The following is a 141,650-nucleotide window of genomic DNA, read 5'->3' as shown; positions in this document are numbered from 1 at the left end:
ATGACCTGCAGCCAGCAGTGCTGTTATCCGGCATCACCCTCCAGCAAAACGACAGGTCTGAGGCTAAACACACTTTTTTTTCTCCACAGCCTCAGTTTTTGGCCTTGTACTTGAGGACCTACTTGCGTAATTTTGCCAGCAGGTCGACAAAATGAGCAACAGAAACACAACCCCTGGGACGTTTTCAATGACTCAAATCTCTTAAGAAGCACGGAAGAGGGAAAGCAGTGTTCCTTTGATGTGCCATTGCCATCTAGCACACATTTGCTAACTCAGATTTGACGTGCAGTTCATAATAATGGGTTCGGCATGGAACTGCAGCTTACTCTATCCCCATCCATCCATCCATCCATCCATCGTTGCCCGCTTATCCGTTGCCGGGTCGCGGGGGCAGCAGCTTCAGGAGGTCACGCCAAACACCCTACTCCCGGGCGACATCCACCAGCTCCGACTGGGAGATCCCGAGACGCTCCCAGGCCAGTGTAGAGATATAATCTCTCCACCTGGTCCTGGGTCGACCCCTCGGTCTCCTCCCAGCTGGACGTGTCTGGAACACCTCCAAAGGGAGGCATCGAGGGGGGCCTGATGAGATGCCCGAACCACCTCAGCTGACTCCTCTCAATGTGGAGAAGCAGCGGCTCTACTCCGAGCCTCTCCCGAGTGACAGAACTTCTCACCCTATCTCTAAGGGAGACGCCTGCCACCCTTCGGAGAAAACCCATTTCAGCTGCTTGTATCTGGGACCTTGCTCTCTCGGTCATGACCCAGACTCTATCCCCAGACTCACAAAATAAATAAAATGGTACATGACAAGTACGACAAGCTTCTTTTGAAACAGACATGTTCTTCCTTTATTTTTATTTTTATTTTTATTTTTATTTTTTTTATTTGCTGACGATGTTCTCAAACTAACGTAAGACTTACAACTGAAGCAAGATTCATTTGTACATCATTTGCACGTCTTCCGTTCAAAAACGGAACTATTCGTGGACCAAAGTTTGACTTCGCTGTACAAGAGTGGTCCAGTGAAGTTCAAGTTGGAAACACATTTTTTGGTGAAAAGAAACACCTTCCCTAATGCATCTCATGAATTTCTGTGTTGTTTTTAAGGGGGCAAAGCCAGAGCGACTGCTATTTGATCTGAGACACTCCTGCATGTGTTTCCCCCTTGTGACGGTTCAACCTCAATTTTCCCGAGTGTCAGTGGTTTTGTGCCCTGCTGTGCTCGCAATTTAATCCACAAAACACACAATTAGAGGAGTGACAGAGAAGTTAATGAACAGTGTTGTGCTTCTGTGAAGGACCCACAAGAGGAGGCTTCCTCATTCTAAAGGCCAATCAAAAAAGTTCAGCTCCTTGTATGCATTCCCCTTTATACTAAGTGAAATCCTGCAAGGTCATTTGCTAATATGTCTTCGACAATTTTAATAGCTTTCCTTATGGCTGATGTTCAGCGCACCTTTTGAGGTCGGCCGTGCTTTTAATCCGTTTATTGGAGGTGGATACCAGAGTTACTGACGATCAAATCTTTCTTCAGTTAGCTGCGTACCTTCTAATTTCAAGTGCCCAGAAAAGTGCTCTTCAAAGTGATGGTTACCCTTAATGTCAATCTTTATGAGTCATGTTGTCTTTGATTGGTTTCACTCTAAATATATTATCAACACACGTAGTGAGGTGAGAGTTTAAATTCCACTCTGGCAAAGTCACTCTGTCCAAGAACACACTTGAACAACTTACCACTGTGTGAGTTCAGTTGCACACTGACCTCACGAGGGCAGTAATACATACATGTTTAAAAGGCTCCTAGGTATTCACTAGTAAATATGGGATTTTTGTTCATAACACAATCATCCCACTACCAAGTAACATGTTTCAGGTGATAGTGATGGATTTTCAGAAAATAAAAATACTTCTTTAATGGACTCCTGTGAAATTCCGGCGTTCAGCGGACTCTCTAATATGGAGTAATAACCAATAACTAACATGGAAACCTGATATGGACCATGGTCCCTGACTGTCTCGATGCAGATCATGCATCTTAATATCATGCCAGCACCACATTGGAATTCACCTTCAACGTCACCTTCTTCTGCCGCTTATCCGGGGTCGGGTCGCGGAGGCAGTATTCGGAGCAGGGAAGCCCAAACTTCCCGGTCCGCACAAACCTCCTCCAGCTCCTCCCGGGGGATCCCGAGGCATTCCCAGGCCAGACCGGAGACATCATCTCTCCAGCGAGTCCTGGGTCTTCCCCAGGGTCTCCTCCTGGTAGGACATGCCCGGAACACCTCCCCAGGGAGGCGTCCAGGGGGCATCAGATGCCCGAGAAACCTCGGCTGGTTCCTCTGGATGTGGAGGAGCAGCGGCTCCACCCCGAGCTCCTCCCGGATGACCGAACTCCTCACCCTATCTCTAAGGGTGCGCCCAGCCACCCTGCCGAGGAAACTCATCTCAGCCACTTGTATCCGCGATCTCATCCTTTCGGTCATTACCCAAAGCTCGTGACCATTGGTGAGGGTGGGAACGTAGATCGATCGGTAAATCGAGAGCTTCATCTTGTGACTCAGCTCCCTCTTCACCACAACGGTCCGATACAGCGACCGCATCACTGCTGCCGCTGCACCAACCCGTCTATCAATCTCACACTCCCCTTTTCCCTCACTCAAGAACAAGACCCCGAGATACTTAAACTCCACCACTTGGGGCAAGAACTCTCCACCGACCTGGAGAGAGCAAACCACCTTATTCTGGGCGAGAACCATTTACATCGGAATTTTAATCCTTAAAATGAACAGCCCATTAAGCTGCCTCTCAGATTTATTAGCTGGTTCACATATGGTGACATGTGATTGCAAAAGTCATGTGGAGTCACGGATAGTTGCGTCCCATATGTCCTCCTGGACTGTATCATGCAACAGTATATAAGTGTTGATGAACAGCCACTTCAAAGGTCGTGTTTGTGAAAGTTGCTGGGCAAATGCCACACTCTGCTTTTTCATTTTTGGTGCCGTACGGACAAACTCTTACAATATACAAACTGAATTATTGCTACTCTACTCAAAGGGCTCCTTTCTCTGTATATATCTCTATTTGAGGTCAAATGGGAGCCGTGTACTGTTAGTGGCAAACAGGTCACTGTTTTTCAAACCAGAAACTAAAGAATAGTCTCAGCAAAGACTTAAGTTTGTTCCATTTATTTTCCGCATTTATACTGTACCCTCCTACGCTGAGAAACTAACAGTATCTGGCTTCACACAACTTTTCTAGATGACTTTATAACACTGTCTTACAAGCCATCAGCCTCTAAACCCGTCTGTAATCCCTCTCTGGTGTCCATGTGCTTCACCGGTGACCCAGCAAATGTGATACAACTAAATTGCTGCCCAGGTGCCAGCGTGCTCCTGAATGAACTTGTGTCCAAAATCACAGCAGAGCACAGCTGAGACTGTTTGCACCCATGCATTATTGATTCGCCAAATTTGAATTTAGTTTGAGTTGAATAGAAAGGATGCTGACATGTGCTGCGGGTATAACAATAGGAGACTCTGTCCCAGGATTATTAGATTCTATATCTAAAAGCATAGTGTTGTGTTGTGTTTGAGGCTGCTTGCTCCATGAAATACTGCCAATAGAGTTATTATCTCTGCCAAGGAGGTCATGTGATCATTTGTCTGTCTGAAGTCTATTATCACGGGAAATATGGTGAAAAGTCGACCATGTTCCTCTGTTCTCCCCCCATGAGTGAAGCCATCAGAATGTAATTTTGTCCAACTAGATGGCAACTTTCTTTTTTCCCTCTGCTCACAACCTCTGTAGACAGTCACACAGAATGTACCACAACCCGGATTATCCCTGTTAACGTTGAAGCATAATGCTTTGGGTAGAATCTGGCCCCTGCTTGCTGGCAGTGGGAGCAAGTGTCCACATCTGGACAGGAAACAGGCCGACCTCAGCACAAATGTCTATTCAAACAGGAATGCTTCATTGAGTGGGGTAAGTTGTGTTATTTTGATTGTGTAATGCAAATGTCAACATGCAGTTCATTTTGCAAAACTGAACCGACGCTTTCTTATTCTTTAGAATTACACATTTAAATCCTGGCTGGTTATCTTCAAGACCATACAGCAAGACTAGCGTCTTCAGTGTTATTTGAGGACCATGAGCTCAATTGAGTGTGCCAGATGTTTTGGATCATCAGTCAATTGTAAGTTTCCAAATGTGAGCGCTGATGATATAAATCATAATCTCACTCTGCAGCTGACTTTGGCTTTGGCTATTTATGACTCCATACATATCATTGCACATGAACACATGTAGCACACATCAATTTGTGATATTTTTCCTTCTTAATTGCCTTTTTTCAAGACTGCATGCCTCATTTAGAATCATGTTATCTTGTTTTTTTTAACTGAATGTCTGTAATTCCCATACAGTCAATTGCCTGCATTGATAAGAGTCATGAGGCATTTGATGGATCCTGATCTGATGCTGCGAACCAAGTGAAACCAATAGGAGTTGAGCTATATTAAAGCGACACCTAGTGGTGATATTGGGAATAACTCGTAGAAACGACTTTATTAAGTCCCACAGTGGGGACATTCAGCATTATTAGTTTTAGTAGCAGGTTATGCTGCTACTGGAAGTTTTACATCTATTTTATAATATTATATATATATATATATATATATATATATATATATATATATATATATATATATATATATAGATAGATAGATAGATAGATAGATAGATAGATTAGTGCTGTCATTTTAACGCGTTAATTCGATTAATTACGCAGCAATTTAACACGTTAAAAATGTAACACAATTAATTGAGTATCAACGGTTCTTCATTTTGCCTCATTTAGAGGCATATTCATTTCTTTATTGCTATATTGAGCTTAAGTGCCTATTTGAGGCAACCTTATTTTATTTCAGAATTTTATGTATTTAACTGAATCGCTGTATTTGTATTACTTTTTTGAAGACAGCGTTGTTTTATTTATTTAACTGTATTGCTGTATTTGTTTTACATTTTTTAAGACAGGTTTATTTTATTTATTTCACTGTATTGCTGTATTTGTTTTACACTTTTGAATAATGCACCTGAGCCTAACTGGTTTGTGGATGTGGTTGACCTTTACTTTTGGATTTCATTTATGAAGCACAGTTCACCAATAAAAAAAATGGATTTCAAATCTTCTCTTCTTACTGTATTCAATTGATTAGTCATGCACTACAAGTTGTATTTTACTTGACGTCTTCATTGAAATAACTTTGCTGTAATGAAACAAAAGAAGCATTTTAAACCCTCACTAAACACTCAAATGGGGGTCGATTCTAACTTTTCATTGAACATTCATCACCTGTTTCTAGGTGTGGTCAGTTGGAACAACGAGAGGAACCAGCTCTAATAAAAGTAAAGCCGCAGCTAACGATATTTTGAAAACATTGTATGCGTTTGTTTTTGAGCAAACAAAGAAAGAAGCGGAAGTCGCGGTGGAGCCTCTGTGCCAACCGTTACGCGCATGCGCGGTAGTGCTGGTCTGTCGGACAGGTGAGATTGTCACAGTCCGCGAGCTGCAGGTATCAACGGATGTTAGCTTGGTGGAACAAAGGAAAACGGTGATATTTTGAACATTTTAAGGAGGAATCTGGTTCCGCAGCGTCGTCAAAAACTCAAACAGAACCACAAACATCCCCTGTTGTGCTTTTATTGTAACCGGAAGACGGACGTGCGTTTGAAATAGTATCGCGACAGGTGTGTTTTTGAACGATTGTTTGTCTACAACATCCTTATCACAATGGCGTGGGTGATGTAGAGCGGGATCGAACATGGAGGAGTATTTTAAATCGGTAGGTGAACGACCCAGCTGTCGTCAAATGCAGAAGTCTAAGGTGTGTTTGCTTAGGTGGGGGACGTGCGGCGCCTCATCGAAACGATCTCCAGTCAGTCAGAGGAAGTGGAGAGAAGACACGCTGTCATCCTGTCTTCCACCAGCCAGAACAAAAGTAAGCTTGCCTTTGTACACACGCACACACACACACACACACACACGCAGGCTCGCACGCACGCACGCACACAGAATCAGAATCGAATTTATTGCCATGGTCAGTGGGAAGCCCACCAACTCGGAAAGTGTTTTGGAATAATGTGCTGACAGAAAATATAAAATAAAATATGAACAGCCTTTTATATATACAAAGGCTATTCACGAATTCAACAGTCTGACGGCCGAGGGGAAGAAGCTGTTCCTGTGACGGGAGGTTCTGGTCTGGATGGACCGTAGCCTCCTGCCAGAGGGCAGAGGAACAAACAGTCCATGACCAGGATGAGAAGGGCCGGCTCTGATTCGACCTGCACGTCTCTGGGTCCTGGACAGTGTATTTAAAGTGGAATAAATGTTACTCTACATCTGAAAAAGTGTCACTCGCCCATCACATTCATGGTTTGTCTCCAGAGCAGAAAGACGAGCTGCAGCGGCTGAATAATGAAACAAATCGGAATGCCAATGCAGTCAGGGCCAAGTTAAAAGGTTGGTTTTCAATGTGCCTTGCTCTCTCTGCACTCTTGCTTTATTTATGACGGTTAAGGTTCATTGAGGTTTGGTGCTGCAACACTTTGTAGTCTGGCATTGAATTTGTTTTGCAAATTAGTGGCAGCAGTCTATGTATAGAACAAAAGGAAAGATTCCATAATGTCGTCCAAGAACTGACAACATTATGGGGCAGCATGGACTTGATCTGCTCTGTGCTTGCCTTCTCAGAAATGCAAGACAAACCACTGGCAGGAGGTCACAACCACACTGAGTCAGTTATTCAGCGGATTCAAAGTAACCAGGTCTGGGATCAAAGCCAGGTGCACATTGTGTGAATGTTTATGAAATCAACTTATCTGAATTCCTGCTGAACAGCACTCCCACCTGACGCGATGGTTTTCCGATGTCATGAGGAACTACCATAAAGCACAGATCGACTTCAGAGATAAATGCAAGGCACAAATTCAGAGGCAGCTGGAGATTGGTAAGTCTCAAAGATGAGGGATAATATCAACTTTGCTTCCCCAGCACTTGCGTTGCTGAGGAGTAACTCTTTCAGGAGTGACTTCTTGATGTGTTGATGCTTTTTTCTGTCACAAATCAGTTCAAGCAAACACATTTTTTGCCACTCAAATGAGCCACAGAAGTCGGCCTGCGTAAAAGTTGATCATGTTTTTATGTGTTAATTCAAGTGTGGTCCATGTGTCTCTCTATCACTGTCAGAAGCCGGCTTATATACTTTGTTTCTTTATGTTCTTAGTTTATTTGTTAAAAGCAAATGTGTGTTTTAGGGCAGCACACGGTGCTGGCTTAGGTTTTAAATATTTTATAGATACTGTTTGAGTTTGTCGTCTGGCGAGGTTTTGTGGAAGTGTGGCTGGAAAATTGAGATGCACAGTTGTTTAACAACGCTACTTGTGAAGATGACATTCAGTTGTGTTGGCAATTGCTGATAAATTCATTCCGGTTTGTTCTGCCAGCTGGCATGTTTTTTTCATTATTTATGTCAGCAAAACACTGATGATAAATCACGGTAACTGTATTTTTAGTATTGTTCTTCAACAGTTGCTTGCATTTGTCTGTTTATTCCAGTGGAGAAAGTGACAACGGATGAGGAGTTGGAGGAAATGCTCAACTGTGAGAAACTCTCCATCTTTATAGCTGACGTGAGTAGATCCTTCCATGCTCTCTTGGAGCTCCTTCACACGAACACAGTTCAGGTTCTTGAACCGGTGTTGTTTGAGACTCTCAGAACCTCAGTGCATTCTATGCAGCCTTCCCAGGTTCAGACTCGCAGAGCCGAAGTGGAAGGGCTCTAAAAAGTGACTCAGTTTAACAATGGCAAGTAACAAAGCAATTTACTATTTTATAACAACCAAAAAGATCCTAATGAAACATATATATGCACCCGCCTATCCTATGCAAGACCGTCACATCATCTACTCTCTTCTCATTTGTAAACTGAGAGTATGATACAGCCACTGATGATGTCACGGTTCACAAATCCAAACCAACTTTTCAGGCTACAGACCACTTCTTTTCTCGGTCCGAGTACGACAGCACGGTTCAAAATTGCGGGAACTGTGTGGAAGGTCACTTATTGTGTCTCTCTGAAAACATGCGTTGCCTTTTATTGAGAAGAGAAGTGACAGACTTGAGTATAAAGTAAGTGCTTCTGTATTCATTAGATCAACTCGGACGCTCACACTTGTCGTCAGGCTCTGAGTGAGATTGAGTCGCGGCACCTGGACATCATCAGTTTGGAGTCCAGCATCAGGGAGCTGCACGAGGTATTTGCAGATACAGCCATGTTGCTGGAGAGTCAGGTGAGTGGCAGAAGCTCTCTAACACCTGAATCAACAAATGAAAATAACATTTAAAATTGACTATGCTTCGGTTTACAATGTATTTTTTTCCTCATGGCTTGGTCAGATGACACAATATCAGCCCGATTTTTGCCCCAAATGTGTCGTGATCGGCACATTTACATCATCTGATCACATTTAGAACAGCCACACGTGACAGTGACGGGGAGAGAGTCTTGTACTGACTTATTGACTTCCTGACCTGCCATTTGTTGATTGAGACCTTCATAACAAGATGAAACGCTGAACAAATTCACTTTCAATCGTGTTGTCTATGGACAGTGACTGGAAACTGTCATCGGCATTGAGTAAATCCAACACTCTTCCAGAGTCACTGTCATTACTTTAAAATCAATTGAGAGTTTAATGCATTAAAAATGTGATCAGTTTGGTAGACACTGTTGTGACACAAAGGACATTCTAAATCATAAACAACAATCGCGAACATGATAAAGATTATGTCATCTGACCAAGCCATTAGATGAACAACAAGGGCAAAGCGTTAAATGTCAATCCTCAAATTATAATGCTCGTATATTTGGGATTGCACTGATGGAGCTGAATGTTTGATGGAGCTCATCATGTGATGTACAAAAAAAGAACCCCAGAGTCAAAAGGTTAATCCATTGTGCTTCATAAAACAGGGATGATAAAGTGGCAACAAAAAGTGCTGGTCGTTTAAAAGCCAGACTTGTCCGAGGTCTAATGATGAATTTGCTGCGGTGGATTTGTCCTCACGGGTGACCGCGTTTATTGAGAGTTTACATCAACAGCTGCTTCACATGAACAAGGGTTGCCGTGCTCAATGTGACTTCTACTACAGCATCCGTTTCTAATGTCTGTAATCCCTCATAACAATGGAGCGGACAGTAGCTGCTGGGCAACGTGCTCACTCAAAAGACTCTCTAATTCCTATTGATTTTTATATATTGGAGGGTGTTGGGGTCAGGGATATTGAAGAATATATGTTTTTAAGTACAAATGTAACAGATGTACATATAAATCTTAGTGTCTAGACTAAAATAAATAAGGTAAATATTATTATATTGTTATTTTTAGAAGGAACATGAAACAAAAACAGTGAGACATAATGTCAATACTAATCATATACAAGAAGATTAATTCAAAATATTATGTTATTACAACAATTAAAAAATGGCAGACTCTAGAATTCAAAAATCCTTCGCAGATTGTGACGATGATCAATGTGCTGTTTCACCCACCAGGGGGAGCTCATCAACAGCATAGAGAAGAACGTCATGAGCGCTGCTGAGTATGTGGATCAGTCCAAATCAGAAACCCAAAAGGCTGTGGACTACAAGAAAAACCGATACAAAATAGCCTCCATGCCTAACTTTTTAAAGTCTTTCAGGAAACCAACTGTTGTTAAAGCTCCGGAAGAGCAATTGACTGCAGACTTGAACCATAACCAGGCGTCTCAGGCTTCTGACAAGTGAGATTCAAGACATCGATGGAGACATTTGTGGTTTTAAAAGTTGCTTTTTATACACACCATGTGACAGGCAACACATTGCAAGACCAGAGGTATTTTATAGCTCTGATGTGACTGGTGTATATTATCAATGTCAAGTCTGAGTGTGAACATTTTCTTCTTTGAGCCAATCAGATCGTACTGTATTTTAAATACTTAAAATTATCTGAATAAACCTCTGTCCAAAAAATGCTCTATTTTGATTCTACAAAACCTGTTTGATGAAGACAGAGAAATTATGTCTTCTTCACTGAAGCCGCCCACCGTCATGGTCAAGCATGTCCAAACATTCCTCGCTGTTATGCTGTTGTAAACAGCTTTCTACATGTGTATAATAAGATTATGTATTATTGCTACAAGTCATTTGCAATGCATGCGACGTTTCCCTCATTGTCCAGAGGGTGGCGCCTCTTCTCCACATTTCTTCCTACTCCCTTCAGCTTGGAGTTTTTCATTCTTTAATCAATGTAAAATGTCATTTCCATGTGGTTTTAATTTCAAACTTATAACTATACTACCTTTGATGGGCATTTCTTTTTCCACGGCTGGTGCCTGTTAGTCACAAAATGCTGGGTTAATATGATGGTGTTTGTGGATGGACGTTGTTCTTATATCCCAGTGGATAAAATCCCCTAAAGCTCAAGTGCAGTTTTATTTTTACATCTGGAGCTCAGAGTAGATTTTAAAAATAAATAGACCCCTGCAAAAACTCTTCATGAAAATATGTGGTGGTTCAAAACATGGTATTAATAGATTCACTACTCATTCTGAGTCTTTGGCCTTTTTGACCAATTGTTTTAGTGAAACCTGACATTCTTTTTACAATAAGAGTGCCACCTTTGGAGCTCTGAAAATGATGACACTGTTTCATGAAGCTTCATCTACCAATCATTTCAAATTATTGCACTTGCTGTTGGCACTGCTATGAAGACCCAATGACGCCGCTCAATGTCAATAGGAACAGAACCCTTATAACCATGAGCACATATGCTGTGTAGCTCCATGTTCACTTCAACACCTTACAAACAATGTTTGTCAGTTGGTTTATTCAGAGTCTCTGTTGGGTGATGTTGCTCTTTGCTCCCCTTCTTTCCTTCTGGACTCACAGCTTGTGGGTGAGAATGAATGCTGACCAGAAAATATATTTTTGCTTCTGGTGGTTATTTCAGAGCCTCCAAAGTCTGTTTGTGAGAGGCTTCGTCTTCTGCATATCCCAAAATTACTTTCTGAAACTCATTCATTTCAGTGAAGATCATGGCTTGTTCTCTGCTTTCCTGCTAGAAATATCTTACCTTTGAAGGGGCTCACTCCTGAGTGGTGCTGTTGGTCGGCTCACTTCCAGAGCAGGGATGATGGGTGGAAATCCTATCGCATATTTCAATGAGTGAAATGCCCCTCAAACAGACTCCCTGCTCCGAAATGTTTTCGAAACCTTAGTTTTGATTGAATCTTGGTTTATTTATCTAGTTCAGATCATGAGCTGCCACTATACTCCAAATATATTCATCCCATGGCTTAGAAAGAATGAACGCAGGAAGCAGGGGTCCTATAAATGGGACGTTATCCTGAGAGATGCACTTTGAAGACCAAATTAGAACTTTCAGTGATATATATTTTCACGTCCACTATCTTGCTGACGGGTGCAAGGAGCTATTATTTTTTAAAAAGGCGTTACAATGACAATGCTGCCTTCTGCAGCCACCCAGACAGACTGACTCTCTTTTCAGCGCGATGGGACAGTTGCCAGGATGAACTCACTGACTCATCTCCGTGACTCTGCACTTATCTGCTTCCTCACCGTCTCCTGGATAAGATTTCGCAGCATCACGTTGTGTTGCTCCGAGCACAGATATTTTTTCCGCTTTGTTTTTCTGTGTTTGAAACAGACTTACTGGACATGGTTTAAATAAAAACATTTATTGGTTGTGGCCTTATATTTGTGTCTGCTCTGACTCTCACTTGTGGTGATAGCTGAAGAATATTCCCAGTTTTGGCTTTCTGCTCAGCTGCTTGTCATTTGAGCAGAAGGCCACTTCGCACAGAATGGCATGTTTCCAAGAGGAGCCATTACATTTTCCACAAATGGAATGGACTGCAAGGACAGACGGAAGGAGGGACAGTCTCTTGTGTTTTTTCACTTCTTTGCTTTGCCCTGGGCAGCAACAGCCTCCATGGCTTTCTTCACCGTTTCCTCGTCTCCCAGGAAGGACATGGGTTTGACCGGCTTCAGGTCTGCATCCAGCTCATAGACAATAGGGATTCCAGTGGGTAGGTTCAGCTCCATAATGGCAGCGTCAGACATACCTGGAAAGACACACATGATTTAAGTGCATTGGCAGAAGTATAATGACAACTGCAAGGAGCCATTTAACAGACTGAAATTAGCATTGCCTCATGTATTACTCCATTATTATGCCCTTGGTGGCAGACATTCTACCCTCCGGTTAGTTAACTGTCTCACATCCTTGGAAACCTTTACAAGAAAGGTCATGACTGTAATAGGAGCCCAACTCGTGACCCACTGTCCCTGAGCTCCACTGCAACTGTCCACTTCAGCTATTTATACCCACTGTAAGGCATAACTCTGTGGGCAAGCATGCATGCATACACGGAGGGATGGAAGTGGAGGGTTAGATGTTCCCAACCAGACCTCCAAAATTCTCATATTTTATGAAGGCCTGCAATATCTTCCTCGATTGCCTCCTCTACATTTAAAATGTAGTCGTGGATCTAAAGCGATCTGCCAATGGTCAAAGCCAATGCAACCCCCCATGCCTTCAGTTTGATAGTCCACTGGTATCTACAAATCCATCCATCATTTTTTTCCCCGTCGCCCCCTTCATGTGTGCTGGCTGCCACTCACCTTCCAAGTGCTTAACAATGCCCCGGAGACTGTTGCCATGCGCGGCAATGATGACGTTCTTCCCAGCTTTGATTTCAGGAGCGATAACATCATTCCAGAAGGGCAAGGCACGAGCGATAGTGTCCTTCAGAGACTCGCACGTGGGAAGCTCACCTGGCTTCAGGTTCTTATAGCGCCGAGACTGAAAGCAGGGAATTTAAATGTCGCGACTGTATAAAGTTATACTTGAAATTTATCGGTGTTACGTTACCTCGCTGATGATTTTGTGGTACGGGTGGTCCTTGTCCATGGGAGGAGGGGGGATGTCGAAGGACCGACGCCAGATCTTCACCTGCTCCTCGCCGTGCTTTTCAGCCGTCTCAGCCTTGTTGAGGCCAGTCAGGCCTCCGTAGTGACGCTCATTCAAACGCCAGGTCCGGTACACAGGCAGCCACATCTGGTCTGTGCCCTCCATGATGGTCCACAAGGTCTTGACAGCTCTTTTCAGCACAGAGGTGTAGCACACATCGAACTTATATCCAGCATCCTTGATGGCCTGAGCTCCGCGCTTGGCCTCTTCCACGCCCTTCTCGCTCAGATCGGCATCAAACCAGCCGCAGAAGCGGTTCTCCTGGTTCCATGCGCTCTCACCGTGGCGAACAATCACCAAACGATGTACGGCAGTCATGTTTCTGGTGACTATAGCCTCAGTCCTTCTCAATGGTGCACACACTCTGGCTGAGCCTCCCACTGCATTCCACTGGCTTTTTATAGACGCTGGGGAGCTCTCGGACCAGAGACGACAGGCCTCTTCAACCGTCCACCTGTGATAGGACTTCACCATGAGACTGACACGGACCCTGGCCTATGGAGCACAGCCTCTGCACTTGCCCCATGTGGAAGGTCAGGGGTCAGACAATGACCCAAAATAGCAACATGACTTTTAAATTGATATAGACGAAACAAAAGTTTAAAGATCAGACCTGGCTGCTGAGAATCACTCTGAAGAGGGAGGATTCGCCCGCCGACAAGAAGTGCAGGACTAGTAACAAGAATGACTCCTAATGTTTAGCAGTAAATATAACATTTGAGTAGTCGTTGTTGTGATGACAAAACTGGTGTCTGTCTTCACCGGTGAGCAGAAGGGTGGAATTAGCATACACTGTGTTCATGTGTTAAAATCCAGGAGTTGCATGTAGTTAAAACAAAATACAATACAAGTGTGTATTTTTCAGTGCCCAGTACTTAGTGTGTCTCACTGCTTTTGCCTTATCAAACTTAGTTTTGACTTTTGTGCTGCACTGGAATGGAGTTAGTGACAGAAAAGCATATATCTGCAAAGAGAAAAAGAAAACATCTTGTGATCACTTCTGAGAGGAAATATTTTCACTTGCTCTGTTTAGTTCAAAATAAAAATACTTCTTAACAGCTAAACCCTGAAATATGTTATATATTTATTTAGTTACATTGTCTGTAGCTGCCTCTGTTGTCTTGTCTTCATCCAAATCTTGCCTGAATATAATTTAAATAACATACCAGTAGCATGTACTGAATGATTTTGCGAAATTCTATGAATCCCAATGAACTCTCGCAAATGACAATTGTGACCAACTAATACTGTAGTTTCCATGTTTGCATTAACTGAACACTAGGTGTCGCTGCTGGCGTGTCGGTGCTCCGATCAGTGTGGAGACATGGGAGATCATGTCAGTGTTAACACAAAGTTGATCTTGAACACTTTTTTTCCCATGTGTATCCACTGGACATGAAGAGATTTGCATGGGTGCATATGGAGTACGGCATTACCTCATCGCTTTTTTTTTTAAATCGTCAATCTTCACCCCAGATTTCTCCCTCATCTCTGAGTCATGTCCTCCTGAAATGATCTAATGACTCCTCTTCATCATGCTGATAAGGAGAAGCACAGCATGAGCGGTGTGGAGTGTCTTGTCTCAACACCAGGAAGAGTTACTATCACTTAGAATGAGATTAAAGAACCATCAAATGAGCCACTAACTGGAATCAATGTGTAGTCATTATATGATGCATTATAATGTCTTCCTGCAGCAGCGATGGATCAGAAAATGCTGGCACTACATTGTCACTGTTCTTCGACTCTCCCTCATCTTCCGCAAACAATGTTCAGCATGCAGACTGTTCAACCACTGTGAGAATGAGAGAAGCGTTCACAGGGGAGTTTGTGAGGGTAGCCGTTTTGATGACTCAGCCTGCAGCAGAGACCGTGTGCCTCCTGTTAATGTCCCCAAACTCCCACCACCCTCCCTTTTTTTTGTCCTGGGTGCGGCACCGTTTTGAAGCACTGCATTACAGAGGTGCTCAGTTACACAGACAAGTTTTTGTTGCATCTGCAATTCATTTGATTTTTTTCTATCAGGCAGAGAAAGGTTCACAAAAACACTCCTGTAAAGAATGTTTGAAAATGAAAAACTTTGTTGGAATAACACGTTCCACAGTAAAATGCAAAAATAATATATGAATCAGAGTCAGGCAACTGATCATCAGAGTGACTTGACCCTATGAATATTCTATTTATATTTAGATTTTATATTTTTCTTGCAAAAGTTGATTGATCAAAGGGACCAACTCTCATGAATAAACACACAGCAAAATTTACCTGGATAAGAAATGGTACAATAGGTCATCATTCATTAAATGTACGCCATATTTTGGGTTTTTTTTGCATTTCAAAGTCAGGTCATGATGAGTGCACTGGGGCACTGTTCTCCTCCTGTCATTGTTCCCTCAACTTAAAATGGAAATATTGTCTCTGTTGGTGTCCTTGCATCCTCTTTCCTTATCAATACAGCAGAAAATTCTATTACAGTAAAAAAAGACAGGAGAGTAGCAGTCAAAACTGTGTCAAGACCAGAGCACACCAAGACTAAGAACAAGAATCGGAGGGCCGGGAAAGAGTCAGGACCATGAGCAATGAGGAGGGTGACGCCAAAACCAAGCTGAATGTAGGATAGAGAAGCAGTTACCTAGACACACGTGTGAAAAACAAGTTTGTCATAGTCTTGGTCTTCAATTTTCATTTTCATTGCGACACTTGCAGCTGATGTTATGATCGGTTTCCAGGCGGAAAGTCATCTTGGAGTCATGGAGTGGAGGAAAAATGGAGGATGAGATGGACAGACTTTCGGAGCGTCCTCAGTCTCCACTCCAATGGTCTGTCGTGATGAGGACCCACCTGAGTCAAATGGCAAACAAGCAGTCAAAAAGTTTTCTCGGTAGGGTGGCTAGACACGACTTTCAAGATCGGGTGCGGTGCTAAGTCATCAGGGAGAGTCTCACAGGTATTGGAACACTCCTCTTCCATGCCAAGAAAACGATGCCCTATGACACAGTCTGGACGCAGACCGAGGACACATCGGAGAGACTATGTCTCCTGAGTTAATGTAATGATATTATGCCACTTTTCTGTTTGAAATAAGTACGTCTTGAATATCATTGTAGGATGTTTGATTTTTTGTGTCATTCACTAATGGTGTCAACAGTCCGCTCAATGGTCTGTCTTAAATATTTATATCGGTTTTCTTGATCTTGTCTTTTCTAAACTTCTCCTTACATTTAGTAGAGATTCATGGCTGCATTACCCTTCTTCAGCAGCAGGAGGGATGCTGTGTCATTGTTGTTAAACAGGACACATCCGCCCCCCTCCTCCTCAGCTGAAAACACAGCTGTGTTATGTTTCAGGTTCTGGCTTTCTTATCACTTGCACGACGTGCAGTCAAATTTCACGTCATTATTTGACCTTTATTCTCCTCCATCCTCTCTCACCTCCTCCCGCACTTCTGAGGTTTCATTTCTTGCGGTTGCAGTGTAAACCAATCAAGCCGCGTGGTCAGAGTTTGGAGGAAAGAGCTTGCGTCACAGATCTGTGTCCTACTATAAAAGCGCTGCCTGCTGCAGCTCCTAGAGCAGTCAGTGCTTAACCTCGGCTCATTACACACACTCTCTTACAAGAAGAAAAAGAAGGAGCACCTGTCCTCACTGAACCATGAGTAGCTTCGGGCATGAGCCTTACTACTCTTCTTCATATCGCCGCAGGTTTGTGGAGTCAACTCCTCGTGTGGTTCTGACCCGAGGTAGGACCTACTCCTCCTTCCATTCCTCCCATGCCTCCCCAGTTTCCTCCTCCCGCCAGCACTACTCTTCTCCTGGTCGTCAGCTCTTTTCTTCCTCCTCCTCCTCCTCGCCATCCTCCTCGGTAGAGTTGGAGCTCAGCCAGGCAGCTCAAATCAGTGCTGAATTCCGTACCATCCGCACTCAGGAGCGCTCCCAGCTGCAGGAGCTCAACGACCGCTTTGCCGGATTCATCGAGAGGGTGCGCGAGCTCGAGCAGCAGAACCGTGCCCTGCAGGCTGAGCTCCAGCTGCTGAGGCAGAGAAACACGGAGCCGTCCCATCTGAGAGCCCTGTACGAGCAGGAGGCCCGCTCTCTGAGGGCAGCTGTCGATGATGCCAGGGCTGAGCAACAGGCAGCTCTTGGGGAGAGGGAGCGCCTGGAACAAACCCTAAGAAACATGCAGGGACAGTTTCAAGAGGAGGTTCTTGCTCGAGAAGAGGCCGAGGGCAGGCTGATGGAGGTCCGGCGTGAAGCTGATCAAGTGACCCTAGCCAAGGCTGAGCTGGAGAAAAGCGTGGAAAGCCTGCTTGAAGAACTGGCCTTCCTCAAGAAGATTCAAGAAAGTGAAATGGTGGAACTGCAGACCCAGATGCAGTTAGGAGTCCAGTTGGCTGTGGAATCTGAAACCGCTGCTCCCGACCTCTCCGGTGCTCTGAGGGATATCCGCGCGCAGTACGAGAGGCTAGCCACTAAGAACATGCAAGCCGCTGAAGAGTGGTTCCGAGGGAAGGTGGGCTCCATGACGGAGGCTGTGGCTGTCCACAGTGATGCAGTGAGGAGCTCCAAGGACGAAGCTGGAGAATACAGGCGTCAACTTCAGGCCCGACTGCTGGAGATCGACGCCTGTAGAGGCCTGAACGAGTCACTCGAGAGGCAGCTGGTGGAGATGGAAGCAAAACAAAGTGCAGAGATCGCTGCCATGCAGGTCTGAAGGGGGGACATACAGGGAAATAGAAGGACTGAATTGTGACTATGGCCTTGTACACATTCATCTTGTTAACAAACTGCAACTGCAAAGATCAGATAGTGGTTCAAAGGATTTGTGTCTTTGTCTGACTTGCTCATCTTTTATTCTAGGACACGATTGCAGATCTGGAGAGAGAGCTTGGGATGACCAAAAAGGAAATGGCCCGCTACCTGAAGGATTATCAAGATCTACTGAACGTCAAGATGGCTTTGGACATTGAGATTGCTGCATACAGGTGAGAGGTCGCACACATGGTAAGTCTGTTACACAGTCAAAGCAATGATTATTACTGTCATGCCTCTACTGCGGCAGTGCATTATGGGACCTGTATGGGACTATACACTTCCATCACATTGCAGGCCGTATGAAATCAAATCATGAGCCATTGCAGGCCCTCAGGCCATGAGTTTGACAGTATGGCCTCAAGTCAGTAAATTCTATGTTTATATTTAAGAAGTTTCAGGAAATCATCTCGGTCTTTTTCTTGTCCGTTTCGGAAACAGGAAGCTCTTGGAAGGGGAGGAGACTCGCCTCAACGTTGGCATGGCCGGTGGTGTTTCTTCTTTGTACGGACACACTTTAGCAGGACCGTCCTTCACTCGGCCCCTCCTCTCCAGCCTGAGCACTGACTTCATGGTGACATCGCGACTTTATAGCTCAAGCGTCAGAACCACCGAGGGTAGTATCATTTCTGCCAGCCACGCCCAACACTCAGAGGCCGTCCCTCCAACTGGAGAGGAGGAAGTTGAGGAAGAGGAAAATAATGAGGAGAAAACTGAGGAGGGAGAGGAGGGAGACACTAAAGAGGATGAGGAAGGTTAGTGCAACTTTTGTTCAGGTCAAATGGCAAAATAGCATGTATGTCACGCAAATATGTACGTCTTCAGCAGGTGGTGATGAAGAGCAGCCGGATGAAGGGACCGTAGCGGACGACAAGGCCGGCGAAGAGGAAGGAGAAAATGTCAATAACAAAGAGGAAGTGCAAGAAGATGGGAAGATGGAGGAGGAAGCAGAAAATAGTGACAGGAAAGACAAAAACGAAGCTGAAAAGAAGGAGGATGATAAATGTGCTAAATCTGAAGTTGCACCTGATCTGACCGCGGGTGACACCAAAAAATAAAACAAGTGTATCAGAGCATAGCTGGTCAGCACTTTATAATGTAGCAACATCTGCTTTGAATAAATCGCTGCAGGTAAAGATGAACTTCTCACGGCCCATGTCTGCAAAGCACAAACACAGAGATCAATGTCTAATAACATCGCAGTCAATACTTGGATCAGTCGTGAGTAAAAGCTCAAGGTTTATGACCCTAGTCAGCATCTTTAATTGGCACCTATAGATTAGTCTGGGAATTTTCACATTATCTGTTTTAATTGATTTACCATGCTGTTCAGTGACACATATGTTTATGTATTCATTTGTATGTATCATTTGGATCTTAAAATATAATTATATATAACAGACCATTGTAACAGTTTTCTTGCACAAATCATCTCTTAAATGTCACAATGTCCTCACCAGCTTGAAAGCTTTAAAGTGTCAACTGTGACTTTGTGTCAAATAAAATGCAAAAATGGAAATGATCAACTATGTTTTGTTTGATTCTTTCAAATAGAACTGGTTCAGTTCGAGTGAGTTTTACACCAGTTCAAGTTGGATTTTATGTTATGATTTGGTCCACTAAAATGAAGCTTAACATAAATTGAATATGAAGCCGACAGCAGGTGACAAATGCAAACTTAAATCTTTAAACATGAAAGATTCTCTGCAGATGCAGTGCATTGTGGTTTATTCTTACATGGCTGGCTACTTAGCTACAAGTGTTTGATTTGGATCAAGTTTTTGCTGGCAGACGGTGCTTGCTGACAGGTGATTTTAGGATCAAGTTTAGTGAAATACTGCACATGAGTTCGTCATTACTTCATGTCCACATGTCAGCAATTTTGAAGTTCAGTCTGGTTGGCAGTCACAAATTCTAGGGATGATCTGAGAAGGATTGCAGGGGCAACTGTCTCAGCAGGGAAGCCAAAAGACTCCTTCCACTGGCCACTTTCATCATTGTCTCAGGTAGGATCATGAGACGTTCCTGGGCCAGCTGGGCCATAAAATTGCTGCAACGTGACCTGGGTCAACCCAAGGCCTCCCCCCTTACAGACAAGACTGAAACACCTCTCCTGGGCGACATCTGCCCGGCATCTAACCTCCCTGACACTAAAACATTGACCATTGAAAAGGCTGTGAGAATGATGTCAAAATAATGAGTTTGCTCAAGTCAGAAATGCCCAGATTAAGTAAAGCTTGTTGTTCAACTGCTTCTATATTTGCATATATTTTATACATTATATATTTGTTTGAGAAATATTTAATCTTTTCTGATGTGATTGTAATTCTATCGTTAAAGATAAATGTCCTAAATTTGTGCCACATTGAGGCGTGTCACAGCTCCCTTCGTGTTATAATGGGGCGATTCAAACTGCATTTAAATCCTATTTTCTCAGCTCCCTCAATTTTGTTATATGATTTTGCCAAATATATGTTTGGGATTTCTGATTACTTATACAGATGCAAGAACAAGTACCATCCATTTCCTGCTTTCAAGCTGAAACGCAGGGCTTTTATGTATATTTGAATTTGAATGGCATGTACTGTAACCACATGGTTTCCCAAAATGCACATCCGGTGGCATGAATTTCCAACTCTAAGTTTGCAGATGTATGTCTATAATAGCACCTGAATCATATAAACAAGACACAAGAGAGTTTGGTGACTTCATGATGTCATTTATTAAGCAAATGCTGCTGGGAAGTTGATGATGATGATGAGCAAAGTCATGGGATTGCAAACAGTAGCACCTCATGTGTTTCTGTTATGAAATTCAAGTCCATCTTTTGCATACAAGAATGCATGTAGCTGCGCATGTGCACTGGTTTTTACTTATTTGCACTCAGATTAACATAACAGGTAAAAAGCATGTTTAAGGCTACGAGTTCCTTCGGGTTTGATTTGAAGCTTTTCTTTGCTTTCCGGTTCTGGATGTGTGTTGCTCTTCTGGTCGTGCCCGGTTTCTTGCGTCACTGCAGGGTTTGTTGATTCTTTAGATGTTTAGAGGTGTTTTTTTTTTTTTGGCTCAGTTGGTGTTTTCACATATTTAGTAAGGCTACTTTAGTTCAGTGTGTGTCTGAGTGGCGGTTTGATCCTCCTTGGTTTCCACTATAAACCATCTATATTGCATTTAGTCCCTTCTCATCGATAAATACTTGATTCTATGAGAGGAAAAGTTTCCCCTCCCCTGAGCTAGCATGCAGAGAACACCCCACTGCCTACTGACTCACCGTTCATCAGCAGAAAGAGAGCATAAATCCCCCCCCACCCACCCACCTTGTCTGACCACACCTTGCAGCAAAGCCCCAATTAAAGCTGTCACTCAAACATGCATTTTTAAGCAGCTTCACTCTACAGTTGGTTTCGTATGTTTCAGAGAGTTTATGTTGATTACGCTCTAGCTGTATGTTATGTTAGTTTTGGGTTTGACTGCTCGTCCTGACTGCTGCTGCTCCACCTCAGTGGTATCCTCAGTTGCCCTGGGTCACCTCCTTGACGGACTGGGTGGAGTGCTTCTCTGTCTTCTTGGTGGAGATCACTGTGTCCTGGAGCACCTCCTCAACCTCTTTGACAGTCTCCGTCACTGTCACTGACTTGGTGACCAGCTTTGATCCGTCCTCTCCAGTTGTGATTGTCTCCACTGTTTTGGTGATCACCACCTTTTGGCCACCGTCGTCTTTCACTGGGCTCTCGTCGACACCGTTGGCTACTACGTCGCTTTCTTTCTCCTCGTCCTTCTTCTCGTCTGGACTGGACTTGTCCATGTCACCATTCATGGCAGCGTCCTTCGTTTCTACCTTGGTATCTTCAGTTTTTTTGTCAGACTTGTCTTCGGCTGGCTTCTGTGGCTCGGATTTGCCAATCTCCGTTTTTGGGGGGTCCTCTTTTGCAGGTTCTGCTTTTACAGATTCTGATTTAGGACTCTCAGATTTGGGGGACTCTGCCTTGGGTGAACTTTCTTTGGGGGACTCAGGTTTCTGAGATGTTGGCTTAGGGGATTCAGACTTAGGGCTTTCGGCTTTAGGTGATTCTGTCTTGGGAGAGGTGGGTTTGGGGGCTTCAGACTTTGGTGAGCTTGGTTTTGGGGAAGTAGGTTTTGGGGATTCAGATTTGGGAGATTCTGCTTTCGGGGATTCAGACTTGGGTGACTGTGGTTTGGGCGATTCAGATTTAGGGGAGCTAGGTTTAGGAGATTCAGACTTAGGGGACTGTGGTTTAGGAGATTCAGACTTAGGGGACTGTGGTTTTGGGGACTCGGATTTTGGAGATGCAGCCTTTGGGGATTCTGACTTGGGTGAGTCTGCCTTGAGGGATTCAGGCTTAGGTGATACTGACTTTGGGGATTCAGGTTTAGGTGACTCTTCCTTTGTTGTTTCGGGCTTGGGCGAGTCAGCCTTAGGTGAACTTGCTTTCTCTTTTTCTTCATTCTGGGTTTCGGCTTTGACTGCATCTACTTTCAGGGCTTCGGTTTTTGTAACGACTTCCTCTTTTATTTTGTCTGTTTCGGCATCATCGGTCTCATCTTCATGTTTGGAGGCTTTGTCACTTCCAGCATCATCTACCTTCTCCTCCTCCTCCTGCTCTTCTTCTCCTTCTCCACTGGCTTCCTTGTCTGTGGTCTGCTCTTTTTCAGGTGAGGCTTTTGACTCTGGAGCTTTAGCGCACAGTACTGTTTCCTCAACTTCCTCTTCATCTCCTGCTTCTTCTCCTTCATCTCCTTCTTCAGCCCCCTTTTCATCCTCTTCCTCCCCCTCTTCTTCATTATCACCCTCCTCGCCTTCATCACCCTCCCCCTCTTCCGCTCCATCCTCTTCTTCCGCCTCCTCCTTTGAAGGAGCACTGGCACTAACTTTAGCGTCTGCAGCAGCTACAATTTCCTCCTCCTCCACTTCATCTGCCTCCTCTTCTCCCTCATCCTCTCCTGCTTCTCCTTCCTCCTGCTCCTCCTCCTCTTCCTCCTCTCCTCCATCTTCCAGTGTGGCTGAGAGTTCCTGCGCAATCTCTGCGAGAGCTTCGTCCAGCTCCGCCTTCTCATCCTCCACCCTGGTCTCTTCGATGATCTCTTCCACAAACTTGTGCTGCACCTTCAGCTTGGGAGGTTCAGATTTGGTCTTAGAGATTTTGGGTGAAGGCATCGACTGTCTGTAGGGGAAGGAGCTGAAGTGGGTTTCTTCTCCTTCCAGAAGTTTCCTGGAGAAATGTAATGATATACTTGAATGAATGCACCATAACAGTGGTATTTAATGCAAGAATCCAGGGGCTGCATTATACCTGTATGCAGCAATTTCAATGTCCAGCGCCATCTTGACATTGAGGAGGTCCTGGTACTCGCGCAGATGTCGAGCCATCTCCCACTTGGTGCTCTTGAGCTCATTGTCCAGCTGATGAATGGTTTCCTAAAAAAAAAAAAAAAAATAGAGAACATTTATTCAGCTTAAACTTAAAAAGGAGCCATGCAATACTTTGCACTGAGGGTTTCATATTTTATTTCCCCAGCAATATGGATCTCTTCAAGGACAGTCAGCAGAACAGCGTGTGATGCAAGGACAGCGCCAATAAAGGCATCGACCAGTGACTCTGACTCAGCAGCATGAGGAGAGATGAGAGGGAGGGGGAGGGGAGGGGGGCTGTGCTGCAGTGTGGGCTGCTTAACTCTTTCCTGACACGCCAAGTGTCTGCTGAATGCACAATGAGCGTCATTACGCAGCAAAAGTCTCAACACGACTAAACTCTCCACCAACGCCGTTTTTAACTTTAAATTCATCCCGATTTTTATGACCAGAAGTAGTTGCCCCAAACACAAGTTTCCGAAACTGAATGAAAGGGTGATTTGTAATTCTAGAAGTGGGGCGTTGATACCTGCAGGCTGGACATGTCGTTGTTGTGACGGTCCTCGATGTCATTGAGCTGCCGCTCCAGAGATTCCCGGGTGCCGCGGACCGACTCCAGCTCCACGGTCTTGGACTGGAGCTGCCTGCGGTAGTCTGCAATCTCGTCCCGAGCGGATTTGATGGCGTCCTTGTTCTGTTCCGCCGCCTCCGTCAGCTTGGAGTAGCGACACATGAACCAGCTCTCCACCTGCTGCAGGTTGTGGTTGGAGTGACCCTCCAGCTCGGAGCGGATCTCCCGCAGCGCCTCGGTGATGTCCGCCTTCTGGACCTCCTTCCTCTCCACGCTCACCTGAGACTCCTGAATCTGCGCGATCAGGTCGCTCACCTCCTCCTCGTGGTTGTTGCGGATGAAGGCGATCTCATCTTGAAGTGACTGAACTTTCTTTTCCAACTCGGACTTGACCAAGTCCGAGTCGTTGGCGTCCTTCTTCAGGACGCGGATGATGGCTTCAGTCTCCTCCCTGATGCGGGCTTCCTCCTCGAAGCGGTCCCGCAGCCTCTGGATGTCCTCCTCGATGTGCTCGGTGTCCAGCTGGATCTGAGCCTTGTCGTGGTGGATCTGCTCCAGGACCGCGCGGAGCTCCTGCAGCTCCTGGTCGTAGAGGTCCCCCAGCTGCGAGCGGGACACCTGCTTCTGCCGCAGAGCCTGGATCTCTGCCTCGATCTGCTTGTTCTGCTGTTCCAAGTAGTGGACCTTGTCGATGTACACGGCAAACCGGTCGTTGAGCCCCTGAAGCTGCTGCTTCTCGTTGGAGCGCTTGAAGTCTCCGTTCAGGAGCCCGGGCTGCTGCAAGTCCGCGCTGTCTGCCGAACTGAAGACCGCGGAGCTGCCGTAAGAGCGGCTCACTGGTGCGTTCAAGCTCCGCTTGTAAGAGGAAGTCAGGGTAGAGCCGGGACCTGTCCTGGACCAGGACTGGCTGCGATAGCCACTGGACATGGTGGCCCCTGGGCCACGACTAAAACTGCTGTATCCTGGTGTCCTAGTATCCATCGTTCTTCTGATCGAATCCACCGGGTAACTCATCCGGTCGGGTAAGTGAGCAGGGATGGAGGTGAGGCGTGTGTATGTGCGTGCGTGTGTGCAGGTGAGGAGTGTGTGGCTCTCACAGCAACTAACACTCCCTCGGTCTGCTCCTTTTATATCTGAGGCTGTGGTGCTCACTCGACAGGTCCGTCACTTCTGTTTGGTCCACAGATGGAAGAGGGAGGGATCAGAACCACAACGCCATCTCAGAGTGGCCCAGGGTTGCCCTCACACCAAACCGCGTCACTCGAGCAGACGGCGTGTACTTCGAGAAACACTAGGGGCCCCTGGCACATTGGATCCAGCTTCCGCAGGTCTGCATCCCTCCTCTCTTTTGAAGAGGATAGAACGGAGTGAAGAGATGTATTAGTGAAAGTTTTCAATAGTTCGTATATTATTATAAAAAAATATAAAGACTCAGAAATATTTCACATTCATGAACTTTGAATGTTTGTTATTATTATATCGTTAATACACTCATAACAATAATACCTTCTTTCCAGAATAACTACAATGGACGTGACTGTTTATAACAATATAGTTAATAATTTAAATCCAGATGACAAGTAAATTATAGTTTGCAGAACTTCCCTTTAATTAACATCCCAATGCTCAAGACTGTCCCAAAAATAAGAAACTACAACTGTGGATAATAACTGTGGCTATATAATCTATCAAATGAGCTTTAAAAGTGAAACCTTATTCTACATATTATATTTTTAATCCCCTGTAGCGTTCAGCCGAATGCGCTGTCCGGGGTCCTGAAAGCAGTTCGCTTCCAGCCGCTATGTTTTGAATGTCAGTAATGACACCTTTCTTATCTTTATTTAAGGACAATACAATATGACCAATAACCGCCCAATTGCTTCACAGAAATTGATAGGAACAAATAAGTTAATGATCATTTGATTGAGACTTCTTTTAGGTTTGCACTAGTAAAACACACCGTTCAATCAACCACCTGCAGAGTAGCGAAATATTTTAATAAAATAAAGTAAAAAAAACAAAAATAAAACATCACATGCACCAGAAACACATTGAAATTTCAATTATTCAGTTTGGAATAGCTGAAAGTCAAATGTGAATCTTCCAAATTTTTCCATCACCGAGCGATGACAACAAGTTCCTGAGTCAGAGTCATAATTTCTATCAACCATTTGTCTTGTTCAGTCACTCTACAGAACAGATGGCAGATCATTATCACTCTTTTATCACAAAATTGTAATTTAACTGATTCAGCTCGAACGGATCTTGGAATTCATTCTTGTACTACAGAGGTAAGAGCTGAAGTTTGCTGGCACATGATCGTCACATCATCTGCAGAGAACTGCGATGAATTTTTAAACAGCCAGGGAAAAAAATCTATTGAAACTCTGCACACAACTCCCACTTAGGGAGCGAAGCTATCCACATAACATGTGTGGAGTGTACTGCAATACTCCCAATCCCAAGCCTTTTACCAAACAGCTGTCTGAATGACTGCCAACATTATATCCACACTGAAACAATAATGGTAGATTGGTAGCGTGCAGACATCCTCACACATCTCCACCAAAGCACCAGGGATTTGTGGGTGATCCCTCTATTTGCTGAGATGCTACCCCCCAACTGCGATGTGTCAGTGTCCTCACCCTCCACCTATTGATCTTCTATCAATCCTGGTTTTCCTCTTTGATCAAAGGTCACCTGGCTTCATTGCAGAACGATTAACAATAGTTGGGGGTGGGGAGCGGTAATGCAGCAGAAAAGTGGCCTCTGTGTTCTTTAAGAATTCATGACCATTCAGTCAAAATTATCACCTCATCTATGTCATCCCTTTTTGTCTCTTCATTTGCTCTCCTGCATGAGCATTACTCAAGTGGAGCTGAGACATCAGGCTGGGCCAATTTTAGATTGCTCCAGAGAACTAGGCATAGAGACAAATAGCCTGAGAGCGAGACGGAGAGGGAGGGAGAGACGGTCAGTATGACTTTCTCCCCTATGTGTACACGTCTGTCTATTTTAAGCTCTATTACACATGATAAGGTGCCACACCCATCTGCTCACACACCACCGTGTCCTTGAGACTGTGAATACAGACCCCCTGCTGGCTGCTGGTTTATGAATGTAAGCATTTATATGGATAAGATTGGCCGCTGAAAGTGCTTTTGGCTGCCCTACAAAGGTGGCAGTGGCGTGATATACGGGGTGGAGTGAGTGAGTGAGTGGGCGGGACAGAAACAGTTGAGTCAGTCAACATCAGTTCTCAGGTCCAGCACGCTGCAGAACACTGTTTTCAAATGGCACTGCAGTAGAGAAAGGCCAGAGCAAGCAATGCACAAATCGGAGAGACCCCTGCTGCCTCGACAACCTGCATTATATGTAGCAATTTCAGAGCCAGATCACAGAAATATGAGTCAATACATGGCAAAAATGTGTTTATCAGCAGAGCTGGCAACTTAACTGTCAATGTCTGAAGACTTTATTGGCCTCAGGGAGGAGGTGTAATCTATCATCTTCTCTCTACCAGAGAGCAGACTTTCATCCTCACTCAGGAGAATTGCTCGGAATGTGTTCAGAATGTCCTTGAAGGTTGCTGGAGGTGTAATGTCAACCCTCATTTGTTTCTTTGACATTCAGAAAACAACACTCCGTGGCATCTTCTGCAGGTACAAACTGAGCTTAGTGCACCACACATCTATAGGCTTTCTCATCTTGGCTATGTTCCTAGAGAAAGTTTAGGTCCCCATAGAATCCAACCCTTGTGTCCGTTCGCACTGGTGGTGAGACCGCAAGAGAACACCTCCTTACCCTGGCTACCCAGTTAGATATTCAAGGCATAGGGAGGCACTGGTGCCGATCCAGGGCACATTGGAACATGTTTGAGAAGCTGGAATAGGTTCCCAGGAAGAGGGTATCCTGGACCTCTTTGCTTTGACTGCTGCCCTAATGACTCCAAGCAGGATACGCAGTGGACAATGGGTGGATGGGGTTTGAATATCAGATTTTTTTCACTACGTTTGAATCACTATGTTTAGGTATTATCTAAGTTACGCTCTACTTTATAAGTTCACATCACTGTGTGTACTGTGTGTATAATAGTCTTTTCTCTTCCAGAAAGTGCCTCATGATGGCTAGAGTTCTTTATTATTTATTTATGCCTCAGCCCTCCAACAAGTGCATGCGTTGAGATCACGAAACTTTAAAGAAAAGCACTTAAAATTGGAAATATAGGATGAAAGCGCACGTGAACAGAAGGCATGATCTCGATAGGTGATGTTGAGACTGAGGGAAAGCTATCGCTCCCACTCTAATTTAGATTTACGTCGCTGACGTGGGGCCCACTGTTGCAGGTTTACTGCGAACATATATGTGCGAGCTGAAGATGAATGGTCCATGTCATGGCTCACGTCGATACTGGGAAAGCTACAAATCTAACAGAGTATCATCGTCCATGCCCACGCACTTTTCTTAGTGCCTTAAATCTCAGCTGAGTTGCGTCTGGGGCCCAATGTTCATGAAGCGCAGGCGCCATAAACACTGGTATTCTTATTTAAATCTAAACTAGTATGATGCTCAATATTTCTGCTGTAAATAATCCCCTCAACATGGGGGTGTGTACCGACTTGCACGTCAACAGCACAAGATTTGGATTATTGCACCTTCAGCACCCAATTAAGGCGTGTTGTATATTGACCAACATTTTTCCCAGAGGATTGTCAGACCTGTGCTGGTGCACATTCAGGCCAATGAAATCTTGCTATTGGGTGAGCATATGAAAGCACAGCTGTTATGTGATGAGCCAATACACACTTGGCTCACCTGTGTTTTAATGTTTGCTAATGTGAACATGTAATCTTGGTACACACCACTTTATCAACATCTTAGGCCACAGAATCTAATGCTTCATTGATCTGCTGACTTAAGCGATTCTGTCCGCCACTTCGCTTGGCAGGGAATCAGTCATGGCAAAAATCAAATCCTTTTTTTCACTAGAATGGTGAGTTGAAGAGGAGAGTGAAGGCAAGAGTTGGAACAGAGACAACTGTCTGTGTGTAGAGGAGCAGCTGAGGGAAGCCTTGTATGACAGTGATGAGACTGGTATTGTATGTGTGTGGTTCGGAGATAGTAGCTCTGACACAGAGGCAAGAAACAGAGCTTGAGGTCAGAGTTGAAGATGCCCGGGGTTTCTTTGGACTGACTAAGAAGGGCAAGATTAGAAACAAGTATATTAGATGAGCAGCTCACATAATATACGTTTGAAGACAAAGTTAAGGAGGCCACACTCAGGTGCTGGGACACATGGAAATGAGAGACACTGAAACATGTCAGATGAAGAAACTGAGTTTCCTATTAAAATGGGAGAAGAACAACCATTGAGGTTCATGGATATACTGAACATGCATATGAAGTGAATAGGTCAGCCAAAGGACAAAGGAAAATATTTGAACTATTTTAGAACTGTAAATTGCATTTACTCAATCAATTTTCCATGTTGTTTCAAGCGGTTTTCAGTGTTTACAAAGCAAATAAAATCTGCCATGGTCACGACTGAGTTTTCTGAGTGAACCTTTCTACAGTCTAGGTATGTACAAACTAAACTGGCAGCCTTTTCTATGTCAAAACAAAAGTAAGCTGAATCAGTCAACATAATGTAACTTGACACTTCTTAACAGTATAGTCAATGAATGCTCATGTGTACACAGTTACTCGGTTTGTTCTGACTTGTATAGATTTTGTTAATTGTAATTCTGCCTCTTGCTCTTTTGTATCACCTGACTTAAATACTGTTTTTCCCCACATGAAGCAGATTAATACTCTTGTTTGTACGGTGAAAGACCAGCCAACAGCCACCTGAAAATCATCGGTCCCTAGGAAAGTCTTGGGTACACTTTATCTCGAGTCTAACTGGTCAGTAGATTATTTACTGTTTGAATCGGCAAACTTCCTACTGCAGCATCCTGTTGGGGGGCAGAAGGTCTGCCTGCTGTTTCAAGATTGATGGAGGAGAGGTGAAAGGCTAAGAGGATGTGATGGTGATGAATGCATGGTGCGGCACCCAAAGGTAGCAGTGGTGGGCCTGTGTTAGTGTGGTAGGTATTGATGATGTCATGGTTAATGGAAGGAGAAAAATGAACCAGGATGAATGAGAACTTGGGGGTGGTATAGGTGAGTAGAAATAGAACGGTTAGACACTGCAGTTTATCTGCAATGCATCAGTAGCTCCCTCTCTCTCTCTCGTCCTCTCCCTTGTTGTGATTTTACTGTATGTAGATTTGGCAGATGCAGCGTCTTTCATCGGTCGATGCTGGATGGAATTCCATCCACAGAAGCTCATACTTTGATTCTACATATCGATAGTTGGAGGCTATCAAATAAAGTGGTCCCACCCAACTTAAGGCACTCTGGGCCCAGATATTCACCTCAACAGATGGACTTTCAAACTATGGAGGTATAGGATTTGACTATCATGTTTTGGGTCATCACAATAAATTATTGGGAAGTTCTGTAATCCTCTCAATCTTCTGCTGTATTTTTAGCACCTTCACTTGGTTTCTGCTCTGCTCGGATCCCTAACTGATAAAAATTAGTGTGTGTTGGGGGTGTCTTGACAAGCCGACATCTTGTGAGGACTTTTTGCATTATGAGGACATTTTGGCCTCACAAGGTTAGGAGGGTTAAAACCTCAGTAAAAGTAGTTCAATATAATTGGGTGTAAGGTTGGTCATTTGTTTTGGATAGTTAAGTTTAGTCTGAGGGGCACAGGAACGCATTTTGGCAATGAGAAGTCCTCACAAAAGCAGCAAAGCAAACATATGAGTCAATGTGTGTGCATCTGGTTCCTCCTCACTTGTGGCGACCGATTCTTGGCAAAACACTCCTCCAACCCAAATCCAACCCAACTCCAACCCAACTCCAACACTCCTCCAACACAACTCCAACACAACTCCAACCCTCCAACCCAACTCAAACCCAACTCCAACCCAACTCCAACACTCCTCCAACCCAACTCCAACCCAACTCGAATCCAACTCCAACACAACTCCAACCCAACTCCAACCCAACTCCAACACAACTCCAACCCAACTCCAACATTCCTCCAACCCAACTCGAATCCAACTCCAACACAACTCCAACCCAACTCCAACCCAACTCCAACATTCCTCCAACCCAACTCCAACCCAACTCCAACACAACTCCAACACAACTCCAACATTCCTCCAACACTACTCCAACACAACTCCAACCCAACTCCAACATTCCTCCAACCCAACTCCAACCCAACTCCAACATTCCTCCAACCCAACTCCAACCCAACTCCAACACAACTCCAACACAACTCCAACACAACTCCAACACAACTCCAACATTCCTCCAACCCAACTCCAACACAACTCCAACTCAACTCTTAACCAACTCCAACCCAACTCCAACATTCCTCCAACCCAACTCTTAACCAACTCCAACCCAACTCCAATCCAACTCAAATCCTTATGGGGACCTTATGCCAATTTGAGGATGAAGACTGCATCATTATAATTAGGTGTGAGTTGGTTCAGACTCCTGGTTAAGGTTTTAGATGGTTAGGTTTGGGGTGAGAGGCTGGGGAAAGGGTTAAGTCAATGAGAAACCTCACAATGTCCCCACAAGACGAAAATAATAGAAATAGAAAATCAAACGTATGTGTAGTGTGTGTGTGTGTGTGTGGATAGAGGGGGATAGAGAGAGATAGCTGCATCCTTGCTAGCGATATTTACAATGACCAATTCTTGGAAACACACCTTAAGCTATTTGTGGGGAGCGGCAAAGGGTCCCCAGGTTATAGTATCAATTTGAAGATTACTGGAGGGAACTTCAAAAGAACTAGGTTATTCTGACTGAATAAAAGTTTGGTTCAGGTCCTGGATGGTTAGGTTCAGAGTGAGAGGCTGGGGAAAGCATTAGGTCAATGAGTGGTCCCCGCAAAACATTCAAACAGACTGTGCGTGTGTATCAGTGTGTGGGATTTCTCCCTGGTTTTATGTCAGCAAATCAGATTTAATGGATTCGCAAGTTGAGCAGCAAAATGGCTTCACAAATCAAATTGTCTCTAATTAGATTTCAAATATCACTGCATCGTAATGTGACTTTCATCCAGGGGAAGAACACTCTGCAGTGAGCCACAAATAGTTCAATTCAGTTGGAGCTGCCACCACTGTGAGTCTTTTTCTCACTTTTGCTCGAATGATCACACATTTGGTCTGTTTCAGTCATGCATCCCTCACCCTGCAGGATAAGTTAGTTGTCCCACTGGACATAACCACAAACATACTGACATCCTTTGAGTATTTACTATGATGCTCTTCCTGTCATTGTCTTACAGACATTGCAGTCCCCCAAAATGCCACTAAAATTTGCTGATGATACCTTTATTTTTTCATCACCTAATTTTATGACAAACACACTAATATACAGCATGTGTTTACTTGAATATCCGAGGGTCAAAAACACTGTGTTGATGGAGACTGTGATATTGCTTATCTCTGCAATATGGTCACGTGTGCTTATTCAGGCTCCTCTCTACACAAGAGACATGACATTGACCTTTTTTTTTCCTTAACTGAATGGTTTTGTATTTCTCTGTTTCATTTTTTATACATCAGTTTGTGGAATATAACATGACTCATTGATTCACTTCACTGATTGGTAGGAAGTAAACATTTTTTTGCTTTTTAAAAATTGCATATAATGTCTTGGTCATAGCTTTTGTGACACCAGCAATGTGTTTAGAGCTGTTGATATTGAGGTAGCGTGGTTTTATTTTGAGTATTTGTGTCAAGCCAACAAGGCAAACAATGCTTCACTCATTTGAACATTTTAACCCAATTTCTAAGCATCATGAAATTAACACTACCTCAACATATACATATTAGCAGGATATCTTGAGAAAACCTTCCAGTAAATGCATTTCATTATGATTTTTCAATAGCCAGGTCTGAACCCAGGTCTTATTGCTGTATTGTAATGAATCAAAACTTCGGATGTTTTGGTTTAGCTTTGTTTTTAAACATGTGGTAAAAAGTGATGCAAAGAACCTTTTCACTGATCAGTTGATTGTCAGTCTGGTGTTGCTTGTTTAAGCGGAAACCTCATTGGTTAAACTGTGTGTGTGCTTGATCTGTTGCTACAAAAACCTGCGCCACCTCGACCCTTTGAGGACTGGTTTTCCCACCCTTGTTCTAGAATGACCTTCCTGTTACTGCTCTGATGGACTCGCTTTTAGTTCTTGCTTGTTCATTGTTGGGCTGAGTCCTGTTTGTTATATGTCGTTGTTCAATAAAGCTTTTGCTTCAATCTCTCGTTTTGCCTCTTCCTTTCTCTGCAACTTGTTCAGAGTCATTACATAACTCTTGATAATCCACGCAGTGGTGGCCAAGAAATCGAAAAGGAAGCACTGCAGGAATTATTAAGAAAGGATGTGGTGGAAAAACTACAATAGCTGAAACAAGCAAAGCACCAAATTTATTGAAAAACATTTGCACTATTGGAGAGCAGTCATTCGCACCATGCGAGGACAAGACAGCCTCTGACTTTCAAGCAAGTAAAATCCCCAACAAAAACATTGAAAATCATTGATGTCATGCAGGCTAACTAAATGGAACAAAGTCCTTCTGTGACTTCATGTCCTGTGCACACATTTAGTTTCAAACCTTTGTTAGTACCTTCAAACACACCACTCACTCAGCCCTGCCTTCCTTATTTTCCTAGGAGCCTTCACGAGATGCTTACAAGAAGATCATCTCAACAGAAACTGTGTCAACAACTCTGAGTGAAATGTTTAAGTGAATAATGAAAACTATATTTTCCCATGACAAGGTTTTTTTTTTACATCTGTGATGCAAAAATACAGCATTATTTTCCTTCCTCAAACATTCTCTCTTATTTCTTATTCCTATTTCTTCTTAAATCTCTCTTATTTTAGCTAGGCCCTGGCAGAGTGTTGACCCTTACTTCAGACATAAGGTGGGGTCACTCGTCCATCATGGATTCATTTTCATGTGTGGAGGCTTAGGCTTCATGTGTAGGATAGCTTAATGAAAAGCGTACATGAAATCGTCCATTGCATTTGAAATAACAGATATTCACCTCAACAGATGGACTTTCAAACTATGGAGGTATAGGATTTGACTATCATGTTTTGGGTCATCACAATAAATTATTGGGAAGTTCTGTAATCCTCTCAATCTTCTGCTGAATTTTTAGCACCTTCACTTGGTTTCTGCTCTGCTCGGATCCCTAACTGATAAAAATGAAATACATGAAATCGTCCATTGCATTTGAAATAACAGTGAACCTCAGAATACTTAATCTGTTTCCTTCATGTAGTCAGGCTGCTGATGAAAGCTGTGAGCGTGCGGCAGCATTCGATTGTCTTCCGTACGAGTGTGATCGACACAAATTTGTTTACACGTGTTGTGCTTGACCTGACATGTGTAGAGGAGGGGGTTGCATGTTGCTGCGCAAAAGCGTTGGAGCAGCACTTTTTCATGGTCACTCAGATCAAAAGTGAATACGTTTATGTTCTTGTCATAAGACCACTGAAACGCACGAGGAGAGTCTCTTCCCTGTTGTGCACTCTCCAGTGCTGACAAGGTTCTTGATCAGGCTCTGACAAGGAAAGTCAGCAGCTTCCCCCATGACGTTGTTAACTACCAGCAGAATCCAATGCAAACAAAACACCACCACGAGAAGCCGATGCGTTAATCCATCGGTTTGTTTCTCTTCAATTCTCTGAATTCCTAAAGTGTTTGCATCATGTTCTAATCTGCAGTCACTGGTCCTCTCTGCATCCCTCCTCCCTCACAGGCGAGCTGCACCCACACCGTCTCTTTTAATGTCTCCGTCTTCCTCAATCATTTCATAGACATTTTTATGGTATGCTCACGATGGGTCCTCTTATTGCTCCTCACTGCCAGTGCTTTAGGAAATTACCTCAATGCGTATTTCTGTTCCTCTGGAGGGGCAGTCAGATCCTAAAATTATATATTACACTGTAATAATCATTTGCAAATTATTTCATCCATGCGTTGCAGCTACAGAAATGTTGCGTCTGGTCACATTCCGTCATAAAGGAATATTGACGCTGCGGACCACAGCTGAATTGAATCTTGCCTCATTATTCCCTGGTTAATATTCTTGGGAGAGAAAAGAATGTGCTGCTGAAACTATTCAGCCTGGACCTTGATGATTCGTGTAGTTAACTGCCGTGAGTCAGCATTGCTTTGAAAACAGCTTGCGAGCCAGAGAGTATAGCTGAATCAAAAGTCTCACTCTCACTGCTTTTGCAGCAAGTCTCATTGTGTACTACTCAACAGCTGCTGTTCTATCCATTAAATCTTTACATTATCATGAGAAGAGTCTCCAAATGACCTTATTTCTTATGATTCTGTGATGGAGTTTTGATGTCAGCTATCTCTCTCATCATATGAAGTACTTTTGGTGACCATCTGTTTGCAAAGCAGAGGCTGTTTTCAGAAATAGCATCTTCAACTCTGCCATTTAACTCTGCTTCTTGTCTTTGTGTCAGGGTTAACGCCTCTCGACCATGCTTCATGTCTGCTGCCATTTTTGTCCTTTGAAGCTTCCCTTTCATTCTAGCTTCTACTCTTCCATTGCAAATCACCTGTCACCTTTTCTCTACTGTTCCACCCTGCCTTCACTCTCTTCTTAATCTCCCTTGATCTTTGGTGATTTTTTAAAAATTCGATTATATTACTAAATAACTATAATAGAATAACTTCCTCAGTCTTTTGTGAGTTTCTCTGATCACGCTTTGGGCGCAAAGTGTGTAACCAGATATGCTAAAAGCCACAATGAACAACTCAATAAATCTTCTTCTCCAGCTTTCTTGCTCCTTCTCTGCTCTCTTGCAACTCCCAGATAGAGTTGATGCCAAAAACACAAGTAAAAGTTCAAGTTTGTACAAAAGTATTTATTAGAATTGTTATTATGTATATATAGACATATAGACAATAAAAAGTGATAAAAGTCTTTCAACTTCTTTCGACCCCCGACACTTATGGAACGTCCAACCCATGTTGGAGGCAATTCACCAGCTAAGAAAATAGGCCACATTGACATGGGTAGCCCTTTTTGTCTTTTGAAGAAACGTTGTTTTTTTTGTTGTTGTTTTTTTGCGTGTAAATACTTAAAGTCAGTATCCATCTCACTGTAGTCTGTTTCTACAACTATAACTGTAGAATTGTTCAACTGAATGTATGCACTCTTCAAATATAAAAATAGATTTAAATGATACATTTTTATGTTTGGACATTAATTCTCTATCAGATATTTTTTTAATTCTGAAATATTTTAGCAATGAAGTGTTAGTCAACTTATCCAAAAGCAGATGTCACTTCTGATTTGAAAAGAAATGACACTGTACAGCGTCTGCAGAATCCATGTACTGTAATGGGATTATTTATTGTTTAATGAATAGGCCGTCTAGTTTTCAGGAGAGAGCCATCCATCATCCGCTAATGGCAGCAGTATGGATATAGGTGAGCTGTGCATAGAAGATGGTGAGATAAAACCCAGCACAAGATGGTATAATCACTTCAAACTGCTGCTCAGCAAAGGTCTGAGTTCAGTTTTTCTGAAGCAAAGAATTTCTCCTGACAGGTCAGACAGTCTGAGGTGCAGAGGAAAGTGGAGTCATGCTGCAGAGGCTCGTACAGAATCATGATACAGCTGAATACATGATGGGAGAGGGAGAAGTGGATGGAAAACAGCTGCACTGAGGTGCAAAGAGATGGGTGTGCGCAGTTTGGGGAGGCCGAGTCATTACGTCAGTGGCTGTTGATGCAGCCTGAATAGATTATTGTTGCAGTGGTGGTGTTAGTCTGCAGGTTTGATGTTACTGGAGAGAGTCTTGCCGACAGAGACAATGCCCGTTCTTTATCACATCCAGCCTGGGGGAGAGTCATAGATCCATATTCATGATGTCTGTCTTTTCCTCAGTAACCTTCCTCAGTGCTTCAATGATTTATATTTTCACTGAAGACTCTTTTTCTGACTGTGTTTCACTCATATTTTCTTCACGTGCTGCATGTCCATTCTTTATAGGAGCATGGGCAGAACAATTTCTAGAGGGGCCATATTATATATACTGTGGCTATTTTGAACAAAACAAGGGACAAACAGAAGAAGGGATGGAGGAAAAGTGCACCAAATCGATGGAAAAACTGAAACCATTGATACTTCAGTAATAAGGATAAAATTGAAAACATCAAATGATGAAAGGATGAATTGTAACAAGTGCAATAATGCAACAAGACATTATTGTGTTAATGTTCGAAAAAGCATTCATTGCTCCTTACACAGTTTTTGGCATAGCAACACCATACAAAACCCCATTCAAAAACCAAAATGTGCGGCTCAGATGGGAATCAAGAACAACTACTTTTCTCAGATCCGTGATCCAGAATACGTTAGATATTCCAGGATAAATGGGAGGAGGACAAAACAGTACTAGCCAGTATTCCAACAGCCTATAGCGGCTCCATATTTTCAGCAAGAAATACCATTCAAGCCTACGGTCAGAAAGATTTTACATTCAGAATTTGCATCACACTCACTAAAGCGCAGCCAACACGTGTCAGCTCAATTGAGTCCAATAGAAAAGTAGGAGCTGCATATTCATTTTCAATTCACCATCTGTCGCAAACCATTTATTGTAGAAACTTGAAAATTGGGTTGATCATGTAAGGAAGATTCTACCATTGCTGAGATATCCCCACTTGTTCAGGAGGTTCAATTTTGCCGCTCAAAGCTCGAGTGATTTTGGAGGTACATCTATGCCATCAGATATTAAATATGAATTTGTAATACTTTTTTTTCTTTCATTTAAGACAAAGTTTGTATTTGAAATGTTTGAAATGAAATTTTCTAACTGTGATATTCTATTAGAAGAAATAATATAAATATAAAAAATGTTAAATAAAAAACAAAAAGATCATTAAAATATCAATATAAGAACTCAAACATCCATATCCAATTCTATATCCACAATTCCAATATCCAGAATTTAGTTTCTTGAAAGCTTCACACAAACAAACATGAAGGGCCACGCGTCATGCATTCACATGCAAATTGCATCATCTAGCATACATTATATTTGCAAGAAAATACAATGAAATTTTATATATTTATTCATGTATTGAGAGACAACAGACCCACAGAAATGAAAGAATCAGTAAAAACCCACGGTATAACTGATCGTGTTTTTTGCCAAACTATAGCTTTATGGTAACCCTGTGGTTAGCTGTTTACCTCATTCCCCAATGATCAGTTTGATAGTTTTCTTCTGAGCTCATGAGGGACGCATTAAGATAGTCAAAGGGCGCTCGTGGGCCGTGGGTTGCACTTCACCTCAGTCAGCTTTAAAGTGAGCACATGGACAGTTGAAGTTGGCAGGCACATGCAGAGATATTTTGGAAGGCTGGGGCTCAAGCTAGAAAGAAAGGGCACCAATCACAAAATTCTTACTTTCTTAGAATTATTATTATCATTACAAATGTCAAAATGAGACTTTTCTAAAACACAGCACACCATAGAGTCACGTCATGAAAAGCTAATATACACTCATTCGTAGTCAGAGCTGTGGAACATAGATGAAGGTTTGAGTCCGGCATAGATGGTTTAACTGTGAGCTAATTCCAAATATCCAATTGAATAATGGGCCACTTGTGATTTCAGACAACCAAATATGTAATATAATATATGGGACAATCCAAAAATATCCTGATAAATATCATCAATCCCATGTGGATGGCTCAAGCACCATCTTTACCTGTCTGAAGCCGCAGGTCAGAGGTTTGACTGTGGCTCTGCATGTCATGAGGAAGAAAAGAAGGAGGAGTCAAATACATGCCCTGTGAGACACCATAATTGATGGGAAGAGATAGACTACTATGGGGTCTATCTCTGCACGTCCCTGTAAGTTGGTTCACTTATCATCATGGAGAGATGGTTGCACTTATGCCTGGTGCATCAAGCTGGGAAAAAAACTGTTTCAGTCCAAGTTGGTTGTAATGTGTTTAGTTTGAGGACTTGGGATTCTTCAGTTACTGTACTTGAAGGTCAAGGTGGTGATGAATCATTGATATCTCTGGATTCACATCAAAGGGTGAGCAGTAGATGATTATCGATCTAATATCTAAACCCGAGTCCAGCTGACCTACTTCAAGGCTCTTATTATAACAACCTAGATGACTGTGAAACCACACATTGTCCAACTCCTGGTAGTCGTTTCAAGATGCAGCTGGACTGGGGCAGGCCATGAAATCCAGGCGACCCCACCTCGAATACATAGCGCGCAGCTCGATGACACTGTTCTAAAATAATTCAGACTAATAACACACACAGCAAACAAAGCACTTGTGCGCTTATTTCTCAAATTGATTACTGTAGTCATGAATCATTATTAGTTTTCGACCACAGCGTCACACCAGCTCAGCCCTCAAGACAACTCCTGCAACATTCTTTGTTCCGTAGAATTAAAGTGATCTTGACTCCGGCTGAGTAGATTTATTTCCAGACTGTAATAGGTTCTGTTCAGCACCAGTGTGGGGCGCCTCTAGCCAATTCTCTTAAGTATTCGGAGACGCGCTATCCCTCAAGTGTGATTGCTTCTTGAAAGATGCCAACTCCCCAATCTTGTATGAGAAATATACAAATGGGAGCAGAATAATGGAAAATCTTTCGAAGCCAAATGGTGTGAATATATTGAAAATTGCCTCGACAATGAAACACAGGCAGTGGCAACTTCAACACGAAAAAAAAGTCAAATTCATGCATCTTTTTAGACAAAAATGTAATGAACCAAAGCTCTTTAACCAAGAGCTGGAGCAAACCCACATTTTTGTGTAATGTTACCCCCTGTTTGTGCTGCATTTGCACTGAGGTTAAACAATATACTTCAAACATAGAGGTAAAAAGACATTGTGTTTCATAAATGACACAAAAAAGTCTTTCCTTGCGATGGCGCAGTGCCTGACTGCCCAAAACAGCATGACCTCCACGATGAAATAGATTGAAATACAGGCAATTCTCTATCCGCAGCAACCCGGCTTTCAAAGAGCTGTAATGCAGTGAGGCTTAACAGATTCATAGTAGTATCACGCTTGAGTACGCCGTCACTCTAGTTTGGGTCAGACTGCGCAAAGTCGTTCAAAAGTAGTGACTGGATGGAGGACTGCATATTTCATGAGACCGACTCAGGCTCGTGAAACTGCTCTGTTGTGTGGCTGTAAACACTTTCTATACAGTTTCTCCCAATCTTTACAAATAAATTAAACACATTTTATAAAGTTATTCAGCACAAATGTCATCTGAGAGGTTTTCATTTGACACATCTGCAGATAAGCAGATTTTTCGGGGGGAAAACACTCCACAGTGAAACAGCAGAAAGTGATAACAATGAAACACCACCGGCGACCCCCGTGGGCAGACTGACTCACTCTGATCTTACAGAAACAGCAGTTCCAGACTGCGTCGTGTTGTGCCATGGGAGACCAGCCCAGCTCCATCAGCATATCAAGTTCTGAAGGAAGGAGATATGCTCTCTTGTGTTCTGAATTTTGGGTGCGGCACGTCTCAAAGGCATCCATCATAAAAGTTTTCTGCCTGAGCCCAGACACACCAGCTTTCCTGTTTGTGTTTCACAAGTGTTTGTAATTGACTCATTCAATATCTAACTGTCTTGATATGATTTCGCCTGTGATGCTACCCTCAACATGCCAGTGTTGACAGCACAAGGACGGGTTTGCCTTTCTAGCTCAAAGACATGCTGCCTGCACCCGTGCATCTTCGCTTAGTATTCAGTGTTGTCATCTAACCTAAGGCCACAGTGAACACGAGTTCAGCTGGGAGATCCCATAAATATTTGAGAAGCTCATTCGGTGGTGAGGCAGGATTCATTCTGCCCTGCTCCACTGCATGAAATACTGGACAATAGCCACACCAGTTTGTTATTTTTGCCATTCATGTTTGTATACTGAAGGATCAAATTAAGCAAAGGAAGGTGTTTCACATTTTTACTGCTGTATTAAAATATCCATCATTCATTCAAAGGCCTTACTACGGGCTAATATGTTTTATAGATAGTATGAAATGTAATGACAATAATTTTGGACCACTTTTATGCAAATAACTGCTGGATCACAGTGTATTAATTTAATAAAACTATGTAATTAATCAGGCGCTTTTTTTTTTTTTTGAGGGTCCCAACTGGGCGATAACATTCTTAGTAACTGAAACACACTCAAAGGTCACTTTATTATTGATCTCACAATGCTATGATGTAACAATAATACACTATGCTACATTTCAAGGGAATAAATATCTAGCTGTCAGAGCCGCTGTCTTCCACAAAATAAAATGCCAGTTCATCCAAAACAATAAACTCCATTAGCATTGGTTTTGCCTGTGGTTCACTCCAGCTCATTCTTGCTCGGTTAACCTCATGGTAGCGCTCAAAAGTCTTTTTTTTGTGTTTTACCTGCGGTTTACTTTGTGGGTGCAAATTTGACGGCGATGTATTGCCATATGACCGCCATCTTGGTTGGCTTGCTATCTGTTGCTGCAGCAGGTCTACGAATGTGATTTTCCTCGGAATTGCTTGTAGTTTGTTTCTACATTGCGACTTACAATTTAAAGAAATAATAACGTTACTCAGTGTGTCTGAATTTAAATAGCATCTTACAAAAAGGGGGTTGTTCAGGATGATTTCAAAAATGTCATATCAGTGCAGATAAAATGGCTGACGATTATATTATATTTTTTATTTTTTTAATTAAATCCCTGAATTAAAAAATTCAAGTTGTCAATTTAATTACCAATTTAAATCTGTATACATCAGCCTAACCAAATTGTGCATAACGTTTTTGTTTTAGGTAAGACATGAGGTAAAGGGGAGGAAGTCAACACTGAAATATATACATATATCTCATAAATTTCCTATATCTCATAGCTGCTATTTGTAGGAGGTAATAAACATGACACAGCGTGGCAGAGCGATGTCTTGGTGACTGCTGTTTGAAAAGCGAGAGTCTCCTTTTGAATTTCTCTTCGACAATTCCTCTCCCTCGCTCAGTGGCAACTCCTTCCTCTCAACGTCTAATTTCCTATAAAAGCAAACACAGCTCTCCTGATAGCGAAAGCAGCACCATTATCAATTACTCTGCGTCTCCTGCACCAAATGACCCACCCTGCCAACACAGCACATTTTCCTGGCCCAGGGTGGAGAAGGAAACTGGGAGAAAGAAAAGGTGGCCAGAGAAAGATGAGGCGAGGAAACTAGCCGGACAGCCAGGGTTTGAGGAGACAAGCTAATGTATTAACGGGGTTAGAAAGTGCTTACGGCATTGAACGTCTGAATGCCCTCAGGACCGCTGGGTGATAAGGAAGGCTCTAAGTAAGATATGACTGGGGGGTCAAGAGTTGGGGTGTGGCTTCGTTCATCCAAGTCAACACAGTTGCATGTGCACAACATTTTGACATATTTGCTGGTGGGCCAATATTTGTGTTTACCTTTATGCTTCTGCTTGTATGACTTAAGACCACAGTCGCTTCAGTATTAGTATTATTCGTTGTTAAGTTACAGCTGGTAAATATTGCGAAGCTTCCTGACATGAGGGCTCTACTTACCATGGAATCCAGTGTCCTGCTTTCCGGCAACAATCTGGAGCTGCATGGGCAGTAACCTAATGAATTATGGTTCAATTCAGATGTTCTCCAGTCTTCTGTGGAAAGTTCAGGGAATCAGAGAGTTGACATCAGTAACCACATACAGGTGAGTTGGGGACATGATGCCATTGAGTTTGGGTAGAGGAGAGTTGTAAGGGTAAGTTCATTTCAAGAATCATCCGCAACTTAATTCACCAATCTTTGTTAAAGCAAAACCCAGTTCTCAACAGTGTAAATCCTGGATACACTGAACGTGGGAGAATAAAACATCTCCTTGGACGGTATTCAAGTAAAAAACATTGTGTTGGGTTGAAGAATAACACGCACTGCAGCGAACCACAGAGCAGGAAACTGCAAGCAGACAGTTCTTTGTGAGACCGCTGTGGTCACGGTTCTGAAAGAGCCAGTGTCTGTAAAATTCAGGCCTGATATGGTTGCATAACCCTTTGAACCGCAATTGTTGCACAATTGTTTTTTATTTTTGTTTGGTTTTTTTTATCATCATAGTTTTGTTTTTGTTTTTTTGTTTTGTTTTGTTGATCATTCTCTGGAAGGAGTACATCACTTCTCTTTTTTGTGTAAACCCTTAGATTTGCTGCTTCCATCAAAACCAAAGTTATTAATGAAGGTAAGGAGAGTTGAACTGGGGTAAGTTTTTTTATGCTTTCTATGATGTAACAACTGTGTATTTCTTCACTGTATGCCAGACCTAGGCAAAGTGCGGCCCGGGGGCCATACACAGCTCGATGCCTGTATTTTGGTGGCCCGTTTGATGTCAGACTAAACCTATAACTAATATGTCGAAATTCTTCTACCTTTTTTGTTCTCTCTTTAGGTCACCACCGCTTCTGCAGTAAATATAGCATGTTCTTGTTATAAGACTAAAATTGTCTTCTTTTCATTGGCCATTTTTGTGTTTTTCTTGTTCCTCAAATTACATTGAAGTAATACTGAAAATATGTTTTAAAATAAACTGCCTTTTTATCTTGAACGTCTCGTCCATAATTGATTTATATTCAAATTAAGTGCATATAAAATGAAATATTTGTCATATTTACACTTCTTAATAACCTGAATTACATTTTACCCTTCACAACCATTACACTTTCTAATGTGGCCCTTTAGGAAATTTAGCTGCCCGTCTGTGCTGTACGCTGTGCTAATTTGTCAGAAAACTAATTTAATTGACTTTATGTGTTTCATTTTATGCAACTGCACTTTTTAAAATTCATTCATTCGCGTGCTGTATAGTCAGATCACTGTTATTACATCCCATCCTCATTGAAAGTGATCCAAGGACTTCTTGACCGGCCTAACGCCACACTTGCTTTGTTTTTTTAATTGAGGCCCAATACTAATGTTTATAACAAAATGCATTTCTCTGCTCTGGTTTAACTATTAGAATAGCTTGAGTAAATTATAACAACGCACCAGGATAAAGTTCTGTCGGGCTCCTGCTGGGTTCCGCCTCTGTACTGCTCATCCTCAGTCCGTGAGCAGAGCCAACGCCCAGTTGCTGCAGTGCAGTTGACTTTGTGAAAGCCCCCTCCCTCTCCTGATCGTAACCTCCTCGCCTGTCTCTGCTTCTCTTTCTCTAACACCCACAAACAGGCATGCGTGCGCGCACAGACACACACACAGTGCCTACCTTTCTCTGCAGTGGGAGCTCTGGGACAATAATGTTGATTTACCGTCAATCACCAGCGCAAAACTGCGTGACTGTATGAACACAGCCAACATGGCTGTTGCTCATCCAATACTACGGACTGATCTTAACACTTTAGGAAACTTTGACGCTAAACTTTGTATTAGTTATGATTTTGATATTCAATCAGTTATGAATAAAAACAGAAACCTGAATTTAATTTTTTTACTTGTGTAAATAAACACCAGTGGATTGTGTTGAACCTGTAATGAACCTGTTTTGCTCTGCCAAGAAAGTGTAGAAAATCTACATTTCCATTTTTTTTCACTAAAAAAGATGCACAAAGTTCACGCTAAATAACTCTCAAGGACTCCACCATGAGAACTTCAGCAATGTTGATAATATAAAGTGTTGATATTCCATTAGATCAAAGGCGACATGTACCTCACATTTATTACCCCCTAATCTCTCTTTATAACCTCGCAATGGCTTGTCATTCATGCTCAGATGGTCTTTTCTATACAGTAGCCTTGTCAATACACTAAATCACGGGTGTCAAACTCTAACAAGAAGCTATATTTTTAAACACATTTCACTTCAGTGGCTGAAGAAAACGTGCCCTCATTGGAAGGACAAAAGTGTCTAAAGAGAAAGTGCCTGCTGTGTCCTTTAATCATTGGAGGCTAATTCTAGCATCAAGCGTCTATGTGGTTACTTTCAAAAAATATAATGTGTCCTGCCTCGCCACAGTCACTCAATCAAGTCAGTAAACTGGCTGCCATTAGGTCAACTGGATATGGTCATAGAACTGTAACAGATTAATTTTGTTAAAGTCATTGCAGACAGAAATAAATGTGTATAAATACTCCAACTAATTTTAAAAAAATGTAATAATGCAACATTCATGGAGTCATGTCCCTCCTCCAGAGTAGACTTCTGGGCCACTCGCATTTTTTTTTATTGCGAAACGGATGCAGCAAAATTTCTCAACCATTTACATTAAACAATACAGTTTACCCTCAAAGCAGATCGACTCTCCTGACCATTTGAAATATGCTTTCAGAACAGCAATATAGGTCATGTGCAGTGAAGGTCAAACTGATTCATGCGGCAGCCTGGCCACACCTCTTTCAGGGCTGTTGCCGGGCCACGATGGCGATACAAGTGGTTCCATTCTCATGGGTAATATGATGTCATCTGCAATGTAAATATGAGCAATCACCTATTTAAAAGCATTTTGATAAATGCTTGATGGGAACAAGTGGTTAGATGCGATGATAGGTCAAAGTGTCATCTGATCTCCATTTCAATCTTTGTCCAATATCCTGTCACACTCCATCACAGTCCCACCCTCCCATCACGATATGTTATGTCTCTTCACCTCACATTATTTCATGAAGTGAAGTTGAAGCATGGGAGCTGCTTCGTCACACTGACTCTCTATTTAGATCACGCCAGACATTCAGGATGTACTTCCTAATCTATAGAACACGGTATTTGCTGTTGCAGGTTGCGCGAGCGGTGCAAAGCAAACACATTTCCTGTAATGTAACTCTTGTAAAATTAAATAAATAAATGAATGAATACAGGGATCGATGAGTATTGATCGCAGGCTTGTCCTCAAGTGCTCTTGAGTTGCTCTCCTCGGCCCTGCAAGGTAATTCTACCCCTAGAGGTCAGCCCATTTCCCAGCACAGTTTAGGAACTGGTGCAGCAGAGGAAGGGAAAACTCAGCAATCTCTCTGGCTTTACTGGACATTTCAGTTAGTTAACTTGCTTTTTTTCCCCTTTTAGCAAGTTAGCATCTCAGTATTGAACAAACCTGGACGTGTAACTTCAGCTGTTTTGTGAAAAGCTTTCACAATGAAAAATGAGAACGAAGAGATGCTCCAGCTTTCTCATCAGCATTTCAGATGTAAAAAAAAAAAAAAGAGGAAGTTATACCACATCTGCAGTATTGTAACGTCTTGGCTTTCATGGGGGTGACTCTGAGATAATTTTTGAGCAGCAGCCAAGTTCTGTCTGCCCCATAGAGCGTTGTGATTCGAGACGCTGGCATGTCTGAGCACAGATCATCAATGACTGGCTAATGGAGATGCTGAAATTTCAAAAGAGCACTGAGTTTATGCAGCGCTTTCTGCATTCGATTTATGATCTTATATATCTGTTCCGCAGATGATATTTTCATAATTGCCTTGCAGCAAGAAGCTTGCGTGTTCGATTCCCGGGTCGGACTGGTGGCCTTTCTGCATGGCGCTTGCATGTTGTCATCCTGTGTGTGGGGCTTTTCTCCAGGTACTCCAGTTTGCTCACATTTGGAGAGATGAGCACTCACACAAACCGCTGGAAACTTTTAACTAATTAATTTACCTCTGAATATTTCAAAGAAATCTTCTAATTTTTATATTCGTTACTCCTGGGATTGAAAAACTATGAGACGCAAACCCATTGTAAATACCTCTCATGACAAATGATATGACAATCGTATGTCCATTATATAACACGGCTTCATTACTGTCACATTACTGTCAATGGTGCAGGAAACTGGACTCAAGTGCTCGACTCACACAGAAGGTCAAGGCCAAACAGGTCTTTATTCCAGGCAAGGTACGGTACACAGGTGATCAATCCAGGCAGACAAAAGCATCAAAGGGGGTTGGCAAAATACAGGCAAGGTTTCACGAATCACAGATCACATACAGGATATATAATGCTGAAACGCTCCGACTGAGATAAGACAAACTAGCACTAGACAAAAGAATCGCTGAAACTACACAGAACTACACAGAGTTCAGCAGCTGATGTGACAAGCTGCTGTTTGCACAGGTGGATGGGACATGACAGGAAAGTCAAGCAGGAAAAAGGCACAAGTGCCACTCTACAAAATAAAACAGGAACTAACAGAAAGAATAGACAGAATAACAAATTAACAGATAAACATGACAATTACATAGATATCAGACAATGTTTCTTCTTACATTTCACAGACATTGAAAAGGTGAAGCATGTAGAACAGTTATAGTTCCGTCCCCTTGTTCCCACTTTCTATTGATGGAATCAATGTCCATAGTGTGAGGAAGGTGTGGAAGAAAATGGATGGATGGATCTGAACCCACCATCCACGGGCTTATAATTCTCGTCACACATTACCTTAATATGAAACATAAATCATTAATGTATACAGCTTCCATAATATGTGACCCACAAATACAAATATTGTTATTTTACGACAGACAGAAACATGCCATATTTGACATGATTGGTAAATCCGTCAGACTGTTGAATTTGTGAACACCCTTGTTGTTATTTTATTTTATTTTATTTTATTTTATTTTATTTTATTTTATTTTTTGTCAGCACTTTATTCCAAAACACTTTCCTAGTTGGTGGGCTCCCCACTGACCATGGCAATAAATTAAATTCTGATTCTGATTCTGAAATTATTTCCTTATCCTTTTCTGTTCCTGCTCCGACTTGTGTGTATGTTGGGACATTACTGACACCTACTGACTTGTGTGAGCCATTTGCCTTGGAATTCAAAGAGCTGCTGGGTTGATAAAATTAACATATGATACATAAACTTAGGGTCATCATTTAAGGAACAAAAATATGTTAAGTAAAACACATTCTACACCATTTATTAGAAACAAATGTTTTCATTGAATGGCAAAATATGGAAAAGTGAGAATGAGGGGTAGAAATTATAAGAGCTGTTCTGCACTTTGCTCTTTCTCAGTCTCTGTGAAATGTAAGTAAGAAGAGATATAGTAATAACGAAGGCATGTTCTAAAATTGTCCAACTAATGTTCATAGAATTTGCCATTGTAAGGGATTTACGATGTGTAAAATAAGATAGAAATAAACATTAATTCATCGTTGCTCTCAAGTGAGGAAATTTAATGTATTGTTGCTTAAGTATATTTGAGTGGCGCTGTCCTTGTATTTAACATTGACTGCGGAGATGGTCACTTTGGATGGACGCAGCACTTTTGGCTCAGCACCATGATGATGCAGACGAAAGCGCAAGTCACTGACAAGGGCGAGCAGCGATGTGTGCAGAAACAGGGGGGAGTTGGAAATAACTGACGACCAGTCCCTCGCAAGGTTTCTAAATTGACTTGTATTGTAAATGTAGCAGGCCATGCTGACCTTTCTTTAAAAAGCCTTGACTCGGGTCACCTGTAATTTACTGCGCATTTATTATTGTTTATTATGAATCACATCGCACCTTCATCTGCTGGTATTTTCAAACTGAGCTGAAAATCGCGCAGTAGCAATGGCAAATACAGACCACTTGGTGTCGCTCAAACACAGCTCTCCGTACACGAGAGCGTTTGCGAGCTTGAACTTGGTGCGCGGATTGAGTGGTTTATAGAAATATAACGAACCAAAGTAAATAACTACTCCACTCAGTCGAATCAGGCTTACCTTTTATGATGTAAAAGGTAGGAGTTTTTCTCTTGCGTTCGTTAAATGTGGTTTGACTTTAATGCTCTCGACGATGGCCGATTGTAAACAAATCAACATCTTCTGATAACAGATATATAATTCGTGTAACTGATGTGGAGGTTGCATAACTTACTCTCCAGTACACGAGCTAAACTTCACATCAATGTAGGTTACCAACTCTGACTGTTTTCATCCATCAGCGGCTGTAAGACACGTGTTAGCAGTTAGCATGAGCTAAAGGGAAACGACGGACTTCCGCTTTATTGGCGTTGTTTCGTTTTAGTCGTGATGTGTTTTAGCACCACGGGAAGGGATACAACTTCAAATTATAATGCATGGAAGACTTGAGTGCGACGCCATGAATATGTTATTGCATAATCACATAGTTATATATATTAGCCATGCATGTTGCAGATGTGTCATTTTGTTTCATTTAAGGAGAATTTGCAGAATTTCTTTCAGAATTTGGCGCCATTTTGTACTAGTCATTATCATTATTTTATGGAAAGTGTGACCTAATTTTGATTATGATTTAGGTATGAACAACGATTCAAATCAACATCGCAACGACTGTGACATAAAAAGTGAAAACGCGCCTCCATGAGACCGTGGTACAAAACCTGGCAACCCGCTCCTCCAGGCACAGAGGCACCGAGGTGGAAAACCTGGCATCCCACTCCAACATTCACGAGGTGCCACGCTGTGACTGCAGCACCGTCTCCCCGTGTACTTATTGTACGTATATGCTTTTTGTATATAGGTTTTTCTCTGTGTAGTTTACAGTTACAGCTATGTTATTCATATCAATGTATGCATCATTCATCTTTCATTATAACATGTAGGCCTTATTTACATGGAAGAAGTGTTGAGTAAATAATGCAGAAAAAGTCCCTCCCCAGAATTGAGTCCTAAATCGCCATACTGTCTAAATGAATCTCATTTCAGCTTAAATATGATTTGACAAAAATATGATGGTAGGCAATGAATTCTGTCTTGCATCTCCTATGCTTCATTCCTCTTCTCTCCACCTGGTACGTCCAACTCTCCTGCTTCTCCACCACTTTTTTTGTCGCGACAAATCACTGTGTTCTTAGACACATCATGGTCGATGGAGACTCTGTTCATAACAATAGTATGTAAACAGGAGCAGGTCAAGAGGAGGAGTTTGTTGCAGGAAGCTCGTGAACCAAACCTGGTGAGAAAGAGTCTGAAAATCTGAGTAGTGGTGCTTGAAACAATGTTTTCTAAAAGATGTAGTAACGCGAAACGGTTCTCATCAGGGACTGCTATAACATCTACGCGGATGTCGATCAATGATCATCCTGTGCCAGCAGGGATTTCTGCATAGTATCTGCACCTCAACAGGGCACACTTTTTCAAACCTACGCGCAAGCAGGTTTCACTTAACCAGCTTCCTGAAACAGCTCCCCAGTCCTGTGAGGACAAGTGCCTGAAGTCCAATAGAAAAAGTTTATCACATCATAATTAGAATAATCACTTTCCTATATATCAGCTCTGATCCACTCGACTAATAATCACCTCTTTTCCCAGAAGATCTTAGATGTGTACTGTAAACATGGAGCTACTGCACAGGAGTTTTTATTTAAATCACATTTTGTTTTGCATTTTGCACATCCTCCTGACTCCGTTGTGAGTCGTTGTTCATGATAACTTGTGTCGTGTTCGAGGTAGTATTCTCTGCACTTATCCTAGATGAGGAGTATTAGGATTGATAAAAGAGGAAAAGGGAAGGAACAGTATATTAAGTGACCTTTTTTGTGATTAGATCCATTACCACCCCGCACAGAGAGAATATCTACATGTCAAGGCTTCAGTGAATGCAGACGGAAACATTAATGCCACAAATGAGTCAGATTGTTGTCGCATGGGTTTTGATCAGGGATTTGTGTTCCACCGTATTCTCCAATATTAATTGCATTTTTAATCATTGAATGACACATACATCTGGTTGAAGATTCGTATGCGTAATTACGCTAGTAAACTGGGTTGGAAAAAACACTCACTCTGTTCACACTACTACGCGCGCTAATTCCACAAGATGGCAGTGTATCCTATAGAAAGTGCTGTTCATTGTTGATGCGTTAGATCGGATTTGATTATATATTATCGCGTCACGATTAATAATAATAATAAAAAAAACAGTTCTAAATCACGTTAGACATGCATTTTCTCGCCAAAATGATATGAAATATCTCAGCCAATCCAGAGTCACAAATAGCTGAACTTTCAAACTAAGAAAATTAATAAATACATTGAGACGCTTCATTATCTAGAATACATTTATACTGCGTAACAAGATGCTCACCTCTACAAAAATGACGTAAAAGGTCTACAATAACTTAGTAGTAATAGTGAATTCATGAAGTGTAAAAGTCAGATACTCCTGATGTGCTCTGGCACATACAGTACCTGGAAAACCTCCAAATGAAGAGACTATTTTTTAAGGGCTAAATTTCAAAAAGCGCTTGACCAGGCAACAGCAAAAACATTGGCATATGTGCAGTATCCACATTTGAGGAGCTTTGTGTGTCATTCACAGAATAAATAATTTGGAAGATATTCTTATATGTGTATATATTTCTGATTATCCTTGTTTTAATGAATAAAAAGAAAGATTTGGAGTGTATGAATGAAACAGCTCTATTTCTTCAGTGAATATACTGTTTAGACATGCTGCGGGTTCTGAAGTAACTGAATGAGACGAGGGTTGGTGGGCATTGAGTATTTATGAGCCACTCATGTTGTTGATGCTTTCTGACTATCTGCTCAGACTTGGAGAAACTAGGCCATTGTAGATGTTAATAGTGTACTGCTAATTTCATGCCGTCTTCAAACCAGCCTGAGCGAACTAGAAACCTTTCCACATGCAGAATGAGTTAGACAGCACAGAAAGCCGTTTTTAGTCTGAAACATTTTTAACTATTCTCTTCTGTATTTCAGGAGGGGAGGGGCCTAGGAAAATCCATGTTCTGAAGGAGGGAAGACGTCAGCGTGTAACTATTGATAATCTGCCATTGAGGCACCTTTTCGCACCTTACATCATAAGCCATTGAAGAAGTCTAAAGCCTTCACAGATAAGGACAGAGTAGGAAGGCTCAACAGCATGAGCAGGATGTTTTGTAGAAATCATAAGAATGAGATCTGTTCTGCAGCAGGATCCCCACAGTGTTGAACACTGCGTGACTGGTCTCTGTGAGCAGAGGGAGAGAAGGAGGAGGGAAGGTAGGAAAGATAGAAGGGGGAGGGGCAGTAATTCAGCGCAGTGCAAGCAGCCTGGAAGAGCCACAGCACAGGCAGCATCAGCACCACTAGCTGTAGCATCTTTCTGCGTGGCTGCTTTATGGGAGCTGTCTTGTGGCTGCCGGAGCGTCTGCATCCGCCAAGGACTCACACATATCTGCACACAGTCACTCGATTGCGCTTGCAGAGCAGGTCTCAAAGGCACACATGGCTTGGCTGCCAGCAGGGAAGAGGTAGTAAGTAAGGGGGCGCTGGGGACAGAGGGACACAGGAACGGAGAGCAGGGACAAGTGGTAGTCGTGTGAACGACAGAAGGGCTGGAGCGACGGGGACAAAAGCAGCAGCAACAGTAGCAGCGGCACCATGGCGCAAGCCGCCAAGCAGCTCCGCAAGACCAAGGACCTCGCCGAGGCCGCCGCCCAGGAGCAAAGGGAGAAGGAGGAGGAAAAGATAAAAAAGCGAAATCGATCCAGGGATCGCAGACGTAAGGTATGTCCAACTGCTGTCCTCGAATAATGCTTCCTGCAGCTATGCTTCCACCTCTACCTGCCTTTCATCTCATCTGCTTCCATGTAAGATTCATGTACACATATACAATGAGACATTTTAGTTTGGGCCTCAGCTGGTACGTGCGTTGAGTGTGCAGCTGAATCTTGTGCTCCAATACAGGTTGTATTCACTCACTCCATTATAAAGAAGGGGAGGATGACTGTAATGTTGCTGCAGGCGTGTCCGTGGCAGGCGGTTGGTAAACTGGCTATTAGGATTCTGTTTTGTAATTGTTTTTGGAGGATTTACGATTTTGTGGATACAACTCATCCATATTAATGTTGGTGCGGGGTTCTGCCCATGAAGGAATTTTCTGCCTCTTGTCAACATTGAAATGCCTGGCGTGTTCAGTTTTTGTGCACCGAGTCTTTGATTTATTTTCTTCCCCATGTTACAGTTATTCCACTCTTATGGGGTGAATTAAAATGGTGGGAAGATGGAGGTAAACTCTAATAATAGATCAAACCATCGGTGTATCTTTTCATTTCCGGGGAACCAGATATTGTGAAATTGTAATTCTGCACTTCACTGTTTGCGCTAATATTTAAAATTCTCAAAAAACAAACAGCACTATCAAGGAGTCATAACACTCTCTGTCGTGGCTGTCTCCTCCACTCTCACTCTGGCTTTAGGTGCTGATTTCATTGTGGTTGTACAACCCGTGCAGTCATACGCGCCAGCATTGAAATTATTTACGACCATAAATATTTCATAGTGAGACATGCGTGTTGGATTTTGATTGGAACTGGAAATACAAATTGTGATATTAAATCAAAACCTGGTGTGTGATCTTTTCCTGCCTTAGGTCGCCCCCAAATTCCAAACATTATTAATGTTGTATAATAAACTGGACAAGCTGTCTGACAGTAGGAAAGAAACACAAACGGAAGATCTAAAAATAGCATATGCTGCCAGCGAGAGCTTTGACTTCATAAAATAATACCTCCTTTCTTTGTTATATATTTAATCTGACTTAACCTGCAAGAGGTGTGACTGAGGTATGTCTTTCTGTGATCAAGAACATATTGATTGATCCCTGTGTTGTAATTACACCCCTAATGAAGTAAATCCTGGATAATATTAATGAAGCAGTTTTATGATGCAAGATAAAAATGAGGGAAATCTTTAACAGCACAGCTGCTGAGAGAAAAACACGATAAGACCTACTCATAAGCTTGTGCTGAAATTTTATGTGATTTGTAAATGACTTGCAACATTAACTACACATTTGCCTGCAAATACATTTTTAAATAAATTGTAAGTATTTCACAGTTGGAAACAGCTGTTACTGAGGAGATCACTGAATATGATTTTTTAATACATAAAATAATGTATCGAATTTTTGTTGGCTTTTACGCAACTAGCTGAACATTGCACCGGGTATTATACGCAGAATGGATCCAGTTCGTTTTGCATCTGTGTTGTATTTCAGTGTGGATACTAATGAATAAGTATTCCTCTTCTACTAAGCACAGGCGGTTCTGTCATTGAGGCCAAATTATCTTTTTAGTGCTTTCCTTTAAAATCCCTTTTGTCATGATAGTTATTCAAATGAGCATCATAAATCAGCCTCAAACAATTAAATTTTATCTATTCAGAAATCAAATCTTGTGTATTCATATAGTGACTTCTCATTAAAATAAAAAAAATGTATTTATAAAGCAACATCAGTTTAAGGTGTAGAAAATGGCCGCCTCACTGAAACGTTCTGGTTACATAAAGAACTACAAAAATAGGTGATGCACCGTGCCCTCTGTTCTGGTACCACCTGATCACAAATATCAACAGCCAAAGCATTTAAAACAGCGTGAACAAGCCTAAGACAAAACTGACCCACCTTATATTGGCAAAAATTCAAAAGCTATGGCAAAACAAACTCACCTCATATTGGTAAGGCGGCATTTTAACACATAACCTAATGTCACGTTGTGACCATGTTGCCACACAAGCTCCTGACAGAGATACTGATTTGGATAGGTTTGAGAGTTACTCCCCATCCTTCAGATATCACGTCATGCTTGTTGGCTGTGTGGATTCACAGATTCTGGCAAAAAAAAAAAAAGTCCAAGAGTCAGGATGAGTCTCTGAAAAACCTTTGAAGCGCTGTCATCAGAAGAAGACCACAGCAAGACGATCACGTCTGTGTTGTTTGTCAGTGCTGTTACCTATTCCATACAGTGGATATTTGATCCCACAGTCTTTTGTGGGTTGCATGAACAAGCTTTTGTGACATGCGTTTTAATTGCGTAATGAGAACTGGAGGCAGATCTATAGGTTATTCCATTTCCAGCTGGTTCTAAAATTAATTTTCATCATATGCAGCTCTATCTACTGTTCTTAGCTCACAAAACCATTATTCTGAGATGAAGATAAAATGCATCAAAATACATTAGCATTGTTTCCAAAATGGTGTCTTTTGTCCCTTTAAGCTCATTAAAATTCATTTCAGTTCTTCTTAGATCTAATAAGAAACAGGCTTTGATTCTATTCACACTCGTCACACAAAAAAAAAAAGTCATCAGAGTTTTATATTTGTGTTGGCCTTGTGCTGGACTGTCTCTCCCAACTGTCAAGCCAACCCCCAGGGCCTTATTAAGTGTAAAAGTGATGCATGCCCAAATTGATTAATCAATTTTCAAATAAGTCAAGCAGTAATACCATTTCTGGTTCCTCAGATGTGAACTGATCGATTGGCAAAACAAAGCAAGTGATCTGTCATAGCTCTCTGCATCTGGGATTTGTCATAAGGCTCTCATGGTGGCAGCAGTTTGTCTCCCACCCCCGCCATTAAAAGTATGACATTTCTTGACTCGCATTTCAAAAACATCTCCTGTAGATGTCCTCAACCTCTGTCACAAACAGTGACACAAAACTACCAAAATGTGCTGTGGATTGTATCTTGTGTTGGCGATGGAGTGAGGAGGAAGCAATCAGGGATTTGTTCAGATTGTGTGAATGTACATGTTGCTATGGAGAGTATGAGTGGAAACAAACACTGAGCGCGACTTGTGTAGTGTGGTCTATTTGTGGTGCTTTATGAGGTATCAGCAGAACACCACTTCTCTGTTGTAAAACCTGCCTGCCTAGGTAACTGTTTAACTATAAACAACCATATTGTTCTTCTATTGAGTTATGTCTTTTTGCTGCCTAAAATAATCTTGAAAATGAGTAGTTCTTTTTCTATTTAGTCAGCGTCTGTATGTTTGTCATTTTATGTGCAACTGGTAGGTCAGTGTCCAATCATGAAAGAGATTTGTTCCATTCATTTTTAGTTCTCCATTGGGATCAAGCAATCTGGGTCATCTAACTTTATTCTATGGAAGCTAAGTATGTTTCTCTTCAGGCCTTCAGATCCCAATACAATGGGGCCTGCTGATAGAGTGTGTGGTCTTTGAGTTTTGTACAGCAGCTGTACGTGTATGCATGTGTGCTGATGCTTATATAGTCGAGTTGTGTGTGTCAGTGAAAACAGCCACGCCTCTGGGTATCACATTTCTCTTTTATGTAACCTTCTGGACACTCACCTCTAATAAGCCAACACTCCGGACTATCTCTCTACCTCATTGTTTGCCTCCGTGACGGCCAGAGTCCTCAGTGGAATGGCACACAGAAATATTTCAGAGCATTTGGTTCACAGTAATATGAAGATATGAATATGGATGGGGAAAGAAAATACATGTACTCAAACACAACTGGACATTTCAGAAAGAAATTTGTCACCTGTTGTGTAGTAATGTAACGTTAAATGTGGTCCTCAGAACACCCCTCGTCCTCCAAAGCCTTCGGAAAGTGAAAAGTACATTCAAAAGGCCTTACATCATTTTATTGTGATTGTGAAGATTTGATTAGTCAGAGAGACCACGTGTGTTAGATAAACTGAGTGCGCATTCCTGTGCAGAATGGTTCCCATGTTCAACAACAACCGCACCAGGATCAAAGAGCTCTCCTTGTGATGGCTGAATCCTAATGAGGCTGCGAAATATTTGTTTATAAATTCAGAGTAGGAAATAGTGGGGCCAGCACACTCTCACTGCTTTGTTTTTGTGTGGTTAGTGTGCAAATTACCTGACAAGAAAGGTGGTGGTTCCCAAACAATCACTATTTCAATTGCTGAAGTCAACAAACTTCTAAAACTCTCATTATCAGAGATGAGAATTCTCAATAAATATGAGGTTAACAGGATGAAACAGGCTAAATGAAGGTATGTAAAATAGAATTAGAAAAGGGACAACCCAAGACTGTGGTGGCAGTCGTAGTTGAGTTAGTAGCAGTTTTAGTTTACGTTATTCAATAATGAAAAATCAATTCTACAGTAAAAATAGGTGTACAAATGTGTTTCAAGATTTGTTCAAATGTTTTCCTGAAAAATCTAGTACAAGGAAGTCAAGTGAAAGATGGAAAAAATATAGCTCAGTTAATCAGGTTGAGCTACTGAATTTCTAGATTCTGTAAAACATGAAGCTGGCTAGTAAGACATTGTGGTGGAGCTCCTGATTTGGCGGCCGATATCGTGGCTTCCACTTCCAACGATATAAATCAGGGCTCATCAGGGAGAGAGGTACGGCTCCTTGTAGTTGCTGAAACAGTCTGCTGTTGAATGAGTTTTTTTAGTATCTGAAGCTGTAAGTGATAGCACTTTACTGAGGGTGAAGAGAGAGGTGAAATGGCTGGTGCTGATTTGGTTAAAGACTTAGAATGAGACGATATCATCGGTGTTAAGTGTTAAAAAGTTAATTTCTGTTAATGTTTGGGCAACAAAGACTGGAAGACAGACAAAATATAATTCAACATTCAGTTCAAGTAATTCTATAACTATACTGTCTTAGCCACAAATCTGTCACTCTGTTGAAACTAGAGTGGCAGCGCAAGAGCCGCGATTTTTTTTGTTTCATAACGCGACCAACGCCACCTTCTGTCCAAATCATCCCATAAATTGTTCAGAACATGGGTGAATTTGTTTGTAGATGTGAGTTTAGCTTCAACAAGTAAAATGTACTTTGCCGTAATGTGCAGTAAATAATCCAAAGATCAAATTTACCATGTGAACTATCTTACTTTAGAGTACTGTAATGGTGCAGGATGATGCTTTTTCATACCCTTTGAGGAAAGGGGGGAGTGAGGAGGGATGAGCCAAGGTCGGGCAGAGCAGCAGCACTCAGCCTGTCCCAAAGCAGCCTCCGGCTATATTTACCTGGCAGCTTAGGATTACACTGCATCTTCCACTGAAGCCACCCATTCCTGAACGCCAGTGTTCCAGCTCAGCACCTGCTCTGTTCATTAATGTGTTGATGCCTGGACTTCAACCTTCCTGACAAGCCTGCAAGTTTTTTTGTTTTGTTTTTTTAAATCAGAAAAGTGAAGGAGGATATACCAAATGAAATACTTGGATTGCAGACTTTTTTGTGTGGTTTTTTTTTAAGAATATTTCAGCATCTGTTATTATATACTGCATTGTCTACCCCAATGAACCTCTGCAAAAACCACATCTGTGTTACACTAATTAATGTGGCTGTGTTTTCAAGACTCCAAAGGATGAAGAAAGAATGAGCCATTATGTTTGGAGCAAGTTTTAGATGTAGCCGCAAGATCAGTTATATTGTTTTCGGCCATTCATTCAAACGTGATAAATTACATGGGGAAAGCTTACAAGCCGTGTTGTGAATGTGGGGTGTTAATTAAATGTAATGTTATCTTAACAAGGACATTCCTCCTTCTCGCCTCCCGGTCATGATGCGCGCCGTGTCACTGTGTAAGCACTGCAGAAAAACACAAAACACCAGCCTCTAGTTTTGATGAGAAACATCCAGCCTAAAGAAAATTCACCACAGTTGCACATATGTATGGAACTGTTTGTTTTTGGGACTATGACTAATGTTTTAATTTAATTTTGGTTATGGTTCAACATGCATGAATTGCTGTGTTATGCGAGTTCACTGAAATGGGTCACTATATTATTAATGTAGCAGGATGTTAAAGTAGCTTTGTCTGCTCAAAAGCACCAAACAATCATTAATTAATCAATGTATTTAACCTTTATATTAATGCTTTTAATAGGAAAAAGTTTTCAGTCACATCCTCAATCCCATGGCGTAAAATGTTGATATTGGTACAGTTGACTTTTGCGTCCTATACTGAAGAGAAAGGCAGCCCTAAGCATTGCATGTGTGTGGGTTTTCAATTGAAGCACATGTTCCGCTCCAGGGCAGCATGACAGTAAGAAAACAGAAAGAGGTTAAGGTTAGGTAAAACGTTGGATGGCGCTCGAATCATTTCGTATGTAATATTGTGTCATTTGCAATTCAAAGCCCATCAAATAGCTGTACATTTTAGTCATGGTGAGTTTTGGTTCCATCACCAAGGAGAAGAACCACTCAAGGAGTTATAAATATCAACTGGCATCCAATATGTTTCAGTGAAAATAACTTCTGCCCATCCCTGGTGCTCACTTTCCTTCCCTCTATGCAGAAAGCTATACGGGAAGTCTTTTTTTTTTTTCTTCTGGTGTCCCTGCGCCTCGCGCTGTCCCCTCGCACGTTGATCCACGCCCCTAAAATGTTTTTAATCCATTGAATCTCCAATGCGTATGCATCGACATGCAACACAGACAGCTGCCTTTGCCATTACTATAGGACCAAAAAGTCCACTTTCCCAACATCCATACGTTAGAATAGATTAGATGGGTTGGTCCTCATCGAGAGAGGTTCTGTAGATTGATATATAGAAACATACATACATACACTCGCTCATACATACATAATTGTATACATACAAATAGTCGATTCATTGATGCTGCAGAATGGCAAAAATTGTGAAGCAAAAACAAACATTTACTTAAGGTTACAACTGGATCTCAGAAACAACTGTGTGCGTAAATTCTGTTGTGTTCCAAGACAGCGGGACCCAAGTGCAGTAATGAGTAACTTACAGGGCGCAAGGTACAATATTTATAATTCACAACGATAACACCAGAACAGAAAGCATCACCGAACCGGGAGAAGTCCATAAATGAGAATAGGAGTCCAACAGAAAGTTTCACCGAACCGGGAGACTCAAACAAAGTTGAATCACGAGGGACAAATGAAGTTGATCTGGCACACGTTGCTGGAGTCCAGGTGCTTACGATGCTGATTAGAAGATTGACTCCAGCTGTGTGCCGTTAACCAGGAACCAGAAGACAAAACAGGAGTTACAAAAACCAAAATAAAAGTGAATAATGACAAAATCACTCACTGAGTGTACTGAGCTTCGTATGCCTGGTAATGTTACTTGGATATGACTCCAGTTATATGATTTTCTTAAATAAATAATAATAATAATAATATGATTATTATTATTATTGTAGGCCAGCCTGCTGGAAATATCATGACTTATTTTTAGGGTGTCTAGTGTCTTACGATGAGAGCATTTACTGTCTGTCTATATAGACAAGTTGAGTGGTGTATTTCCACAGTATTATTGGTCACGAACAGCTGGAGGAAGTCAAACTTGTGGATAGTTTTCTGCTTTTGTTCAAAGACCAGGACTCAGATGGTCATATATTTTAGATTCAGAATCTGAAAACATGAAGAATGCAGACCACTTGCAAAACACGTGTCATTTACATAATTGTCCCACATGGGAAGAAGATGTAGCAAAGAACCTCATCATGAAAGGCTTAATACATGTCACTGGCCATTTCATTCTATAGAATTATTAAAGCAAGACTGTCATGGATACAGCCTGGCATGTTCCACATACACACCTGGACTTAAAAGTACACACACACACACACACACACTAGGAGTTGGAGATGTGCATTATGTAATGGAATTAGTCCTCCTGAAGGTCTGCATGGATGGTGTGGCCTGCAGGAGCACACTAATGCACTAAGGCAGCAGCTTTCAGCCACTCTCTGACTCCATCACCTTCTCCTCCCCGCCTAAACAGATTTTACTGCGGGTCTGATGGAAAGCTAAAGAGTCTGTAATCAAAATTCATGGTTTTCATTTAGTGCGAAACCGGATATGGGCAAAGCCATTACATCAAGTGATGTCATCCGAGGCAGGTTTTCTTCAAACTAACTCTTCTGAATATCAATAACAACAATTTCACCTACATATAAAATTCACTGAACTGGCCACAAAAACATTTTACACGTCTTTTCAACTCTTAAGGAAACTGTAGCTAGTATTGGCATTTTAAAAACACTCTTTTAAAAAGCCAATACCAGCCATCGCTCATCACAAGTATCACATCACACTGATCTGACAGAGCTTGAATCAGCACTCATGTTGCCAGGCGGTCTTGGAACACGACAGCTAGAAGGAAACTGGAACTGAGTGTTTCTCCTCACTTGACTCAGTCCTTGTTGTCCCTCGACTCATTTGTATTTTGTTCATTACTCTCTCTGTGTCCTTTCCTTATGGAAGGGGATCTTAATATTGATTGCAATATGGAATTATGCTGTAAAAAAGGACGCCAATCTAGTGAGCTGAGTCTGATGCTATAATGGCCTCTTCCTACTGTACTGAGTCGGTGAGTGGAAAAATCACTATGCACTTGTATAAATACTTAATTTCAAATTCAATTTTAAGCCAGAGACAGGGGGGGAAATGTGGCAAGTCTTCATGCTTGCTTTCCTCAGTGATCTCTCACTTCACTAATCTTTCTGCTCATCTGTGATCTCTGCCTTCTTTCAGCTTTTGCTCCTCTGCCCACTGCTCTTTCTCTCTGCTTTTATGTGTCTTAAACCAGAAGATTTGGATTTGGACGGACGGATTAACAACACCCTATTGCTGACAAAACGATGGGAAGCAGATTGGGAAGATACACAAATTAAAATTCTGCTGCTTTTGTTGGTTAGTGAGAAAAACAGACTGAGGAAGTCATGATTATATAATTTGGAAAGGACACAAAGAACAGTTTGGAGATGCATTTAGTAACTGGGATTGTGGTGTGTTTCATGGAGAGAGAAGGGAACTGGTGTGCTTTAGAAGAAGCGTCGTGGGGATGAAGTTTGCTCTTAATAGAGCCCAAATCCACTGCTCTCTCGATACCCTTCAGATACATGTAAAAGGCTGTACAATATAGCTATCTATGTAATATAGCTTTCTCTCTCACAGAATAATCAGAGGTGATGCTTGGCTTATGTTGCTGATTTAGCTTTAGGTTTTATTTATTTACTGAGCAAATTGAACAATGCTGTTCTAATTCTCAATATCATCCTGAGAGTGAAAACCTCTTATTGCTATCATTGCCACATTGAATCCATGAAGTTTAGTGTGAAATATTCAGTTGCCAGCTTGTCTTTTTTTCAGCGCTGTCAATAATCTTTAATGCGTTAATGCAGCAGTGTCGTGTTGGCAACTACGGGATAAACAACGACCCCAACATAGTTAGAATTTTGTCTAAAAAAAAACGTTCAGTAACACAGGATGAGTGTGGATTGTGACTGCTAAAGAGACAGAATCTTATAGTGTTGAGAGATGTTTCTCTTTCCCATGGTATATCACAATATTTAAATAAGAGCGAAAAAAGATCAAATAAAAAATGGTGAGATCAAATACTAAATAAATGATAAATGGTCAAATTAAATGGCTTTCGTGGATTGAGGCCCAGTCACACTATGAATATTGAGATAGCATATGCTGATATATGAAGAATGTTGCAAATACGCTGACACACGTTGATTAAGTTATGGTTACGTTTAGACCACGCTGAAGTCCGGTAATGTACAGAGGGGATTATGGGTACGGGGGCCTCTGTGTATGTACTTGATCATAAAAATGGACTCAAGGACGACCACCGATGATGACGTCTGGTTACGTTATAAGTGCATGTAATGTGAACGTTTGTCAGTGAAGTCGGAGAACAGTAGATGATGGAGGTACTATGTTGCTTAGATTTTTAATGATGTTTTTCTTGCTGTTATCATTGGACCTCATGAACACACTTGTCTCCATTGTTGCAGAACCAAAAGACTATAATTCAGAGTTATATCTTGTCAGTTTTATCTCTATATGCTGTCTTCTGAAGACCCAACCATCCCAGGACTGACTGGGAGGGCTTCTTGTCATGTCACATTGGGGGTATGGCAAGAGCAAAAAAAATCACTGAAAAAGAAAAGATTCTCTGTTATTTAACATATCATTGTGTATTAGTGTATTGGTCAAATGGGAACCTTTTGATTGCTCTGAAAACATCTCGCTGCAACTCCACCAAGCTTGGACTGCCCTGTATATTGGTGTTTGCAAGCTCGTAATTTGCCCTTAACTTATCTGGTTTCTGTTGAATTCTATAGGTAGTTAGAGTTAAATGCATTTTTGACATTAGGCGCAGTGGTTGAACCACAGAAGGAAAATGTTGCACTTAACAATTTTGTTTACACAAGATAATTCATCTACCACAGACCAAAAACATAGGACTTGACAGGTCATCTTACCAACTTGTCAAGCTTGTCTGCACTAGTTTCTGGTCTCTGCTTCCTCCCAGTCCACCACAATCTTATTGTGGGTAGAAGGTCAAACGTCTGGTCGATTCCCTCACTCGAACAAATTGTCATTAAGCCTGCCAGTCGCAATGTTCGGCTTCCTGCTCGGATCATTTTTAACCTGATTCATCAGAGAAGGTGCGTTGACATTAGCAATGTGTATATGAGAACATCTGGCACCAGCAGTGGAACTGTGAAGTTGTTTCCAACATCATCACTTTTTCTCTTTAGTCGGTTTGCTGTGGCAAGGCTGTCTGTCCTGTCTCTTACAGCCCTCTCCACATCAGGCTTTGTTTAAGATTGAAGATGAAAGGTCTGGGGCAGTTGTCGGCGTGCATGTGCATGAAAGTGTCTGAAAGGTAAATGTCAAATAAATCTGTATTAACACTTCTCTATTGCTAGAAGCTTTTTTATTGTTTATTTGTGGTCCCTGAAGACAATAATAGCAATTAATCCAAGCAAACTCTCAATTTGCTTGTGATTTTTAAATTGTCAAATGTTGTTATTTCCTGTATCTTTGGACACCTGTCAGTCAGCATGAATATCATGGATTAAGGAATGACACCGCCTCAGTAATGACTTGCAAATGGCCCATTGTGGTCATATGCTGTACATACTGCCTGTTGTGATTCTCTGGAGTGACATAATAAATAACAAGCTTGATCTGAGGGTCTGAGTTCTTCAGGAGTCTCAATGTCTGGCAATCCATTTGCTGACTTCAGCAGCCGACCTATGAAAGTCTTTCCTAGTCTGTTTCGGATCAACAGGGTTAAACGCACGCATGCACATGACTAATGATGCAAGGTCCTATAAAAAAAAAAAAAATTCAACCTCATTGCATCTGCATGCTCATTATGAACCCTTTCCACCTTTTCTTGTCCTTGAACAGACTATATTCATTTCCTGCTCAGCTGTGAAAACATGAAGAACATCTAATCAAAGATTGTATGTTGAATGTCCATTGCTATTTGTATAGCAATGGATACATGAATACTAGGGTACATAACTAGGGTGTTCCAGATAGGGAACAGGAATCATTAAAAAATGTTAGTCTAAAATTTTAACTTTTGAACTCAATAGCATTGATTTGTTTTGACACCTCTCTACCCTCAAGTCCTACAACATGGTCTTGAGTTTCTTTCTCAGTTTACATGTGGGATTCATGTAAATAGCCTGACTCATCTGTTTCGCAGCATCACGACCGCTTGACAGGGTGTGAGCTGCTGGCTCTGCACCAGTGGTCCCACAGGGGAGGACAAGGTGAAAGGACACACACCCAGACTCCACCTTTTAAAATATGCGCCCTACCCCCCTGTAATCTTACATCTGAACAAGCTTTTGTTTCTCCTCGTCCTTCATCATTGACATGGGGAATGCAATGATCCAGAAAAACCAAAAACTATATCCTAATTGGATACAACATTTTGTTCATAAAAGAAAAAATATGTTTGGTATAACTGTGATGTCACAGCTGGACTGCTTGGTTGTTTCAAGACACGAAAACTTCCCTCCCTCTGAGTTCGTTTGAGGTATTGTTTGGTTTTGAGGGTTTTTAACTTTGTTCAAATTCATTCTGTGCTGCTCAGCGGCGTGTGATTTCATGATTCTACCGCATGAGAGGGAATCATTGGTTGGTGAAGGGCTGGTTTAGGGCTCTGAATGTTAGTTCTGAGCTGTCAGTGGACTGTATAAATGGAAAAAGTGAAACGGTTCGAGGAGTAGAGAAACTTTGCTGCTCGCAAAATCAAGTGGTCATTGTCACTTGTTATGTAGAACACGCATCCAGTGTCCTCAAAGCTCTAACCTCAAGTTGATGTGGTTGAGTAAATAGCCTTCATGCTATGAAGGAGAGATGATGTTACTCCCCACTGTTTTCAGTCTCTTTTTGTGTGGTGCCCTTGTTTTATCATTCCTATGCCAAGTCAGATAGCATGAAATGTCTGACACATGTTGATGGCTGGTGATGAAGTGCACAGAACTAAGCCGCCTGATGTGGTAAAGTTGTGACTCTGGATTATATGAACGTATTTAAATGTCTGTACATTAAAGTTTGTGACGCATTTCTCAATTGAAGGTCATGTTTTCAGACAACATGCATCAGCAACTGGTGAGCGAAGGATTGATTGATGGCACTCGGATCCAAGAGCAGCTTTTTCAAAATGCGGTGTGTCAGCTCGTCTGGCCCATATTTTTAGATCTCTCTGGTGCATAGAGGTTATTATAGTAAGAGCTATAGTTTCTAGAGAGTCCAGTGTATTTTCAGTGACATTATGTAGGACTGGCAATTATTTTCTTGATCAATGAATCAGTGACAAGCTCGTTTTTTCATATCATTTAAAAGACGTGAAAACGTACTGAATACAAGTTCAGTATATACAGTATTCAGTATGTACAAGTGAATGCAAGTGACTCTTATAAGAGTGGCTCTTGCATCAGTTTCAAAAATAAACATGAATTGTGATTCATGATGAGCTGAGTTACTGTACATTTCTACCGTGGAAACAAAATAACTGTGACAATTCTTTGTTTTACTTGAGTCAGTCCTGGAATTGTTCTATTTTAAAATCAGAACCACTCTGATCTATTTCATATGCAGGTCTCAATAATTTTAGACTGCACATGTTCTGAATAAATGGCGTGCTACCATAAAAGTTTTTGAACTAACTCAGCAAAACACAGCAAAAGTTCACATCTGAAAGATCTGACCTTAATAATCATCTGAAAGTTTTGCTCTGGCTGTCGTCCCGATTGACCTTTGCCACTACTCTTGTGTTGTACTGCTCTTGATGTCCAGCTAGCCCTTTTGGAGTTCCTTTCGGAAAAAGACAAATGTTAACATATTTTTTGCAATTGTTTATCCACATACTACATTTAAGAAAAAAAAATATTTCAATGAAGGGAGTATACGTATCTGGTCCCCATCTAGAGACACACTTTCTCAGCAGACTTGAATATACGTCTGGTGTCCTCATCCTTCTCGGAACTGTGTCCTGACCCTGGTAAAGCATGCTCCCGCTGATGAATGGCCGCCACAGCCCTCATGATCTGTACATAGTGCTGAATCATAAGGAGCTCTATCGACCAGCCTCAGGGAGTGGCCACAGTGCCAAGAAATCCATCAGACTATGGAGGGTAATATGCGGCGGAGAATAGTGACGTGCAATCACTCTTAGGATGGCACATGAAGGTCATTCCAACTTTGAAATTGAAAAACATACATATATATTGTGTCTTAATTTTTGTGTGTGTGTGGTTTTGTTTATGTATTTATTTATTTTTTACAAAATCACTTCTTGTGTTAATTTAGGCATCTGATTCACCATGTTTGGTCCTTGTCAAATTCATCATGGATGGTTGTTTTACATGAATAGATCCTTGGGCGAGCCCCTCTTCCACCATGAGCCCACCTCTCTCTCCCCCCAGTCCCAATCCCGTGAGGCTTGTCATGTCGCTTGCTCGCACTCTGTGAAATAAATGATGACAGAGTGTCAATAAGATATATCTTGCCAGGGGTGATCGTGGAAGATGTGCACTGCAGCTGCTGTGTTTTTGTTTTGTGTTGTTCTGTTGTGTTTGCAGCTACGTGTTGCTTTTCTGTTTTATATTTTGGATGACTTTAATTGGTGTGTTATTTCACTCACTGCAGCAAGCAGGACATATTTTCCTGTTTCTGTTTTTTTAATGTTTACGATCCTGCGGGGAGGAGCATATGTCTGGTTTTTGAGATCAACTGTTGCCAGAAGATTATGCTGCATGATCAGTAAATTGTGGTAAATAACTGTGAACCATTTCATTAAATATTTTCCTTTGTATGTATAGTTCATTCTTGTACAATGTTAATTTATGTGTATGGCCTTTTTTCTGTTGCTGTTCGAGATGACGTGTGCCGGCATGCTGATTCATGACACGAGTGATTTGGTGGTCAGTCAGTCAATGTCATGATACACCGATGGTCTGCTGCCATCCACTTTCTTTGGGGCCAAATTCTGCAACACTGAATATTCAACATGCTGTGCCTGCACTGAGTCATTCTGCAGTGACCTTATATTGACTCATATGAGGTATAAATGATCACAAAGATAACAAGTAAAGACAAATCTTGGTTGCACCTAATGTTTTATTCATAACAATCGCAACTGTAGAGTCACTGAAAGAAGATGATGGTCAAGTCAGACGTTGCACCAATTCATGAGTTCATTCTCTGAAGTGGATATTGCTGTTATATTACAACCAATTGCATGTTCTGCCAGATGTTTGTGAGGATTGACATTAAGATGGAGTCGCTGTCATATCCTGAGAGTACCTGGCTGAGAATCGATGACAGATGGTTTTGGGAATGTGATGAACTGATACACAGTGATGTGTTATGTGTCATCTTCCAGACAGCTGCTACGCTTCTGTTTCCCAGTGTGCTTGTTCTCGTCTGGAGAGGATAGAGTAGTCAATAGCACTTCTGTTTCAAGCAAAAAAACGTAGTGCTGGAGATGCAACTCTAAGGCTTCTTTGATTACTGGTACTTGTGTCGCAGCACATCTGGAGATCCCTTGTCTTTTTTTCCTTGCTTGTAGAGCTGTGTATGTCGCACCAATGTATATTTTTACAACATCTGCCTCATCACTATACGACTGCATTTGAGACTAGAGCTTCCTCTTCCATCAAGTGATGAGCTCACACTTATTGCCTTTACTCAATCCCATATTTGCATACACGAGCCCCCCTGCCCCCACTCCACACTGTGTCTTTGTGTCCTTTGTGCATCATTTGTTTTTACTGTCCATCACTCGTGCTCCTTCCTCTCCACACTGCTGAAGCTGTCAGGTTGATTGTATACTGGACTAATGGATGGACGTGAAGCTATTTAATGTTAGCTGCTAAGTGCTGAACGTCAGTTTTGCTGAGTAGAACTTTTAGGCTGTGTCAGACTCATTGTACTTCAGGTCTACTCATGTTAACATTTTTATCAGCTGAATAAGTCAGGGTTTTATTCATTGTTTACGTGAGGTTGAGAGTACAGTAGATCTTGGGAAAGAACTAACTGACTAAAAGCAACTAATGTACTAGTCTTATAATGATATGGCACCCCCTGCATGCAGCAATATGTGTCTGTTAGCACAAGACGCTCTGATTTGAAATATTTACATTTGAAAATACGCATAAGCCCTGCCTATTGAAAACGCTGTTTCCTGCGATCTGAGATCTCGTTCGCCCAGCCACGACTACTACTTTTTCTGCAGACTGGTTATGTGTACAGTGTTCCCTTGTTTATGTGGGGGAAACTATTGTGAACTGCAAGGTGTAAGGTGTTAAAGTAAAATCAAATGACCAGGTTGCAGCGAGGAAAGGCTTATTCGGTACACTTAGAAATGGGGGTGGTTTTTGAATGCAGTGAAGCAGTTCATATGTGGCGGCTGAGCTTCTTTAAGAGTTAATGACTTTTGGGAAATGAAGGTTCAGTGTCAAAACACATTTTCTTTAAAAAAAAATGTGGAGGTAAAAAGTAATAAACTTGGCAAAAATTTAAGTCAGCACCAACATTTAAGTCATTTTGAGACATTGAAATGATACATGCATGTCTAAACAAGAGCCATTTGGTCATTTTGTTTCCACTTTTATTCAATAATACATCTTACTTTTGATTTATTTAAGCAAAGAAATGATGAACAATCATTCTCACAAGTTTTCCAACCTCAGCTCTGGTAAGTTTTTTGCCTTCTGAAGATTTTACATGTAAAACCTCAACTTCAAGGAGGTCTGATGCTTTCAGAAGCTTCGTCTTCTATGCCGACGAATTGGCGAGAATTTGCATCATGATCTAAAATCGCATCAATCACTTGCATCAATGAAATGAGGAAAGAAGGACTGGAACAGGATGTGGATAAACAATGTCTAATTAATGATGTGAAACATGAGGTACACTTTAGCTTAATGAACCTGATAAACTGGCTTCGGAGTGGGTATGAAAATAAGGACAAGGAAGCTTTGATTGTAATGGGCTGCAGATGCAGTGGCCTGACAGAGACTATAAATAATTCAGACACTCTGTTTTAGCTTTGGGATAGAGATGTAGACAACAGGAAGATCCTCGTTCTGATGGGTCATGTCTTCATCAGGAAGACGAGTGTGTGGCTAAATAATTCCTGTTTTAGCTGATTTTCCTCTTCAGTCCTAATGTAGCCCTGGAGAAGTTAACAAGACGTTGAGTGTGTGTGTGTGTTCTTCTACTTCTATCTTTGTGAGAACCTGTATGCCTTTTTAATCAACAGAGGGTCTCACTTTGTCAAGTCTCATTCTGAGGGTTAAAACTACAAAATATCTAGGTTATTATAATTGGGTTTGAGTTTGGTTAAGAGTAAAGGTTAAGATTAGCCGTTTGTTTTAGATGGTGAGGTTTAGGGGAGAGGCTGAAAGCATTATATCAATGTATGCCAATGACGGTCCTCACTAAAATAGAAAGGCAAACGTGTGTTTGTGTGCGAAGAACATCAAATAAGCTTTCTGTTTTCATCTTTAAAACATATCTGACATGGCAAAAAATTAATAACTGAGTTAGGAAGACTGGCTTGACCTTCTCTCTCCATGCAGCTGACTTTCGCATGATACTCACATGGACACACACAGTAGACATTAAAGTAAATGAGTCTGTTCTCTGTAAAAGGAAATAAATTTTCAGCTGTAATCACGCAGTACTTCATATATTTATTGGATTTGCGAGGTGTGGAAGCGATCATCTTATGAGGCAAAAAGATAGCATGAAATTATAGCCGCACAGAGAACAGATATTTATCTGATATTCTCATTTTGACTGCATTTTTTCTTTGTTTATCACTGTTGTTAATGAGGCTGTTGGATTAGTTAATGAGATCATTTCCTTGCTTGCTATCGCATTAACTTGTTGGTGAACATGGAACTCATCTCAAGATGCACGTTCCTCACCTCACCACACTGAATAATGTATCCATCAGACCTTAAAAAAATCACATATTACATATTGTTATGAATTACTATTTAATTACAGACTTTTAAACATAATGGTAACCAAAATGGCAACCTTTATAATGGAAAACATATGTTAATATGTGATAGATAGAAGGATGAAACCACATCTTAGCGCCTTTGGATTGGATCCGTTCTGACATTGATAGTCGATGCTGCTGCTATGCATCCAAATACAGTGATATTTAAAAACATATGTGGCTTAAATGAGTTATACTTCAGTTCAGTTGTGTTTATGAGACATACAAAAGCGGCTCATGAGACTCTGGCCCCTGACCATCTTTACCAGCCTGACCAGGCCCACATGTCAATACTCTATCTACTCTAGCTCATATTGATTTCTACTTTGACGGCCATGACCTTATGCCGCTCACTTAGACTTCCTTTTGAATTGATCACTTTCCTGGAAGAGTGAATGAAAAATGTACTCTTCACTTTTGTAAGTAACTCAGAAATAAATATTTTATGTCATACGCCGGTGCAGTAATTTGCGTATGTGTTAGTTGTTAGCTTAGCTTTTGTGTTGTACTGCATAGAGCACGGTCCTTTACACAGTATACTAATTCTCTTTATTACTGTAAATGTGTTATGCAGAGTGATCAAAAATCATAGGACACTTTCAGTACTTTAGCTTAATGGGAGTTCAATGTCAGTTATTTTCTACTGTATCACCAAGGGCAGTGAGGAAGAGAAGAGGCCAACCCAATGCAAGCATGTTATTATGATGTTCAGCATAATAAAGTCAGTTGATGTTGTCCATGAACATAATGACAATCTGACATTTCACGGTTTTCTAGGTTTTGTCCTTCATTCCGGACAAAACCTAGCTGGTTGAATTTCTAAGCATTTCTTTGCTTTGCAAGATCTGTGGTAAAAGTAGTCACACCTTGGTACATACTGCAGTGCTCGTCATTTCTCCCTAACCAGCTTCACTCTTTGGTTATCTGTGTCACACTATTAAGCCTCGTCACCTGAGACCTACTGCCTCATTTGGACACATACCAGTTGTGATGTTTTAGTAAACAGACAAACTGTGATATATTAGAGAATCAGTTTGGAACGATACCCTAAAATCCCTGTTGAACTGGTATTACATTATTAGATTTTTGGATAGTCTTGTGAATTCTGCATGTAATGTTTGACTATTATGATTTATTATTTTGGTCTCTTGATGTTATGTTGTCAAACTTGACCTCACGCTGGTTAGTTTAAGTCATTCACAAATGGGTTGTCTGTACTGTGATCTTATTCCTCACCTCTGAAGGGAGACTGGAGTACCTGGATGAGATCCATGGACTAAATAGCAGTGAGAGACGTGAGAAGGCAGATGAGTAAAGCATCCCAGCACATCAGCTCAAACAGAAAGATAATTTAGCCTGTGACTGCAATCGAGGAGCGGGTCAAGAGTTGCTCATATGATGCCGTAATTCCTCTTCAGGGTATTTGAATCATCACATTTTGCAGGTCAGACATATTATACACGACTGATGAAAGCGGTGGGTGGGGGCGTACAAACGCTGACCGAGACAGAAACCACAAGAGCATCCTTCGAAGATCAGGAAAACAGCGGCACTGCTGAAGTAGTGCGCTTAGCGATGAATGCCTGCCAAGCTCCAAGAGTGGGCGAAGTTCTGTTGTTAGAAGTCTGACATTTGCAGCCTCTTGCAGGCATGCAGTTCCAGAGAATGGTGTGTTGTCCTTCGATTGTAATTGTAGTAGTCCTTTGACTCTTGAAATAAGTACTACTGCTAATGTATTTAACTGTGAATTCTGTGGCATATATATATATATATATATATATATATATATATATATATATATATATATATATATATATATATATATATATATATATATATATATATATAGTAGACGTAAGTAGAAGCAAATTAACCGGCACCATTTTCCTCAGTCAAGCAGCAGTTCTGAGTCATAGTCTTGAATTTCGGAATCAAAGAATTGACCTTTTATTATGTATTTAGTTAGGTTAAGCTACCTTCTCTTTGCTCCTGCTCTAGTTGTCCACCTTACAAAGCATGACTTCAGGTGTAAACTAATTTCCTGCCAGGGCGCCCCATCTCTTAGCTCAAATAATGTGTCAGAGTCTCTGATGCAACCATCCTGTCCTATATATTTCAAACGTAGAATATAATGGACCAGCCCTCAAAAAAGGGAAATTTATAGACTGTGTACAAAGGTGTTTCACTAAAAAGCAACAGAACAGTGGTGTAACTGTTTCATTATTTCGTGTCATCAGGGGGGAATAACAGTACAGTAAAACATTGCTTTTACTTTTACAAAGGACTAAGTTAAGCAAACCCTGATTTCAGTTATCAAGTTTCAACCCTTCTATCAAATGTTTTCCAATTGTTACAAACAGCAAATTACATGTACAGACGTAAACAAAACATTGTTTAAAAAGAATCCCAATCCAACCAACTTGAAACAATAATAAGAAAAGACAATAATATTCAAAGAATAATTTGAAGAGTTTTTTGTTTGTTTTTTTTTTTAAAGAACCAAAGCTGTTGAGATTTCTTTGAGTAACAGTTTAGCATAATACTTCCTTCCTGCCGATTATTTTCAGACTGAAGGTCACTGAGGTGCAATAGACTTGGACGAAGGTACAGTGACAGTTAAGACGTTTCCATACATAGTGGGTTTGTCAGGATGATATACAGTACCACAGCCTGGTATTTTCTTGGTGTCAGGTTTGTTTTATATGCATAAATAAGGTACATTTATTGTGTTCTGGATTTCAATTAGTCATTCCACTCAAGTGCAGATGCTGTTAAGGTGGAGATTTTGAGAGAATGTATTTGTGTGTAAAAAAAATGAGGAAAGGCTGGTGTTGTAACAGTTGATTCCACAAAATGCCATCATGTGCAAGAGAAACCCTTAATTGCAAAGAAATGAAAAATAATCTGCTTCACAGATAGTAGGATCCCCTCAACTCTTGGAAAGACTGGAGGCCATTTTTGTTTTTGATGTGCCCTAAAGTTTAAACACATTTGTTTTCCCTTTGAGTCACTGTAATGGGTCTTTGTCCTGTAAGCTTTAAATTGTTATAAGATTTTTTTGGGTGTGTAGAGGCCATGGAGGCCACCTTGTCATTGGCATGTATACAGTGGTGTGAACAACAATAGGGGTGGGCTTCAAGTTACTTTTTCGAATACATGGTTTGAAGTCATCTGAGTGAAGGCCGACTGACAGTCAGGGACTGCAAGGCCTCCATATATTCACGTCTGTTGTATCTTTTCAGTTCATGAAGATTCGCACTTTTTTCTTATGAAACCCTATTGCACTGCGTCAGTTTTTATTAACCAACATGCCACAAATCCACCACTGAAATGTTGAAATGACCATGTTCTTGTCATCTTACACTAATCCTCCCTTTTTTTCATTGCAGGCAGATGCAGCTACTAGTTTTTTGCGAGCAGCTCGTTCAGGGAATCTGGATAAAGCTCTGGATCACATTAAGAATGGAATCGATATCAACAGCGCGAATCAAGTAAGCAGTGTTCACTCGAACATCTGCGTTTGCATGTCTGCATCAGAGTTGTGTGTCTTCACTCTGTTTATGTTGTTTTGTTTTCACCAGTTTCTAACTGAAAAATGCTACAGGTCATGATGAAAGCACACATCTAGTCAGTCTCTCTATTTCTTCAGTGTGTTGTGTCCTTCCTTGATGTCCACTATATCCTACTATAAAGCACCACAGGACATAGCATCCCCAATGTTGAAACATTGTTTAAATTGTTTTGCACCAAGATGAACACATTTTGTTCTCCCCAGAAAACCAAATTAGATTTTATTTCTTCTTTTTGAATGAGCTGTGTAACACGGTAGTTTGGATCAAAAGACTGGTATTATCCAGATGAGTTTGTTAGAATGAGCCTGCAAATGTTTCCCCACAAAATTGCCTACAGTAATATTGTGGGGAAATAATGCCTGCTGTCGGCGAGCGACAACCACATATTCAATCCTCCCTGCATTTAAAACCAGTAATGAAAATGCTGACTGGAAAAGGCTGTTTACAGAGAGTGATAGGTGGAGTGGTAAGTAGCAAACAGATCTATTTAAAATGCCACAGGAACAGGAGCTGGTGTTCGTTTAAGTGATTGACTACTAGTCCCCAGGACACAGCAGAGGAGCATTATCCAGTCACCAACTGAGACTTAGTTAAGTCATTTCCTCGTGCCATTTTTAATGACCAGAGCCAAGTTCCACAAACCTAAAGGAAAAATGACTCTTCTACATTGCATTTCTTTATTACATTGACGATTACTGTCCTCTATCATCATTCCATAAAGCTTGGACATTAACACTCTGACTGAACTGTTGAGTCTGAAAGTGCTGAGTGGTATGATGTTCTCTTACATCACTTGTCATTTCTATAAGCACTTTCACTGTGAGGTTACAATTAATGGCCAAAATGAATGTTCTCAGCCTTACATTTTTATATTTCAAATCAATAATCAAATGAAAATCTCCCATTTCATTTTGCAAGGTAACAATAAGTCCACCACCAAGAGTTCATATTTAAAAAGTGCCTCATTTAAATACAATCAATCATGCCGCTGTATTCTTTGAGTCTTTGATAATTTAGGCTGAGGGTGTAAAATAAAAGAGCAAAAAGAGAATTAAAAATGCATGACTGCCAGGCTGCCTGATTCTCTTTCTTTGTGTAAAGTGGTGTGCATCAATAATTAACTAGATTAGATTATATTCCCCTCAATCTTCAATACCTCAGCCATCCCCCTTTCACACTGTTACATCATTGCTTTCCACTGTGATCCCGTCATCTTTGTGAAATTGTGACAACACTGTCTTTGGTGAAGCTCGTTTGCAAATGAAAAGAAGAAGAAGAACATTATAAACTACAGATTGATAATGTAGATAGTATAAACCCTCCTCATGACTTTGCGTGAGACAGGGAATCCTCCTCACTCTGTGAAAGCAAAGCTCGTCGGCACAGTATTTTTGTCGCTCTCACACTACATTAAACATTTGACAGCCGGTGCACTCACCGCTGATACCGTGTTCCCCATCCATCTGCACATGACACTGCAGTGCGAGCGTACTCAGTCAGTGAGACCTCTGGTGGCCTTGTTGGTAATAACAAGCTCCTCATGTGATGCTCCACCAGTCTTCCAAAGCGACACACAAAGGTTTGCTGCTTGTTTGGCACTCTTACCGTGCACCGTTCTTTTTTTATCTGAGATGAATCTCTGCTGCGGATTTGAGCTTGTTATTTTTGGGCTGACACCCCAGAAAAATGGAAACATAATGCACGACTCACAAAAGAGACAAGAAGCTGTTTTCCTGTGTTTGTCATTAGTCGAAATATTGTGCTTGAAACTAAGATTAATGAGGTGGGGTTTTCAGTTTTTTGCCTTTTGAGTTATCCAATTATTTGAGTTTTTCCCAAGAATGAGTGTTCTTTGTCTAACCTCCAGTGCAATTATTAAATTAAATAATATAAACAGATGCAGACACGTGAAAATAAATAGCACTGGTTTCACGTGTTCAGAATTCACTGGTAATTTTCGGTTATATTGGTTTTGATTGAGTGTTTCATTTTCTAATTGTTGTTCTTGTTTCTCCATGGAACAGAATGGTCTTAACGGGTTACACTTGGCGTCCAAGGAGGGTCATGTGAAAATGGTTCTTGAGTTATTACATGCTGGCATCGAGCTGGAAGCTGTCACCAAGGTACACGTTTTTGCTTTTCGAAGTAGTGACTCACTCTTAATAAGTAATCATGGAGTGTTTTTTCACTGTTGCCAGGAAGACTATTGTGCCTACTGTACAAGAACATTTTCTTCTAAAAAGTGGCAAACTACCATTTTTTGTCTGTCTATTTGTCCTTAGACCCGATCATTTGTAGTGACCTTCCCAACATCAGTGGTCGCAATATTTCATGTCAAGACACAATGCTGGAGCAATCTGTTTTTACATGACCTAAACAGCCTCACGTCGATTTTTTTATCAACTATCCTTGTCTTGAGGTTCTTGATTTGCCACTATCTTTTCTTACAGTAGTTTGTTGCCTTGTGAGTTCTTTTCTTGAGTTAAATTTAAACTAGAAACTGACCTTGTTCTGACCTCACACTCCAATTAGTTTATAGTTTATATTTGGTATCTCAATAGCTCCTTTTCATCCTACCTTCTTTCCTGTTATAATCTATCCTCCAGAAAGGCAATACTGCTCTCCATATCGCAGCATTGGCTGGGCAGGAGAAGGTGGTAGCCGAGCTTGTGAACTATGGTGCCAATGTGAACGCCCAGTCCCATGTGAGTCACACCCACCTTTGAACACTAATACTTCTACTACAGTTATGCTTTGTGACTGTTTTGCTGTCTTTTGTGCAATTAATGGCATCAAATTATGATTAATATTATCGATAAACTTTCCCTGGTGTGCTGCTGTATCCAATTTCTCTATCAACAGAAAGGCTTCAGTCCTCTCTACATGGCAGCACAGGAGAATCACTTAGAGGTGGTCAAGTACCTCCTGGAAAATGGAGCCAATCAGAGTCTGCCGACGGAGGTATAGCTCAAATCATTATTCTTCTACAAGATATTTCGTTTGTGTTTTGAATGCATTTGAATTTTTGTTTCACTGTGTGGAGAGGAATTATTCTGTTTGTGGTCTGTCATCTCATGACTGGGAATGTTGAGTTAGTTATGTTGAGTTATTTATTTCCTCAGCCATGAAGGTTTTTGAAAAGAAAAGGTCATCTGTAATTGGAGATAGTTGTGAAAGATAGTAAGCTGCAGGTCTATTAGGAGAAGGTGTATTCCTTGGGTTTCCAAAGAAACGAAATTTAAATCTTTCCTAAAGTAGTGACCAAAAGATGGAGTCGAGGCTGTTGATACAACTGGAGCGGAGTGCATGTAAGGAGCTAGAGAGAGACTAAACGTAGTATCACTGATCGTCCATGAAATGATGCCAGTTGCGTCTTAGCATATTCTGATCTAAAATCATGATGGCAGACAACAACATGGCCATGCGATCATCAAAGTTGCGTTTTGTTTTAGCTGTGCTGTACAGCCTGTTTCTCTTCTGCAGCACCTCATTTATCTCACACAGTGCCCCACAATGCGTTGCCAGATCACATGCCTTTTCAAACCCTACACTGGCTCTATGTAGCTTCACTTGTGGATTGGTCTCTCTAACTTACCTCTGCTTCTACATCATTGGTTTTTCATGCCTACTTCATCCAATTCAATTTTACTTTCACTTAACGTGTATCGAATGTGCAATTGAAATTCAGGAACTTCAGTTTTTTTATTTTCACCCAGTTGAAATGATGAAGAGTTTTGTTGTTTTTTTTCCCCGTCCTTATCAACAGGACGGCTTTACTCCTCTGGCTGTGGCACTGCAGCAGGGCCATGAAAATGTTGTGGCTCTGCTTATCAACTACGGCACCAAAGGCAAAGTGCGGCTACCTGCGCTCCACATTGCTGCGCGAAATGACGATACACGTACGGCAGCAGTGCTTCTACAGAACGATCCCAATCCTGATGTTCTCAGCAAGGTACTTATCCTGCTGTGGAGTGCAAGATGTAGTACTTGTATAGAGAAAAATATCTTCTGTGTGTTCTCTGCAGACTGGTTTCACACCTCTGCACATTGCTGCACACTATGAGAACATGAGTGTCGCCCAGTTACTTCTCAACAGGGGAGCCAATGTTAACTTCACCCCTAAGGTTTGTTAATGTTGGATATATTAAGGTGCACTATAAACATATATGAGTGGGTAATTCTTTGTGCTTTTTTTCCACAAGAATGGCATCACACCTCTTCATATAGCCTCCAGGAGGGGAAATGTGATGATGGTTCGACTCCTGTTGGACAGAGGCGCACAGATTGATGCCAAAACTAAGGTTTGTGCTTTTAATTTGAATTCCTTCTTGTGCTTCAGAGTTTTGATGTTTATACGGCAAATTATTCCATTACAGATGCTGAAATTAGATCAATGTGGGTGAAATGCAAACAGTCTCTGTCAGTATAAACTAAATTTGTTATAGACCATCTGTATGGGAAAAAGCATCTCTTGCTCATCATGGTTTACTCGTATCTACCATGTCTTTGTTTTGGCCTTCAAGATATATTATACTTTTCTCTTCTCGACTCATGACTCATTACAGGACGAGCTGACTCCTCTGCACTGTGCAGCCAGGAACGGTCACGTTCGCATTATTGAGCTCCTTTTGGAGCACGGTGCTCCTCTCCAGGCCAAAACCAAGGTACCGTAATTAATAAAAACAGGTTGGAAGGCCACTCTTGAATGACTCTTTTCCAATCACTCGACAAATTTTCCCTTCTGTTTCTCTCATTTTTTCTCGTGCAGAACGGCCTATCCCCCATCCACATGGCAGCTCAAGGCGATCACATGGATTGTGTAAAGCAGCTTCTTCAGTTTAATGCAGAGATCGATGATATCACTCTCGACCATTTAACCCCACTTCATGTAGCAGCCCACTGTGGTCATCATCGCATGGCCAAAGTCCTACTGGACAAAGGGGCCAAAGCCAATGCACGAGCTCTGGTATGTTACTTTCATCTGGATATTCATGTAATAATTTTTTTAAGTGAATGATATGAGACCTGTCTGGAATGAGAGGTTTGCTCGTCTCAATTTTTCTGCTTTACCTGTCGCCAGAATGGATTCACACCTCTCCATATTGCTTGCAAGAAGAACCACATGCGGTCGATGGACCTTCTGCTAAAGCATTCTGCTTCCCTAGAAGCTGTCACAGAGGTGAGATGATGGCCCGCTATCAGTTCTGCTCTGTGTGTCATGAATAAATGGCTGAAGTCTGTAGTAGTTCATGTATGTTGATGAAACCGTTTTATGCTTTTGGTATTTGCAGTCTGGGTTGACTCCTCTTCATGTAGCAGCATTTATGGGTCACCTGAACATTGTAAAGAACCTGCTCCAGAGAGGGGCTTCTCCAAATGCTTCCAATGTGGTAAGAACTTATTTTTTGAGGTGGTACTCCACTGAAAAAATATATTGAATTACCATTTTATAATTCATGAATCACAATTAATCATATTTTAATTTATGAGATAAGAATGTCCAAATTTAATTTCAATCTGTTTATATAAGTTTAACCAACTGGGAGAATGTTCTCCAGTGATGGATGAACTCTTTTGACATCACATTCACCTGGAATTGGTGCGCTAAAATGATTTCTCATTCACCAGCAAAATAAAAATAATATTGTCCAGTTTTTAGCTTACTGCTGATATTATAAAATTCCACATGCGCAGTTTATTATTATTGTCATTTATGTGAAATTGGACTCTTCATATTTCCCTTCAATTTTCAGATGTGATCAAGTTTGATTCATATAATGTGTATTTTTATGGGTTTTTTTCTACAGTAATTTTAATTGTTCATTCATTCTTCTTTCTTGCCAAGGCTTTAATTGCATTAATTGTACTATTTTCCTAACTGCTTCTTATTGAATTTGAAGTTTAAAATAAAATCCTTCAAACTATTTAGTCATGATTATTTCATGGAACATTGACAAAAACAATATTTTTCAATGGTCGTTTGCTAACATTCAAGGAACTATCAACTGGCATACAGTATTTACACTGCTATTCCTCCTGCTTTCATTACTTTTTGTGTCATGCTTTCATCAGAAAGTAGAGACTCCCCTCCATATGGCCTCCAGAGCAGGACACTGTGAAGTAGCTCAGTTCTTGTTGCAAAACGCTGCACAAGTGGATGCCAAGGCAAAGGTACATTCCTGGAGCCTTTTCTTTAACACAAACCTTGAATGCATCTTCATATCTGACCGACACTGTTTCCAGGACGACCAAACTCCTCTCCACTGTGCAGCTCGAATGGGCCACAAGGAGCTTGTGAAGCTGCTTCTTGAGCACAAGGCGAACACAGACTCTTCTACAACCGCTGGTCATACACCCTTACACATCGCAGCACGAGAAGGTCATGTGCACACTATAAGAATCTTGTTGGATGCTGGAGCCCAGCAAAGCAAAATGACCAAGGTTTGTTAGCATCACGTGATAGTCTGTCTCCTTATATGTCTATGTGAACACTTATGACTTTATTTTGCTGCATCTGAGTAGAAAGGTTTCACCCCTCTGCATGTGGCATCAAAATATGGAAAAGTGGATGTCGCTGAGCTCCTTTTGGAGAGAGGCGCCAACCCGAATGCTGCAGGCAAGGTGAGAATGGACCGTTGTAGTTCAGCATTGGGCAAAAGGCAGAATGTTGCATCGAAATCATGTGTGTTTCATCTGTACATGTTCGTTTGTGCCTTCCATGTTTTTATCTGTGGGTTTATATATGTGTACATTGTTTAACAGAACGGTCTGGCACCCCTTCATGTGGCGGTCCATCACAACAACCTGGATGTTGTTAGACTGCTGGTCAACAAAGGAGGATCTGCACACTGCACTGCCCGAGTAAGATGCTCACATACATGTGTGCACCTGAGTGCTTACTTGAGTGTGTGTGAAGCTTAAGCCCATTTACCCTCCGCTGTCATTAGATTCAGAACCGGCAGTTGCTTGACCAGCAAGTTTACTGATGTAACTGTCTTTGTTTTTAAATTGAAGAATGGCTACACTCCCCTGCACATTGCAGCAAAGCAGAACCAGATCGAGGTGGCCAGCTGTCTGCTGCAGAATGGAGCGACACCCAACTCTGAATCCCTACAAGGTATCACACCTCTACATCTTGCCTCTCAGGAGGGACGGCCCGACATGGTGGCTCTGCTCATCTCCAAACAGGCCAATGTCAATCTTGGTAACAAAGTATGTATTTCTCTTGAGGAAACCCTCTTTAGTCACCTAAGTTTGACCGTAAAATGAAAAACTGCCACTTTTTTCTGACTCAGAACGGATTAACGCCTCTGCATCTTGTGGCTCAGGAGGGTCATGTGGGTATCGCAGACACATTAGTCAAACAAGGCGCGTCTGTATATGCTGCTTCAAGGGTAAGATTAGCTGATTTCGAAAGCAGAAAAAGTGATTCTGACTCAGTTTGTGTTGAATGGATATTAACAAGCCAGCTGTTGTCTTCTTCACCTCAGATGGGCTACACACCCCTCCATGTTGCCTGTCACTATGGCAACATCAAGATGGTGAAGTTTCTTCTGCAGCAGCAGGCACACGTGAATAGCAAGACAAGGGTATGACAACTGCATGAGGAGTTACAGACCTCCTGTGGATAATTCTACTGCCACTGACTAGTGTTTGTTTTTGCTCCTTATCGGTTACTTTCTTCTACATCAGATGGGATACACACCTCTGCACCAGGCAGCGCAGCAGGGTCACACTGATATTGTCACGCTGTTGCTCAAACACGGTGCACAGCCCAATGAGATTACATCGGTGAGTCTCTATGAATGCCATCATTTAATGCAGAAATATTTTTCAGGATAATTTAACTTTTAGCTATATTTGGTCATTTTCGATTTATTTTCTGTAATAGTTGCCCATCCTTGAATTGACAGCATGATGATCAATATTCTTTTTAGACCTTCCATGTCCATATGCATTTGTGGTTTACTAAGATCGCTCAGTGTTTGACAGAAAGCAAGTGAATGTCAATGATCTGATCCATTGAAAGCATTGATCTGACGAATGTTATACCGCATGCTGCACAGAATGGAACGTCTCCCTTGGGCATTGCAAAGCGACTAGGTTACATCTCTGTCATTGATGTTCTCAAGCTGGTGACTGAGGAGTCCGTCTCTGCGGTGAGCGAAAACATCTTACCTATTTGACTGCCTCAAATGTGTTATTATTCCCTCAGATGGATTGAGGTGTTGTTATCACTTGGACTTTTCTTTTCAGATTACGACAGAGAAGCATCGAATGAGTTTTCCTGAAACAGTGGATGAGATTTTGGATGTCTCTGAGGATGAAGGTAGGCGTGATATCCAAGCCTTGAAATATCCACTGTCAGTTAGTCATTTTCTGTTTTCCAGGACTTGTGCGTAAGTCTGGCATAAATTGCTATTCAAGTCTATTGTTTATAACACACCTTTTTATTTGTTTTATAGGGGTTGCCCAGCTAACCTTAGGTAGGATTGTGTCTGTATCTTTACTCCGTCTAGTCTGTTAATTAGTGGCCTTCATCCCAGTTGTCTCATATCTGTGCTTCACTAATTGTCTTCCTAATCAATTCTTCTGTTTGCGGCTCCAGCTCTGTCTGCTCTCTGTTTGCAGTCTTCTTTTCTCTTCTAGTTTGAACACCTGGGTTTATTTGACAGCAAAAGTCAGTTTTCATCCTCATGTTTCACGTCATTTTCTTTGGCCAGCTTTCATTGTACATTGTATATTATGAAGTGGAGAGTGTCCTCTTGTTTAGGTGGCCTGCTTGGATTATCATGAAGCTGTGTTGAAAGTTGCCTCTCGAATTCGTTCGCTTTCCGACTCAACAGAAATGAATTCTGGAAAAAAAAACACAGTTTAGATGTTATCTTACATGTTTTGTTTTTGTTTATCGGTTTGGGTTTTTTTTACCTCTTTTCTACATTAAGTCTCAAGGCTTTCTGGCCTAATAACTATCCTTCCATGCTTGTCTGTTGACTTGATGCAGACTTCCTAATATCCACTGTAGAAACAAAGGCATGTCAGTCATAGAAGAAAGCTAAAAGCAGCAAGAGAATGCTGAATGAGAAGATAACCACATACAGGACTAAAATACAACACAAAGCACATGCTGAAAGATACTGTAACTTGCAAAAAGTTGGGATGAAGGTGGGTTGTTAGTTGTTTACATGGTGCAAGTTTAAACATTATCTGGTTTATAACTCGAGTCATCATGTTGATAGTGGGCATGTCACAATCCCAATTAAACTTTCAAGAAGAATTAAAAGGTTTGCTTTGACTACATTTTATAATGACATTTTACAGTAAGATGTTCCTAATGTTTGTTTTTGGTTGTCTTTGACAGAACTAAAACTATTAGGAATTTCTAATGGAAAGTTAATTCTTTCTAATAAACACAAGGTTACTTACACATAACATGATACGTTTCATTAAAAAGATTTGAGTAGCCAACATATGTTACCAAAAAAAAAATAGATACTTATTCGTATTAGCTGCATATAAGCACATCATTAATCATTATAAAGTACTAATTTTAATGCATGACTATATATTATGCTATTTCTATCTGTCCATCCATCTACCTGGTGCTATTTCAGTTATAATTTCAAAACTCTTCCTCAACAATGTAGTATTCTTTCCTTCACAGAACCTATCATTACCACATGTGAATCATCTTCTGTGGGCATGCTCACTTTAAATATGAAAAGCTCTCACCAGGTGCCTTTGTGTCCGTGCAGTGTCCAAGCTGTGTTGATGTCCACTGTCTTATCGATTTTGTGATTTGACTTCTTTGCTCTCCATTAACTCTGGTCGCTGTAGATGTTGTTGGTTTGACTCCATTGCTTTGACTGAACTATATATGACTGCTTTGTGGCCACGTTGGTTTGTGATGATAAATGGATGTTGGGCATTGATTGCTTCCACCTTAAAAAATGACAGCCATGGCTCATAAATTACTTTAATGGTTAAAAGACAGGTGGGAAATCTCTAGTTGAAGAAATGACATCAGCATCTGGATTACAAATTCCTATTCTCAAAAGTCTTGGTTTTGAATTCATGCCCATGCTACTCTGCCCGACCTCTGTCTCACCTCCAGGTGATGAATTGTTGGGGATGGATGGAGCGCGTTATTTGAAGCTTGACGACTTTAAAGACCAGGATGATGACTTCCTCTCGCCAAAGAAGACTCTCAGAGACTTTGAAGGTGGAATGGGTACTACGTAAGTATTGGTCATGTAGCGAGTCATCCATCGTTCGGCCAATGTCTGTCCGCAAATTGATTTGACTGATTTATGTTTTCTGTCACTCTTTCTTGCCCATTTTTTCTCTTTGAACCCAAGCAAGAGTTTCTCTATTCACAATGCACTTGTCTTGTAAAGACAGAACTGAATGATAAGTCATTAAAAAAAAAAGAATCGCTCACAGACAGACCAGTAATTGTATGTTGGTGGTATGCGCTTGAGAATGACAGAGGACTACTGACATGTGGCTGTGCTGGAGAGGGTAGATGTGCTTCTCATTTCTGATCTTCTGGATGCTTCCTCCACAGGCCATATTCTCCTGCCATTCCCAGAATTCCTTGTGTGTCTCCAGAGACAGTGCTGCTTGATCAGGTATTGTTAGGATAAGATGATGCCAATGTTTAGTTTTTGAACCACATTGTCACAGTTTGTAAGTTTTGTTCTTTTATTTTGTGGTAATGTTGGGTATGCATTGCTCAGTGTTTCATACTTTTACCGTACTGTACTGTACAACTTGTACTGTACAACTGTAGGTTGTTTTCTCTCTCTACACCACTTACATCTTTATTTCCTTTCTTAATTGTGTTCATGTCCTCATGTCCTCAGCACACACCTGTCCCCCTGCCAAAGGAATATGATGAAGATTCTCTGATCCCCAGTAGTCCAGCTACTGAAACTTCAGACAATGTCAGCCCAGTGGCCAGTCCTATTCACACCGGGTGAGGGGAAAAATGGCGATTTAGTTTAGTTAATGTGTTTTCATTTGTCCTGCCACAATTAAATATGGAAGCTGTCTATATTTTTCCACAGAATTTCTCTGTGTATTTCATTCCCTTCTCGACCCGCAGCTTTCTGGTAAGCTTCATGGTAGACGCTCGAGGGGGCTCTATGCGAGGCAGCAGACACCATGGCCTGCGAGTGATCATCCCTCCAAGGACCTGTGCTGCACCTACACGCATCACCTGTCGTCTGGTCAAGCCCCAGAAACTGACCACGCCTCCTCCTCTAGTAGAGGGGGAGGGGCTCGCTAGTCGCATCATCTCACTTGGACCTTCAAGTATGCAGTTTTTGGGGTAAGGCAAATTATGTTTTCATCGTAAAATATAACAGTCTGTCTTTTGACTCAAACTAACATATTTCCGAGCTTAGACAAGTGGAGACATATCTCAGCTGACTACGGTCTGCAGATAAATCTTATAACGTATGTTCCCTTTGCAGACCAGTCATAGTGGAGATCCCTCACTTTGCGTCATTGGGCCGAGGGGACCGGGAGCTGGTCGTCCTCCGCAGCGAAAATGGTTCTGTCTGGAAGGAGCATCGGAATCGCTACGGGGACGAAGTGCTTGAAACTATTCTGAATGGGATGGATGAAGGTCAGTGGGGTGAAAATGTTATCAACACTAATATATTTGAAGAGAAAAGGACAATTTGGATTCTTTAACCTGAACCTGCAACACATTATCTCATGTTTGTGTTCAAGATCTGGAAAGCCAAGATGAATTAGAGAAGAAGCGAATCCGGCGCATCATATCCACAGACTTCCCCTTGTACTTTGCTGTGGTGTCACGTATTCAGCAGGAGAGCGATCTAATTGGTCCTGAAGGGGGCCGCCTGACCAGTAAGCTGGTCCCCCATGTTGAGGCCATCTTTCCAGAAACAGCTGTAACTAAAAGAGTGAGGCTTGGGCTGCAGGTAAGAAGGATGCAGTTTGAGCGGGTATTGCTTGTGAAAAGGCAGATTGTTGTGCTGCAGTGATTCACTGCATATACGTGTGATTGTTATCAGGCATGCCTCTGAAGCCATATTGTGCAGATGTTTGAGTAATGTACAGATGATTCTCAGTCTGGGAATAATGTCCTCGTGCCAAAGTGCTTTCTGTGGCTGCTCTGTTTGCTATGTATCCTACTTTGCTAAGATTTCATGAGCTTTATTTTAACTCCAGTGTGTTTGCACCTTCAATGCCTACAACAACCACCCCTAAATTAGCGATATTCACCCCTGTTATTGGTTTCCTGATCAAAAATATTCTGCTTTTTTATCACTCAACCCGACTATAGTGTTGCTGTAACTAGCAAGTTCATGTCACTTTATGACTCAGTCACAATCTTTGCAATTAAAATTACTCACTCAAATAAGGCTTTGAAAGTTTATCAATGCAAATGTTAACTGTAAAGTTTTCTCCAATTGTTTAACAAACTGTAACAACTGGTTATATACCGTTCTAGACAAGAATCTTGTCTACTTCCTCAGTTCAAAGTCTTGCACAATGCTGCTTTCCAAGCACATTTTCCCCGCCTTATTTTCCTCACATTATTGCTCTTGTTCTTGTGTGACTTCATGGTTTCAAACATCACACAACAGAATGCATTTATAAACGAACACAGTATTGATGTGGGTAAACTGCATGTTCTCTGTTTTGCCTTATGTTGCTCTGTTTTCCTTTTTATCCAGCCATCCGTCACTCCTCAGTTCCTTGATTTAACTTTTGAGCCACACTGACTGAGCTGATGTCACACATAAGTTGGTTGCATGTGTGAGTATGTTGGCGTGTTTGATGCTTCAATAAATGTACAGTGTATATATATATATATATATATATATATATATATATATATATATATATATATATATATATATATATATATATACACGAGTCATGGCTGATTTTGGCTTATATTGTTTCCTTGAAATCAACTCTACTTCCTTGTCAAATTAGTTTATCTTTTTGGAACATGACCAACAGCTTGGCCCAGCTCTTTTTTCTTTTTTTTTTTTTTGTTTTGTTTCAATTATTTTCTATGTTTCTCAGGCCCAGCCGATCCCAGACGAACTGCTGACTCGGCAGCTTGGCAACCAGGCAACTTTTAGCCCAGTGGTCACCATTGAACCTCGACGTCGCAAATTTCACCGTCCCATTGGCCTTCGCATTCCACTACCCCCGTCCTGGAAGGAGAGCCCACGTGATGCCGGGGAGGGAGACACGACAAGCTTGCGCCTCCTCTGCAGTGTCATTGGTAAAATTACTATTTATAGAAGCAAAAAAAACATATCTGTGCCCATCATTTTGATCATTCTGGGTTTTGCATTACATTAGGCGGGACAGCACCTGCCCAGTGGGAGGACATTACAGGAACCACAAAGCTAATGTATGCCAACAGCTGTGCCAACTTTACCACCAACGTTTCTGCAAGGTAACCTCAGCTGTTGTGAACTGTCAGCCACTCCAGAGTCGTATTATTGCATCTACTCAGAAGCATTTTGTTGTCAACAGATTCTGGCTGGCGGATTGCCCCCGAACAGCTGAAGCAGTAACATTTGCCAACTTATTGTACAGAGAATTAATGTCTGTCCCATATATGGCCAAGTTTGTTATTTTTGCCAAGATGAATGAAGCCCGCGAGGGACGATTACGCTGTTACTGTATGACTGATGATAAAATGGACAAAACACTGGAGCTGCACGAAAACTTCAGTGAGGTGGCGCGGAGTCGAGATATTGAGGTCAGCATCGAGTTATTACAATGAAAAAAATATGTTTATCTCACCATTTCCAGTGACAACATTGATGGGTTAACTCAGAGGCCTTTCAAACCAACATGGTTCTGGTTGTGGAACCGGTGCCGTACTGGATTCTCAGAACCTCGAAGCAGCCCACATTCATACAAGTTTAAGCAGAACTGAAGAGGGCGGGCGTTAAAAAATATAACTCAGGCAGAAGTAACACACAGGCAGAATGACAAGTTGCTCCGGTAGTGCGAAAACATTTGCTTTTCTGTTTTCAGCCAACAACTAAGCATGCGATCAGATCATGTGGAGACGTAGAAGACAATTGTCTTCTGTGCAGACACATAGCAAAACAGATGCATCTGTTAAGTAACAAGTGCGTGTGATGATATATTTTGCACACCTAACTGTCTTCACTTCTGGACTTCATGGAGATGGTTTTTGCCAGAGCGAATAAAACATATCTAATTTAATGTCCAGTATTTCACCACTTCCTCACTCATTTTGTAAACGGAAGATGTTTTGTGATCTTGAGCCAGTTCTATTCCCATCTGAACACTGCGGTCAATTCCAAATTACATTTCAGAATCAGTACTGGCACAGAGCTGTGCTGTTTTGTAAGGCCTCACTGACAAGAAGAGCATACTGACCATTGAGCACTGTACTTCCATTGTTTAGTCCTGGAGTGGGCAATTCAGTTTCAAAAGGGGGCTCTGTCAGGCCTAAAGACAGAAGAACAGAATAAATTATTATATTGTTTCTTTAATAATATCAAACAAGGACAACAAAAAGTGTAATTATACCAACACTATATGCTTAAAATATTAATAATTTGTATCATAATGTACGTTACTTGGTTATTTATTATTTAATTTCATATACTTCTTATGATCTAAAGATTGTCAGTATAAATCATAAATCTAAATAACTATAGGTGGTGTATATGTTGGTTTAAAAAACATGTAGCTGCAAGGTCTGAGGGCACTATTTTGCTTCATATAATAGCTTTTAATATTTAGGAATGTCTTGGTAGCTTTGCTCTGACCTCATGAGAGCCACATAAGTACAGGCAAAGGGCAGCATTTTGCCCACCTCTGGTTTAGTCTGTACGTGTATATCTGATAGCGTTTGTGTGTCTCTGTGTTACAGCTGATGGAAGGTTTGCCGCTGCACCTTGAATGTTCTGGGAACCTGGTGCCTATCAGAAAAGCTACACAGCAGCCTCGTAGCTTCAGCTTCCAGGCCTTCAGAGATAACAGACTTCCTGTTTCTGTGAAGGTCTGTAACCATGTTGCTGTGCATCTGCTTACATTTCTCTAACTGTCAATTCCTCGACACAATACTGCGGCCGATCACATATTGGTATCAAGTGTTCTCCCTTATTCTCCGTTCTTAAGTCTTAGCTATTTAGTAATGTTGCTGACAAGTCGCTTTTAGTTTAGAGTTTCAAATGTACCTTGAAAACTAGTAACACTGTAGTGTGACTTGGATCAAAATTGTCACCACGTAGCCACCTTTAATCAGTTATGAGTCAGCACTATATTTTGTGGGATGAATATGTTTGTGTGTTAAATGTTTGGCTAATGCTAAGTAGGGCTTTGGTGTATTTGCACTGTTTGAATTTAAGCTGCCTTTTGTGAGTGTGTGTCTATGTGCTTATCGATGTGATCAAACCCATCTTGCGTCTTTTATTTTTTCATATGCATTGATTTCCTGTGTTTTTGTCTGGGTCTCTCTCCATGTGTGTGTGTTAGCGTGTGTCACCGACATCAGCCACATGAACATAAAATGAATATCTTGATAAAGATATAGCCACCTCAAACAACTTACCTACCTACCTGTCCGCTCTCCTGGGTAATTGTTTGCATGACCCGTGACTCCCTCACTTTCTTTGCCTGCCTTCCAATCTTGCGGCCTTGCTTGTCTGTATGTGTCTGTCTCACTGTCTTTCTTTCTCTCTCACACGGTCACTCTGTAACTGTCTGGTCTGACAGACGTCCAGGTAAAGTGTGCAGGTAAATCTCTCCCTCTCGCCTGCCTGTGGATGCTTTCATCCCTGTTTCCCCTGCTTCTCGTCCCATGTTACTGCATCAAGTGCATCTGACAACAGAGGCTAACAGCAATTTTACTCTTCCTTCCTCCTACCATTCTTTTCTCCTTCCTTTCTTTCCTTTATCTTTCCTCTTCCACTGTTTCTCATCGCTCTTCAAACCATTAGGTCAGAGATAGCAACAAAGAGGCCACTGGGTTTTTGTCCTTCCTCCGAAAGTGCACCAAGTATGAAGATGCGCAACATGTGCTGTGCAACCTGAACATTACAATGCCACCATGTGTCAAGGTAAACAAACTGAAGGATGTTGACGTTTGGGTGATTATTGGAGAAGATGCCCAATGGGCTTCAGATCTATTATGGACTCATGTCATGTGAAAATGAGACCTCTTCCTTCACTTATTCTCAATTGAAGCCTGTTGATTCCTGGTTTTGTAATCCTGGAATATGGCCGTGCCTTCGAGGTAGAAAAGAAAGCATTGATGGAATAGCCTGCTCATGCAATGTACTCTGGTAATCACTTGACCTCATTCTTTTGAACACACTGAACTCAGCCACGATCAACAGCTCCAAATAGCTGAATCCAGGTGTCGACATTTTTTCAAATCCAAAAACTTTTGGATTTGATTTGATCCAAAGGTTGACAAAAGTACACAGTGAAGGCTATGATGGTTAGGTAGGTTGAGGGCTCTTGATCATGCCAGTTTTTTAAGGAGTTGTTTTCTATCACCTAAGTAACCTCTGCTGTACTTCTAGTATCGGATGAATATGAAAATATCTTATGTGCTATATTTTTTGTTGCTTTTTTTCAAGGTGGCTGGAAGTGAGGAGCGCAGACGGACTCTCACTCCTCTGGCTCTGAGGGAGCGCTACAGTGCCCTGAATGAACCTGGCGTTGGTGAGTCCCACACTGCCTGGCTAGCAGCTCTCTCCTGAATTACAGATGCCGGAGAGGAGCACTGAATGTTGCTCTGAATGCACTTACCAAAGACGCTCGCTTTCAACTCTCCCCCTCCCACCCTCTTCTGTCTTCACGTGCACGCATGACCCAAAGCCTTGGATGCAATGCACTGCTCAAAATAAAGTCCTGGAGTTGTCGGCAGTGGAGTTTTTAAGGGAAATATTGAATGTGTACCAAAGAAGTGCAGCTGTCCCCTGTATGCCCCTTAAATGAGCATTTGGGATTTCAAGTGTCCTGGTAGCTATTTCAACTAGACAAGTGGTTTGCATGGCGCTGACATCTCCACTGCGATTTCCAATGGCATGGCAGCAGACACCTTTACTATTGGCACTGTTGCTTAGCACTGGGAATGGGCAGGATCTCGCAGTGGAGCTAGACAGATCAGTTTTGACCTTTCTGATTTTTGCCTCCAATTATTGTGCGTTTTTATCAGCAAGGCCTTTTCTGTCTATCAAGTCTGAAGCGCTGCCAGAATGCACTATAGTAGGACTGCCATGAGTACTGAATGCTACAGTGGTTGGACTGACCGAGGACCTGTGAATGAATGATCAAATCCAAACCCCTGTAGATTGTGTTGATTTGATTACCTTTGGAGTGTTTCCTTCAACAGACTCTTTTGTGCAAGGTAAGTGTCACTATTCAAAGTTTTGAAAGTTTTGGGACGAGCAAGATGGAAACCAAAATCAAGGCATCACAATGTGAATTTTTTTAAATCTGTATTTTGGCTACTGTTGTTAACAAATGATGACAACGAATGATGGCATGGCAAAGTTCTCACCAAAGAAATACACTATTGAGAAAGTTTATTTGCACTGCAGTTCATCTTCACACAATTTTTATCTTTTCCAGCCACGGTAAACGCGATGGAAAGAACGGAGCTGAAGATCAACCTGATCTCAGAACAGCTTGGTTTAAGCTGGGCAGGTAAAAATACTTTTTTTTCAACCTTCCAAACGTTCTTATTTAACTTAAGGACTCTCCCTCTGTCAGAGTTGGCACGGGAGCTGCAGTTTGGTGTTGATGACATCAACAAAATCAGAGTTGAGAATCCAAATTCGCTGCTGGAACAAAGCTCGGCCTTGCTGAACCTGTGGGCCGGCAGAGAAGGAAAACGAGCCAAGAGTATGTAAAGTATAAGTGAGTTCACACGTTCACACGTGAAACATGATCTGTCGTCTTTTGTCATCCAGTGGAGAGTCTGTATATTGCACTGAAGAACATTGATCGCGGAGACATCGTGAGCTCGCTTGAAAGTTCTGCGCCACACGCTGCATCCAGTTCTCTGGAGGAGGGAGCCTGCAGACTCAGCGACCGTGACTCCACCCTACTCTCACCGAGTGTCATTAATGGTAAGGCACACAAGCAAGAATGTTCACCCGTCCAAAAGAGACCATTTTATAAAGTCTGTTTCACCATTTTTTTTTAAATCTAGTGGACTCCAGAATTTAACAAACTTAGTGGTCAGATATTAAAGAAGTAATAGTCAACAAAAATCATGTCTTCATTGAAGTGTGGGTAACAGCCATCTTGCCTTGTCCTTGTTGCTCCACAAGAGGTCACGGACACGAGGCTATCCCGCCTTGTGCACAAGCCTCAAGTTATTAGACCCCCGTTTTTCAGAAGGGGTAAGTTGAAGGGGTCTCGGGCTGCATGGCGGGCTGCTGCTCATGTACTTGTGATGATAATGAAAAGAGCGACGGTGGTAAATCTGAAATGATGTTTGATAGATCGATGTGCTGACTGTTGGCAGCATGCACTAGCCACACCAATGTGCATTCTTCACTACAACTATCTCTTAAATTCAGTTTTTATCAGCTCACATTTTGAGCCCTCAACTGGTGGTTCTTATTTTCCTCAAGTTAAGACTTTTTTGAGGTCAATCTTGTCATTTGTAGCTGAATTTTGAGTACAAATGTTTGAGATTATGCATTATTCCAACTGTGGCTGTGTGCACACGAACGTGTGTGTGTACACATGCATGTGTGTGTATGTCTGGGATGAATACACCGGACCAATGTGGCGCTGGTACACGGGCTTAGTGTGCTCTGGGCCTTCATTTCTTGTTTCTCTTTCTCTCTCTGTCTCCCTGAGGACAAGGCAAAATTCATGTGTGAAATGAAATTCTGTCTTCTGCTCAGGACTGTTTTCTCTCTCTCTGTATTTCTAATTCTATAACATGTCATATCTGCTGCCAAGCCACCCTGCTCCTCCTCCTCCTTTTCCCCTCTCCTGCTCTTCTTCCTCACAGCTCTACCTGTCTGACCTCTGACCTCATATGAACCTCTGGGCCTCCTCCTCCTCTCTTGTCATCACCCCTGCCTCCTCCCTCGTTTGGTCGAGCGGGGACCCTCTCCTCCTCTCTCAGTCCAGCTCTGTGTGTTGTTTTACAGTTTGTGCATGTGCATGCTGCATGCTTTGCTGTTATGGTCTGTATGTGTAGGTTACCTTCCGTGTCACAGATCAGGGCCTTTTTTAACAGCTTGTGCGTATAAACGAAGTTAATAGTACTAGGTTTTGCTGTTAACTTTATCAATACTTTGTGTCCATTGGAAAACTTATCCACAGTCACTTGACCTTTTGTAAAACAAGCCATCCAGTGGTTCAGTGGAAGACTGAAGACATCTATCCCTCGATAATATTAAGTAGTAACAAAAGAATAGACTGTTGATAATGATGACGAATCAAGGCCCTGCACTGTTTTGGTTAGCAGCCAAAGTGCACCGCGAAACCGTCTATATGAGCAGAATCTGACATCAGAAGTGTAAATGAAGCTCACTAGTAGTTCAGTTAGCGGCTCGGATGTGAAGAATTATATGGAAGCAAGTTCTGCTGTTGTACAGATGTTCACGTGCATGGCATGCTTTGAATATTTACACAGTGTGAAGAAATATTTCCTTTGTCTTTCTTTACGTTTTGGTGCTAAATCTAAATGAGAAAGAATTGTTTCTTTTATTTAATTGTAAATTCATGGGAGACTTTGCAGCTCAATGCTTTGCTGTAACACTTGGTCGTGTGGCATATTATGTTCTCAGACCATGTCGGACTTCATTCATGGGCAAAGTGAAGTGAATATTTTACAATCTATAGACTTATGTGTCAACGGATATTTTGGAAATCTTTTGCCCAGGTTTGATACTGGACTCTGAACATTAGCTGCCAGCTCTGACGATGACAATTGTATCTGTGCTTGAGTTGTTTGTGACCCCTGACTATTGTATCGACACCTGTTATCCAAACCTCTGTGTTTTCGTTTTCTAGTACAAACTACATAGTTGTGTGTGTGTGTGTGTGAGCGAGTGTGTGTTTGTTTGTACAGTTCTAACCAAAATATTTGTCGTGCAGTGTAACAAGTGTGTTTTTGCTGTGAAGTTAATCGCCGCATCACTACATCTTGTGACATCCGTCTTTGTGTGTTAGTAATGGTGGGAAAGGCTAATCCAGATTCATCTAACCCATTCATCATTGTTCACCTCATTCTGACATCCCCTGTCATCATTCTGGCCCTGTACCATCCCAGAAACATACACACCCTCTTGCCTTTAACCCCAAAATCTATTTGAACTCTGTAACATTTCTACAAGAGCAACTTTAAATGACTTAATTTACATGGAGCTGATTCAGAGTATAATAAGTGTACAATAAGTGTAACACATAAGCAAGGGTTTCTTTTACCTTACCTTTTTTTCTTTGCTGTGTGAAATTATTGGAGTCAAGTGAGAAAGAGCCTTTCTTAGTTTTGAGCATAGAGTTCTGCATTGCTCTGCTCTTCACTGGCCAATTGTTTCCAATTTTTGTTATTGAAAAATCAGTGATCTAAATACCAAGTGGTTTTGTCAAATATATATAAACTAATGTCACCTCAGAATGTGCAGTATGAACATTAGAAAATAGAGAAGAAGAAGTGAACAAATATGTTAAAGGAAAGCAAGTAAATTTAGTTGAAAAAATATATATAATATCTATAATATTGCATACAGTCCCTGACAAATGTCTTGTTACTTATCCATTTTGTAGAAACAACTGCTTATAACTTGCCTTTTAATAATTTTTATTGGATTATTATTCCATTGATTTTAGAAATGGTTCATTTGAAAGCTAAAACCCTCGCACATTAGATGGAAATATCCCATTATAAATTTGTTTCACTGTAGAAATATTGATCATTTAATGAACACAAAAAGGTTGGGATGGAATTTAGACATTTTTTGTGGGAGAAAAAAAATTACAAAGGTATTTGCGGGGAACTTAAAGTCAACTTGTACCCAAGTGAAAAATCTTTCGTCAGGGAATTATAGAGTACTAAAACAATAAACAAATGTCTAACATATCTAACAAAACAAATATCTCAACCAGCTAGGTTTACCAGGACACTGTGTTTGGTTGGGTTAAAAATAGCAATGGGCTAAAAAAAGCTAAGCTTTATAGACCATTGTCCACAATTTCTGGGTCATACAAGAGCCCATCACTAGTTATTAGTCAACAATATTAGATTGTAGTGTTTATGTCAGGTTGGTTGTAATGCTGGAGGCGAAATCATTCAGCTGCATGAAGACTCTAGCCACAGTATGGTGTCTATTCTGTTCAGTTCCTGTCTCAGCTACTGTGAGACGCAAGTCTGTAAATTAATTTAAAAAATGCTCCCGGAGCACATACGTAGATCAAGTATTTGGTAAACAGCTCTATTGTAATGCAAGACATCTTTCCTTGAACAACCAGCCGGACCCACCAGAGTAACGTGAAGCAAAAAATAATAATAAATAAATAGACATAATTCATGGCTTCTAATAAACTTGTCTGTTTAAGTTTGCTACATTCTTTCTGAATCATAACAAAGCCTTGGGAGGGGAAAAATCACTGTTGAAGTGCTGGATATGTGGCTTGCACCCATTAAAAAAATCTGTACTGTTCCAATCAGTGTTTGCTGCTGTTGCTGTTGGCCCAAATACTGACAGCACTGGCCACTTTGGTACAGATAAATAAGTTCCAGCATCTTTTTCAACAAACTTCAACAGCCTGTCCATATATATCTGTTTATTTCCTTTGGTACATCACTGTAGCTGTTTCCCTTCACTCCAGCCAGAATCTTCTAGCTGTGCCTTTTTAGCTGGTCCACCTGTTCTTACTGGTAGTGTCGCACTTGGCTAGCCAGCAACTATGATGGTTGAAGCATTAGGTTAAAGCCCCACAGCAGCGTGTGAGACAGCTAGAGGCCTACATGAGAGGGAGGTGCCTGGGACACCCAGGTAGATTTTTTTTGTAATATTGTTATTCAGGTTATCCTGATTTTAGTGATCCCATCCACTAACCGACACCAAACACAGGCCAATAGCTGAGTTATTGTTGGAACTTGCTGAGCATATTTACCGAATCTACAACATTCATATGAGGCCGCTCCAGTTTGTTAATCTGAAGGTGACTGAAAGTTTGAGAATGTCACTGATAAACAGACCTCATGTGGTCAAGATGGATTTACTGATTCATCAGATGATATGACAGGGGTCCATGTTATTGTGAACTGATGAATCCTGCATTCTACTCAGATTCCTCTCGATCATTCATTCATTCATTTACTACTTGTTCTCGCGCTTAAGTCAATGATTCCATGCTTCATTTAGATTCCTTGACTGATGAGGAAGTCTTAGGGGCGACAGGGAGCGTCAGCAGTGGCAGGAATTCTAGGATGAACAGGTTTGGATTTGGAAGTCTGGAAAGTGACAAGGATGGACAGGATGAGGAACTGTGGAGGAGAAGTGAGAGGAGGAATTGACTAACCAAATGTAGCCAACTGTGTTGCTGGCAAGAGTCTGATGTCGTCTGGGAGAAGCCGTTTGGTCCCTGTGAGAGTTATAAAAAGAAGCTTTAAAATCCAATAATAGGATTTTTGACATTCTTATTATTAGTATTTCTCAGTATAGCTAGCATGCACGCATTTAATTTAAATAGATCATCGAAATAAAAAGACTTAATTAAAATGTAAATATTCCTAACAAATGAAATATCTGCCCACTGTGTGTATGCGTGTTATGACCTTCAAATTCATGCTATGCAGACACGGAACTGCATGACGGTGCAGAATGCAGGAGCAACAGTAACTTACACTCTCTATGAATGAATTTGTAAGATGCTGCTGTTTGCCACCATAGAATGTGATTGGGGGTTGCAACGATATTCACCTGCTCAATTGAAAAATGTTTTTTTGTCTTGTTATTAGGAGAAAAAGATGAAATGTGGGCTGAGCTCATGAGTTCTGGGTCAGAGGTCGCCGCTGGCTATGTGATATCGTGCCAACCCCTTTAATAAAAGCATTACCGTTTTGCTCTGTCCAGTCACCTGCGTGGTTGCAAACACTCAACACCTCACACACACACACACACACACCCACACACACACAAAAGAAGTATGCACCTGTGTAGCCTCACCCCTCCCACTCCACTCAGAATTGCTATGTCCCAATTGCAATTGATACATGAACATACACTTATAAATGTTGCATTTAGACCTTTGAAATTTGCAGAATTGTGAAACCATTTATTAAGTGGCAACTGTTTCTGATTTTAATTTATATGCGCATTTTATCTGTGATTATTGGGACAGAGCTGAGCGCCACTGTTTCCTTAGCTAAGTAGGGAAACGGTTGTGCCACCACCTCCCCATCCTCTCTGGCCATGCTTGCGTGGTGTTAGTCTTTCTCTTGTCTTCCCCTTGTTTTCCCCTCCAGGTTATGGTCTGGTGCAGGAAGAGCTTATCTCCCCGGCCTCCATGCAGTACAGCTTGCCCTCCCCATTAGGCGTGGAGCCCTACTGGCAGGAGGTCTCCAGCCTTGAATGTGCTCCCATCGCCACTACGGAAGAAGACACATTACTGGAAATGTCTGATGTTCAGGTGTGGCCAGCAGGGGTCAGCCCCTCACTGGTGACCGTGGAGGACTCATCGCTGGACGGGAGCAGCCGTGCGGACGACTCAGAGGGCGCCACGCTCTCCCTTCCTTGCAGTTTGGGACGGCCGAGCAGCGGCGCCAGTGGGGCAAGTGGCTCCATCATGGAGTTGGAAGAAGAGGAGGAGGAGGAGGATGGAGAAGTTGAGGAAGAGGAGGCGCCACAGGAGCCAGCAAGTTTACTGGCAGAGAGGGACAGGATAAGGGCGAGTGGCGCCGTTCCCAAGGCCAACCTGAATGGTCAGCTGGGAGGTCAGAGGTCAGACGGAAGGAGAGCGGAGGCCCTCGTGACGTCAGGAGGAGCAAAAGCAGGGCTAGGTTCAGTCGAAGGGATTTCTGTTGTTGCAGGCCAGCAGGTGTACACCCAGGGCTGTGAGCTCGCCGGACTCAGTCAGGGATCAGAACACAACGGAGACAACCGGTATGACACCCGCGCTGTCGGGACACTGTTGTGATATCGCTGCATTGGCTTGATCATGACTCGACTGTTTTGCTGCAGGTTGGTTGGAGGTGGTGCTTTTCAACCCTACTTACCTGACATGGATTCGGTTCATGGCTGGGTGGGCTCCGTGTCGTCCGCACAGGACTGCAGCGTACCCGGCTTGCGTGTGGCCCAGGAGGCTCTGCTGACTCCGGTGTGTGACATGGGCTACTCTCATGTGCTGCGTGGTCGATTCCTGCAGGGCAATCAGAGCTTTGACAAGGGCTTGAGCTTCTCTCACCAGGAGGCAGGCCTACGTGCTTGGCAACAGAAGCAGAGGCAGGCCCAGGTCAGGTTGCTAAGTCGTCGCCTCCTGCACCTGAAGGGAGGAGCGTCTCGTGCATAATGCCAAATAATCATCAAAGTGTCTAGTTTGATGATTTCTACAAGAGTTAAACCTTAAAATGTGTGTGTCTGGAACAACACACATGGGTGCCTAGTATGACGGTCTCATTTATGAAATTGCATACAGAAAATATTCACTTGACAAAGATTGCTCAGCCATTTTACCAGATAATTGTTTGTATAGTGTATAGTAAAACAGCTCATCTTTTTGCTCCGTGTAATATCACACCCATGAGTGGTTAAATACTACAATTCCTATTTGATGAATGCATCTAGCAGAGCAATGTTGTCTCAAGTGAACAGCCGAGGTTTCTGTATTAGCATTACAAAGTTTTATTTGTGGTTTGAGGTCTGATGGTGCATGTGTGAAGCACACACACACACACACACACACACAGTCTGTCTGCATTTCTCTACTGTCCTCACATACTGACCAAGAATTGTACTCATTTCTCAAGTTCTTTTCACTGGCGCTGCTTAAGGTCGAGACATTTTTCAGTTGCAAGTTGTTTCAGTCACGTGTAGTTTGGATTCTGACTTTTGTGTTATAAATGAGACCCACCTCCGTTTTTCTTTACCTGCTTCAATTCTTAGCTGCTGAAGAACAGCTCTACCCGAATATCTCATGGTTACGTTATACTGTCTTCCACAGAGAGATCAGAAAGAGGAGTTCACTTCGGAGACGCCGTTTGCTGATGAGCGCGGCAGTATGCTCGCAAGAAAGGTATGTTTTATTAATGTCTGTTGAGTTAAAATAAGTGAAGTAAAATAGGAGACAGATTTCTGTGGCAACAGCGCCCTCTCTTGGATGTCAGGCTCGTGTTAGGAACGCCTTTATTTTTAATTTATTTTACCGATTTAGTTTAGATGTTAAAGGCCTCAACATAATTAGAGTTTGGTCAAAAATGTTTATTGACATTGCATGGCTTTGACGTTGCGCTCACATTGCAATCCATATCTAGTGAAGATACTAAGTTAAAACATTAAATTATTGAGCGTGAAGGGGGACTGGCAGTACTTCATGGATGCACTTAAGAAAAGAACAGAATTCAGTCAATGATTCAAACACATATTTCCCGGCCTTGACGCTCCAAACCAGGCAAGTGACTAGGTGTCACGTGGGCTGCACCTATTTGTGTACATACAGTTTTGATGGCCAAATAAAACAAAACCAGATCATAGAAAACTGTTTGGTACCTGAAAAGTTGGTTTACGGCTGGCGTAGTTCCATCTCGTAACTTGTGACAGCAGCATTTTCAGAATATCAGCGTGTTGTTTACTTCATAGCATCCTCCTACTCCAGTTCCGCATTGAACTTGAATGCCAGCAAGACGGTTTTATAGAAACCTCCAAGGTTCTGAGTATACAGAAATGCACTGGTAACAGAGCCGTATTGATGGGAAAGGCCTGCAGTGACTTTTCTTCTCTCCATTTTCTACACATTTTTTGGCCCTCAGTTACATCATGCAATTTCGGTTCGTTTTTTTTTGTTGCGTTCTACTTGTTATAGTTGCAAGCACGTTGTTAACATGTACATTCATTTCAAATAAGAAAAAAAGAACAAGTTATCACATTGTGTTAAATCCACACAGTTTTATCAGTTGAAACAAGAGTTTCACATTAGAATCAAATCAGTCACAACCAGAAACTACATGAATCCGGTGTTTATGAGCTGCAAAGTGGAGTATGTGGGTAACACCCATAACCTGTGAAAAACAGTTTTTGTGTGTGCCTCTTATCTGAGTTAAAAAAGAAACAAGTGGTCATCTTCCTGAGTTGACATTAAAGTGTTTCTTCACAGATCTTAGTGTCTTTGATGTCCTTTTGGGTTCTATATAGAGGCTTCACCGAGTGATGTCTCCTTCCCCCTACCCCCCTCCTTGCTCCAGGTAAGGGTGGAAGCAAGAAGGTCAGCTCAGTCAGTGCAGCGCAGCAGTCCACGGCGGGTTAAACATTGAAACTCACTTAACTACTCAGTCCACTAAGGTACGGGACACACCGCAAGCACTTGTGCATCCCAGTGCTTGGGCCAAAGCTATTTGACCAAACCACTGTTAGAGCGTCCAACTCTAACATGCTGCCGCAGTCTTCCCGCCTTTCCATTTGAGTGTCACTCATGTGTCTCATGTGTGTTCATGTTTTTTTTTTGTTTTTTTTTTTCAGGACAGGAAGGTCACTGCCAAACCATCATCCACAAAAACACAACCGGACCGCCGAAGAAAATAAACGCAAGAGGCAGTGAAAGACTTTGAAACAAAACCACAAAATGAAAAACATAAAAATCATCCTCAATGAGTGACATACACACACAAGAAAAGAGACAGAAAAAAAAGTTCAACTTGTAGTTTTATATCATTTGTAAAGTCTCACTTAAACTAAGGCATGATGATATTTCTTTTTTACAAAAAGGCAAAACTTTAAATGTATAAATGATGCAGAAAAAAAAGCGACAAAAAGTGCTTCCTGTGAACCTTAATCGCATGATGACTGCTGGTGCATGCCCTTTGACCTTTTAAACTGTCATTATCTACAAACTGAAGGGGTACAAGGTACAGGGCAGGCCCATGCTTGGCTCCCACACTGTTTTAAGGAACCACTTTCTCCCATGTGTCCAGTCCGGCAGCCAAAAAGCGTCCTGTCGCAGCTGAACTGAAAGGACTGATGCTTCCCCCACTGGACCCCAGTTATTCTCAATGTGATATATGCACTCTATGCTACGTGGACATGTGTGTCACTGTGTGTATGTGCGAGTACGCGTGCGCCTACTCTTCTTTACCGCATGTGTTTCAGCTTCTGGCTTGGCCTGAGCTGTGCCCAGTGATAGACAGGTGAACCTGCGAGGTCACGGCTGGCTCGCCGCCTGAATGAGAATGCCGCCCTGCTTGTGAGCGTCCTGTCTGCGTGTTTTGATGTCTCTTCCTGTGGATAACGCTCGCTTCTCACCTATGTTTCTTTGGAGCCGGCTTGGATTTGAAGGCAGGTTTCATCATGGATCCGTTCGTCTTTGCCACCACTCTTAAGTTATTTTGGAGGAGGCTTGTCCATGAGACAAAGAGAATGTTTAGGTGGAAAAGGTTTCATCCGACATCTTTCTCGACTTGTGTTCCTACCAGTAGCAAGTTGATATGCATTCATATTGGACTTCTTTTTGTCAAACTTTGTATCTGTTTGCAACAACTGTAGCGCCTCAGTGGTTGAGGATTAAGAGGTGAACGATATGGCTGAGCTGAGTGAGGACAGGCAGCACATCACCGCTGCCTTGCTGGCATTGACACCCACTATTTGTGAACTGTGAATACATACGAGTGAAAGCACACACACACAAATGTCATTACAACTGCTGTGGGTTGTTTTGGAACGTGCCGCAGCAATAAAGGAGAACAGCAGAAAAGCAACAACAACCGTTTGAGAAAAAGTTTGCCGTCCTTGCCTTTTTTTTTTTTTTTTTGATGGCTTCTTTTAACCTTGAATGAGTCAGCGGACGTGCTAGTGCCAGATCGGATGAGTCAGCAGTGGCAGTGTGGGACTGCAGCAGATTGTAAAGTAGCAAGATTCTAGCCACAAACAGGAAAGAGTTGTTGTTGCTAAATATGTCGTCTTTTATCCTCTGAAAAATCCTAATTCTTTTCAAGTATTATGCAGAAACCCAATAGCATTGCCACCAGTAGGAGGGGCTGCCACAGTAGCACGTCATCAAAAATATGAATCCCATAAGTACTGTAAATGCTACTGTAGCTACTCTGTGTGAGAAATCAGGTCACGCTTATCTTTCCCATGGCCAGTCCATGCACATGAACGCCTCATTGGATATAGCACACGTGGATCACATATCACCTTGTATCAGATACTTCACTCAGGTTTTTCGTTCTGCTCAGTCCAGCCACAGTCTTGACCTCCGACTGTTGAGTATGGGATGCGGAACATTGGGGCAGCATCTGAAGGAAAGGTCTTGGTGTGTGACAGACTTTGATGGACTTCTGCATCTGAGTAGCCGAACCGTTGTTTTTTAGTTCAAGTGGCACATTATGGTTGATATCCTGGTGAGAAGGAATCTGCTGGTGAGTGAGAAAGTGAGGAGAAGCGTTTCTGGAGAGTAGACTGTTCAGGGCAGCGGAGGGGGAGAGTTGAGTGTAGCCTGAAAATATTGTTTCTTTTTGCATGAACTGCACAAGTCCTCTGACAGAACTCTTATAAATCGATTGTGTCAATCATGGCATTAACATGTCCTACAATGTTCCAAGGTCCGACCGTGGAACCCGCCACATGGTGAAAACAAAATACTAATGTTGAACTTGATGATGACTGTAGCCTGCTAATATGAGTGTGGTTGTTTAAGGTTTGCATTTTTCTGTGACCTGTCAACACTGAGCTGTTTTGTCAAGATAATCAAGTCAGACTCCACTCGATCCTTCTCTAGTTGTTATTGTTATTTCTGAATGTTTAACACTTGCACAAGCTTTTTTTTTCCACATGATGGTGCAGTCAGTTCACCCACAGCTGCAAGAATGTGAGTATTGAAGGCTTAAAAGCCGCACAGATGTAGTGTTGTTTTGTTTGAAATTTGGTTGTGGTACGGCAAGTTGGTCATTATATTCATGATGGTTTTGCGTCAGGTGAGTAAAAGAGAGAGTGGGACACAGATCTGCGTTCACTTGAATTTGGCTTAAAAAAAAAAAAAAAATTAAAAAACAGATGATTTTACCGGGCATGTGGCTTGAAAGGTCGTGTTGGCCTTCGGCGATGTATCTTGAAGATTGTTGTAAAATGTATTGAGAAGAATAGAACAGAAAATCACCTATACTCCTTTAGTATGGATACATGACAATGTAAACGCAATATCATGTTAAAATAAGGAATGCAACTGCACTCATGCACAAAAATATGTTTTTATGAAAATATGTGTACAAATATATAACAAAAAAAATCTATTTAATTAGAATGCTATGCACCCTTATAGAGTTGTTATGGATGTTCTTTCAGCATTATCTAGACTAGGCCTGCGCCCACGTCGTGGGAAATGTCGGGGCTTTGTAGCGATGACCACTTGGTTTCTTTTCTTTTGTATCGTCCTGGAGGAAGGAGCATCAACCGTGAACATGTAAACAAGCCTTTCAATCATTGGTACATGAAGACATGTATAGACCATCTTACCCTGTACACCAGCTCAAACCATTTACAAGATTAATAAACAAAGATGTGACATACGTGCACTGTCTGATTTCTTCTATGGGTTTTATGCTCTCATTGGTCCACCATATGCTTCCACTGCTGCTGCCCTTGTGGGGTGTTCCTTACGTAAGTGGCCTTTTCGACCGGCTGTAGATGAAGCTTCTAGTGACTAAACATTTTTATTACAACTCTTAAGACCAGTCTGTTCACTTTTTGTCGATTTAATTGGTGCGGTCAGCTCCTCTTTGGTTGGCTATGCTGTTCATCTTGTTTGAATTTGGTTTTGATGCAAAGAAAAAATGACTGTAATTGATCATTTAATTTTCACAACACAGATCACCATCAAATGCAGATGAATAAGTCAATGAATCATTTTAAAATTTGTTTGGGCGTAGGCGAGTGTTTTAGTTCATATGGGAGCCCATACAATTCCTGCCGAGTTAAACAAATGTATTTATTTATTTTAAATCACCGGGAAAGACGACTTGTGTTCTTCGTCAAGAAAACTTTCTTTGATGTTATTTCAGTCATGTTTATTGAGACCAGAAAGGAATATCAGACGAACCGAATTAAGTCGTTTCATTCCGGCGGTCGTGTTTACATGTAGCATTTTATTTTCATTCAGACCAGCAAATGACTAGAGCAGCGCCTTCTGCGCCTGAGGTGCGATGCATTGATGCAATGATCGTTTTACTATTGAGGAGTTAGTTTTTCTCACACTCAGTCAGCTGCAAAATGCAACTTTTATTCTACTTCTATTAACTAATTGATGCATTTATTTAGTTACTTTAACCTGAGCTTCACAGTTTCAGCAAACGCAGCTGAAACAGGAGGAGAATACGAAGAAAAAAAGACTACAAATCCCAGTGTGTGTGACGCCCCCTATCCCCAGCCAATCACAGCTTCTCAATCCACGTGTTGTTTTTTTTGACGGAAGACCAACTTGTTTTGAACCCTGGGAACCACGTGGAGGACCTGGGACCGGGCCTTCCACCGTCCAGGAGTCGAACACTGCAGTTTCACTTCTCTCCTCGCAGCACCAACACCTGGGAGCCATGTCAGCGGGAGGACAGAAAAGCGGGAGCCGTGAAATCCCCGCGGTACGACGGGTCGCCATCCACGATGCTGCCCACATGCCCCAGGATTACTCCACCACACCGGGGGGGACCCTGTTCAGTACCACACCTGGAGGTAGTGACAGCTCGGGCTACCGCTTCATATACTGTCTGGGTCCTCGAGTTATGCCAAGGATGCACTTTTATATGTGCTGTTGAAGAGCTGCTCTCGGGTCCTATTTTTAGACGTTCTACAGTATGGAGTGAATGTTGCAATACGTCGTAGCGCGCATGACTTATATCTGTCAAGAACATAGATAACGCCTTACTTATTTAACTTGTTGTTTCGGGAGTTTTATTTACTTTAGACAATTACTACTTATATATATATATATATATATATATATATATATATATATATATATATATATATATATATATATATATATATGCTGTGTTTGTGTCTATAATACACACACACACATCTTATATAAGATGTATTCCATACGTCTTTTACTCATTTTACACAAAGTTGAAAGTGTTTTGTGGAATTAATAACTAGACTACCTACTGCCCAAAAATGGTTTGTTCATAAATACAAGTTGTTTTTATCCCTGTTTACACACAGAAGTCGTGTGTTTTTTTTTTTCTGCACAGGTGCCACCTTACTGGAAACCCCTCCACTAATATCTCACTTTATGTCAAGTGACGTTTATAAGTGTGTTGAGTATAAGGAAAACTAATAAGAAAATTAAAGAAATGAAGCCTTGTAAATGTTCCACATCACATTCAATGAGTCACCGACTGACACGTCTTAACTTGTTCTCCTCCGCGATTGTGGCAGACCGTGTGACTCCCCTGCCAAGGTTCTGAGAACGCATGTGTGGTACGCATGTGTGGTGCTTCTTGTAGCTGATATGGAGCAATATCAGTCGGTGGGAATCATTTAGGCTGATAGTGCAGTGGACAGAGTGCTGGCAGGTGCGGCTGTGTAAGCGATGGTGGTGTCAGAAATGAGGTCAGTGGAGCACAGACATGCACGGGCGGCGTCAGTTTTCTCACCTGACACATAGGGATTATTAAATAAAGTCATTTGGTTCATGATCTGAATCTTAGTTCCTCTTCTCAAGTCATGACTTGTGTGTGTGCAGGCACAAGAATCATATATGACAGGAAGTTCCTCCTGCAGTGTCGGTCATCTCCTCTGACACGTACGCCCCCGAAGCTGCCTGACATCCCCGGTGTCACCAGTCCCCTGAAGCGGGGCTCGTCCACTGAGGCCAACCCAGCGGAGCTGCCCCCCGACACCAACAACAGCCCACACTCGGAGAGCGCAGGTGAAGCCAAATCTGTCATGGATGCCAGCACAAGCTCATTTTTCTATTTCACTGACACACTTTTTTTTGCTGTTCCAGGGGAAGATGACCAGTTTGAAATGGACATCTGAAGAATATTTGATATTTTTCTTTTTTTTTTGGTAGATCGTAAGAGCAAGCCTAGTTTTTTCAAACTATGTCGGTTCTTTTTATTTTGCTGTCAAATAATGTGAACGTTTAGAAAATATAATTTTGAGTTATTTTTGCCTTGTGTAATTGTAATTACCTCGTGACTATTTTTTTAACGGTTAAGATGAAATTAGAATAGTCGTCTGTACAGGGCTCAATCATGTTGTGTCTTTTTACTTTGTGCTCAAGTGGATTACTTGCTGCATGGAATTAAACAGTCTGTGACTTCCTACTTATGGGTTTGCCTCTATTTTATTTCATAGAATAACGGTCCAGAAGAAGTATCCACATGTTTTACAGGAAATTATCAGAGCCTTGTTACCTTGTTGTTAATCATCTGAACTGTTACAACAGCAACATTTTAATCTGAACAAATGCAATGAGTCATGACTGTGCAATGCTGTGCTAACTAACCCCCATGTGGACGTATTGGTTCAGTCTGGACAGTTAACGCCTTCAGTCTGTAGTTATTGAGTTTGTTTTGATCTTGCATTTGCAGGTTTGTACAAAAATTGATATTCATGAACATGTCAACAACCCCCGAGAAAACCTCCTTCTTCTTCTTTTCCTTTCTGCTTCTCCCTTCAGGAGTCACCGCAGTGGATCATTCTCCTCCATCTCACCCTGTCCTCTTCTTCCTCTTCTTTCAAACCTACAAACCTCATGTCCTCCTTCACCACCTCCATCAATCTCCTCTTTGACCTTCCTCTCCACCTTCTGCCTGGCAGTTCCAACCTCAACATCTTCCTACCAATGTAGTGGCTCTCTCTCCTCTGTACATGTCCAAACCATCTCAATCTAGCCTCCCTGACTTTGTCCCTAGAAAACCTCCTGGTTATCCTAATAACTAGTCACATTTTTGTTTTGATAGCACTTGGAATTGATTAAAACAGCTTAGGATATTATCTATTATTTTTAGCTTTTTTGGGGTCTTGGGTGCGGCTCAAATGTGTCTGTGTTTAGTCCAGTTATTTACTGAATTTGACCTTGCCTCCCACTAGTTGCAAGAAAAATGTCCATATCCTGTAGCTGTTTTTATTTAATAAAAGGGTGAGAATAGGAAATCAAACCAAAACTTGACTTGGGCTGCAACTCACCATTATGTTTGTTGTCGACTGATCGATTCATTATTTTTTCGATTAGTCAACTAATCGTCGTTACCTCTTTGTTTGGGGCTATTTTGAACTTCTTTTTAACCTAAAATTGCTCGCTGTGATACTCCGACACCATACAATATTAAACAAGTATATTAAAATAATGACACATAATCCAGGAACATGTATCAACCCTGTGAAGCATGGAGCATAAAACAGCTCCAGTTCTTTAAAATGTAGGTTTTTATTGGTCCTTGAGAAGAATTTGAAATCATCACTACACAAATGTATATCATATAAAATATCTGATCTACGTCTACTTCAAAAGGTCAGTTTGAATAATAAATGATGTAGTTCAGTTCAGGTTATTATTAGGAGGTTGTGACGCGGAGCCTGTGATGCGGAGCCTGGGGCGCGCAGCGACCTGAAGTAATGGTTGCAGCCCTAAACTTGACCAGGACTACTGTTTGTTTAGGTCACATCAAAATTATGTTTCAGATAATACTGCGTGTGGTAATCATTATTTCAATCCATCTTGCATATAATGTTGACACGTCAAAGACAGATTAATAATGTATTAATTCATCTTCATGGACAGTGCTTTACATCTGCTTTACATCTCGAGTTTAGGCGTTAAAAACAATTGCTTTTTTTAACAGCAAAGTGGACTTTTTTAATTCCAAAGAGGGTTTTGCATTTTAAATGTATATCCCTGTTTACATTTGTAGCAGCGCCTCAAACAAGGCGATGGATAAAGGAAATGCTTTGCACTAAAAGTGACATATAATTGGTCAAAACCGATAAAAGGTTTGAATATTTTGAATAGATATATATGTTTTCGCTATTTGTAAAATGTATCATGCCCCCTCCGACTTCAATAAAAAAAAAGAGAGAAGAGCGTTGATGATAGGAAATAATTTATTTGTATTACTGTACATAGGTAAACATTTACATGGGTCAATGTGATCCAAACATTTTAGGAAATAAAAAGCGCTTACACCAAATCTGTACCAATAGCAGCAAACATTTTAGTTTTGAATAATTTGTGTGATTCTTCAGTAGTGCTTCAGTCAGTGGGCATGATGTGCTTGTGTTCGTGGTATTAATCCAATACATCCTCTTAAGATAGCGTCTGCTTCAAGTCCAGACTCCTCTCAAATGTCCGTTTGCTAAAGTGTCCAGTTCATCTAGTGGCAGCCGCATTCCTCCACCACCATGTTCTGGTGATGCCTCATCACCATCCTCCCGTTCTCGTAGTACAGCATGGAGAGAGGTGCCAGTCGTGTGGGCACGCAGGACAAGCAGGGCACCTTGTGGGGGTGGTGAAGGCTGAGAAGGCTCTGGGGAGGAAAAGAAATGTCAAAATCATTAGCCGACCTGAATAAAAACTGTGCAGTTGGAAAGAAAGAAGACTGCTCTTACCTGCATGTATGCGTGGTTGGTTGGAGCGTAGCTTTCATCCACTGGAGAAGGACAGCTCCCCTCACAGCGAAAGGCGTTGAATTTCTTGGGATAGACAATCCACTCGTTCCAGCCAAGTTTGTCAAAGTCCACCTCCATGTCCACCTTCCTGCACCGTGGGCCTTTCTCTTCACTGGGCCGGCTGCTTGGAGCGTCCTCTGCCACTTTCTGCTGTCTCTTGGCCCGTCGGTTCCTGGACCTGGGTCCAGCCATCCTGTCCAAGCTGACATACTTGGAGTGCTCCGCAGTGCTGATCAGTGTCGGCATGCGCTGGCTTTTGGGGTTGTGCCTGGAGAAGACCACCATCATGACCCGATCCGCGGTGTGGTGTTCCACTCCCTCCTGGCTCTGCAGCCCCTCAGCATCCACCTCCTCCTCAGACATGTGCGCTTGAAGGTCCTGCTGGAGCCAGCGGCGCAGAAGCCCGGTCATGTTGAGCACCTTCCAGGATGAAGGAGACACCATGGCGCTGGGGTGAGCTCTCAAACGTCCCAGCAGGTGGCGGCTGTGAGGACAGTGAGCTCCGGAGCACTGATAGACGTCCACCGTGACTCTGGAGGACTCGGTGAAGGCAGGGAGTCGGATCCTCAGCTCAGCCTCCTGGATGTGGTCGCTGGCAGACATGGACGACAGGTCAAAGGTGACAGACCACCTCTTGCCCTTCTGCTGGCAGCCTGGAAGAAACAAAAGAAGTGAATTGGTTACTTTGGGAGGAAGGAAAGCGTGCGATTGTGACAGCTGACTCCGTTACTCCCAGCAGCCTCTTGCCCCGGCGGGATCGACTGATTAACACGCTTGGGGTGGACAACAATAGGCGGCCCTTTCATATTAAAATCCACTCATCAAGTCCAAGTACATGATTAAGCGCTGCCAGCTTTTTAATCACTGCACTCCGCTGTATAATCCTATTACACTGCGTGACGTCAGTTATTAGGGAGGCAGAGGTTTCCCCAGAGTTGAAAAAAAATAAACGATCACAAAAGTAGAACATCGCAAAGAGCGGTTGTCGGTACTCACTTTTGGCGACCAGGCTGACGACGGAGTCGGAGTCGTGCAGACCGGGGTGGTCCTGCGCCTCCTCAGCAGCCGGGCTCCTGCTCCTCTCCTCGATAAGCATCGTCCGGTACAGCTGCATCATGTAGAGCGGTAACCCGCCGGACTTGTGGCGATGTTCGCTGCGTCTGGATGCGCTGCTCATCCCACGGAGTAGCGCGTCATGGTGCGTCCCGGCGACGCACAGCAGCACATGTGCCAGCTGAAGGAGTCTGGGCAGAAGTCCGTTCATAGTTCCCGCTTGTGTCTCTCTGCTCGGGTAAGATCCGAATGATGCGGCTCAGAGCGAGGGTCCCCCACTTATAAGCCCACGCCCTTTGGCGGCGGCTCTTTGATGACATCTGTCAGATGCTTCCCTGGGCGTGTGATCCTCGGAGCGCTTGCCGAGCTCCGGCCGCCCTGCATCGAAACCTGGGCCCCTTTGTAGATGCAGAGGTGTGAAAAGTTCTAGGCTTTGTATATTTGAGATCCATTTGAAGAACAATAATATTAGTTAAGGAGATTACGCGCTGCAGTGATTAATGGGAACCAGCGCGGGAGTTAATCATGACGACACGCTCTGCACGCGGCTGCACCGTTGTACATGAGAATCATACGTTGTATTGAGGAATTATTAAAGAAACCACAACCAATGTCGATGTCCCTTGCACTGTGATAAATATTAGGAAATACAATTTAACATTTTAACATTTTAAGAATAATGTAGTCGTGCAAATAATTTAATTTGCACTACTAGTATTATTAAGACTACTACTACTACTACTAATAATAATAATAATAATAATAACAACAACATCTACTACTACTACTAATAATGATAATAATAATAATAACAACAACAACATCTACTACTACTACTACTAATAATAATGATAATAATAATAATAATAACAACAACAACAACTACTACTACTACTACTACTACTACTACTACTACTACTACTACTAATAATAATAATAATAATAATAATAATAACAATGACAATAATAGCGGTAACAATGACACACTCACACATATATATAATTAATTTGTAAATTAAAATTTAAATAGTTGGAAATGGATAAAAGGAACAAAATAAAATGAAAATATGAAAAGATATATATTTTAAATGTACTTGATTATATTAGCCTTTATTATGTATAAAGGCAATCTTATACATAATATACTAATGTATGATGTGAATATATAATACATTATAATACATTATATATATATATACACATACACATACAAACACATGTTAAAAATACTTATAATACATTATAATACATTATATATACTTGTATATACACACACATATATACACATGTTTAAAAATCAAAAAGACATTTTTTATATATATATACATATATAACGTCTTTTTGATTTTTTTTTTTACAATTTCAAGTGTTATTCCTTTTATTAAACACATGTATACAGAGATCTGCGCTGGACGACATGAAATACAGTACAAATGGCAAATCAAAGGGGGCATTGATCTTGGGCCATTTCAAGGACAGGACTGGACACTTGACCTCAAAGGACTCCTGATTTGGTAAAGTACAAAGCGCGATTCTGGTTTGATGGCAATATTGTGGATGGATCAAAACAGAACAGCAATAATTGATGTTCATGTGTTTATTGGAACTTCAATAACTTCAATCACAAACGCTTGCCTAGAACTCGAATATATTGATGTAGAAGTTGAAAGGTTAAGTTAATCACGACATGAAGGCAAAACGATGTCACGTTTGAAAATGAACAATAAAAAATAGAAATTCTGTGATCACGCAGAAAATCAATGTATTTCACTGTATATTAATGTTCTAATTTGGTTGTAAAACTACATTTCCGTTTTTATGTTTTTTTTTATTTGACGATCAAGAAATTATAAATATGGCCCTTGATTTGAAACACACTTTTTTTTTCTAATTTCATGCATATACGTTTAGCCTTCCATTATTCTTGAATTGTTGTAATGTTTTTTTTTTATTAATCTTCTATGACCTGTGAGCGGCTCTCGCCTGCGCATGCGTAGAGCGGGGTCTGTTTAAGTCGTCCTCTGCCAGGTGACGCCAGTCTTCCAGATGAGTTTGGCCCGCAGTCATGCTCGTTCTGAGGCTGACTTGTTTCTTGATTCTGACCGGTCTCAGGATTTCTACAGGTAACTACACTGCCTTCCATGTCAAAGAGGGTCTCCACGTTTTACATGCACCAGCCTGAAAGCCAGAAAAGTTGTTAAAAAAAACCAAAATTGAAACACTATAAACCAAAATGGCGTCAACCTCTAGAAACTAACGACTTGTATGGTGTTAATGTTTTGAAGCTTTATTAGAATTTTAGTTGTTCAGAAAGTGTTGTGAAAGGCGTCGTTTGATGTTTCCTTTGTCAAATGGCCCCATACTTTCCGAGTTTTGGTTCCCATATCCTCATGCTTTTTTGTGTTAAGAGAATGATGGCGTCACAACTAGTCAACACATGTACCTCCTGGCAGCTGGATCTAATTTTAGCATTTAACATGTCTGATACAGACATGGTACTCCTTCACAACTGACTCCACCTGATGGGAAAAACTAGTTTTCTCCACGAAACACAAGCATCCGCATCCCTTAACTTTCCATCTATCTGCGGCATTTTGTTATTGGGAGTTTCTAGATCAGTTGCCAACCTTTATCATCTCTGCTAACAGCCTGATGAAAAGCAAACTGATGTTTTGCTTGGTGCAATGTGAAAGCGGCATGCTTGGGAAGTGAGGAGTAAAACTGAGCCGCCTCCTGTTTTAATGTGTTGGTTTGCAGTCTTGAGCCAGTCCTCTGGATGTCTCCCTGACCAGTGGCAATGTGATGATGGGAACTGCATTCCTGATGTCTGGAGATGTGATGGTGGCGGCGATTGTCTGGATGGATCTGATGAGATGGATTGTGATGGTGTGTACACTGACTCTTAAAAAAGAAGCCAGCCATGGGAACTGATGTTGCCATTCAATCTAGACTCGATTTGTGCTTGTAGCTTCCTCAGGATCTCCATTATGTCCACCCGGTCATTTCCCCTGCCTTGACACTGTTGGCTGTGTAGCAGCATCAGCTCGCTGTGATGGTCAGAAGAATTGTCCAACTGGTTCTGATGAAGAGAACTGTCCAGTCACTGAGGATTGTTTGGACACTGATTGGACATGTGGAAACCATGCGTGTGTTTTAAAAGAGCTGCGTTGCAATGGACAGGATGACTGCATGGACAATTCTGACGAAGCAAACTGTGGTAAGGAGATTTGGAAGGACACAGTGCCTTTGTAAATTATAGTATTGAGTCAGTGAGTCACATGTGATGGTTACCAAGCATAAACATCATTTCAGTCAGTTGTGAGGCAAATGGCGTCCAGTGTCCTGATGGCAGCTGTCTGCCTGCTCATGAAAGATGTGACAAGACAGTACAGTGCTCTGATGGCAGTGATGAACCTGTAACTTGTGGTAGGTGTCAAATTTGAATTAATAAAGATACAGTTGCTTTCTATTAGATATTCTATGGAATTTTTATTTTGCAGGCCGCACCTGCGCTGTAAAGAATGGAGGCTGCAGCCATGTGTGTGTCGATGAACCCTGGGGAGCTCGGTGTGCCTGTCCTGATGGATTTAAACTGTCCTCAAATGGAGCCATCTGCATCGGTATGTGGAGTTTTACATTGGTTTTAATTGAACACAACCAGTAATACTCTGATGGATCAAAATTACATGCACGTCGATAGAAAAAAAGCATCTGCATAATCATATTAGCTCTATTTTTTTCAGATATAGATGTTTTCTAAATGTTGATCTCAATGCATTAGAATTTTTAGTGAATATGTAAAATCGTGTGCATTCATCCAACACTGGTTTTATTCATTTTATGATAAAAATTATATACACTGCAGTGTTGAATGTACACTTTCCTGAGGCTGATTAATATTCATATTAAATAAGGATGAATATATGACATTGAAGAGAATTGTTTAGAGAATCCAGGTGGGAGTACAGATCACATTCCGGCTTCAGAGTTTGTGTTGCTGAATGGCAAACATTCATGTGTACTAGCCACATTTTGTCAAGGATTTATAATCAGAAATTTTCTTCACAGATGTCGATGAGTGCTCCCTTCCTTTTCCTCCATGTATGCAGCTCTGCGCCAACACACTGGGATCATTCTATTGTCATTGCAGAGAAGGCTTCCTGCTACAAGGAAATTCAACATGTCAGGTCACAGGTGAGGAGCAGCTCACTTGAATGCCAACATGTAAGGGTTTAGATGAAAAAAAAAATGGGTGCAACATCAGCAACAATGGACCTGGAATTGACCTTATGATTCCTTATGATGGGCTGGTTTCACCTTGCAAAGATGAAAGCTTTCATCAAACATTGTGATTTGATCTGGATCAAAAGGCAGAAGCCACTTCAATCAGATGTTTTTGAGGTGCAGCTAATCTCCAAGTCAGGGATCAAAGGTCTTTTTGTAATTGGGCAATTAGTCATAGCACTTTCAAGTTGAGCTTGATTCATATTTGGTGAATCATATGACACATTCAAATGAATCTTTTAGTGATTTATTCTGGTACATGAGAACATGTTGATGCATACAAAATTTGAAAAGTCTTTTTTTATACTGCAATAGAATTGGATTAGACTTTGTGTGGAAAGTACAGTTGTTACAATTGCCACTAGGGGAACGCAAGGGAAACGTGTTTGGTGCGACATTTAACCCACATTTTATAAAAAATAAATAAATAAAAAAAATTGAAGCTAGCGTCCATAGCAAGTCTTGTTTCCTCACAACTCATCTGTTTGAGCAGTTTACTTCAGTGTGTGTCATTTTTTTTCTGAGAATCTCTACTACCTGCCCAGGTAATTCGACCAGACTTCTGACTGTGCAGAAGCGAACAGTCGTCCTGCTGGATGTAAAAACACGACAACTGAAATCAATTGGCGTACTGCAGTTTGACCCGGTGGCCTTAACATTTGACATTGCACGAGGCTTGTACTACTGGGCTGATGAGCAAGGCACTCTTTACAAGAGCAATGGACAACAAACCTCAATTATCCACAAAGGTAAGTCCTTTAGATTTCATACAGTGTTGTTTTTCCTCAAGAAACCAACCTTCACAACGTGTTTCTTCATTTTAATTTTCATCTTCAGTGGAGGGGTGAATGCAGATCAGCACTGTGTTTTTGACTTGACAAAGAATACAGGATCTTCTGCTCTTCTAACAGGGCAGTGGGGAATTAGCAGTCTAGCTTGTGACTGGCTCACCGGCAACCTTTTCTGGACTAATCCAAAGAAAGAGTCAATCTATGTGTTGGGTGCGGACGGGTTGAGTTACACCACGGTGCTGAGTAAAAACGTCAGCCCGAAAGAGTTGGTTGTTTTACCGGTGGCGAGGTATGTAACAGTTAAATAAAAGTACTGATCCACTCTTTCATTTGGACCACTACTGGGTGCAGGGAGACTGATGGCACTTTTTCAGTGGGCAAGATGTATTTGTCTGACTTCTTTCTTTTAATCAGTACAATTTTGTTTTTTTTTCACTGTATTGTTTGATGTGAATAGACAAAGTATGTACATGTCTAATGCAGGTCTGATCACTTTTTTTGTTTTTTTTTACTCCCCACCGTTACCAGCTCAATGTCATGGATCAATGCTGGTCCTGGTGATCGAGTGACGATTGAGAAGTCTTGGCTGGATGGATCAAGTAGACAAACTCTTGCGGTGCTCACAGGTCAATCTGCTCACAGCCTCGTGGCAGATGTGGCTGCCAGAAGACTGTATTGGATCAGTGATATTAAGCAGGTGGGGACTGAAGTGCTTGTTTGCCTTAACATCGTCTTGAATGGACTATTTTTCTCAAGTGCACTTCCTCCCTTATGTTCAGTCAGTAGAGACAGTAAGGCTGGATGGCAGTGGACGCTACTCCTTTGTGGGATTGTTCAGTGGGAACCCGCCAATGGGCTTAGCTGTTTTTGGAAACATGTTCTACTGGGTGGATGACCAAGGAATGTGGCAGGCTCCTCAAAACTTGCCAGGTCTAAAGAAATTTCTGTGGAAATCCACCCAGGCCGTTTTCACAGTTTTCCATGAGCTTCAGCAGCCACAAGGTATTTTATTTGTGTTGTTCGTACACTTTTAGAAACTTATTAAATGTTATTATGATAAACACCTCAGGAATGCACATACTAAGTTTGCTTTGTAAATGCTCCTTATATACATTGATTTGACATGTAACTCTCGACATTCTTAGCTCATTACGCAATAGGCTAATATTGATGAATGGGTGAACTGTGGTTCTAGGAAAGTAACTTAATTAATTCTGTAATGACTTTGTGGATGCAGCTAGTTTAGCTTGCAAAAGCAAGGTATGCTCGAACCAAAATGCATGACACCTTTATGGGCACCACCTTCATAATGTCAGATTTTATTTTACCAAAGGACAAAGTTAATTAATGATGGTTAATTGATATTGTAATATTAGTGATTCACCTCTAATAATTCATTGTCAAATTGTGCTGAGTGCACAATATCTGCAAGATTCTCCGAAGTCAACATTAACTTTTCTCATGTGCTATGCTTTTCTGATCCAAACAGGTACATCTGCGTGTGCGATGACATGTGACATCTGCTTGCTCACTCAAGGGAACCCAACTGGATTCGCCTGCACTTGTCCAAGCACTCAAGTTCTGCTGCCCGATGGTGTATGTCGGTGTACGTTTTTCTTGGCTAGCATTTCTAAATGTACAGATGTATTTCTTTAAATGCATGCAGTAAGTCTGGTTTCTCATTCACAGTTCCCAGGTTTGTTTATGCCACCATTAGCAACATTAAATTGTTAGAGTTCAGAGGCAGTGAGGTCATAGACCAGCAACTGTTTGACACAGACGATGGCATATTGTGTTTCGATGTGGACTGGTACAGAGGGTGGATATATTGGGCCAACCAAACTGGCCATGTGCAGCGTGTGGGCACAACACAGCAGGTCACAGAAATCATCCCACTGCCTTTGCCAGGTATTGAATGAATGAAATCATTATTCCAACATGGAGGATTTGACTTGGTGTTTTCTTTACAGTTTGTATCATTGCATTGGATCAGAGGACTGGTGATCTTTTTTGGGTGTCATGTGATCAAAAAGTCATAGGCACCACCAACGCTAAGAATGGTTTATCACGGCATCTGTACCGCACAGAAAAGGAGATTCGGAACCTTTATCTGGACTGGCTTAGAGGCGGAATTCTCTGGCTTGAAGATGAGCAAATCATGGGCATGAATATTATCGGTGGTGAAGCAAAGGAACTTCTGCAGTTGTTAGCTCAGACGAATATTGCCTTTGACCTCAGTGCCAATAGTCTCCTTTGGAACTCGAAAAATGCGGGTAGGTTTTGTGTTTTTTTTTGTTTTTTGTTTTTTTTTGCCAATGCGACAGATTTTCTTTTGTCCAATGACTTGACATGTGTGTTTGTAGGCTTAACCACATTGAGCTTGCTGAATGAGAAAACACATGTAGCTGGAAGGAGGTGGAACATATCCGGCTCTGTCATGTGTGCTTTTGAACCTTTCCTGCTGACCCTTTCTGGTGACACCATGACCCTCTGGGACCGCCGTGATGGGAACCCTGTTGTTCGTGCACCTGTCAAAGGCGAAGTGTTGAATGTTATTCCTGTTCTCAGAGACATATCAGGTTTAAGTATCTAAGAAAGCATATTTCTCAATTGTGGGCATCTAGCTTTTAAGCATTCACAGTACTGATGTATATATGCATCTAAATGGCTATATTTTCTGCCATTTTTTTGTAGTTCCCGAGGCCTCCTTCTGCAAGGAACCATCCATGCTGTGCAAGGGAACTTCGATTTGCCTTGAACGCAATCGACTATGTGATGGGAGAATGGACTGTCCTGCTGGGGATGATGAAGAGTTTTGCAGGACTGCATGCCCATCAAAAGGTATTATAAGCTTTACATATGATGACCTGAGAGCCAATTCAAATGAACTCTTATATGTTGATAATCTTTTTTGGTATTTTTGGTCAGAAGTTAAACATTTGCAATGTTAACTTTTTTATTTTTTCGTCATGATAGATGATTTTCAATGCATGGACGGTCGGAGCTGCATATCCAACATGCTTGTGTGTGATGGCCGCTCTCATTGCCGTGATGGTTCAGATGAGGTCAACTGTCCGCCTGCAGTGCCCACTGAAATCCAAGCAAATGCCCTGAAGTGTCGTACCGGTTTAAAGCTTTGTAATGATGGCCTGCAATGTGTTTTATACAGTCATGTATGTGATGGAGAGAATGACTGTAAGGATGGATCTGATGAACTTGGATGTGGTAAGATGCCTGTACTAATATGTTGATTTGTTGTATACATTTTGACTAAATGTTGTCATGGTTTTGAATTATCTGTTTAAAGGGAAAAAAAATAATCTGTTAAATGTCTTCTAGATGCTACACAAGCTCCGACCACAGTAAATGTAATTCCCATCCCAACGACTACATTCACAACTCTTCCTGCATGTCTCAGCCCGTCGGTGCTTTGTCCGCAAACATCTCTTCACCTCTGCATTTCCCCAAACAAGTTTTGTGATGGCATCAAAGACTGTCCCAATGGATTTGATGAAGAAAACTGTTTGAAAAGATGTCCCTCTAAAAGTAAGAACCATGCACAGGATGTAGCACAGATTGACAGATATGTTCTTGGATGGTATGCTCATTTAGCTTCCTAATATACTCAAAAGAATTAGTAAACAAAATGATTTTCCTGACCCACCAGATGATTTTCGCTGCAAGGATCGTCGAAGCTGTGTTCCCAAAAGTCTAGTTTGTGATGGGCGCTCTCATTGTCACGATGGATCTGATGAAGTCAACTGTCGGCTCACAATACCGCCTCCTCCCCAACCAAGTAGTCTAAAGTGTCGCATGGGAACCAAGCATTGTCGAGACGGTAGTGAATGTATTTTAAACAGCCATGTTTGTGATGGCGAGAAGGACTGCAAAGATGGCTCTGACGAAGAGGAATGTGGTGAGACTTCTTAATTTCTTTTTGTTGTGGGTCACAATGCATCGTCTAACCCTCTTGCCTGAATGTTGTTTAATTTTTTTTTATAATAGAGGCTGTGGAGCCCTCCACCTCAAATATGACCGCTGATCTTGACTTGATACCAATAACCACTGAACCTAACCCTATAACTCCATGCACCAGTCCTGCAGTTTTGTGTCCTGGTACGCATTTATGCATCGCACCAACTCAGCTGTGTGACGGCGTGAAAAACTGTCCTGACGGATCTGATGAGAACTGTGTGAGGGGATGTGCTGAGAAAAGTAAGCAGTCTAATTTGTGTCTTTGTAGGTTTTCATTATATATATATATATATTGTGAGTTGGACACTAATTGTCTGATAAAATAAGTGTCTTCTGGTGTGTAAGTAATGTTAATTTTGTGCATTAATTGAAGTGATGAACGGAAGAAATTCATCACCGGAAGAAATTATTGTCCCGTTTCCCAGGTGATTTTCTGTGTGAAGACCGTCTGAGATGCGTATCCAGAGATCTTGTTTGTGATGGCCGCTCTCACTGCCAAGATGGCTCAGATGAAGTCAACTGTCAGAGTTTAACCACTCCGGCACCTCGGTCAAACGTTTTCAGATGTTATGTGGGATCACGACTGTGTCAGGACGGCACACGTTGTGTTCTGCTGAGTCACGTTTGTGATGGAGAAAAAGATTGCCCTGACGGATCAGATGAAACTCATTGTGGTAGGTAGCATTTTTCTTTGTTTTTGGAACATTACTCTGCTTTGTGGACAGAAATTGGTTGATTTATTAAAATGGACTGTATCTTTCCATGCCTAAATGTGTGTTGAAGGGGACACTGCCACTGTCACTGCTGAGCAACCTACATCCAAACCATCAACAACAGTCAGGCAGATTTTTATGTCTTCTACTTCTCCACCGTGCACTAGTCCCTCAGTTCTGTGTCCTGGCTCTTCTGTATGCATCAAACCAACTCAAATGTGTGATGGAGTGAAAGACTGTATTGATGGATCAGATGAGAAATGTGTGAAGAGATGCCCGAATAGAGGTAACTTGACTTGACTTTCTCCAAAGGGATAGAATTTTTTTGGTTAACTGATACAACTTCCGTCGTATCGAAATTGATAAATGCGATTTGCATGTGCCAACTCGGACTAAGAAATGACACTTCTCATTAATCTCTCTCCAGACTCTTCTTAAGCATGAAGAAAGAAGTGCATTGTTCAATAAAATCCTAATGTCTGTTGGTTTGGTGAAGTGAAAGTCCACTATCCCTCTGTTAAGTCTGGTATTCCCATATTAGATGATTTCCGGTGTAAAGACCGTCGGAGCTGCATCTCCAGAGATCAAGTGTGTGATGGCCGCTCTCATTGTAACGATGGATCAGATGAAGCGGGCTGTCAAGGTTTGCCCACCCCAGGGCCTCGCACAAATGCCCTGAAATGTCGTCTGGGTTCCTGGCTGTGTCAAGATGGAAGTGAGTGTATTCTACATAGTCACGTTTGTGATGGGGAGAGAGACTGTCAAGATGGGTCGGATGAAGGAACATGTGGTGAGTGATTTTTGGCTTCTAAAGAATCTTTTAAGATGCCAGTTGTGGTTTGTAAAAGTAATATTTATTTTAGCTCTTTACTGTTGATTTCAAATCCAGACTCTGCATATACAACCAATCCGACTTTGTCACCCGCTGAACCGGTTACTCAGCCTCCCTGCACCAGTCCATCAGTTCTGTGCCCAGGCTCCTCTTTATGCCTCCATCCAGCTCAGATATGTGACGGAACGAGAGACTGTCCCGATGGGTATGATGAAAACTGTGTCAGTAAATGTCCCAACAAAAGTAAGCAAAGTAGTTCTTGTGCTTCAGAAATCACACATGCATTGAGTCTGAGTAACAATTATGTCACTCTACAAAGGAGATTTCCACTGCAAAGATCGTAGGAGTTGTATTTCGGCCAGTCTGGTGTGTGATGGACGCGCTCATTGCCTTGATGGCTCAGATGAAGTTGACTGTCCTCCCGTCTATTCCGCTGGTTCTCGAGCAAGTACAGTGAAGTGTCGTTTGGGTTCAGTCCCCTGTCGTGACGGTAGTGTTTGCGTTCTTCAAAGTCATGTTTGTGATGGAGAGAAAGACTGCAAAGATGGATCGGATGAAGCAGACTGTGGTGAGTTATGGTCATTATTAACTGGTAAAATTGGGTTGTAAATGATCACCTTGAAGTGTATAATAATGTGGACTGGTAAATGTTCATCAGGCTTTTGGTCGAGAATTTTTTTTCCCCATTCAAAATTAATTGCATAAACGGATATGTGATTTGTATTGAAGCCCGAATTTATCTTGCCTAGATGTTGCAGAAAAGGCCCTGGATACAGTTACTGATGACACCACATCCTATGTCAAGCCACTCAACCCGCCTGTCACCAAGCTGCTGTGCACTGGTTCCTCAATCCTTTGTCCGGACTCATCATCATGCATCCTCCCCTCACAGCAGTGTGATGGCAAAATGGACTGTAGTGATGGCTCAGATGAAAAAAGGTGCCCAGATATCACTCGTCCAGGTTCACAAGAACCTGTCCTTACATGCCGACTTGGCACAAGGCTGTGCGGCGACGGATCAGAATGCGTTTTGAATAGTCATGTGTGCGATGGCGAGAAAGACTGTCCAGATGGCTCAGATGAACAAGGCTGTCAAGAATCCTGCAAAAAAGGTAGATATTCTCTGAGTTTATAGTAATAGTTTGATTTATTTTAACTTTTTTTTTGGTACAGGTGAATTTCAGTGTGCGCATGGGAAGATGTGCATCCCAGACGCCCAGGTTTGTGATGGGAGGACTCACTGTAGAGACGGGTCAGATGAACTGGACTGTATCAACCCAAGTAAGAGCTGTGAGCATCGGTGTGCTGATGGCAAGCGGTGCATCCCCAAGAAATTTCTGTGCGATGGTGAAAAAGACTGCCTTGATGGCTCTGATGAGCTGGGCTGTGGTAAGTTTCCCTCCCTAGTTACTGTTGTTTGCATTGCATTTTTTTAAATAGCTTGGCGCACCCCTTATAGTGTTTAGCAAGTAACACTGTTTTTAATCAGATGGCGTGACTGTTGCACCAACACCAGCCTTGGCCACCGATCCAGCAGTATGTGTGAGTCCATCGGTTTTTTGCCCAGGCACTTCAGTCTGCATTTCTCAAAAGCAAATCTGTGATGGAAATCGCGACTGTCCAGATGCTTTTGATGAAAGTAACTGTGTGGACAGCTGTAAAAACACAGGTAATCAGTTTTGGGGACATTCAACTGTCTTTGGCAAATCTATGCTTTATATTAACTACATTGTTTTGGGTTCTAAGTTATAATTTCATCTTTCCAGATGAATTTCTGTGCAGTGACCGACGCAAGTGTATCTCGAGGAAATTTGTGTGTGATGGACGTGCCCAGTGTTTTGATGGGTCTGATGAGAACCGTTGTGAAGAAGATGAACCTACCACTCCGTGTAAATGACATCAATTTATAGATTTTTGCCCATTTATGTTGCACAATGTTCTGCTGCCGTCAATTTGCATTTCTGCTCTTGTTCGATCACTAATCCAATGGACGATTTTATCAGATGAGTCTTTTGTTGCTCTTTCAACAAAAGACTCATCTGTCTTTTGATCTTTTGTTTCCGTCAAGTTCCCAGCGTGGGCAGCACCAATTCAGCCCCGGTTAAATGCCGCAAAGGTTTCAAACCTTGTAGCGATGGTCTGGAGTGTGTCATGTATAGTCATGTCTGTGATGGAGAAAAGGACTGCCAAGATGGATCAGATGAAGATGGATGTGTTTCTGCTTGCAAATCAGGTTTTTTTTTTAGTTTCACTTTCACTTTGTCTTCACATATGTAAGAAATATTTCAGAAATAATCCTTCCCTGCCCAGAGTAAAGGACTAAAAGACACGAATAGAATGTTTGTGAATTATGTGCCTTACAAAATCTTTCATAGGTGAGTTCCAATGTGCTCATGGAAACAGATGCATCCCAGAGCAGCAGGTCTGTAACGGAGAGAACGACTGTCAGGACCGATCCGATGAAATGAACTGTCAACGCTTGATTGACGGCTGCCATCAGCTCTGTGACAATGGCACCCGCTGTATTCCAAAATCATTTCTTTGCGACGGCGAGAGAGACTGCGCTGATGGGTCAGATGAGAAAAAGTGTGGTAGGGATTACTACTGTTGAAATTAATGATCCAAATGACCTTTGAATTTTAACACAAGATCTCTATGACTAGGCCTTATAGCCTGTGCTTTTGACCAGTACCGCTGCATGAGTGGTCAGTGTGTCTCGGAGGGACTGAAGTGTGATGGATATTCTGACTGCAGTGACCATTCAGATGAAATGCATTGTGCAAGGCCTCCAAACTGCCCGTCACAGCTGCTCTGCCCAAACGGTCACGAGTGCCTGCAAAGAGAGTGGCGCTGCGATGGTGAAGAGGACTGTGACGACGGTTCTGACGAGAAGGTAAACAAGTGTCAATTAAGTACAGAGATTCTTGGTACGTTTGTTCTACCAAACTATTTTTTTACCCCGCCAAAAACCAAGGAAATTTGTATGATTATTTTTGATCACCTATTAAATTTGTTTGCTCACTGGTTTTCAGAACTGTATCATCACTCCAGTGAGGTGCAGAGACTACCAGTGGCAGTGTGACAACAGTAATCAATGCATCCCTCTGTCATGGCATTGTGATGGAAAAAGGGACTGTGTCAATTTTGTGGATGAGGAAAATTGTAAGTACACAATGCAAAACTAAAACCTGTGCCCATGCAATCCAAAATTCTGACGCTTTTGCAGGCAGTCTGGAGAAGTGTCCTGCCCACCTGTACCAGTGTGACAGTGGAGAGTGTCTGGACCCTGGACTGGCATGCAATGGTATCACCAACTGTGCAGACATGTCCGATGAGGGTTCGGGATGCAACGTGCACAATTGCTCCAGTTACTTTGCCCCTCTGTGTGACCAGCACTGTGTCAGCACTCCTAATGGGCCGGTTGGTAGCAAAGTCTAGACAATCTAACAGGAAGCCGATTCAAATCCTTAAAGGGCTGCTTGTTTACTTCTCATTGCAGAAGTGTTTCTGTAAAGAGGGTTACAAGCTCTTCTCTACCAGATACTGTGTGGATATGGATGAATGTGAAGAGCTGCCACATGCTGTGTGCAAACATATCTGCATCAACACACCTGGTTCTTACACTTGCCATTGTCATCCTGGTTTCTACCTGGAGCCTGACAACAAAAGCTGTAAAGCGGAAGGTGAGTAAAAGTTTCATAAAAGTCTCATAAAAGAAAATAAATGGCTTTTATATTTTGAACAATGTCTCCATTACTCCTATTAAATGAAACACTGACGGGTGCAAGCAAAAAAAAAACAGATGCCGTCTGCATGTTAAACTTCATGAATTGTGGAGGTGAATCTCATATTGCTTGTCTGTTTCGTTTCTGTCTCCAGATGAGGCATTACTGTTGGCGTCTGTTCAGTCAGAATTGCTGCTGTTGGGGGTCCATAGCAGAAGCTTGCGTCTCTTCTCCTCTGCAACTCGGCCTGTCTTCTCTCTGGATTACCACTGGAGTCAGCAAAGGGTGTACTGGTTGAGCCCTGATTACCAGAGCGTACGATGGGCTGACATGAACTCAAGTAAAAAAGGAACACTAATTCAAGGTGAGGAGATATTCCTGAAATGCAACTCCATTTAAAGTGGAATGAAATAAAAATTTGGTTCATTCAAGTTACATGAGATGTCTTTGCAGGAGTGAAGGCGGATTTTATAGCAGTGGACTGGATTGGAAAGAACCTTTACTGGATTGATGGTCTGGTGGGTCAGATTCTGGCGGTGCAGCTCCGTGATGTCACAGTTGGATCCCATAACTACACTGTGGTGCTGGGAGAAGACTTGGAGCATCCAAGTTCACTGGTCCTCCTTCCACACATGGGGTGGGAAGCTCATGATTTTAAGTTGTTTTCTATATGATTTATGTATTAACCATTTCAGGTTGATCTTCTGGTCTGAGATTGGCAGCAGACCCCAGATTAGGCGCTCAGGGATGGATGGATCAAGTAAGAGGGTGATAGTCAATCATGGGTTAAGTTGGCCTGTTAGCTTGGCTTCTGACCTCCTGGACAACCGGTTGTATTGGGCTGATGAGAAGATGCACAGCATTGGCTCTGCCTCTTTCGAGGGAGAGAATGTCAAGGTATATATTTATTTATGTCATTCTTAAGACACCTTAAATAACAATGTGTCCTTGTAACACTAGATCCTTCAGATGGTTGAAACTCCAAGCCCGTTCTCTGTTGCTGTGTTCAATGATCGGCTTACCTGGTCTGACACGAAGAGAAGAACCATCCGCTCTTCTGATAAAAACACAGGGAAAGACCAGAAGGTTCTCTTAAAGAGACCTGGCCAGCCCTTCGGAATAAAGGTAAGTAGTGCATAACAGGTAATTTTATGATTTATCCAAAAAAGTGAATGTGTATATCTATATATAATATTAATTTCCCCCTTCTCCAGCTGATGCATCCGCTGTCCCAGCCACTCATCGTGAACCCCTGTGACAAGCTTCGCTGCTCCCACCTCTGCCTCCTCGTTCCAGCTAGGGGTCTCTCAGGCATACCAAAGTCAGCGACAGCGTCCGAAGTAACAGAAGTTACTGCAGCTTGCCGCTGTCCGAAGGGGCTTCTACTTTCAAAGAACAACAGAACATGCTCTTTACCTCAGGAATCGACCTTCATCTTACTTTTGTCGCCCAACGCCATCTACCAAGTCAATTGCTTTTACTTTTGCTTTTTCAGTGTCACTTTAATTTTTGACTTCTTCTCTATCTTTTCCATTACTTTTAGATTTATCTTCAGTCGATGCATCGAGATGGAGTTGGGCTGAAAAAGATTCCCAACTGCAGCGTGTTGTCCATCCCTGGTGTGGTTGAGGCCTCTTTCATGGATCTTTCACACGGTCAACGTTTGTACATAGCTGATGGTTTTCATGGAGCAGTGGAGGCCTTTAATCTGACTGGCCCCTGGTCAAGACAACGCCTGACACCCACTGGCCGCATTTTTGAACTACATGTAAGATACAAACGATGCCTTCTCTCTGTTTTTTGCAAATTTTAAAAACAGTTCCCATGTTTGTTAGGACGATTCAGTCACTGCCATAGCAGTTGACTGGGTGACCTCCAACCTCTACTGGAGCAGCAGTAATCACCCTGGTATACATGTGACCTCCAGTTCTGATGGAAGCACTGCCCCACTGTTGCAGGGATCGCTGAAGGTACAACAGGGTTGAACCAAAAAAGTGATTGGTGGATACGTGTGTGTAGTGTGATGCGGTGTCAGGGCCAATTGACTCTTGAACCAAATGTCACAGTGCATTATATTGAAGATTACTAACAGATAAAACATTTCAACACGTTTGCCTTAACCAAATTAACTTCATTTCTACAGGAATGTATTTATTTTTAACCGGCAGGTTTATCACAACTATAATGCGTCGTGTACAAACAACAAACCACCCCCTCCCAATTTTGTTCCGTCAGGGCAAGCTCACCTGTGCCTTCTTTTTTTCCCCCCCTAGGCGACGACAGCCATAGCAGTGCACCCTCCGACAGGTCGACTCTGCTACTCCTCAACGGTCAGTTTAGGGGGTAAAATCCAGGCTGAGATCTGCTGTGCTGGGATGGATGGTCGTGGAAAAGTGGTTTTATGGAGGAACTCTAGCCCAACATCACTTTCCTTCTTCAACAGGGGAACCATGATCTACTGGAGTGACCATAGTAATGTTGCGCAGTTATTCAAATTTGGTATTTAGCTGTTTGCATGTCTGCCTCACCTTTTTTGTTTATTTAGGTCATAGCACAATCTGTTCAATTGGAGTGGATGGCTCAGGCTATAAGGAATTTAGCACCAGCCCGGGTTTGCTTATCTCTTTCACATATGTTGAAAATATCCTCTTCTGGCTCACTCAAGATAAAGGTAAGATGACACGCAATGACTTAAGTTAAATGGATTCTCATAGGTAAAGACAGACAGCAGTTGAGTTAGTTATTAGACACCCATAGCCTTCATTCTCTACGTCACTGTCATGCTGCCGTCTTCTGTGGGCAGTAGGTGGCAGTGTTGACCAGTGTTGGAAGAAATGATCCACTCATTGGCGGCTTTTATTCTGCTTTTAATTTTTTTTTTTCTTTATCAATGTCGTAGATTTCCTCTGCCAGTTTGAGTTTCAATACTGTTAATTTTTTTTTTCCAAGTTTACTGTGAGATATGCTTTCGCTTGTTGTACAGGTGTGACTAAGCTTTGGTTCAGTGATGGACAACAACCTAAACAGCTGTGGTTTGAGACCAAAAATACCTTACAAGTACTTAAGTCGCACAGCACTGACTCGCAAATTGGTAAGATGAGCATTCCAGTCACATGACACTGGTCTGTTTGAATTCTACATCTCAATACAGCTCTAGTTGAATGTATCTGCATATAAAGCCATGAAATGTATTTTGCACCATCGTCAGTCATACCTTGTTTTACTGTGATTTTGCATGCATCTTAAAACGGGCTACGAACTCTTGTGTTCATAAGGGGGCGATTTGGCCAACTGAAATGTGTTGCATTCATCAGTACCATGCCACAGATATCACAAACATGGCTTTACAGCCATTTTTTTCTTTCCCTCCAGGAACCAACATGTGCTCCAAAAATAATGGGGGGTGTGCTCAGTTGTGCCTGGCTTATCCGGGTGGCCGCACATGCAGGTGTGGCAGAGGGTTCTTCAGTGTAAACGTCACCTCCTGTTTTCCCATGCCGACCTGCGCCGTTGGTAAACAACCATGTGTCGATGGCAGCAAATGTATTGGCAGTGGGTTATTTTGTGACGGACGTGTGGACTGTCCCGACCAGTCAGATGAACAGGACTGTAAGTCAAATCGGTTTTTATTTTAGCTCAACATTTGTTCAGAGCAGTTAGCGAGTTCGTTTTTGTCATGCCACTCTTCAAACCAAAACACATTGGTGAATTGTATCTCTCTGATTTCAGGTCCAGATGAAAAAGTCTCTACTTCTGTGACCAAACTCAGCAAGGGAGGTCATCCCAGGACTTGGCAACAGGGATCTGCGTCTTGTGGTACTGAAGCTTGCAATGGTCATGGAGAGTGTGTGATTGAAGGAGAGACCCGTCACTGCCGATGTGCGGCTGGTTACACAGGAGAGTTCTGTCAAGATACAGAAGGCGGACGTGGCTACACCGCTGCCATCCTTGCCGTCATCTTTGTTGTCGGTGCCGTATTGGGGGCAACGTATATAATCGTGAAAAGGTGATTCGGCATCAGTCTTGGCTATTAGTGCATCCATTCACACAGTTAAATTAGTGTCATTTCTACAAGTCGATTCGACATTCCAAAACAACGTGGGCATTACATGTATTTCTGTCTTTAACAGGAAAATATGGGAGTCTTTCTGGACCAGAGCCCCAGATAAAGAAAATCTAATGACAAATATGGGCCTGCCATGTGAGCAACATGACGTGGACTTTGAGGTAAAAAAAAAAAAGTGTCATGGTTACATTTTTATAGTTACACAATTTGTATGTATTAATCTTCTTCAAAGATTAAACAAATCCTCATTCCATTTCTGCATTAGTTCATATTTCTGTCTTCTTCAGGAACTGGAGTCCCAAGTGGACCAAAAGAATGTCCGCATCAGTTAGTCACTGCAGTAGGGCTGCATACATTGTCATGAGATGAAGATTTTAAAATAAAAGTAAAATGCTAACCTTTAAAGTTGTCGACTTGTGACTACGCTGCTGACTTGGTCGTATTTCAACCAGACACCAAAGATGCTTTACCGCGCTTAAACAAGTGAAGTTCTGAATGACTTGGCATTAACCTTAAAATGCCAGTGAGAAGGTCTGATTTTGCAGAACATGCTGGCCTTGACGTATTTGTAACAGCTCTGTTGTTGAACAGGAACAGGCCAAACTGAATTGCACACTGTTGTGGGCAGCCGTTCAACAAATGACCTGATGATTGAATAGTGAGGGCAAGTCAAGTCATGCATGCTCCTCTGAACTCCTCCCTCCGCTGTGGCTTGTCAATCCCAGCATGCCATGCTGCCCTTCTTTGTGTGATTTTACTGTTGGTCCCTCATACAGTTAAACCTATACACACAGCTTCTAGTGCCTGTGGGGGACCTCCATCCTTTAATGGAGGTGGTGGGGCCAGTTATCGTGATGATTTTCCTATCAAAACGCTTCAAATACATGAGTTGCAAATTAACCCATTAAGCAAGTCAATCCTGTCAATATCAAATGTGGAATTTGTTTTGCAACAAACTCCTCGTTTCCGCATGTAAGGAAATTCGCCTACACCATGTTAGTCTGTCAAATTGTGTTTTGTATTTCAACTAATAAAGCCGCATAATCAACACCCGTTCTTCCTGCAATGGGAAAATTTGAATGAAGAAGGAAGATGGGTCATTGTCTCTGGCAGGTAAGTCCGAAACCGCTGCATGAAATGGTCCAGAAATCTGGTGTTTTCACATTTCTTTTGTGTTGTTGAATTCAGTAATGCTTATTTAGAGGAATCTAAATGGATTTGTGTTATGTTTGATACCACTGACTTCACTGAAAACACTTTAGTTGTAAACTAAACTACTAGTTAGTTTATCTCATCCATGGTTACTTTTTCCTCACATGTTCGACTTCATTTCACAGAGTGAATAAGGGCAGAATAAAAATTAATCCTCCCAATCAAAGTTATAGTTTGTTACCATGATAAAGAATATCAAATAATGCATAGACGCAGCTTTGGATTTTCTGGTGCGAAGCTGAATTACCACTCTGTTAAGGGTTTTTTTTTTTGTTTTCATATCCATATGTGTAATGAAGATTTTTTTTCTTTCTTTTTTTCTGTTTACAACCAATTTTATTATTTATATTTTCTTAATTTGTCGCAAAAATAATGGAATATTTCTTTTCTCTTTTGCTTTCCTTTGCCCCATTTAACTCTCTACTTTTTATATGTTCTCAGAACAGATGGCAAATTACATCATCAATGTGACGTTGACGCTGTTTTGCGATCAGAATCTACAGGCCGCTCTCCCAGAACCCTGGAAATGTTTCCTCTTCGGTCTGCAGAATTCCCTCCCCCTGCTTTGGCTGTAGCGTGAAAGCTTTTCAGGAAGCTCAGGTAAAGTTCCACGTGGCTTCATGATGAGCGAGACAAACAGATCTAGCATATTAACTGTAGCGCGGTTGCAATTATTTGAATTTGAGCTGTGGTACTGTTTAGTTTTTGAGGTACGTTGTTGACCTCTGTCACATATTACATTGAATCTTGTCATTCTAGTTCCAACTTGCCCTCTCTTCCACCCCTCCCCCAGAGTCCATTAAAAACACACCCAATTCTTTTCAGTAAAAGCCCCTGGACATGTACGGGGGATGTACATGTGTACTTACATTTTCATACTCAATCAGAAGGAAGTTATTTTGCACTTTTCAGCACAATTGAAAATTTTACTTTGTAGTCTTCAGTTCTGACAACTCTAAGGGTGTGTCTTATTTTGATTATTCTGTGTCGGCAGTCAGTGATGCAAGCATTAGTTGGTAAATCGCTCCATTACTGCATGGATACTGTGTGTGTTCATGAGTCAGTCCTTGTAAACAGGTAGTGGGTGGAGGGTTAATTTCATGTCTGGGAAAAATGGGCAGGTATTCACAGGTCTCGGCTTTCTTCCTCTTCATTCTATTGTTGCAGCGCCTCGCACTAAAGGAGGAACTGAGAACTTTAACACTTTTTTTTTCAACTGCGAGCTACCTGACCATCCACCCAACCAGTCGACTTGTTGCAGAGTTCGGCTGCTCACTCTGAAACTCCAGGTATGTGCTGTCTTAGTGTCATGTTGTCATTGGATGGTGTTTCATGAAGCTTTTCTCTCATGACATAGATGTGTGAAAACTGAGTTGCATTTTGTAGTCACTTCAAGTGGCAGCAAAATAGTTTCTCTTTTGTCTTGGCCACAAAGTTTGTTGCCCCAAAACTACTTTTGTAAGGTTCCCAACCCGTGGGCACATTGGACCTCAGGGAAGTCAGGTTTTTAAAAATATGAATTCAGGTGCTCTGTTGAAGAGAAAAAAATAGCCTGAAACTGAACGTTGCTGTTTTTTGTGTTAGAATGACTTTTCTTTTAGTGATGCGATTATTTAGCGCCGCTCTCTGATCTATCGCCATTTTTACCTTCTAATAATTCTCATTTTAAAGCAACTGTGTCAAGTCCAGCGATGCTTATGTCTATAGTATTTTTCATCATTACATCCTTGAATAGATTTGTTTTGTTAATTTGGTTAGTGTTGCAAATCATAAATGGAAATGGCGGAAACCTCTCATTCACAGTGAGTTTTACCTCTGCCAAAGAGGTTTTCAACAACGTTGGTTTATGTTCAAAATGGGTGGAAATGTTCAGGATGGGTTTGGATGAAATTTTCAGGAAATGTGTGAAATTGGACAATGAACAAATGATTCAATTTTTGGAATGATCGGATCACCGTTGGGTCCAGGACTTTTCTTTTTCTTTTCCAAAGTGTACTTACTATTGGAAGAGCAGATCATTTATGCCAGATTGACATTTGGATCCAGGAATTTCTCTGATGGATGCTTTGTCACAGGGAGGTTGTGTTGAGGATGGACTGGGGCAGCCTGGGTGGAGGTTTGCTCTCTCCTGGTTTACAACATATATTTGAGTGATGAAGACAAATTGCTTGATGCGCCTGTTTGGTATTCGGGTCTACTTTTAAGTCAAGTAATATTTTACAAATATTGGTAAAATCCACTAACCGATTTTGTCCCATTTATTTGATGTAGATCGCTTGCTCTGCTGCTGGAATGTCCATCGTGATGAGTGCACTTTCATGTCCAATTGAATTTTACAGTTCATGTTTTTGTCATCTTTTATTGCTATGACTGATACTCTTTAACTACAACTCACTTGGTGACTCATCGCCTGTGCGATCTCTTCTGATGAAACCGTGATTCCTCTTTCGGGTTATTGCCTCACATGTTTTGACCTCATTTGTTTGTGGAAATTTAAATGTCAAACGAGAGGGAGGGAGTGGTTTGACTTGTTATAGTAGCATGTTGTGGTAAGTTTCTTAATAGACTACTGAAAGATATTTTAATTTCATTCACATGTTTGTCGAACGCATTAAGTTTTATTATCCCTCAGAGCAGGACGGACAAGTTTAAGTCTTGCACAATGTTGTCCAGGACCTGCTACGGAGAAAAGTGTATCAGTGCGTGTATTTGGTGCTTTTGCCAGTGTCGCACTGCTGGCATGGTGTTACCTTTGAAGAAGAGATTTCCTGGTGTCTGTTCTGAATCCTTCGTGTGTTCTGAACTGGTTGTAGCTTACACATACGCATTCGAGTTGACAGAGAATTTTTACGTATATGATTTGCAAGTTCACCCACTTGAGGCTTGAAATCTACATTGCACTTGTATTTCCACTGTGAGACACAGAAAAAAATAAATCCAGAAATCACATTGTCATTAAATAATTGTTTTATTGCTGCACACAAGTATTTCATCATCTCCACAACACGGGTGTCAGACCGGTCCTCGAAGGGCCACAGTGGGTGCAGGATTTTGTTCGTCCGCACCTGAACACAGTGCAGTCGTCCTGTCGCCTTTGCTCCCAAAGGAAGTTTCCACCACTACTGTGTCTCAGTAGGCAAGTGCTCATCCTTCTTTCGAATTTTTTTTACGTCTAAATCATGGCAGCATTTTCATTAAACTCTGTCACAAGTGGACCTTTAAGTGAACCTTGGACGTCATCCACTATGTGTCCTGTAATAAAATATCAATATTTGCCATCAGTGTATTAATGATTGCTACTGAGCGCAACAATACGTTGCAATATCATTTTTTTCCCCTCTTATAGAAAGGGAGCGAGACTGTCTCCACTCGGACAGGTGCTTAGGTTCCTCCTTGTATCTGCTGTCACAATGCTATACACGCACAATGTCAAGATTTAAGTGCATAAATGTGCAAAGCGGAAGTTGGGAAAGAGGATATGTAAATGACCAAGGTGGAGGTACGTTTTACATTACATATTAGATTTCTGACCTTCCTCTCTGAGTGCCCTGATGGAGATGGCTCTGTCGGCCTGAAATTTAAGTTTTGACTTTGGGGCAACCACCATGGGCCCCAGCCTGGGATCCAAGGCTCCTGGTTTGTTCATAACGTACAGTAGACTGGGCCTGTCCGAAACGGTCTAAAAGGTTAACATGGGACTGTGTATGTCAAAAATCATATCATATATATTATATGATTTTTGTTTTTCCGTGTTTGGAGGGGAGGGGGAGAGGTGAACCTTCTTTGGTTGCAGAAAACATTCCATCTCCTTTTTTTCCACCAGATTATTCCAGCGCTTCCCACAACCATGACCTCCAGCGGAGCTCCCCGGCCCAGAGGCATAGACCTCAGCCTCCCAACATGTGGTGAGATCCAATGCAATAGCCGCGGGCGCTGCGTGCCGCCTCCTGGAGGTGGTACTGATCTGTTATGTGAGTGCGATCTGGGCTACCGTGGACAATTCTGTGAAGACACCGTCAACGGATCGCTGAGTCTACCGCTCACCCTGAGCGTCATCGCTGTCATCGTCGGGCTCCTGATTGTGGCCTTCGTCCTGGCAAAAATGAGGCAGAGGCAGAAGAAACGGGCGAGGTACTGACCTATCGCTGCTTTACCATGAGCACTCACGGCTCAACTTGTATTTAAAAAAAGGGATAATGAGTAATATGTTGTAAATATAAAGGCTCAATGTTGTTCTGTAACCATACTCTATTAATCTTCTACCCTTGTCCTGTTCTTTTTTGTCTCTCAGGATGACTCTGGCTGCACAGGATGACTACAAAGTCATGATATAAGCTGGGCGAATCAACAGAACACAGGTGTGTTTTGTTGTGAGGAAGTTGTTTTGACCTCAGATGTCACCACTGCAGAATAGTCAACACTCAGTCAACACAAGCGTGGAGGATTCATACACGGCAACAATTTGTGTTCTAGTATCTTATTTATAGATCGTACTACAAACATTTGCTCATTCTAACTTTTGTCAACATGGGTCATAGTGAGACGCTTGTATACATGCTGTATGAGTGCTAAAGGTTTCGATCAAGTTTGACAGTGTGTGAAGTGTTTTAAGGGGATGTAATATAAGAATACCCAAAGGCTGTGAAAAAATATTTTTAAATGTCTAGAGGGGCTGAAAGGAGCAAAGCGAAGGATCAGTGAGTGGCAGTTCGTCTTGAACAGGCCCTCTATTGGTGGAGCAATGGAGCCGCTGGTTAACGCCACATCCACCTTCACTTATGTACTCACCTGGGAAGAATGATCTCAGACATTGGTTGTAGAAAACCTCATGGGTGGGTTCAATGTTGGATAAATGGAATGAAATTTTAGTTCAACAGATTTATGTTAAGTTGATTGGGGCATGTGTAGCACCCAGGCATAGTTTTTCATATCTGGATTGAAATGTCAAAACCTTAATATGGCAGATGTCTATGGAAACTTATTTTCAAACTTGAAAAATGAAATGGATCCGTAAAACCGGAGGTCCTTGCAAATATCTAGAGGTACGCGACATTGATGCATCTACTGGGTAAAAGATAAAAATATTTTATTAATCTTCCTCTTTAATATTGAGGAAAAGGCCGTTTCGAAAGGCGTGTCTTTGTTTAAGAAGGAAGGGCACCTGTCTTCTGAGAGGATCCTGCCACTCCCCGGAGACGTTGATCCCTGTTACACTTGCAGTGTATAATGCTGCCTCCTGGTGGAATTCACTTGTAAACACTAGTCTAATGTTCATGGTATGACAATCAGTGGAAGTGTGGAAATGGTGAAGGCCAAAACTTGGTCGTATGAAATGCCATAACAATTATATGAAGGAGGTCAGCGCTCAATATTCTTGTATGGTTGTTTCTCAGGTCACCTCCGAGGGGATGTCAGGACATTTCTCTTCAGTCGAATTTCTCGCAGCCGCTTCACACCACAGTTTCCTGAATTTTGGATGCCCAGAAGCTCAGGTGGTGGTTCTATTTGCCGTAGCTGGCAGTAAAGTTCTGGAAGATTCTTTTTTTTCCCCACTTCATGTCACCTCAGTTCACATTTGCTTCATGTTTGTGCGCACACAAACACAAGATAACCACAGATTCTAACGTCATAACACTGGTCTCCTAGGTTGTGTAAAGGTATCCAGCTGCCATGGGAACAGTCTAGATGGTATTTTACATTATGTTCTGCCAAATCTCAAACATTTGAAATTCCAGAACCAGTTTTCCTAGTCAGTTTTGTTTGTCGTGTCGCTGGAACTGGTACTAGGTAAACATTTATAGTTGTGTGAGATCAAGCCCTCTGCCTAGTTTTGCACTCCAGAAAATGGTGGTTGGATTTGTGTTGCAGTCAATGTGTGGATGCACCACATAAATACTTCATATAAAACTGTTCAAAACTGCTTGAATTGGCATTGTCATGTTGTACACCAAAGATGTCCCCTCAATAGCTCAGGATCTGACTTGGATCTCTGCAGTAATCACAATGTGACTAGAAACACAAGTATGTGTGTTTAAACAAGCAGTATGAATCATAAATTGCCTTTTCAAACAAGTATTGTCTGCAGTGATGCAGTCGTACATGTCAATGCATTTTAAATGTCAGTGTGGTATTGCCTGACCTGACACTGCAACAGCACCTCCTACTGTTTAGTCTTTTTACATCTGACTGAAGCTAATTTTTTATTTTCACGAGCATGTGCTCAGAGTTTTGTCTGTAAATGTTTTTTTTTTCCCCCCCCAATATATTGTGGTTCATCTGAAACTTGCTAAGTCATTTAGGTAAATTCTATTGTGGTCTGTGGACACAGTCATGCTCAAGCTATGTTCTCGCCTCATTAATCCTGTTCTGCTTCATACTTCAGTTCTTCCACTGTGCTCTGCATTGAGGTGGTGCAACCTGTTCGCATTGTCTCTTGACTCTATTGAAAGTTAAAAATAGTGTTTATTTCCGGCCTCCACCTGTATTGAGATGTGTTATTTCCCACAATCCTATGGAAGTTTATTTCTGCCTGATCTAACAACCGATGTTGCACATAGTGATTTTCACATTTTTTGATGTCCTTGAAGATAGTTCTTGCACACCATGTCACAATTTTCTCTGTATTTTGTCAATAATTCAGGAAAATAAATGCATTTTCAGAATTTATTTGTTTTTTTTCAAACTCTGGTAGTTTTTTTTTTCTCTCCATATCTAATGTACTAGCCCATAGTGACCTGCAACACTTGAAGCTCTTCTGAGAGCCTCAGTTTTAAATACAATTATTTTGATTAATGTCATGCCACGTGCCTCCCAGTGGAATTTTATTGCTTTTAAAGACCCAGTTCCCCACAAAGCCTGTATGAGCTCAAGGTTCCAAAAGTGGCCACCGCAGGGTAGTGGTCAGGGCAACAGAAGAGTGAATACAAAATCCTATGTTTTGTCTTTTTTTTTTTTAAGTAAATCATTGGAAGAAAAGTGACTTGAAGTTGAAAAGCGTGACCAATGTTGAAGGTGCTCAGTTTCTGTTCTTTCAGACCTACAGTGTTTGAATCTGTGTACTCATGTGGTTGTGTTCTATACCCCACTGGGGTTGGCAGCAGTTACCAGTCCATGGAATTATTTTGCTGGTTCTTGGCTGAAAAGTTTGGTCCATGATGGTGAACTATTGACCAACTATACAGTTAAAATATTACACTGAAGCCAATCAAAGCCAGACTGTTATTTTTCCCAAACCTGTTTTGTGTGTACAAACTTGCCAGCACTTTTTGGCTCCCGGCGTGTCAGGTGACGTGCTAGTATGAACTCAGGTGCTTGGCCCGCATGAGTCTAAAAAAGGCTAGTGTATAATGGATAGCAGCTGTAATATGAGAACCACTATAACAAGGAGACTGCTGGGGGCAAATGTTTCAAAATGGTTCACATGGCTGCCAGGAGAAACAAATGGTATTAACCCATCAATTGACTCAATGAAAAGTAGTCAGCGGGTGGCACAGTGTGCAGTGGTTTGCACTGTTGCCTCTCAGCAAGAAGGTTCAGAATCCAGCTATGGACATTTGTGTGGAGTTTGCATGGGTTTTCTCTGGGTCCTCCAGTTTCCTCTCACAACCCAAAGACATGCTCACTAGGCCTGGGTCGGTTATCTGGTTAAAAGACCTGCAACCTAATCCGTGTGGTGGCATAAGTGAAGCACTGATGCAAAGTTTTAGTTCACTTGAGTCCTCAACAACACTTCTGTGACGTTGTACTTGTCTGAGTTATCCTTGCCAGGAAGCAACGTTCTTGATCCCTCTGGCTCTTGAATGGTCCCCTAGTCTGATCAGACATAACTGGTTACCCTAGTTACCAACACTGTACCATCGTTGAATGGCGCGACCCTCTGAAAAACAACAACTTAGCTACACTAATGCCCATCTCAAATAAAAATACAGACATCTAAAAGAGCTTCACTTCTGATACTCTGGCTCTCTAAATGTAGTACCTTTCATGTGTGAAACGTTTGATCAGTCCGCGTAGCCACGCAGGAACAGTAGCATTACGTTTCACACGGTGCCTTGTCACAGACCTCTAGAGAGCGAATTCAGCCAAAATAAAGAGGTGATTGTCTCTTACAGTGTGTCCTTGTATGAGACGTGGAGCCAGTCACACGGAGGAGGTAATGTTGCCTGACCAGATGCCTGGAGAAAGACAACCGGCCCGGCTGCATTGTCAGTTTACTTATGAGGTAAACACTGAAATCATGTAGCGTGAAAGCCTGTTTGTGTTCAAAAGTCGTCCCTGGTCCGTTTCTGACATCTGGTTTCAGGAGTGGATTTGTATTTCGGCTGAACAATGTTTGTCTCATTGTATATCAACACGAGCACATTCCACGTATTTTGCTGTGTCTATTGGCTTTGGTGTGTCGCTTTCATTTGCAGGAGCTAACTGCGCGTTTTCCAGAAAAAAAGAACAGGATTTCTAACCAGCATTGTCAACCATGACAGTCACTGTATTCCCTGCACTCAACACGGACTCGACCCCAAAGGCCAGCGGCTCAGTTCAACTGCCACCCAGACATTTCTGAAGAAGTGACTTGTATAGATATATATGATAATACAGTAGGTGATCTGCTCCAGACAGGGGTGAGCTTAGATCTCCTGTGACTGGAAGGAACTTTATAAAACACATTTTGCTAGATATTCATAAAAATGTATTTGTTGATCTATTCCAAGTTAAACCGTCCATCTGTCTCTTAAATGTTGTAAGTACAGCCAATGGATCTCGGCCACATATCTTCTAGGTCTGCCATAAACTACACAATATCGGGCCTGATGTTTTGAATACTTACTACAGGGCAACTCCAGAGACATTCAACTTGAATACGAACTGGCCATTTTGTGGAATCTTCAGAACTATCTTGCACAACTCGAGCCACTCTGGTCTTAGGGATGATGGTTACTTAAAAACTTATTCTTCTTCAATGGCAATTGTTTCCTCTTCCTTTCATCCACTGGCTCAACAAGATGCTGTCAGTTGTCCAATTGGAGAAACTTAATAATGGAATTCAATAGGATGAGTACATTTGAGAGAAGCAGGGGATCTTTTCTGAGTCACTGTAATTATCATTATTCACCTTTTTTGTCAAGCATCTTACCACCATTGTGATTGATCATTGTTGAACATTATCTGCTTCATAAGTAGTGTGTTTTGTAAAATCTGAAGCTGTAAATAAAGCATCAAAGATGTATCTATTTGTTGGAAAAAAAAAAGATGTCAGTACGTTGAAGTCAGAGAGAATTGCTTCAAATGTGAAATTTGGTAAGCTGCGACTGTTGCAGTGCATTATGGACTGAACAGCTTATAAGAAGCTAATATTAGACATGACATGCTGGAGATTGATAAACTTATGTTGGTCTCACACAAAGTTACTGACCATCCGTGACTTTAGAAAAAGCAAAGCATGTCTTCACTAAAACTGAAGGTTAAAGTGATATATTTCAATATCAAAGTCTATATTTTGAAATGACAAACATCCTGTATTTGGATCTTTTACCTTCGTTTTAATTGTTGTGTAAAAATACTCTCTTCTTATGTTTGTGTTAAATGACAGTATGAGCGTTTTTGTTCCCTGATGGACTATCTGGATCAAAACTCCACATCACCTGATGATTTCATAGAACACTTTAATCACAGTGTGTTGTACAAATCTTGGTCACCCCAGTGCATAAGTGCAATTTTAGAAAATAAGTATGTACATACTAGTCAGAGGGAATATATATATTTACAAGAACACACATTTTAAACACTTTCTTATTGCACGTTTTCAGGTACAACATGAAGAATCACATTGACGGCGTTCTATGGCAGATCCGCTTCCTTCCATTCCCGACAGTTAAAAAAAAATCCGATTTGATCTGAGCAAGTCTGGAGACTTTGACTTGCACCTCGACGGCAAGACTACAACATAAAGGCAAGTTTGGATTTCAGCTGGCGTGGTCACAGGTCAGCATCATAGGGTCTTCCGCTGTCGGCGGTGTTGACGGACCGCGCTGCGGGGCTCTTGGCTCGCGGGAAGGACACGTCATCGTCCAGGGAGTCCTTGGAGTAGGGGACGCTGCTGGCGCTGCTCCGCGGCCGGTTGAGACTGGGGACGTCCACCCGCCTGGGTGTGGGCTTCGGGTTGTAGCGGTTCCTGACCTCCTCCACGCGGACCTCTCCTCTGTTCTTGCCACCGCAGCATCGGCAGATCCCGATGAACATGACGAAGCCGCCGAGGATCTCGAAGATGCCCCCGATGTAGCCCAACACGATGCAGTAGCCCACCCGAATGGTGACCGTCTGGGTCTCCGTGGTTATGTCCTCGAGGATGTGGGTGTACCAGGCGATGGGGATGATGGTCATGACCCCTGAGAGGAAGATGAGGATCCCGCCCAGGCCTGCCACGACCCAGTTCGGGGTTTCTCTCCAGCAGCGGACGCCCGGGATCGCCACGGCCAGACCCACCAGGGTGACCACCAGCGAGGCCACCATCAGACCCTGTGCCACCTCGATGATCTGGTTGCCGAAGTAGGTGGTGTCGTCCTGTCCACATGAGATGGAGGTGGAAGTGTCTCTGGCCTCGCAGATGTCCCAGATGCCCTGCTGGATGAACAAGTTAGTCGCTTGGCCCGGGATGTCATGGATGGTCCTCCAGTTGGGCGACACGGTGGAGGTCAGATTCAGGATCCAGCCACACGGAGCCATCACCATGCCGAAGATCAATATGCCCGGGGTCCGCATGGAGAGCCGGATCCACTCCTGCGCTGATCGCCTCGGCATGTTTGCAGCCTCCTGATGTTGTTGTCGACGTGTTTACTCCTCAGGTTGCGTCTGAGAGCTCGAACGTGAGCCGCTTCCTTTTGACAGCTGCTTTTAAAAAACAAGTCAGACTGAAACCTGCAGGTGGGCGGGGCTACCTGTCCGTGCCGGGACAGGTGTGTCGCCAGCCGCGGCTGCAGCAGCCGAGGCGACACAGCGCAGTTTCGACCAGTCTGGCCACATTTAAAGCCTCTCAAGAAAACGTTTGGGTTTGACGTGAACTTACCAAGACCAACCGCTTTTGAAAGTAAAACGTCAAATGAACATTTTGTGTTTAGAGTGTCTTTTTCATCCCGTATGCCATTGTTATTGTTACATTGACGTAAAATATTCAGATGGTAAAACATAAACATTATTGCGAAACTAATGTATTTCGGCCAACGTTTCGCTCAATGTGAAAGTCAACTTCAAATAATAATTACAATAATACAACATTATTTTCACATAAATCCCATAGCAATCGTTCTAACATTCTACAACAATCGCATCAGTTTTTCTGAATGAACATGGTGAGCTCCAGAGCTTTCACTGTGATTTACACCTCTGACTCCCATCCGACGAGGTGTCAAAAGAAACAGGTCGGGGTGGTTTCGGGGTGTCGTTGTAGGTGTTCGAAAACAAGGGGCAGGTACTTCTCCCCCGATAATGTGAGCCATTCATTTGAGAACTCCTTGGTTTGGGGGGAAAAAATGGAAATCAGGTCAGAGCGAGTGTTCAGAGCGATATCAGAGTGTTGATCAGACACGACTAAATACTTCTGAAAATATTTTTCAAGAATCCTTGTACTTTTTTGGCCCCAATTCTTTCATGTTTGACACTGAAATTCAGTGATCACAATTCTCACCAATTTAACTGAATGGTATCTATTTTGCTGTCAGTGTAATGCAACTTTCATCTCCATCAATCCTGAACTTCACTGCCACATGAAAAGCCGTTAATCTAGTTCTGTTATATTAACACTGAACAATTGAATTCACAGTTCAAGTTGTGATTATGTTCTACCTTTTTTTTTCTTGTTGCTCTTTGACGCTAGAGCTGGCAGTTGATAGAACTATGACCGGCATGTGAACCAACCAGACAGTTGTATGAGCAGCTCCTGACTTCTAACTCTTTTATAATCACTGCTTCTATAACCGCCGTCACTCTCACATGTAATCCTCTTGTCAGACCTGACAAAACACTTGGCAAAATCTTTGCATGCACTTTGAAGTCATAAGTGGCAAGAAAGACTGAGGAGGTGCTATTACATAATATCTATGCAATCGATGTTGAAAAGACAAAAATGTATTTCACATTGTTTAGCATTTTCATTCTCGCCATCACTTCAAACTGTGGGGAGATCTCACTTGTTAATGTCTCTCTGACTTATTGTTGTTCATCAATGTTCATTTTCACCTCAAATAAGGTTTATCATCTAGAGTTGAGCATCTTGTATATGAAATATTCAAGAAATGGAATGTAGAGATTATTCTGACCTTCCCATCTGAATATTGTTTATTTTCCAAAGGTGTTTTTGCCGCTATGTGTTGTTCTTTCTTTACCAACGAAAATATATCTAAAGAAATGAAAAAAAAAAAAAAAAATCAATTTAGTTGATGAAAACTAATGAAGAAATAAATTTAAATATTTCAAGATTTATTTTTGGTTCAATTCTTCAATAACAAAAGTTCCCGCCAGAGGGCGACAGGTGCACACAGTTTCCGCTGGTTTCCCACTTACTGTCCATCTTCAATGACATAACTTGCAGGACCTATTTTGACTCATTGTTATGAATACTACGGGTATTAAAGAACGCTC

At 41.9% G+C, this 141,650-nt stretch overlaps 9 protein-coding genes across 24 annotated transcripts; 5 read left to right on the top strand and 4 right to left on the bottom strand.

Moving 5' to 3' along the window:
• The first annotated feature begins 5,553 nt into the window (after window positions 1-5,553).
• On the top strand, window positions 5,554-10,442 carry LOC128747025 (syntaxin-2-like). 4 transcript variants are annotated; one of them, XM_053844568.1, is made up of 9 exons: window positions 5,554-5,852; window positions 5,909-6,008; window positions 6,458-6,532; window positions 6,764-6,837; window positions 6,911-7,019; window positions 7,628-7,701; window positions 8,224-8,325; window positions 9,627-9,673; window positions 9,773-10,442. In XM_053844568.1, exons 1-9 carry the CDS (start codon window positions 5,832-5,834, stop codon window positions 9,855-9,857), a joined length of 687 nt encoding a protein of 228 aa, XP_053700543.1. In that variant the 5' UTR covers window positions 5,554-5,831; the 3' UTR covers window positions 9,858-10,442. The 4 variants fall into 4 exon arrangements, with proteins under 4 accessions (XP_053700543.1, XP_053700535.1, XP_053700526.1 ...); XM_053844560.1 differs by having other exon boundaries at window positions 8,224-8,361; XM_053844551.1 differs by having other exon boundaries at window positions 9,627-10,442.
• A 1,432-nt stretch (window positions 10,443-11,874) lies between these two features.
• Window positions 11,875-13,741, bottom strand: pgam2 (phosphoglycerate mutase 2 (muscle)). 2 transcript variants are annotated; one of them, XM_053887197.1, is made up of 4 exons: window positions 13,718-13,741; window positions 13,006-13,558; window positions 12,756-12,936; window positions 11,875-12,196 (listed from the first exon to the last, which is right to left on the bottom strand). In XM_053887197.1, the coding sequence occupies exons 2-4, from the start codon at window positions 13,420-13,422 to the stop codon at window positions 12,027-12,029; spliced, it is 768 nt and encodes a 255-aa protein (XP_053743172.1). In that variant the 5' UTR covers window positions 13,423-13,558; window positions 13,718-13,741; the 3' UTR covers window positions 11,875-12,026. The 2 variants fall into 2 exon arrangements, with proteins under 2 accessions (XP_053743172.1, XP_053743162.1); XM_053887187.1 differs by lacking the exon at window positions 13,718-13,741 and having other exon boundaries at window positions 13,006-13,676.
• A 2,949-nt stretch (window positions 13,742-16,690) lies between these two features.
• Window positions 16,691-19,424, top strand: LOC128748123 (neurofilament light polypeptide-like). 2 transcript variants are annotated; one of them, XM_053846542.1, is made up of 4 exons: window positions 16,691-17,808; window positions 17,961-18,085; window positions 18,354-18,667; window positions 18,741-19,424. In XM_053846542.1, the coding sequence occupies exons 1-4, from the start codon at window positions 16,756-16,758 to the stop codon at window positions 18,968-18,970; spliced, it is 1,722 nt and encodes a 573-aa protein (XP_053702517.1). In that variant the 5' UTR covers window positions 16,691-16,755; the 3' UTR covers window positions 18,971-19,424. The 2 variants fall into 2 exon arrangements, with proteins under 2 accessions (XP_053702517.1, XP_053702506.1); XM_053846531.1 differs by having other exon boundaries at window positions 18,738-19,424.
• Window positions 19,425-20,653: 1,229 nt separating this feature from the next.
• nefma (neurofilament medium chain a) lies at window positions 20,654-24,964 on the bottom strand. The gene is made up of 3 exons (XM_053846519.1): window positions 23,813-24,964; window positions 23,225-23,349; window positions 20,654-23,143 (listed from the first exon to the last, which is right to left on the bottom strand). The coding sequence occupies exons 1-3, from the start codon at window positions 24,866-24,868 to the stop codon at window positions 21,424-21,426; spliced, it is 2,901 nt and encodes a 966-aa protein (XP_053702494.1). The 5' UTR covers window positions 24,869-24,964; the 3' UTR covers window positions 20,654-21,423.
• Window positions 24,965-48,537: 23,573 nt separating this feature from the next.
• On the top strand, window positions 48,538-103,264 carry ank1b (ankyrin 1, erythrocytic b). 2 transcript variants are annotated; one of them, XM_053854755.1, is made up of 46 exons: window positions 48,538-48,664; window positions 49,205-49,403; window positions 51,630-52,418; window positions 73,349-73,450; window positions 75,556-75,654; window positions 76,138-76,236; window positions 76,394-76,492; window positions 77,298-77,483; window positions 77,557-77,655; window positions 77,734-77,832; window positions 78,097-78,195; window positions 78,300-78,497; window positions 78,612-78,710; window positions 78,823-78,921; window positions 79,604-79,702; window positions 79,775-79,972; window positions 80,054-80,152; window positions 80,294-80,392; window positions 80,546-80,743; window positions 80,827-80,925; window positions 81,022-81,120; window positions 81,224-81,322; window positions 81,598-81,690; window positions 81,788-81,860; window positions 81,997-82,017; window positions 83,646-83,769; window positions 84,099-84,162; window positions 84,397-84,509; window positions 84,639-84,863; window positions 85,009-85,163; window positions 85,271-85,482; window positions 86,600-86,804; window positions 86,885-86,981; window positions 87,062-87,290; window positions 88,443-88,571; window positions 89,512-89,631; window positions 90,157-90,241; window positions 91,154-91,228; window positions 91,295-91,426; window positions 91,495-91,653; window positions 91,858-91,929; window positions 97,023-97,659; window positions 97,738-97,873; window positions 98,717-98,788; window positions 99,954-100,050; window positions 100,228-103,264. In XM_053854755.1, the coding sequence occupies exons 3-45, from the start codon at window positions 52,293-52,295 to the stop codon at window positions 100,020-100,022; spliced, it is 5,691 nt and encodes a 1,896-aa protein (XP_053710730.1). In that variant the 5' UTR covers window positions 48,538-48,664; window positions 49,205-49,403; window positions 51,630-52,292; the 3' UTR covers window positions 100,023-100,050; window positions 100,228-103,264. The 2 variants fall into 2 exon arrangements, with proteins under 2 accessions (XP_053710730.1, XP_053710731.1); XM_053854756.1 differs by lacking the exon at window positions 91,858-91,929.
• Window positions 103,265-104,170: 906 nt separating this feature from the next.
• eif4ebp1 (eukaryotic translation initiation factor 4E binding protein 1) lies at window positions 104,171-106,027 on the top strand. Its single transcript, XM_053846336.1, has 3 exons — window positions 104,171-104,424; window positions 105,440-105,625; window positions 105,704-106,027. The coding sequence occupies exons 1-3, from the start codon at window positions 104,289-104,291 to the stop codon at window positions 105,733-105,735; spliced, it is 354 nt and encodes a 117-aa protein (XP_053702311.1). The 5' UTR covers window positions 104,171-104,288; the 3' UTR covers window positions 105,736-106,027.
• A 1,856-nt stretch (window positions 106,028-107,883) lies between these two features.
• Window positions 107,884-109,619, bottom strand: LOC128749607 (nodal homolog). The gene is made up of 3 exons (XM_053849359.1): window positions 109,366-109,619; window positions 108,310-109,022; window positions 107,884-108,227 (listed from the first exon to the last, which is right to left on the bottom strand). Exons 1-3 carry the CDS (start codon window positions 109,544-109,546, stop codon window positions 108,075-108,077), a joined length of 1,047 nt encoding a protein of 348 aa, XP_053705334.1. The 5' UTR covers window positions 109,547-109,619; the 3' UTR covers window positions 107,884-108,074.
• A 1,765-nt stretch (window positions 109,620-111,384) lies between these two features.
• LOC128752827 (low-density lipoprotein receptor-related protein 1B-like) lies at window positions 111,385-128,964 on the top strand. Of its 10 annotated transcripts, XM_053854477.1 has the most exons (49): window positions 111,385-111,545; window positions 112,180-112,308; window positions 112,391-112,639; window positions 112,735-112,848; window positions 112,923-113,042; window positions 113,491-113,616; window positions 114,252-114,455; window positions 114,618-114,786; window positions 115,026-115,194; window positions 115,277-115,499; window positions 115,987-116,103; window positions 116,187-116,405; window positions 116,468-116,770; window positions 116,861-117,076; window positions 117,192-117,338; window positions 117,474-117,722; window positions 117,837-118,043; window positions 118,165-118,413; window positions 118,503-118,712; window positions 118,898-119,146; window positions 119,256-119,471; window positions 119,727-119,975; window positions 120,075-120,260; window positions 120,337-120,585; window positions 120,767-121,129; window positions 121,191-121,406; window positions 121,507-121,686; window positions 121,784-121,906; window positions 122,086-122,250; window positions 122,393-122,608; window positions 122,681-122,910; window positions 123,050-123,179; window positions 123,244-123,437; window positions 123,517-123,700; window positions 123,897-124,106; window positions 124,196-124,379; window positions 124,438-124,639; window positions 124,703-124,867; window positions 124,957-125,208; window positions 125,286-125,510; window positions 125,578-125,712; window positions 126,016-126,214; window positions 126,288-126,413; window positions 126,726-126,833; window positions 127,115-127,351; window positions 127,472-127,558; window positions 127,640-127,748; window positions 127,873-127,969; window positions 128,096-128,964. In XM_053854477.1, exons 1-49 carry the CDS (start codon window positions 111,488-111,490, stop codon window positions 128,138-128,140), a joined length of 9,009 nt encoding a protein of 3,002 aa, XP_053710452.1. In that variant the 5' UTR covers window positions 111,385-111,487; the 3' UTR covers window positions 128,141-128,964. The 10 variants fall into 10 exon arrangements, 8 of the variants coding, with proteins under 8 accessions (XP_053710452.1, XP_053710451.1, XP_053710453.1 ...); XM_053854476.1 differs by having other exon boundaries at window positions 127,472-127,748; window positions 128,096-128,963; XM_053854478.1 differs by lacking the exon at window positions 126,726-126,833 and having other exon boundaries at window positions 127,472-127,748.
• Window positions 128,965-138,662: 9,698 nt separating this feature from the next.
• Window positions 138,663-139,891, bottom strand: cldn23.1 (claudin 23.1). Its single transcript, XM_053849612.1, has one exon. The coding sequence runs from the start codon at window positions 139,812-139,814 to the stop codon at window positions 138,993-138,995; it is 822 nt and encodes a 273-aa protein (XP_053705587.1). The 5' UTR covers window positions 139,815-139,891; the 3' UTR covers window positions 138,663-138,992.
• Between the last annotated feature and the right edge of the window lie 1,759 nt (window positions 139,892-141,650).

The sequence above is a fragment of the Synchiropus splendidus genome, chromosome 1, assembly GCF_027744825.2.
Source record: "Synchiropus splendidus isolate RoL2022-P1 chromosome 1, RoL_Sspl_1.0, whole genome shotgun sequence".
Taxonomy (NCBI): Eukaryota; Metazoa; Chordata; class Actinopteri; order Syngnathiformes; family Callionymidae; genus Synchiropus; species Synchiropus splendidus.
This window is presented reverse-complemented; position numbering and strand designations above follow the sequence as displayed.

Coding starts and splice junctions, on each gene's coding strand:
- LOC128747025 (XM_053844543.1), top strand. CDS start 5,832: ATGGAGGAGTATTTTAAATCG. Junction 5,853..5,908: donor TGGAGGAGTATTTTAAATCG/GTAGGTGAACGA, acceptor GTGTTTGCTTAG/GTGGGGGACGTGCGGCGCCT. Junction 6,838..6,910: donor AGCGGATTCAAAGTAACCAG/GTCTGGGATCAA, acceptor CCTGCTGAACAG/CACTCCCACCTGACGCGATG.
- pgam2 (XM_053887187.1), bottom strand. CDS start 13,578: ATGGTGAAGTCCTATCACAGGTGGACGGTTGAAGAGGCCTGTCGTCTC. Junction 12,937..13,005: donor ACCACAAAATCATCAGCGAG/GTAACGTAACAC, acceptor CCCTGCTTTCAG/TCTCGGCGCTATAAGAACCT. Junction 12,197..12,755: donor CATTGTTAAGCACTTGGAAG/GTGAGTGGCAGC, acceptor GTGTCTTTCCAG/GTATGTCTGACGCTGCCATT.
- LOC128748123 (XM_053846531.1), top strand. CDS start 16,756: ATGAGTAGCTTCGGGCATGAGCCTTACTACTCTTCTTCATATCGCCGC. Junction 18,086..18,353: donor ATTGAGATTGCTGCATACAG/GTGAGAGGTCGC, acceptor TTTCGGAAACAG/GAAGCTCTTGGAAGGGGAGG. Junction 18,668..18,737: donor CACTAAAGAGGATGAGGAAG/GTTAGTGCAACT, acceptor GTACGTCTTCAG/CAGGTGGTGATGAAGAGCAG.
- nefma (XM_053846519.1), bottom strand. CDS start 24,868: ATGAGTTACCCGGTGGATTCGATCAGAAGAACGATGGATACTAGGACA. Junction 23,350..23,812: donor ACGACATGTCCAGCCTGCAG/GTATCAACGCCC, acceptor TTTTTTTTTTAG/GAAACCATTCATCAGCTGGA. Junction 23,144..23,224: donor ATTGAAATTGCTGCATACAG/GTATAATGCAGC, acceptor ACATTTCTCCAG/GAAACTTCTGGAAGGAGAAG.
- ank1b (XM_053854755.1), top strand. CDS start 52,293: ATGGCGCAAGCCGCCAAGCAGCTCCGCAAGACCAAGGACCTCGCCGAG. Junction 80,744..80,826: donor ATGTCAATCTTGGTAACAAA/GTATGTATTTCT, acceptor TTTCTGACTCAG/AACGGATTAACGCCTCTGCA. Junction 81,691..81,787: donor CTGAGGAGTCCGTCTCTGCG/GTGAGCGAAAAC, acceptor TTTTCTTTTCAG/ATTACGACAGAGAAGCATCG.
- eif4ebp1 (XM_053846336.1), top strand. CDS start 104,289: ATGTCAGCGGGAGGACAGAAAAGCGGGAGCCGTGAAATCCCCGCGGTA. Junction 104,425..105,439: donor GTTCAGTACCACACCTGGAG/GTAGTGACAGCT, acceptor GTGTGTGTGCAG/GCACAAGAATCATATATGAC. Junction 105,626..105,703: donor CCCACACTCGGAGAGCGCAG/GTGAAGCCAAAT, acceptor TTGCTGTTCCAG/GGGAAGATGACCAGTTTGAA.
- LOC128749607 (XM_053849359.1), bottom strand. CDS start 109,546: ATGAGCAGCGCATCCAGACGCAGCGAACATCGCCACAAGTCCGGCGGG. Junction 109,023..109,365: donor CGTCAGCCTGGTCGCCAAAA/GTGAGTACCGAC, acceptor TGTTTCTTCCAG/GCTGCCAGCAGAAGGGCAAG. Junction 108,228..108,309: donor CCAACCACGCATACATGCAG/GTAAGAGCAGTC, acceptor TTTCCTCCCCAG/AGCCTTCTCAGCCTTCACCA.
- LOC128752827 (XM_053854476.1), top strand. CDS start 111,488: ATGCTCGTTCTGAGGCTGACTTGTTTCTTGATTCTGACCGGTCTCAGG. Junction 118,044..118,164: donor GAAAAGATGTCCCTCTAAAA/GTAAGAACCATG, acceptor CTGACCCACCAG/ATGATTTTCGCTGCAAGGAT. Junction 119,472..119,726: donor GAAGAGATGCCCGAATAGAG/GTAACTTGACTT, acceptor TTCCCATATTAG/ATGATTTCCGGTGTAAAGAC.
- cldn23.1 (XM_053849612.1), bottom strand. CDS start 139,814: ATGCCGAGGCGATCAGCGCAGGAGTGGATCCGGCTCTCCATGCGGACC.